Source organism: Bos mutus, chromosome 16, assembly GCF_027580195.1.
Source record: "Bos mutus isolate GX-2022 chromosome 16, NWIPB_WYAK_1.1, whole genome shotgun sequence".
Taxonomy (NCBI): domain Eukaryota; kingdom Metazoa; phylum Chordata; class Mammalia; order Artiodactyla; family Bovidae; genus Bos; species Bos mutus.
The window spans coordinates 53,229,912-53,358,133 of record NC_091632.1 but is presented as its reverse complement, the minus strand read 5'-3'; the positions used below and the strand labels follow the sequence as shown (position 1 = coordinate 53,358,133).

Below are 128,222 nucleotides of genomic sequence, written 5' to 3'. Positions count from 1 at the left end.
AAGAGCTTTAAGTCCAGGGTGCAAAGGTTAAGTTTGGAACTCTGAAAACTATTCTTTGGTCTCAACCCTTGGGTTTTATGAGGTTGCCAGCTCTAAACTGGCTCTTCTCCAATGAATGTTTGTTCAAAACAAGTCTAGCAATTTCCTTCTGCTGCTGCTGCTAAGTCGCTTCAGTCGTGTCTGACTCTGTGTGACCCCATAGACGGCAGCCCACCAGGCTCCACTGTCCCTGGGATTCTCCAGGCAAGAACACTGGAGTGGGTTGCCATTTCCTTCTCCAAAGCAGGAAAGTGAAAAGTGAAAGGGAAGTCACTCAGTCGTGTCCGACTCTTCTCGACCCCATGGACTGTAGCCTACTAGGCTCCTCCATTCATGGGATTTTCCAGGCAAGAGTGCTGGAGTGGGGTGCCATTGCCTTCTCCAAATTTCCTTCTAAAACCTAACAAAAGCAAACCCCTCTTTGTTCTCTAGAGTTACCCATGATTCACCATAATTTGCTGTGGCAGTTTCTCACTGGATGCAAGTGGGAGTTAATGCATTTTTTCTTGGTGAGGGAGGGATTTTCTTTCCTTTTTTAAGAGCAGGAGATAGGGATTAAGAACTGCCTTGCAATGCAGGGGATGTGGTTTCGATCCCTGGTAGGGGAACTAAGATCCCACATGCCTTGGAGCAACTAAGCTTGATCACCACAACTAAAGAGCACACACACCACAACAAAAAATCCACTTGACACAATGAAGATCTTGCGTGCTGCAATTAAGACCTGACACACCCCCAAAACAAACAAATCATTTTTTTTTAAAGCAGGAGATAAAATTGCTCTGTGAACAATGTCCTGCCAGTCAGAATGGCTGCGATCCAAAAGTCTACAAGCAATAAATGCTGGAGAGGGTGTGGAGAAAAGGGAACCCTCTTACACTGTTGGTGGGAATGCAAACTAGTACAGCCACTATGGAGAACAGTGTGGAGATTCCTTAAAAAACTGGAAATAGAACTGCCTTATGACGCAGCAATCCCACTGCTGGGCATACACACTGAGGAAACCAGAATTGAAAGAGACACGTGTACCCCAATGTTCATCGCAGCACTGTTTATAATAGCCAGAACATGGAAGCAACCTAGATGTCCATCAGCAGATGAATGGATAAGAAAGCTGTGGTACATACACACAATGGAGTATTACTCAGCCATTAAAAAGAATACATTTGAATCAATTCTAATGAGGTGGATGAAACTGGAGCCTATTATACAGAATGAAGTAAGCCAGAAAGAAAAACACCAATACAGTATATATACACCAATATGCATATATATGGAATTTAGAAAGATGGTAACAATAACCCTGTATACGAGACAGCAAAAGAAACACTGATGTATAGAACAGTCTTTTGGACTCTGTGGGAGAGGGAGAGGGTGGGATGATTTGGGAGAATGGCACTGAAATATGTATAATATCATATATGGAACGAGTCGCCAGTTCAGGTTCGATGCACGATACTGGATGCTTGGGGCTGGTGCACTGGGACGACCCAGAGGGATGGTATGGGGAGGGAGGAGGGAGGAGGGTTCAGGATGGGGAACACATGTATACCTGTGGCGGACTCATTTTGATGTTTGGCAAAACCAATAAAATATTGTAAAGTTTAAAAAAAAAAAAAAAAAAAACAATGTCCTCCCTTATACCAGAAAAAAATTAACATTCTTTTCTTCCTTCTTGCGGCTGGTTATGCAGATTGCAACAAGTGGCAGGTGGGTGAGCACTCCCTCTTTAGGGCTTTCTGATTCCACTGAAGATGACTGTTCCTTTCTTTTCATATTTCCCCCTTTAGTCACCATCTTCCTTTGAGAGCATGCTTGACCAAGAGTCAGGTTTTCCAGATCTAGAGGTTTTGGTCCTCGGTGCCAGGGAGGAGCTTTATTGGTGGCTGTGCCCCATGTCTAGGGAAAATGCAGATTGGAAATCATTGAGGCCACATTTGAGGAACAAAGAAAAGTAGGAGGGATAGGTATCAGGCATTTCCTATCTAAAGTCTATATCTTATCAAGGCCATAAACACTAGGGATCATCTTGAACTGGTAGGCTATTACCACCCTAGCAAACTTGGGTCTACTCACCCATGCACAGTAAAGCTAATCTACTGACACCCGATTGTGGTGGAGGAAACTGTAGTGCTTATTGCAGGGCACCAAACAAGGAGTCCAGGCAGCTGGTGCTTAAAAGACCCGAACTTCCTGATGGCTTTCAGGGAAAGGTCTTTAAAGATAAGCTGAGGGAGGGGAGCTGTGGGGTGCATGCTCAGCTCATGGAAATTCTTCTGATTGGTTGGTGGTAAGCTAATTGGGAGTCAACATCATTAATCTTTTGGTTCCCAACTGGCTTGGTTTCTATGTGCTTATGAGCAAAATATAGCTAACTTCATCCATTTGCAGGGGATTTCATTAGCTGCAGAAAAACTCAAAGGGATATAGCTCAGAATATTAGTTATAGCACTTGAGGAGGAGCTAAAGATTCTTGACTTTATGGCTAAACTGTTTATTTTGTCTTACTTGATTGTTTTTCTTTTTTTGTGCATTTTCTCACTTCTGTAATTAAATTTATTCTTTGGAACTTAGGGAAGGCAAGTGGAGGACATGCAAGGGTGAGATCTACCCCAGAAGGCCTCATAGGATCCTGCTCAGTTACACTGGGTATATGTTATTCTTACAAAGGTTTAACGAGCACAAAAATGATTATGCAAAGCAGAGTTAAGAGAAATATAAGTTCAGTTTGTATTATGCTTCTAAACCAGGAGCCCAAATTTAAAGGTAACACTACATAGGTTTAAAACAAACAAAAACAAAAAAAATCTAGGGATCATCAGGTGAAATTTATTGTAACCAATGGGCTAGTTTCCTGATCTTTATGATTGAGTTTTTAATCTCTACAGAGGCATTTAACTATGTGTAACAGGTAGTATTTGCTACCGAAAAAAAAAATGCCTTTTTCTTCAGCAAGTAGGTAATGAGGGGATATGCAATTTTCCAAAACTACTTTAGCTAATGAGTCAGGTGATCATTGCTGGGCTGCTATGCTCTGGCTGTGGAATTGACTAGCTCTCCTAGTGTTAGGGAGTTTGAATCATGCTTTCATTGGAACTTATTCTGACCTTGAGGAGAAAGTCTCTCCGTATGGAGGCAGACTCAGAGTCAAATAGGCTTCTTTTAAGAGGTGAATGAATGGGAAGCTTCAAATGTTTTACTCTGCAGCTGATGTCAAGTGATTGATGAGTGAAATTAGCAATAGTGCTTGGGACAGGTGAAAAAATGTGTTACAGGATGGACGAAAGGGTCACCACTGTTGTGAATAGATTGATGTCTCTAGGGGCAAACCCAACAATTAGGTAAGTTTCCCCCTTTTGTAGCAGATTGAAAATGTGGACAAAAGCACTGTCTTTCCAAGAAGAGGGAGAGGATAAGGCAATAATAATAGAGGAAAAAGTTACACAAGTCTGGTCCAGTCATCTTGGGAAAAAAGATGTGTCCTTCAGCTGTTATCTACTGCAGTTTCTGGTCAGTTTGATTCAGTGGTCTTCAGAGCTTGTTATAGGATGGGATGCCAGGTGGAGTCTTCTTTAGCTGTGAGATGGTTTATTGTTGTTTAGTTGCTAAGTCTTGTTGGACTCTTGCAACCCCAAGGACTGTAGGCTGCCAGGCTCCTCTGTCCATGGGATTTCCCAGGCAGAAATACTGGAGTAGGTTGCCATTTCCTTGTTAGATGTTTACACAAGGTTCAAGTTTCTGGTGTTTTGGCGCATCTGGGTAGTGAGAAGGACCTTTGTGTCCAAGGAAATTCACAAATTTTATTCTTATTGATTCCAAACCAGAAGGGTTGGGAAAAGTTGGAAATGTTAATTTGGAGATTTGTAATCAGATATTTGAGGAAAAAAGAAGACTTAGGATCTAGTCCAGCTTATAGGTATATAACAAAACTTTAAAGAAAATTAACAGGACAAGAATCTAATATCTACAAAGGTGCAAACATAACTTCTCTCGCCATAATTTTCTCCCTTTTATCAAAAAAATCATAGTAAAACTAATTTGTTTGTATTATATTTAGCCTGATTATTTATATAAATGTAGCAAGAATAGTGATTGACCATATAACTTCTTTTTTAAGATTACTGTGCTGGAACATTACAAGGAAGGTGCTAGGCTTAGTTTTTCCAAGCAATTCCTTAAAATTGGTCATATCTGAGTCTATGTATCTCTCTCTTAAATATGACATTCCAGCCAAAGCCTTGGCAATGTAGTTAATATTTCCTGTTGTATACTGTTATAAGAACAGGTCCTCAATGAATTCATGCAAATAACTAACTGTACTGTCAGGAAAAGAATATTTAAGAGTTCCCAAATTCTGAAGGGATCAGGTAGGAAATGATGAATATTTCATCTTTGTTTACAACTACTGTAAGTGACAGATGCTTAAGAGAAAATTTTCCTTAAATGTGGAAAAGTAAAAATTAGGAGACTAGCATAAGAAGTCATAAAGATTATAATCACCCTCTAAAAGACTTCATTCAGGAAAAGTAGAACATTAGGGAACTAGCATAAAAAATCATATGACTTATAGTCATTCTTATTTGTTCATTCAGTCTCCTGTAATTCTTGTTGATCTTGGGTTAGCGGCTTTATGAATCAATCAATTTTCCATTAAAGCTTTATACGTTTTTACCTAGTTCAGTGTTATGATCTTAAAGTTATCAGAAATCTGCATTCTAATTATTTGGGGAGGGGGGGTCTTTTCCATGATTCTCCTTAAAGATGAAGCATTTTTATAGGAATATTTTTGCAAAGCATCAGAGTAAAACCGTAACTCTCTACGGTGACAAAAGACTTAAATGTCTGTTATTAGAGATCCAATAAGAGCTCATTATAGTAGAATGGACAAGGGAATTTGGTAAATACATGACCTTTTAGAACTAACACCCAAAAAACATGTCCTTTTCATTATAGGGGACTGGAATGCAAAAGTAGGAAGTCAAGAAACACCTGGAGTAACAGGCAAATTTGGCCTTGGAATACGGAATGAAGCAGGGCAAAGACTGATAGAGTTTTGCCAAGAAAATGCACTGGTCATAACAAACACCTTCTTGCAACAACACAAGAGAAGACTCTACATATGGACATCACCAGATGGTCAACACCAAAATCAGATTGATTATATTCTTTGCAGCCAAAGATGGAGAAGCTCTATACAGTCAGCAAAAACAAGACCAGGAGCTGACTGTGGCTCAGACCATGAACTCCTTATTGCCAAATTCAGACTTAAATTGAAGAAAGTAGGGAAAACCACTAGACCATTCAGGTATGACCTAAATCAAATCCCTTATGATTATACAGTGGAAGTAAGAAATAGATTTAAGGGCCTAGATCTGATAGATAGAGTGCCTGATGAACTATGGAATGAGGTTCGTGACACTGTACAGGAGACAGGGATCAAGACCATTCCCGTGGAAAAGAAATGCAAAAAAGCAAAATGGCTGTCTGGGGAGGCCTTACAAATAGCTGTGAAAAGAAGAGAAGCAAAAAGCAAAGGAGAAAAGGAAAGATATAAACATCTGAATGCAGAGTTCCAAAGAATAGCAAGAAGAGATAAGAAAGCCTTCTTCAGCAATCAATGCAAAGAAATAGAGGAAAACAACAGAATGGGAAAGACTAGGGATCTTTTCAAGAAAATCAGAGATACCAAAGGAACATTTCATGCAAAGATGAGCTCAATAAAGGACAGAAATGGTATGGACCTAACAGAAGCAGAAGATATTAAGAAGAGATGGCACGAATACACAGAAGAACTGTACAAAAAAGATCTTCACGACCCAGATAATCACGATGGTGTGATCACTGACCTAGAGCCAGACATCCTGGAATGTGAAGTCAAGTGGGCCTTAGAAAGCATCACTACAAACAAAGCTAATGGAGGTGATGGAACCCAGATAATCACGATGGTGTGATCACTGACCTAGAGCCAGACATCCTGGAATGTGAAGTCAAGTGGGCCTTAGAAAGCATCACTACGAACAAAGCTAGTGGAGGTGATGGAATTCCAGTTGAGCTATTCCAAATCCTGAAAGATGATGCTGTGAAAGTGCTGCACTCAATATGCCAGCAAATTTGGAAAACTCAGCAGTGGCCACAGGACTGGAAAAGGTCAGTTTTCATTCCAATCCCAAAGAAAGGCAATGCCAAAGAATGCTCAAACTACTGCACAATTGCACTCATCTCACACGCTAGTAAAGGAATGCTCAAAATTCTCCAAGCCAGGCTTCAGCAATATGTGAACTGTGAACTTCCTGATGTTCAAGCTGGTTTTAGAAAAGACAGAGGAACCAGAGATCAAATTGCCAACATCCGCTGGATCATAGAAAAAGCAAGAGAGTTCCAGAAAAACATCTATTTCTGCTTTATTGACTATGCCAAAGCCTTTGACTGTGTGGATCACAATAAACTGTGGAAAATTCCTCAAGAGATGGGAATACCAGACCACCTGATCTGCCTCTTGAGAAATTTGTATGCAGGTCAGGAAGCAACAGTTAGAACTGGACATGGAACAACAGACTGGTTCCAAATAGGAAAAGGAGTTCGTCAAGGCTGTATTTTGTCACCCTGTTTATTTAACTTATATGCAGAGTACATCATGAGAAACGCTGGACTGGAAGAAACACAAGCTGGAATCAAGATTGCCGGGAGAAATATCAATAACCTCAGATATGCAGATGACACCACCCTTATGGCAGAAAGTGAAGAGGAACTCAAAAGCCTCTTGATGAAAGTGAAAGTGGAGAGTGAAAAAGTTGGCTTAAAGCTCAACATTCAGAAAACGAAGATCATGGCATCTGGTCCCATCACTTCATGGGAAATAGATGGGGAAACAGTGGAAACAGTGTCAGACTTTATTTTTCTGGGCTCCAAAATCACTGCAGATTGTGACTGCAGCCATGAAATTAAAAGACGCTTACTCCTTGGAAGGAAAGTTGTGAACAACCTAGATAGCATATTCAAAAGCAGAGACATTACTTTGCCAACAAACGTTGTCTAGTCAAGGCTATGGTTTTTCCTGTGGTCATGTATGGATGTGAGAGTTGGACTGTGAAGAAGGCTGAGCGCCGAAGAATTGATGCTTTTGAACTGTGGTGTTGGAGAAGCCTCTTGAGAGTCCCTTGGACTGCAAGGAGATCCAACCAGTCCATTCTGAAGGAGATCAGCCCTGGGATTTCTTTGGAAGGAATGATGCTAAGTCTGAAACTCCAGTACTTTGGCCACCTCATGCGAAGAGTTGACTCACTGGAAAAGACTCTGATGCTGGGAGGGATTGGGGGCAGGAGGAGAAGGGGATGACAGAGGATGAGATGGCTGGATGGCATCACTGACTTGATGGACGTGAGTCTGAGTGAACTCCGGGAGTTGGTGAGGGACAGGGAGGCCTGGTGTGCTGCGATTCATGGGGTCACAAAGAGTCGGACACGACTGAGTGACTGATCTGATCTGATGACACACATTATAAGATAATAACTAGAATTATGAATGGTGCATGTGTGTGTGTGCTAAGTTGTGTCTGACACTTTGCGATCCTATGGACTGTAGCCCACCAGGCTCCTCTGTACGTGTGATTCTCCAGGCAAGGATACTGAAGTGAGTTACTGTGTCTTCCTCCAGGGACTATTCCCAATCGAGGGGTAGAACATGTCTCCTGTACTGGCAGGCAAGTTCTTTACCACTAGAACCACCTGGGAAGCTCTTATGAATGGTAATAATACATCAGAAATATCAGAGTTCAAGGAATGTTATATTTATGAAGCATTTATAACACATACCTATACAGATGCAATATAAAGAAGGCTTAGTATTATTTACTTGACAATGCTTCCCATGTAATTTCCCAAATAAGTCCAATTAGTTTAATATCTCCCTTTTTATAAACAGAGAGAACAGATCCTCTGAGATGCTCCAGAGGCCCTCCAAAAAAATCCCAAAGTTAGTTTAAGGTCAAAAAGACTTCAATTATAGCTTGATTTGGAGGAAGTTTTTCAAAAATACCAAAAATTTTGGACGTGACTAAATTGGGTCACAGATCATTATAAAATAATATTTAACTATTCATTTAACTAAAGTGACAAAAAGATTTCAAAGGTTAGAACATTGTTGCTGGGACAAAGGAGGAAACTGCCTTCCATTTTTTAAAAGCAGGAGATAAAATTCCTATATGAAAAATGTCTTCCTTTATCCTGGAAGAAAAGTAATATTCTTATTTTTCTTCTTCCTTGTTAGGCAATCTGCTCGGAGTGGTACCCGCATGAGAGCTTTCCCCTTTGGGGCTTCCTGATTCCGTTTAAAATGAGCTTTATTTTTATAGTATACTTGGGAATCTAATGGCAACTGAAACATTAAACACTACAGAAAGCACCTGGGCTCTGGACTGACCACCTAGGTACCAATTCACTCCTCACTAGAGGTAGTTAACTAGCTTTTAAATCCTGTAAAATACGGATAAGATAGTATTACCTACCTCATATGGTTGTTACTGTATTCTGGCATACATTATAATGACATCGGCATTTAATTCTAATAAGGTATAGGACTCTACGTATTCTGTAGATTTTCAGGCCTAATGACCTCTACATTACTGCTTTACGTTCGAGTTTGCCCTTTTCTGATGCCCGTTCGCATCTCTGTTCTTACTTTCAGACCTTTACTTTCCAATTTTAAATCTATAGTATGTTCCAATTTCATCCCATTTGTATTTTGAAATTCCACCCTTCGTATTTTGTATACACTATCTCATTCCCTAATAAAAGCATATTAAGAAACAACTTAAAAACAAACATTTTTCACAAACTGAAACGTGCAGATGGCAGACAGCAAATCACCGGAATACACCACTTTGACCAGAGCGCTGCCGGGAGTTGTAGTCTGACGCACTGGCACGTACCTCCCCGCCTCTCCAGTTTGAAAAGCCCGAGAAAGGGCTGGTGGGCGGGGCATTGAGGTTGAAGCGCGCTCGAAGCCCCGCCCCCATCCTTTCCGTTCTGAGTTCGCACTGGAGGGGCGCGCCCGGCCGCGGAAGGGGCGTGGCTTTTCCCTGGGGCGGTGCTGCCAAGGCCGGCGTGCGCGGGGAGGTCCTGGTGTCCCTCTGAGAGGGCGGCGGGAGCGCGGGGCGGGCCTGGTGGGAGGGTGGCGACCCGGCAGGTGGGGCGGGGCCGGGCTGGCTCTGGCTCCTTCTTCCTCCGCATGTGGCTGGCGACCGCAGGGCAGCTCAGTTCGCGCACTTCAAGCTACCCGCTTCCCATTTGGGCTCTCCTCGTGTCTCCGGAGCCATGGCGTTTGCCGAGACCAACCCGGCGGCATCCTCCTTGCCCAACGGCGACTGCGGCCGCCCCAGGACGCGGCCTGGAGGGAACCGGGTAACGGTGGTGCTCGGCGCGCAGTGGGGCGACGAAGGCAAGGGGAAGGTGGTAGATCTGCTAGCGCAGGACGCCGACATCGTGTGCCGCTGCCAGGTGAGGCGGCAGGGCTCTGACGGGAAGCCGGCCCCTGAGCTCGGGCCCAGAACTCGCATCCACCGTCCGAAATAAGGTGTCACCTTGAGGTTCTTTCCTCTTACTACGAGCTGCGGCGACGTGGAGAAATGGCGGGAGGTCGGAGACCCCTGACCTGGGTCTCGGGCTGCGGGCTCGTGATGGCTCAGGAGGAAAATGCGGCTTGACTCTGGGAGCCTTTGAGATGCGCGATGCCTGGGGAGTTGCAGTGTTCGGTCCGAGGACCAGTGCTCAAACCCAGGACTGGGGCCGGGGTGGAGATGGGAGACCGTTCGAGTTTGAGGAGCTACCGCCCGAGGCCTGCTGCCGGCTCCGGGCAGAGACCCTAAAGGGCCGCAAAATCGTCCCCGTCATCACCCATCCGCCCAGGGGATACCAACCGGGCCGAAACGCCCAGAAATCCAAACTCGCCACTCCCCCACCTGCAGGCCCGAGCTTGCCGAGCTTTGCCTCTTCGGGTCCACTTTGTTGACATGAGAACACACTTCTGGGCTTTAGGGCGGTTTATAACCGTGTAATGGCCCCTTTTTTTACTCGGTACACGGTTATACTAAGGAACGTTAATTTTACTTGTTGGTCCTAAAGGTAGGCATCCCAGCTCTTTTACGAGTGAGGCAAGTAAAAGAATACAAGTGTCAGATCTAGTATTTAGAAATATTTACATTGTTAACGCTCACACCTAGAGTGAACTTTCGGGAAATGGAATGGTAATATACTTCCTCCCGGAAGACTCGTGGTTTTCATTGTAAGCGTTCTTCCTATTTGTCGTTTGCTTTGAAGCAGCCAAGAGGCTGGGCCTTTCTAAAGGCTCATAGTTAACTGTTACGAATTTCAAAATTCGAAATAGTTGAGCAATAAGCCCTTTCTGAACGAATGGTAATGTCTGAAGTTAACTGCTGTTTAGGTTGCAAGAATGTTTCTTCTTCATGAACTGTGTACATGGCATAATATAATAATGCTGTGTGCATTCTAACAAGTTCGTAGGCCTGCTTGATGAGAAGTGTTCTACCAACTCCAGTACTTTGGCCACCTCATGCGAAGAGTTGACTCATTGGAAAAGACTCTGATGCTGGGAGGGATTGGGGGCAGGAGAAGGGGACTGCAGAGGATGAGATGGCTGGATGGCATCACTGACTCGATGGACCTGAGTCTGGGTGAACTCCGGGAGTTGGTGATGGACAGGGAGGCCTGGCGTGCTGCGATTCATGGGGTCGCAAAGAGTCGGACTGAACCTAAAATTGAATACCATTTTGGCAGGCAGAAAAAAGTAATCATAAGTACATCAAAAGTTAAATGAGAAAATTTTGTTTTTTGCATGAGGAAATCCATCCTGCCCGTTTCTGGGTTAAGCTGCTGCTTCTTATTACCACCACCACCACTTCTCTTCCAGTCTTCTCTTCTCCCACCTCTCTGGCTAGACACATAGGAGGTTACTCATGACACCCCTAAAGGTGTTGCCTCATACTGCTGTAGGAGCTGCTCCAGAAAACTGACCATCACCTTCCTTTTCTCTTAAGATCCTATATTGCTGTGCTGTGGCAAAGTATGGGAATACCTAACTCTGGCGGGGAGGAGAGGTTGGAGACCCCTTTATCTACTTCACTGTCATTTCTGATATCTTCCTTATACAGAAATGGTTGTGGTTTAGCTGCTAAGTCCTGTCCAACTGTTGCAAACCCATGGACAGAGGAGCCCAGTGGGCTCCTCTGTCCATGGGATTCTCCAGGGGAGAATACTCCAGTGCGTTGCCATTTCCTTCTCCAGGGGATCTTCCCAACCCAAGAATCGAACCCGGGTCTCCTGTATTGCAGGCAAATTCGTTTATACAGAAATAGGTAACATAAATAACAATATAGGTTGTAAGAAGTTTTGGGGGATGTAACCATTTTGCCTTCATTCTAAAAGATCCTCAATTTTAATAATCACTTTGAAAAGAAGTAGAACTCACTTGATGGTTGGAGAGGGTATTACCATGTTACTGCAAAAAGTAGTTTTGAAGGAGGTCGTGGGCTGATCTGATCTGATGCCCTTGGAAAGTCTGGAGAGAAGTGAGTGATAAGGAGCCAAGTTTGGCTTTAGTGTTGGCTGAAGATAGAGGAGACATGTGTGAGCAAACTTGTTAGACAGATTTGACTCACCTGTAAAATTTTGACTTGCTACCTTTCTTATATAATTTTAAAAATTTATATTCTTCTAGTGTTTTAAGAACCCAAAGGATTCTTAGTGTCTTGTAGAGGATTCTTAATGTCTTGTTAATGCTGGTAGATAGATAATGAATAGATTTAAGAATATCTGTTGTGATTCACTTTGGTAACTATATTATTTGGTCAGTCCCAGTAAGCTGACATCTCTTAGTGAAGTTCTCCTGAGTCATAAAATTGATAGTTATGGACTGTTGAAATTCTTAAGAAGTATAGAGAGCTGGGAAAAGTCAACTTTTGGAAGGACATTTGGACTTGAATTGCTCTGTTTGATGATTTAAGTTTTGTGTATTATTGAAAATAATATGCACTTTTTAGAGTTTAATCAGTATATTTTGTCATATTCATGCCATAAGCTCAGATTTTGTAGTGTTTCTCCAGAAGTGGTATACACATAATGTATCTCTAATGGAATCATAAAATAAGGAATTTCTCCCAATAAAATACAGTTTTTTAAAAGAAAAGCTGACATTGCATGTAACTATTTATTTTAAATATAAAAGATCTTTTTGGAAAGAATAGGTGCAAAGCTTGTGGCATTTTCATCATCATTTTAGATTTGGGATTTATAGGAAGTTATAACTTGTTAGATACTTATACTTTAGATCCTTAAATAAGTGTGTAGGACTTGCATGGAAGGATGACTTAATTCAATAGGTCTTGCAGGAAAAAGAGAAGAATTAAGTATAGGACCAATTTCTGGCATAGTTCATTCATCCAACAATCGCATAATAAATATCTATAGGGGACCACTTAGCCCCAGAGTTTTAGCTGACAAAGGCAGGGCTTGTGCTCACAAGGTGTTTATAGTCTAGTGGACAACTGTTACTTAGAAAAGTATTGCCAGGATGGGGATGGAGAAGCGTGTTAGTGTGGGTTTTTCAAAAGGTTAAAATATGGGAATAGGAAGGCCCCTTCCTGGCAACACAAAAATAGTTTTATTAGAAGGTCATTACTGTCCCCCTACCCCAATTCCCTCAAAGTAAATTAGTCTCTATTTTCTTCATTTCGTCGAATAGAAACCACAGAGATTTTGACTATTGTACTTTATATCAGGCCTTAAGCATGGGCTTGTTTATTGTTCTGGTGAAAGTAAAGCTTGGCAGTCTTGGCTGTGACAGGCATGAGGTTAGTTGCCTGTGATCGGGGTAGCTAGAACAGTATTTCCTTTCTTTGTGATTTTCCCCAGGGTTTTAATGTTAATGTAAAGAGGAAATACTAAGTAAAATTAATTATAAAGGGAAAGTATGTCCTGTCACATGCTGTATGTAAAGTTGGCCATAAAACTAAGCACAATGAAAAAAATTTTTGTAGCTAGATGTGGGTATCTGCTGAAGGGTCTGAAACCAGCAATTAGCAAGTGATAAAGAAATGCAAAAGACATATCAGCAGCAACTGAGACTTTCTCCTTGAAATACTCAGAAAGGTTGAGAGATAATTTAAAAGAAAATAACTTCAGTGTTCTTTTAATGCCTTGACCTTATACAGCTAAAATTATCTTCTAAACCACCTTCCATAATTTTGAAGCTGGTGGAGAATTAGCATTTAAGGTAAGCCATTCTTCCAGTTTTATAACAATTGCTGTTTCTTCGTCTCATATCAGGATTGTTTTCTATATATAGTATTTTCCAAGATCGTACATAAGTGATTACCACTGTGTGGTGTACTTGGTTAAATTTTACTTTCTTGAATTATTGTGCTTTCCCTAATAGAATGCTTTCCAGGTGGCGCTAGTGCTAAGAACCCACCTGCCAGTGCAGAGTCGGACACAACTGAAGTGATTTAGTACTATTAGAATGTAGGTTTCTCAGAAAGAGGACTCATTCCCTTTTTGTTTTCTTCCATAGCACCCAGTACTACATGAGGCAGTGTGTGCTTAGTTGCTCAGTTGTATCGATTCTTTGCGACCCCATGGACTGTAGCCCGATAGGCTCCTCTCTCCATGGGATTCTCCAGGCAAGAATACTGGAGTGAGTTGCCATGCCCTCCTTCAGGAGATCCTTTCCAACCCAGGGATCGAACCCAGGTCTCCTGCATTGCAGGCAGATTCTTTACCATCGGAGCCACTAGGGAAGCCCTGTGAGGCAGAGAGGAAGTAAATACTTAACAAATATATATTGTGTGACCTGAATCACCCTTAGAAATTTCTTTGAATTCCGTAGTTTAGCTCTTTCCTGTATTATTTTAATACTCATGCTCAGTCACTTCAGTTGTGTCTGACTGTGACCCTATGAGCAGTAGCCCACAAGGCTCCTCTGTTCATGGGATTCTTCAGGCAAGGATACTGGAGTGGGTTGCCATGCCCTCCTCCAGAGGATCTTCCCCACTCAGGGATTGAACCCACATCTCCTGTGTCTCCTGCATTGCAGGCGAATTCTTTGCCGCTGAGCCACTGGGAAAGCCTTATTATTTTTAATATATTCCTGGGCAATTTAATTGACTATTGATGTGAGCTTAATGTGGAATCCCCAGCGTTCCTTGGATTAACAATTGTTACATAGTATTTTTAGCTAGTATTTTTTTATGTTGTACTATTATGTTCAAAGGCTTTACTCCTTTAAAGTTTTATCTCCTGTATCTATGAGAAAATAGATAACTGATAATTGTATAATTTTTGTGCATTTCCTCAACAAATTTCAGTTGACTGCCATGTGTTTCTATTAAACAGTTTTTCTTTGCTGAGGGCAGTAGATCTCAAAGTTGTTCACTATTTAAGCTTACTGTATTAGTATAGATAATATAGCATTATCTTTATTTTTGAGGCATAAATTTTTTTAATTATATGAAATTATCTTCAGTAATCTGACCAATATTATTCTGTTTCTTTAATTTTGGTGAGAAAGGGTGGATTAGTTTGGTTGTTTTAAGTATCTTTAGGAAGAATTGTTGCCTAGAACAAATCTAGAGTGAACTTGTAAATTGATAATATACTTAATAGCTTACTTAACAGTAATGGATACAAATCTATGTATGTTTTGGGGACTAAGTCAGTGTTGACACCAAAGTTTAATGTGGATTAGCTACATAGCAAACAGTAAGTGAAGATTGGTGATGTTAGAGTACTTTTTATCAGTAGAAAAAGGGATGTTGAGGTATTCAGTATTGTCTGGGGAAAGCATTTGAAAAGAACAGTAAAGTGTGTATAGCACAGGGAACACAATGTTTTGTAATAACCTATAAGGGAAAGGAATCTGAAAAAAAAAGGTATATATGTGTGTATAACGAATCACTTCACTGTCTACCTGAAACTAACACAACATTGTAAATCAACTCTGTGTTGTTGTTCAGTTGCTAAGTTGTGTCCAACTCTTTGTGATGCCATGAACAGCAGCACGCCAGGCTTCCCTGTCCTTCACTATCTACAGGAGTTTGCTCAAACTCATGTCCATTGAGTCGATGATGCCATCCAACCATCTCATCCTCTGTCACCCCCTACTCCTCGCGCCCTCAATCTTTCCCAGCATCAGGGTCTTTTCCAGGGAGTCAGCTCTTAGCCTCAGGTGGCCAAAGTATTGGAGCATTAGCTTCAGCATCAGTCCTTCCAATGAATATTCAGGGTTGAAGATTTCAGCTTGTGATTCATCCAGCCCAGCATTTCGCATGATGTACTCTTCATAGAAGTTAAATAAACAGGGTGATAGTATACAGCCTTGATGTACTCCTTTCCCAATTTTGAACCAGTCCATTGTTCCATGTCCAGTTCTAACTGTTGCTTCTTGACTTGCACACAGGATTCTCAGGTGGCAGGTAAGGTGGTCTGGTAGTCCCGTCTCCAAGAATTTTCCACAGTTTGTTGTATGCTAAGTCACTTCAGTCGTGTCCGACTCTGTGCGACCCCAGAGACGGCAGCCCACCAGGTCCCCTGTCCCTGGGGTTCTCCAGGCAAGAACACTGGAGTGGGTTGCCATTTCCTTCTCCAATGCATGAAAGTGAGGTCACTCAGTCGTGTCCGACCCTCAGTGACCCCATGGACTGCAACCTACCAGGCTTCTCCATCCATGGGATTTTCCAGGCAAGAGTACTGGAGTGGGGTGCCATTGCCTTCTCCTCAGTTTGTTGTATGCTCAATTTAAAAAAAAAAAAAATGGGACAGTTAATAGAGGACAGTTCCCATGGCTACTCTGGCTCCAAGATGGATGGTTCTTTACATTGAACCAACTTTTATTATATTTAATTCAATGTAATAAAATTCCTCTTTACAAAATAGGAAGTCCCATGACATTTTTTAAAATGGGACTTTTGTCTGTATTATGTTTTGAAAACCCTTTTAAAGGAAGGGTTTTATTCATGAGAGAAAATTTTTTTGACTTGAAATCTGCAGTTCAATGTCAGTGTGTTTTAAGAAAATATCTCCATAAATGTTTTAATGATTAGGGGAGTTTTTATCTGGAATTTATAAAGAGCTGCATAACATTGGTTTATGCATTTTTTTGGTTGCATGTCTGATCCTCCTATCTATGACTGTGGTCATCTCTGACCCTTGTTAAGTGTGTATATTAGAGCACACACATGCACCTAGAATCGGAGCTTCTTAATCAGGAACCTGAGATCCTCCAAGTCTATTCCACTTTCCATTTTCCTTGTGAGTTGTTTTATAATGTAATTTAAGGTACAAAATACGAGGTACCTGAGATTTTTGTCATCCTTGTGACACTTATCTGTGTATGAAAGTGGAAGGTAAATGTAATACTGTAAGGTAAAGCAGATGTCTTAAGCCTTTAAGAGGTAACTGAGCAGTGCACTTGGATGTCTTTGCTAAAAAGAAATTCAGATACCCTGTATATGTTTTCCTATCTAGCGTGTCTGGTTACTGTTGAATAGTTTAATTTGATCAGCTTACTGCCGGTAACTTAAACCTGCTCTACTTTGGAATCACAAGCTAATTGCAGTTATTTGAGTGTTTTTATAAAAGAACAGTCATCCTTGTTTATAATTCCTTTATTGCTGTGGATTGCTGTGTTTTAGTTTTGGCAAATAGTGAAATCAACAATGGGACACGGGCTGGAACGGTCTTTACCAAGAAAATCAGCACAGGTAATCAGCACCAACTCCAAACAAGATTGTTAGGTTTCTAAGGAACTTTAAGACTAGATATGAAGTGGGAACCCTTTTTTGGTTGCTAGAATAGTTCAAAGGCATGGATCTGAAGCATTGCTACTCTATGCTGTAATTCATAGTGTTTATTCTGACTTTTTTTGATTGACGTTCATTTTGATCTCTATGATTACAGTATAGTATTCATGTATTCAGAGGAACAAGGACAAAGAGAAGACACAGACTATTTTGGAGGCCAAACTAAGTGGCCTGAGTAATGCCTTTGGGCTATGTGCATGAAATTGTTAGCCCTTAACACTCTTGCTATTAGATGGAAAAGAGATACCATTCTTTCAGGTTTGTAACATTGACTGTTTCCATCTCCTCTCAGAAACTCACTTAGTTTGAGTGATTTTGGAAAAGAGGAAGACCTAACAGCAAACTAAGTCAAGACTCAGGAGTCACTTTTGCAGACTAGTGTCATTTCATTCCAATCTAAAAAAATTTTTTTTTCTTTTCCTTTCCTTTCTTTTTTTCTTTCCTCTCTTGGACCTTCTTAGAAACTTACATATAACAACATTTCCTGATCCAAACTTATATTATAGAGTTGGGCTTGATAGCCTCTGGTTCTGACGAACTATGGAAAGAAAATTTAAAACACTTGTCATCTGACTTTATTAAGTTTAAAATCAAATTGGGGGAAAAAGTGTACATGAAAACAGTATAAAAGAGCTAAATATTTTTATTTTGAAATATACAATTTAAAACCCCAAGAAACCAACCAGTGGAGCCCCAAAGTGGCTTCATATTGTGTGGCAAGTCTCTTTGAGGAAAATCATAAGTTTATAATGACTTTTATGATATTTAAGAGAACAGTTACAAAACAACTAAATAATATATTATCCCTGTGTCCTCCAGTACCATGTTTTAGAGGTTTATTCTTGATGGCATAGATATTAAAATTTAGAAATTAACTTTTTTAGAAATTAGTTTTTAATTGAACTGTAGTTGATTTACTGTATTAGTTTCAGGTGTACATAAGTTAATTATCTTATATTCAGTTATTACCAGTGCAGGACGTGAATTTAGAGAATGGGCTGTATACATACCGTCTTGCAGTGACTTTGTTTTGTAAATACTTTGGATTCTTTATAAACAATGGAAAAGAGACTGTCTTAAGCCAAATGGGGCTAGGCTTGAAGGAAGACCTAGATGGCTAAACCTTGGAGTGGCCTGGCCTTAGGCAGCTCCTTGGATCTCAGCAGGCAGAACTGGCCGTTTTTAGGATGCTCTCTTAGTGATAGGCATCTCTCACAATCAAATTCCCGAGAGAAGCTTGATTGGCTCAGGCCTGGATCAGGTTTCCTCCTCTGGATCAATTACTGTTGCCAGAGGGGATGATTACATGTTATGATTTAGGAAGTAAATGGTAAGGGGGAGGGGAGGCAGAGGGACTCACTGTACTGAAGGTATAACTAACCTTCAGTTCATTTCATATGGGAAGATAAGAAATGAGGAAACAATTCAGGGTTATTCTCCTTTGTAAGTTGTTTTCTACTATATTGTAGACCTTTGGTGCTTTTCTGGAGGGAAAATGTTTGGTGTTAAATAGGTTTTTATTTTAACTATAATTAAAATAATGAGACTTAGCTGTATTGGTTTTTAAACCCTAAAAGTATATACAAGAAACTTTGCTCTTCATCTTGGAGAACATAGAATTTTAGTTCTGCTCTCCCCCACCTCCATGATAATATTCTAATTTATTTCAGTGAGGTACAGTGTTTTTTTTTTTTTTTTTTTTTTATTAAGAAGCTTGTTTAATATTTACCTTGAATCTTAATGTAAGAATAATGGTCAAAGAAAATCAGTAAAATAAACACCAAATTAGAGGATGTTTTTGTGATTGTGGTGAGTGCTGATTGGATGACTGGATATTTTCCTTTTACGTATTCTTCACTTTAATATTGTTAATTTCCTTTTGTTTTGAAGAGGTGGTAGAATGGCTTTATTTTCAAAGAATTGTAGAGTTTTACTTTTCTAAAATTATCGTTGTTGTTGTTCAGTTACTAACTCTTTTCCAATTGTTTTTGACCCTAAGCACACCAGGCTTCCCTGTCCTCCACTGTCTCCCGGGGTTTGCTCAAGTTCATGTCCATTGAATCGGTGATGCTATCTAACCATCCCATTAATTAGTCCATATCAACTATATCAACCATCTCATTAATTAGTGCATATCAAATAAGTACTAACAGTGTCTAGAACTTTATTGGTCACTGTGGGGGAAGCAAAGAAGTATTGAACCCTTGTATTTAAAGAGTTTATATTCGTCATCTTTTATCCCCGCTGAATTTTACATTTGTTCTTGTTATTTAATGTAAGAAAAATATATAAGGCATTATAAACTTATGTTTTTCCTCAAAGAGACTTGCCACAGAATATGCAGCCACTTTTGAGCCCCACTCGTTTGTTTAATGGGGTTTTAGATGGTATATTTCAAAATTAAAAATGTTCAAAAGTGAAGGCATCTGAGATTCATTAAGAAACATTTTCTCGATTGATACGGTTGATCTGTAAAACAGCATTAATTACTGTTCCACAACTCCTTGTTTCTATAACAATTGAACATATTCTGTTTTTTAGTTAAGTAGTATAAAATATACAGCTGTGATATTTAGAAGTATTTGTTAAATGCTGCATAAATGAGTGGGATCATAAGTGTTATGGAAATTTAGCAAAGCAACAAGAGGTAGTTACATATAACTATTAATATAAATATGTGACTAATGTTGGATCTGGGAGGATACTTTTCAAAATTTGCTTTGAGGCATCTGTTAAAAATAGAATGAAAGATATATTTATCTTCCATCATTTATCTGGCCTTCCCAGTGCTAGTTAGGAGAAACATTAATAAATATATATGTCCTTGCTACTTATCTAGGTACATACTGCAGAGAGTTGCCCATGTGAGACGCTCTTCATCGCAAATGTGGGAGTCTGCAGTTGAGAGTACAGTTGGCCCTCCGTATCCATGGGTTCTGTATCCAAGGATTCAACCAACTGTCAGTCAAAAATAAATTGAAAAAAAAATCCAGAAAGTTCCAAAAAGCAAAACTTTATTTACATAGACTTTATGTTGTATTGGGTATTATAAGTAATCTGGAGATGATTTAAAGTATCCCTGAGGGTTTGCATAAGTTATATGCAAATGTTGCACTATTTAAACACTTGTGGATTTTGGTGTCTCTGGGGGTCCTGGCACCAATCTCCTGTGGATACAGAAGGACTATTTGCCCTGGTAATGTGGTCATGGGTGTTGGTTGGGTGAGACTGGCAATGGTAGTTCTGTTGAAACCTCTTCGTTTTTGCTGTCTGCTGCTAACATGTGACCCCTCCTTGGACCTGTGTTTCAGAACAATTTCCTCAGCTCCCAAGAAGAATTTTGTATATTCCACACAATTTATGGCCTTTCCTGGTGTCTCAGATGGTAAAGAATCTGCCTGCAATGCGGGAGACCTGGGTTTGATACCTGGATTGGGAAGATCCCCTGGAGGAGGGCATGGCAGTCCACTCCAGTATTCTTGCCTATAGAATCCACATGGACAGAGGAGCTACAGTCCATGGGGTCACAAAGAGTTGGACACAATTGAGCGACTAAGCACATTGCACACAAAATTTATACATATTTTAGGTTGGCATCCAAATAGGCAGTTGAAATTTGAAGCTTCATCTGAGGCTTTTTGTGAAATGACTATACTGAAAGCTGTATCATATATAGATTTGTCAAAAAATGCCTTATGAGTAGCTCCGTCTCAGTTCACCTCAGGACTCTTCTGCACAGCAAGTGTTTCAAGGTTAGAAGCTTTTACACCCCAACCCTTGTAGGGCACTAGTGACCAAGCATACTAGCTAATACACGCATTTTCTCCCTTAACTCCTCAACAGGATAGTTTAGGGTTATTCTTGAATATATTTAACCATATTTTCCTACTCAATTAAACAATTTAAGTGGGATTTAAACCATATAGTAATCCTTAATAAGGCATTGATTATTGAACAATCTTGGTTAACGTTTGAATGAGCAAGCTGTTCACGAAAGTGTGGTTTCAAGCCTTTTGCAGCTGAACTTTTCTAGCCTGAACCACCACCTGTGTGTAAACTTGGAAGAACTCAAAGAAGTAAACCAATGTATTGCCCTAAAGTCATTTATCACCAATCACAATGACCTGTCTCAAACAAATATATCAGCCACTATCCTTCCATCATTATGTCCTGTCTTAGTAAGATATTATCTAAGAGAGTAGTAGGCTTTGTTATACACAAGAACAACTGAGTTAAAAATTATTTATCCAAATGACTATATTAGTATATCTTTAAAAACAACTGTGTAAAAAAAATGTATAAAGAGAGTTATTTTAAAAGTCTACATCAGAATTACAAAGTGGATAGTTTGTTTTATATTAAGCAAATGATGAATTAAAAAGAAAACTGATTCTGCTTAAATAATAACACTTTATGGATTGTTTCAAAGTCACCAGTACTTGATAACAGTTTAATATGAATTCATTACATTTAGTGTTTTATAACAATGTAAATAGTTATAATAACAAATTAACATTTTCCTAAGATTTGAAGAAATTTTAATGAATTTTTATACTCTGAAAATATTTTTCCTGAAACTTGGAAGTTTCCTAAATCACAGAAAGTTGTGATAAAAAGGCTAATATTGGTATGAGGGATAGAATGAAAGAAAAGCCATAAAAACCAAGTAAGAATTGTTCAGTGGATTATTTAAGAAAGACTAAGATCAATATGTTCTTTTTTTTTTTCCAGTATATTCTTTAGTTTATGTAATATGTTTTAGGATTCTGTCAGAGTTGGTGATAAACTTGCCAAGGGTAAAATAATAATAAAGTATGACCAGGAAGTATATTGCAACATTGTTAATAAAGACAAAAGGTTGGAAACAATCCAAATGCCTTTCTGTGGGACCAGTTTAATAAATGTATGTGTCCTTATAAAAAAGAATACAGTGCAGCTGTTAAAAGGTTTGCAAGGTTATAGAGAATGAGCTTTAAGATTTGTTAAGTAGAAAAGCAATTTGCCCAGGTATATATCTTTGCTATTATTTGCATAGGTGGAATATGCAAATATGTGTTTGTATATGCAGAATTACTTAGGGAAGGACACACAAAGCAGGCAGTAACAGCAGCCTGTAGCAGGTAAGGGAGAGCAGAATACCAGAAAGACTTGACTTTTTACTGCGCATCCTACTGTGCCTTTTGTATCCATGTGCAGACGTTGCCTACAAATAAGTAAATAGTCAAAAAAAATTCACCTGTTCTTTGATGGAATCAGGTGAAGGAGGTGTTGCTTAAATCCCTGCTTCTGTCTTCCTGTGTCTTGTCACCTCCCTGTTACCTGGTAGACTACAGGCTACCACTGCCAAGTCTTTTGTTTCCTTTTAAACATACATGACATAACTCTAGTCTTTAAGCAAGGAATTCTTTGTGCAGTGCAAAACACTGTAAATAAGTATTTGCTTTGTTGAAGATTTTTTTTTGCAGGACCTATTTTTCTGGCATTTTTGTGAATTCATGATGACAGTAAAAGTACATAAATTTGGTAGCCTTGTGATCAAGTTAAACCAGTCATGTCCTGCAAAGAAGTTAAACTTTTTATTTCTTCAGATATATTCCTAGTTTGTTGTTTATTTTTAAATTAGTGTTCTGTAGACGTTTAAACATAATCAAATTGATTTGTGTCTTTTCCTCATGCTTTTAAGCTTAGAAATTAGAAAAATTGTCTGGTCACTTAATACTGTCTCATTTGTACCTGATTTTTATAATTCAGTTTTACATTTTGTTTCATAGAGTAGAAATTTCACCATGGATTTGTACTATGATGCTCAGCTTTAGAAGTTCCTTGACCCAGTGTATTACTTAAGCCAGAGACAAGCAGATTCAAGGAGTTGGTCACTAACCAAGCTCACAAGACTGATTTTAAAATTTAAAAATTAGTCTTCAGGGTAACTAATAGTTGAGGGAATTGCTTGGGAGATATCCTAGTTGATAAATCCATATAGGAATAATAATTTTAGATCAGAGTTGCTTGTCACACTTTTAAGACAATGAGAATTATATGAATATTTCTATCAAGTTAGGATAGATTACTTTTTCAATTTTAAGGATATTTTAAAGATCAGTGTCATGGATAATTAAGTAGATTGCTACATGTTCCACATAGTGCCAGAAACAGAATAACAAGCTGATTGTTCCCTGTACTTTGTTCATTTCTTTCTCTTTTTAAGACGGGATATGTCTTCCAGTCTTCCAGAAATCTGAATTCTCTAATTTCTAGATACTGTTAGGAATAATCAGTCAAGTAGGGAAAGGAAAGAGGATGGCCAAACTGTTGTAAGCCTCTAGAGAATAAGTATTCGTGGCAAATACTTGGGTTGCCTCAAGTAACGTTGTCATTGTAGTAGGAGATCATTAATTCACTTTGGAAGGAGTTATATTGCTTGTCATATTCATTGTTAGGTTTAGTTTTCCCAATCTTGTATTTCAGGGAGGAAATAATGCTGGCCATACAGTTGTTGTAGATTCTGTGGAGTATGATTTTCACCTTTTACCCAGTGGAATAATTAACCCAAATGTTACTGCATTCATTGGTAAGTATGTAAACTGAACTTAGGGATTTTCTTCCCCCAGTTGATAATAGTGTTTATTTTTCATTAAGCTTATTTAATCTCTAATCAAATGATTTATTGATTGCTTATTAATCCTGACAGTGGTACCTCCTGGAATATACCTGACTTGGACTGTTTAACACATCTTTTAGATCTTTTAGCCCTAATACTTTTTGGAATGATTACTTTGCATTTATTTCCTTTTGGCATCTTAACTGTGTAGCAAAGTGTTGGATCATCGAATCAGGTTTCCAAGCACTGTGAAGCATAGTAAGAAAAGCGAGAAGTCTATGTTTCATGGATGGATTCTGAAGGCTTGTAACATAAGATGCAATCTGACATTTTCTCTTCTAGTCTTATTTTTAAAAATGCTAATCACAACCCAGTAAATTGATTTTATGGCCACTAATTGGTTTGAGTCCCCAAGTTGAAAGACTGTGATCTGGTTCATTTTGCCTAAAACTATATAACTGGTTCCTTTCAAAATAACAGTTTCACTTCATTTCAAAGAAATTTCAAAGTTTATTGAGTATAGTTTTAAGTGTTTTATATTATGTGCATTATGTTCAATTGTATATTTACATTTTACTACTATTTAAGACTTGGAGTCATTTCTGTGGTAACTCCCTGATAAATCGGAATGTTCTACTAATTAAAGTGTATCGCTCTTCTACTATTCTAGATAAGGGTTATTGTAAATGTCTTTGTTTAAATATCATTATGTATTACAAATATAGATGTTTAAAGTTGGGAGTTGTTTATTTGTGTGTATGTGTTTTATTTTTTAAGGAAATGGTGTGGTGATTCATCTACCTGGATTGTTTGAGGAAGCAGAAAAAAATGTTCAAAAAGGAAAAGGTATGAAAGAATGAGTCTGCTTTATTTGGTAACCAGTTATTTGTTTTTTTTGGTGGGGGGCAAGGGTAAAGTTTTAAAGGGACTCTCATTCCAGAAAAAAACTTCACATTTTTATCTTCTACTTTAAAATTACAGGTTATTGGGACATAATTTTTATGTCATAATTTTTATTTATTTGAATAAATTTTTATTATATTTTATTCATTATAATCAGTGTTCTAAACAAAAAACAAGCATAGCAAGTTCATTGTGTAAGTCCTGAATTTTTACACATTGGTTGTCCGCAAACCGTATCTTTAGGTAGCTAGAATTCCTATATGTTGGTGGCACGACTCTGGGAAACAAGCTCATCTTGTCACTTGTGGTTGCTAGCATCCTCTTCTGCACAAACCAAAATTAGCTGAAGGCAGTTTCAGGAAGGCACTGTAGCCCATTTTGTACACTATTAGCCTCGTTTCCTAGAGGATCTGGAAGTCCCTTGGTTACTCAACCCAGGACAAAAGAGGGTTGTTTAGATCCCTCCCTCCAAGTGAGGAAAACGCTTCTATGCAGTGAATCCACTTCCATCTTAAAAAAAAAAAAAGACTTGATTTCCTGCCTTCTCTTATGTTTTCTGGGGTTTTGGAAGTCTGTTTACATTCAATTTGGCTGCCTTTCTAGGGTTTGAGGGGACTGTGACAATACAAATAAAACATAATTGAGAAAAATCATTAGTGTAGTTTCCCCTTAACTCATGTTTAATGTACTGTTCTATTAGATTTTTAAAGTTTATCTTTCATGCGTAAAAGTAGCAGTCCATCCATCCTTAAGTGTTCCTTACAACTAAATCTGACTTAAAAGAAGCCTGTCTTGCTTCTCTCTCTGTAGTCTTCCTGAAATTTTACCTGTTTGTTGTGTCTGCTTTCTTTAATTGGTTAGGTTGAGGTTCCCATGCTGCTCTCCGCTGTTCTTCATCCCCCTTAACAGTTTTGCCCTACTGTTTTTCCTTCTTCCCTGCCTAACCCAGCTGAATCCACCTTACTGAATTTCTTTGTAATATTTACTTTATAATATTGCCTAAGCTAACTTTAGAATACATATGTGTTTACATGTCAACAACTATGGGGGCCTTAATATCTTCTTTATAAGGAATATTTTTAAAACAAATCTTTGAATATTATCAAAAGTAATTAATATTTTTTACTATTCAAATACTAATTTTCAAAATTAGTATTTGGTGGCTTATCCTTGAATACATATAACCTGGGCTGGGTGGCTAATCCTTAGAATACATATAACCTAAGGTTCTGTCTTTAAAGAAAAATATTTAAATTCATTTATTTATTCATTTTCTTTGAACATTTAGTCATTTTCTTTGAACATTTATTGGATACCAGACCCCATGTTATGAAAACTCATGACTCCTACTCTCAGGCATTCACACTTAAATGGGAAGATACATAGATCTTCTTATAATTCAGTGTGATAAGTGCAGTAATTGATAGTACTTTGGAAGAATTAGTGAGAACATTTTATTATTTGTTTAATCACATTTTTTGTAATTGTCTTGGGAAAGGGCACCATTCCCAAAATTAACTCCCTTTCTCAAAATTCTCCCCATGCTCTGCTCCTCACTCCCCACTGCTGACAAAATGATATTTTGTACCATTTGTGTTTTTGGATGCTTAAAAGTATTTTATGTGGCTATGGCTGGCTTGAGTTTGGAATAACTTAGAGCAAAACATTTAGAAAGATAGAATTTGTGAATGAGTTTGTATAATGACAGATGAGAAAATTCTTGTTAAACATATTTCCTATGCAGAAGAAAAAATACTAAAATGATTACTTCAGTGAAAAACACTTTTAAACGTTGTATTTATAAGGAAATTAAGATTTAAACATTATTATACAAATGTTCAATTAAGCATGTCTATTCTTCCCTTCCTTCTAGGTCTGGAAGGCTGGGAGAAAAGGCTTATCATATCTGACAGAGCTCATATTGGTAAGGGGGGGTACACTGTATTTATATATAACTGTCTTTTCATCAGAAACATGAAAGCGTTTAATAGATGATTTGATCTTTAATTTTATTGAAAACTAAGTAGGATGAATTGTAACAATTGAGTTCAAGTACATGAAATATTAATAATTTTTTTCTTCTGTTTCTGATAAGGACTAGGTTAAGATTACCTACTTCTGAAGAATTAGCTAACCAAATGAATAAGCAGTATTTCAAGAGGCTTTGCTACTTCTATTTGAAAATAAGCCATATTAAAATACAAAGAGCATTTATTTGCATATATTATTAGCCTATTTATATCTTTATATTTATCGCTCATTTATTGTCAACAAGTATATTGGGACTTTGCTTTTTATTCATTGTGATAATGTTCCTTTTAATTGGAGTATTTAAACTATTTACTTTTAGTATACTTAGTGGTATGGTTGAATTTATATTTACTCTTTGTTTTCTATTTGTTCTTTGTGTTTTTTCTTCTCTCCTGATTTCTCTGGGATTTTATTTTTTTAATATTATCTCCACTATTAGCTTATGAGAAAGAGAAGAGGGAGATGATCAACATAACCCCCAGATTTCTAGAGTCCAAAACTTGCAGAGAATATCTTAGTAAATGAGCTTTATAGAATTCCAAAATTACTGTCTTAAGGACTCATTTGTAAAAATATGATAGATTGCAATAAATAGGAATGAATGAACAGGTATATTTTCATAATAATATACCAGTTAGGCTTGTATTTGTCATAAGCTAGGCTGAAGGGATTTGTAACTTAAGTAATTTAAAACAAAATACATTTTGCTTTCCTACATTACTTTTGAGTCAATAACAGCTGATTTTGTTTTTTCTCCCTCAGTATTTGATTTTCATCAAGCAGCTGATGGTATCCAGGAACAACAGAGACAAGAACAAGCAGGAAAAAAGTATGTTCTGTTTTTTGTGGGTTTTTGTGGGTGGGTGTGTATGTGCAGTTTTAAGCATATCTGGTCTTTTTTTGTTTCAATTCTGGGCCAGAAGTTTAAGAAAAATAGCTATTAGACTATCCTGTTTAGATTTCAGAGAAAATCATTAAGATCATGAAAATAAAATAGCATAAACAGAAAACACTCATAGTAACTTAATTCTTTGTGGTCAGCTGACATTAAGAACTGGATCTTTCTCTTCTAACTCAGAGCTTGTTTTGATCTATTTTTAAGTTTGGGTACCACAAAAAAGGGCATTGGCCCAGTTTATTCTTCCAAAGCTGCTCGGAGTGGACTCAGGATGTGCGATCTTGTTTCTGACTTTGGTGGCTTCTCTGAGAGGTAACTATCTTGTATTTTGAAATGGAAAGAACAAATGGATTTTTAGAATTTTTAAAACTCAATATGCAAATTGATAAAAATCTGTATTCTACTTGATTTGTGGTGGTTGGCTTTTTTGTTTCTTTTGAAATACTATTTTTTATTACATTTGAATTGATCCTTAATTTGAGATTAACTTCATGAAAATAACATGATGTTGATATCATATGAGTACCCCCAGAAAGACAAAGCCAAAATTATATTTAAGGATTGGAATTTAGAATGCTTTACTGAGAAATAGACATGTTTCCGGGAGTATGTGGCAGTGCTGTGGTGGAGTCTGCATATCCTAGGGTCTTGATCCTCAGATTTTCAAGTTCAAAGACACTGCTGTGTCCTTTCACCTAGAAATAATTAGGTTATCAAGTACTTGTGAACTAACATGTATCAAGCTCAGCTTGAAAAATAGGAATGCCCCCTTGACATTTAATCACTGTAGAAAAATCTCCGTGGGAAACCTAATAATCATCAGTAAAGTATATGGTGACTCAGTAATGAGTTAGTTGGTTGCATCTAATAACAGCATTGAAGATCACTCGCTGTATCCATTTTCAGTCAGCAGTTTGTCTGTCTGCATTGTTAGGGCACCTCCAGTGAGAATATTGGAGACAAGTTGCTAATGTCTGCCGCTGACTCTCCTAAAAGCATCATTTTAGACCATTCCCTTTTATCTTTCACAGAGTATAATATAATTAAGGTTTCCCGCGTTTTCCCAGGCTGATTGGGGCTCTTACGCTCGCAGATTTAAAAAAAAAAAAATATAATTAATTCAGTTTAAGTCTTGTGGTTACAGATTTGAGTCATTCCCTGCTCCTCCTGCCCCTCACACACATCACCTTAATTATATTGTTGATATTCCTATCAGTAAAAAATATTTTGAATGTATCATTTATTCATATGACTGACCTTAATTAGATTCTGTTTCTCAGAGTATAACTTCACTTTGGGGATTGTTATTAAGACCACTTAACTCCAGAAATCATTTGAATAGAATGAAATTATTCAGAATATTTTAAAACAGAGCTAAGGTCTTGATTTATCTGTTTTTTCTCAGATTCAAAGTTCTGGCTAACCAGTACAAATCTATATACCCTACTTTGGAAATAGACATTGAAGGTGAATTACAAAAACTCAAGGTAATGCTTTCTGACATTTATAATGTCCTTTTTAAAACTTGTTTGCCAAAATAGCATCTAGATCTTTCATTCATTCAGTCTTTGTATTAGGAACTGAAAATACGAGATTGAAGAACATGTGGTTAGTAAGTGCCGCACAGATATGTGTAAAGTATTATAGGTAAGAACTGGTAAAGTGAATTTGTATTTTTAAGTCTAAAAGCATATAGGCCTAAAAGGACGTGGCATGTTTGAGTAATTTTACATGATGTGCCTTTAACAAAACATCCACTGGGGACCAGGGAGCAAGAATAAAGTACTTGAAAAGGAGCTTGACAGGCTACAGTGAATGAGATCACAAAAAGTTAGACAAGTAGGAACCAAATCATAAGTCTTGTGTTGATGTTATATGCAGTAATAGGAAGGTTAGCTACTCAATAATTTTGAGCAGAAAAAAAGGACTAACTTTGTATTATATAAAAATCACTCATAAGCATTTGGAGGGTAGATCAACTAAGGGACAAGTGAGAGATGATAACTTTTAAAGCTAACCAGCACAGGTAGGACTGATACCCCAAAGGGTCAATTAAAGGGACAGCTCTAAAGCACTGTACTCTTTAGAGACATAGAAGGTGATTGACCAAAGATTAGGACCACAGTTGGTGCCTAAGTTAGTCAGTAATCAAGTTGCCTATCCTCTCTACCCTTCCTTTCCTCCAAAATCTTTGGAGTTTCAAGCTGCTTCCGTTGTGTCTGACCATTACTCTTTGTTTCCTGTGAATAAGTATGACATCAGTTCCAGAACTGAGTAGGAATTTACATACCTTATATATCATTTTAGAGTTGTAGCAGACCTTAGGTCACCTACTCACTGAATTTCTTTTGAAAAAGTGACCTTCAAGGGACATTGTGAATGTTAGGTATTTGGATTTCAGTATATTGATTGTTGCTCAGAGTAGACTGCCACTTTGTTTTCGTTCTGTCATGCAACAAATATTTTAAATTTATTAGTAGCAACTTGAAAATATTTACATGCTAATATACGGGTGTATCTTTTCAATTCTATTTTATATTCCATATGAATGTAAAGTATATGAATAATAATGACCAGAATTAAGTAAGAAGATTCTTAATAGGTGTTGAACAGTATTCCCCCCTTATCCTTGATTTTGCTTTTTGTGGTTTCAGTTTCCTGTGGTCAAGTGCGAAACAACTCTTAAGTTTTAAATTTGAGACCTTCTGAGTAGTGTGATGAAACCTCTTGCTGTCCTGCTCCATCCTGCCCAAGACATCAATCATCCCTTTGTCCAGTGCATCCTGTCCGTTAGTCGCTGACTAGCCATTTCACTTGCCAGATTGACTGTCCTGGTATCACAGTGCTTATATTCAAGTGACCCTTTTAACTTACTAATGGCCCCAAGGTACAAGAGCAGTAATGCTGGCAATTTGGATATACCAAAGAGAAACCATACAGTGAAAATTCTTGACTTAATAAGGAAAGAAAAAAATATGCTGTGGTTGCTAAGGTCTACAGTAAGAATAAGTCTTCTATCCAAGGAAAAAGAAATTTATGCTAGTTCTGCTGTTGGAAAAGTATAACTGTGTTACATAATTTTTACTATAGTATATTGTCATAAGTGTTCTATTTAATTATCGGTTATTGTTGATCTCTTGCTGTGCCTCATTTATAACAAATATTATCAAAGGTGTCTATGGATAGTAGAAAACACAGTGTATGTAGAGTTTGGTATTGTCTGTGGTTTCAGGCATCCCCTGGGGGTCTTGGAACATATTCCCCTAGGATATGTGGGGGGACTGCTGTATGTTGAACCAGGACTTTAAGGAACATGATGAATGGTACAGTCACTTCAGACATTAAAAATAAAGGACTAAAACAGAAAGAAGCATGAGACTGGCGACTAGAGCCAGAGGGGGATTATATGTCCATCAATAGGTATAACATACTTAGTGAGTTCATGAGTGGATCTTGGAATTTCCTTACTGGTCTGGCTAAACACTTAAACATGGTTGAAACTAAATTTTATTGCAGTTATACTATAGGCCTTGGGAGAACTCTTGTTTATATTTTTAATTGAATCTCTAGAATTAAGCAGTATTATTAATACTTTAAACATGTTTTGAGAAAGTTTTATCATGTTTATGTGAGTTAGTATTTGATATTACTAGTAATACTGCTAAGGTATTTTACTGTAATGGAATACAGTGGGAAAAGAATATTAGTAATCAATTATTGATGCTTGCTTGGCAGTGACACTGGTGGTCCTCACAACATTTTGAGAAAGACTTTGATGCACTTATGGTTATATGGACTCTTAAGTGCTGCTTTTTTAATACCTACAAAATATAAAAGCACAATATTCAGTTCTTTTTGTTTTCCTAAAAGCTGTTATATGAAGTATGAGTACTGGGCTGTTCAGAAGATTGTTATCATTATTTGCAGTGAGGTTGAAGTAGAACCTTTGAATTTCATTGTATCTCTACTTTTCTTAAAATAGTGTCTCTTTTCTGGTTCTGGGGAATCAGCATGAGAGACCAAAGCCAATCCAAATGTTGCAATAGGGTGAGCATTGTCACCAATCCCCTTCTCCTTTACAGTTGTCAGTTTTCATTGTCAAAAGTTGGGTGATTTTTACTCAGATAGTTTACATTGTAAATTTATTAGTATACATCGAGCTTGGTTTTTATCTTTGTATATAGGGTTATATGGAAAGGATTAAGCCAATGGTGAGAGATGGAGTTTATTTCCTGTATGAAGCTCTCCATGGACCACCAAAGAAAATCTTGGTAGAAGGTGCAAATGCAGCACTACTAGATATTGATTTTGGTAAGTGAAATACAATTTACGGGGAGCATATCTGAGTCCTAAATTGCTTAAGATATGCATAATTAATGTTAGCATTAAAGTATTTTAGAATAAGGCTTTTTGCTTGTATATTCAGGAATGATGAAAGTTTGTCATCTTATCCTAACCCTTTTTTTAAAAAGGGAATATTTTGTGTTTTGCAGTTATTAGAAAAATGAAATCACTCTTTGGGTCAATGGGATTTTTGTTGTTGTTTGGTTTATAGCAATTCCAGACTATTTCCTTGGAACTGAAAGATGATTAGGTGAATTCTGTGAAAGAACCTATAATTCAACCTTTTAAAAACTGTCAAGAGCTAATAATATACATTGTTACTAAGCATGCACATCCTAAGATCTATGGAAGTCTGTTTAATTAACTCCCTGGATGTGAGATTCTGAATTTAAAAATTTGATACTTATCATCTTCAAACTACTGCCTTTGTTGACCTTCAAGCTAAACATGATCTCTCAGTATAAGACTGTTCTCAGCTGTTACTAACATTTCATTGACTTTTGATTCCAAGTAAGCCAATTAAAGTGTACTTGTGTACAGTAGATACATATTCTTGATACCATAATATGCCTATCCAATCTGGAAGAAAGCAGTGTCTAATTAGCGTAGGAGAGAGTTCAAGTATGAATAGGATCTTGGGGTCAGGGTTGGGGGGGATAGGAAGTACACCTTTGTTTACTCTTGTCATTTCTGGGGTTTATTCCCTGAAGAGAGATCAAAAGGCCATAAACTGTGGAATACCACAGAATTCTTGGTGTACTCTTGTCACTCCAGGCTGCTGGGGTATCCGTATCAAGGGAGTAAAATAAAATTTACTCCTGTTTTAAATTAACAGGAAAGTATAAAATATAAATCTACATAGTAGGATAACAGCAGAGTTTTGGCATTAAATTAGGTGAGTACCTACTGGACAGAACCGAGTAATTGCATGTACTCAAGGGGCGTCTGTAGTACAGCACTGCAGCTATAGCTTAACCACCTATGTTTTTATCTCTGCAGACAGAAAGAATCAGGAATAAAACATCGAGGCTTTGAAAGGGTGGTTCCATAAGTCTGTCAGATACCTAGAATATACTCAAATGCAGAATTTGAAAAAATAATGTCTATCATTTGTGTATATTTTACTGTTTGTTTCTGTTTTTAGGAACTTATCCTTTTGTGACCTCTTCGAACTGTACAGTTGGAGGTGTGTGTACTGGCTTGGGTATGCCCCCTCAAAACGTTGGAGAAGTGTATGGAGTTGTGAAAGCTTATACAACTAGAGTTGGTATTGGTGCCTTTCCTACAGAACAAGACAATGTAAGCCTGTTTCTCAGTAAATCTGATTCAAAAGTTTGAAAATGAAAAATCATGCTTTTTTCTTAAAGAATTATTGTCTTTTATGCATTTCACTTAATTTGCAAGATTAATCAGCACAACTCTAAAAGAAAATTACATATACCTTTATTGTTAGTGGCAACAGATTGGCAACAAAAGGGGGAAATTAGTGGGCACTTAAAGGTAACTGTAATTGCAGGCAAGTGAAGGTGGGTTATGAAGGGGATTAAGATAGTAGAGGAGGGAGAATTTAAAAATAACAGGTATCTTTCACCAAGAGCTTATTAGGAGTCAAGGTTGAGGAAAGTGATCTCCAGACGTTGTCTAATCATAGCCCACTGTTTACTTGGTGGTGACCTCAGGCCAGCCCCTGTGTAATGGCTGTAAACTTAAAAGCTCTTTGTATCCTCACAGCAACTCTGGGAGCTGGGTGCTGTTACCATCCCCATTCTACATATGGGGAAACTGAGGCCTGGAGAACTGAAGTAACTACCCCAGGCCACACAGATAAACAAGGCTGAAATTCAAACCTGACAAAGCAGTATTTAAGTTGTAATTCCGTCAGAATATGTGTGATAATGAAATGATGGCTTTAATCAGAAAGGTGTAAATTAAGGAATAGATAGATGATAGATGGAAAAATTAGGTTGTAGGGAGTGGCTGTAGCTTAGAACTTTGAGCATTGTTTTCAGCCTTAATTTTCTTCGAAGGACATTGTGGTAGCAACTACTAGATGGGAATTTGCCTTATGGTTTTCAGGAAAACCATCAAACTATAGTTCTTAGAACAAATTGGCCAAACTTACCTATTTTAGTAAATATTTATTAGCAGCTTAGTTTTTAATATGCAATATTTATATATGTTAATCTAAATTTTTAGAAGTTATCTGTATAATGTAAAAAAATGTTGGTCTTAAAATAGTGTTTAAAAAATAAAGTCAAAAGTGGATGTATTTCAAATAATGCCTCCTTCACATAAAATCTATCTCTGTGAAATTATACCTTCCAACTTATTTTTTCTGAAAGATGTTTATCTCTAAGAAACTTTATGCCTTGTTATATCATCTGTAACATGTTATATCATCTACTAGATTTAGACTATTGGTATTCTAATCCTAAAGTTTTATTTTCTGTTCTTTAGGAAATTGGAGAATTATTACAAACAAGGGGTAGAGAGTTCGGTGTAACGACAGGAAGGAAAAGAAGATGTGGCTGGTTGGACCTTGTTTTGCTCAAATATGCTCATATGATTAATGGATTTACTGCGTGAGTATTCTTAGAAACCCTTACTTCATAAATGACAGTTCTTGACTACAGGTTAAATTTTGTGGAGTGCGAACTTGAGGTAGTGCACTAATACAAAAATTTCACTCTTTAGACTCCAAATGAAATTGCAGTTCAGAAGTGGACCAGAATACAGGGGAGGGGTGCGTAAGGAGAGAGACCCTAGTTTTTCTCCCTAGATATCCAAGGTTGGGAGAGAAAATCTTGATACTCTTACATGCATATAAGTTTAGAGGGAGGTAAGCCAGGCAGGTAGAAAGGTGAGTAGGTAGATAGATGGAGCAACATGGAGCATGCATATCAGAAGGGAGGCAATGGAACTGATTGAGTGGGTAGGCTTGATTGACATCTGACTTCTGGATTCAAATACCAGATCCATACATTATGCTATGTGACTTTGGGTAAGTCAATCTTTCTGTGCCTTTTTCATCATCTTTAAAATCTAAATAATAGTACTACCTACATCCAAGGGGTATTTTGAAATCTAGATGAGAGTATATAGCATGCTCCCTGGCACACTAAAAATGCTCAGCAAAAGTTGCTATTAATATTGCATACACATAATAAATGTAAAAATGTATTCATGTTTATATTATTTAGGCTTAACTTTTAGCAAATATTAGAATAAAGGATAAAAAAATAATCTGTGGACAAGAATCTCAGACCTAGTGTTTCATCTAATTTCTATAGATTTTCCTAGAAAACTGTTTTCCAGTCAGTTTATTGGGAGGTTTTGATGTGTTATGAAGAGATCCTCACTCTCCTTTGACAGTTTCTGACCAGAGGGTAGTGTTAAAGGAGAGTGAAGAAATGAGGATTGATTGCATCCGTGTATGTATCGTGCATGTACCTTGTCATTCACGTGGAATAGTCAGTCTTGGCTGTGTCAGCCACAGAATGCGTCCTTTACTCCAGGCAGCCCTCTCTGGATATGTATTAGCTGATCCTGAGAAACTAAGCCAGAGGATGTGGACTATCAATCAGTGAAAATCTGTTACAGTTATTAGAAAAGTGACTCACTAGTAGATCAGTTAAGTCATTGTTTTTAATAGAGGAAAATATATCCATAAATTGCCCTGTAGTGTTTTATGTGGTATGCTTTAAAATATAATTCTAACCAGTTTTCAGAATTGCTTTGGAACTTTTAGCTTTGTATGAATTTGCTTTACTCCTTCATCAAGTTGTTGACATCTCCCTTTCTTCCAAAATTAGGTTGGCACTTACCAAATTGGATATTTTGGACATGTTTACGGAAATCAAAGTTGGAGTTGCATACAAATTAGATGGTGAAATTATACCTCATTTTCCAGGTACTCTTTTATTAGGTGTATGTATCAGAGCAATTCATAAAACTCTTTTGTATAATTTATGACGTACAGCCACAGACTTGAAATGCGCTCTGTGAACAGTGCAAGTATACGCACTAACGTTTGTTTCATAGTTGCTGTGGATTTGGGTGCTATGTCGTGACAAGCTTGTGTTCACACTTGAATAGAAAAGAAGAGACATGGTAGCACTGGGCCCAGTTATGCTGCTCCTGAATCTTATCTTCCCTATTTTGAAAGTAACCTTTCTGTAGGCATTCCTTGAGAAAATGTGAGATAGGAGAAAAGAGCCCTGCTTGTCAGGGTAAGCAGGCTTTTAATGCATTAACCCACTGTGTCCTTCAAGCTACAGGAATGATTTTTTCTGACTTATGTGTCTAAAGTAGATGGATGTAAGGAGATTTCCTACTAGAGCCAGTGGGTTTCTTCAGGCATATCTTTAGTTATATGAGTTCTTCAGTTACTCAGCAAGTTCCAAAAATGTTTCCATTTTCCAGAAATAGAAACTGTTAAATTGTTTAGTCGTCCTGGAAGACTAAGAATATGTCAAATGAAGGAATAGAGTAGCTTAATGGAACTTGGTAGGCTGGTAGGTTGGAATTGAGAACTGTGAGTTCTTAGAAGCATGTTTAAAGTCATTATTTGTTAGCTGACATCTGGCCATCTCCTGTTTGGCTTCTTCTGACTATTCTTTTCCTTGATTGTGGATCACTGTGTCTGTGTCTCATGACTTTTGGTTGAATATTGGACATTGTGCATAATATGTTGTAGAGACTTGGATTCCGTTATCTTACTCTGAAGAGTATTGGTTCTTGTTTTAGGGGACAGTTGAATTACTGGCTTGTCATCCTGAACCTTGTATAGCTTGGTTTTTTATACTTTGTTCATATAGTATATGGAGATTGTAAGGTGTTTCCCAAGTCTTTCTAACCTAGTGTGAGACAGTCTCCAAATTATCTCTGTGGGTCTTGGCAGAACTTAGTTTTAGGCTTTATTGAGGGGTGGATGTGGGAGGGGGTGGGGCGCTGGCAGGGTGAGGGAGAGTCTATAGGAGATTTCAAGTTAAAGTTTGGTTTTTACTTTCAGTGAACAACCTTTCTGTTGTCTCAGCTGGATGCCAGGAGAGTTAAGGTATAAAGAGATCTTTCCAATCTGGCAGTGCTGGAGCTCCAGTGTACCCTGTCCCTTCCCTTTCACCAGCACTGCTTGGCCTCTAGAATCTTTGTCTCACTCAGCTGTGTGACAGCTGCTATCCGGTGAGCCACCTCTGGGACCATGAATGTATGGTTGAGCTTTAGCCATGGTACCTTCACACCCATTTCTGGGGGAGGAATACCCTCTCTGTATAGCTCTCTCCTCTCTGATGCTTGCCCTTGATGGTTCTAGCTGCTTCAGCTTTCCTGAAGTCTGGTATCTGTGTTCTCAGGTCAGTAGGACCACCATTCCCTACTGACTCCAGTGTCCTGACTTTCCTTGATCAAGAAATTGTCCCTGGCAGAGAGTTAAGTAGTTTCAGGAATTGCTTGAGTTTTCTTCCTCTCAGAGACCACAGTTTGTGCTACCTGTTGACCACTGCCTGGAAAGAGTTGTCATGTATTTGGTTCAGTTTTACAGTTATTTATGCTAGAAAAGTTCATTTAGAACCATGTACTCCATCATGGCTAAAAGGAGAAGCCCCACTGAGTCTCTTGATTTCTTCTTCTATGGTCTGTCACAAGCAGTGCGACATAGTGTGGTTCATCACTTTCTCTAGATGTCCATGAACATTCCTAACATGATACTTTCTCATTGTATCATGGATCATAGGAGAGAACTCTCGTATCCATATATTCTCTTACTAAACTTTTTATTCCACCACTTGTAGAATCCTTTCATCCTGTACCTTTAGGATCCAGTTTTGTACATACTCCTTTCGCTCCTACTAGTAAATATTGGCTCAGTTACATAGATCCTTCAGAATATATTTCCCCTCCTCCTTTAGCAGGCCCTGTGACTCCTTGGCCAACTTATGTTTGCATGTCAGGAGAGGAGGCCCTGAGAGGCTTCTACATCATCCTCAAGCCAGGGGAAGCCTCAGCCATTCTGCAGGCCATCAGTGAATCTATAGAAGGATTCAGCCAGATGTCTCAAAAGTCTCAGGGTCCCACTTTTTTCTCAAACAGGATCTGGCCTTGTCGTAGCAGATTCGCTGGATTTGAGAGTTCAGCTTTCTCTGGAGCTCTGCCATCTGTATGATTGAGTCCTAAGCCTGATCCTCAGCTCTTCCTGCTGTCCGCTGTAGGAGATGAGGTTCTCTCTAGGTGTTTCCATTAACCTTTGTCTTTGTCCAGTCCATGAATGGCATCCATCCAGAGCTGTTCAATTCCACGTTTCCCTTGTGCTCATTTCTCACAATGAAATGAGAACGTCAGCTATTGCCAGTGCTTTACTTCCCACCACGGCATCCCAGTTCACCTTCTGTGGATAGTTGCACGACTAGAACATGCCCAAGGCTGCACTCTCTCTACCACTCGCAGTCGTCCTTGTTGCCAGCCCGCTGGCCAGTGACCAGGCTTCCAGACCCCATTCTAGAGCCACTCCTGGCGCCAATTGTCTTACTCTTGGTTCCCTGGGAAACAGTCTACGTTACAGAGATGTATGTGTAGGTAGTTTGTTGGCAAGCGCTCTGAGCAACAATGTCTGTAAGGGAGGGGGAGAGAAGTAGCAGGATTAAGCAGAAGTTGAACTGCTAAGAAGTTCCATGAAAAACCCTCAGTTGGTCACATGGGGAACTCTGGGACTAGAATAGTCCTCCAGAGTAGTCCCAAGTTAAGGTAAGTAGGCAGGTCCTTCATATCCCCGTTTTGATTAGTCGTTGGTATGGGCTGCTCCAGGGGATTCTGAAGAGAATTCTTAACTGTGCATTCTCAGCAGGCAGTACTCCCATAGCTGGGGAATTAGCGTGTGAATCCTGAAGAGGGAAGTCTGGACAGTGTACCATAGCATCCACCATACAACCTCCAGTCAAAGACACTGTTCTTGTTTTAGTTTTCGGCTTCTATTAGGGAATACGGAGAAACTGGTTAGGTGAGATAATGAAGAAATTTTCCGGCTAAGTCTTTGTATACAGTCACAAAAACAATAGAGGATTTCCCAGGTGAGAGCACGTATGCAAACCTTCTTTCTGTGACACTGCTGCCGTTATACGGATCCATAGCCCCCAGTCCGTAGTATGGAAATCTAAAAAGCTCTGAAGACGCAAAGTTGTAAGTTTGGCACCAAAACTGATTTGACAGCAAAACCTGACTTAAAGTACCCACTTAAAGTAAATAATCCTATTACTGCAAAAATATGTTTGATTATGAAATACTAGATAGTGTACTTTTCTACCTCCCTAAATTCTGAAAAATTATAAATTTCAAAACATTATTTGGCTCCAGTGTAAGAGATTGTGAACCTGTGATGTATTAAAAACTCATTTGACAATAGGCAGTGTACACCATGGGCAAATATATTTATTCTTTAACTTTCAGCAAACCAAGAAGTCTTAAATAAAGTTGAAGTTCAGTATAAGACTCTCCCAGGATGGAACACAGACATATCAAATGCAAGGACTTTTAAGGAACTACCTATTAATGCACAAAACTATGTTCGATTTATTGAAGATGAACTTCAAATTCCAGGTAAATATACTTTATGAACAACTATTTTTTCTATTTTGATTTCAACTACCTTTGAAATAGGATAAAAAACAGATTATTTCTCAGTAGAGTGCTTATGATTTGCACAGATGCCCAGGAAAAGATAAAATATCTTTCTGTAATCTTTCACATGCCTCAAGATAATATATTACCTCTCACCCTTTTTGACCCTGTTTTTAATTCTCTGTTAGTCTTTTTTTTTTCTTTTTGCCCTATGACATTCATTCTTATTTCTTTCTCCCTCTTAATAATAAATCATTATGTCTTTACCACCATCAAAACTGGTTTGTGATTTCTTTTCCACTTGAGGTTGTTACCCTTGAGAGTTGGTAAAGTTTCTTGACTAGAGTTTAGGAAATAGTAGATGCAGAAGATAGGAAATCCAACTTGAAAAAAATGAAAGAATAAAGAATAAAAGTTCTTTATTTAAAAAAATAAGTAAGCTGGCCAAGGAGTTAGACATAACCAAATTATGGCTATGAACTAGTTATGTGAAATCTGTCTTTTAAAACATTGCTTTTTTCCCCTTTGGTACTGGTTCAGAGACAAAAGGTAGAGTGGAAAATAGCCTCTGTATAAAATCTGTTATGCACTTAACCTGATTTTATATTGTTGATTATATTTGTGGTTCATTTCCAAACATGAATCTTGTTTTCCATATTGTTTTGTTTTGTTTTGTTTTGTTTTCCATATTGCTAGCTGTGTCTCCCAGCTTGATATTAAATCTTGTAAGCATGTTTGCTCACTGTACTTTGTCAGTGTCTTCTGAAATAAAAAGCAGTGAGTTTAACAATGACATCTGTAAAATGCCATAAAGGTTTGCCCATGTAGTGCCGATGAGGAGAGATTCCCCTAGACTGGTATAATAGCCAGATTCTCAGGCTGTGCAAATAAACAGTATTCTCTTCCAGATACTTCTACTTTTTGTGGGATATGGACATTGCAGTGTCACTTCAGTGTCCTCTTACTGTCATCCATTTATTAAAGATGCTTATTTTTTCTAGTTAATTAGGAATTTGATTAAAGGTTCTTTAGGTCTCTGCTGGTTTGGGCCAGTATTTTACTAATCACTAGGAACTGAACAGTTGTAAATATTGTACAATTAAAACAGGAGAATTTTAAGGCATACTACCCTGTCCTGGATGTTGACCGCACATTCTGTTTAGAAATTGGCATAATCTGCTAATAGAGGAAAAAGATAGCAAAAGACATGGGGGGAAAGTTAAATGAGAAACACTGAGAAAAGCGGGGGATCTGTTAATCCCAAAGATTGAACATTATACGTGGATTAATACTATTCTTATACTCTTTTTCTCCCTCCCAGTTAAATGGATTGGTGTAGGTAAATCCAGAGAATCTATGATTCAGCTCTTTTAAGGATTACCAGTGATGCAGGAAACACTCCTGGAGAGGCGGGGAAAGGACTTTCTTAAATATTTCGTTTATGATCTGCAAATTCCAAGAATAAAGACATTGAAGTGAGTTTGAAGCCCTACAGTTGTTTCCAGTCTTTGAGATGGATGACTGGTGTGGAGATACACTTTGGCGTTTTCCAGTGTCAGCTTCCTTAGCTGGCATAATTGCCGAATCATTTGTTGCTCCTGCTGCTCATGGTGCCACGTTTTCTTTGAATATTTAGTAATAATAAAATCAATGTTGTTTGAAATCGAAAATAGAATTACTTTCAGTGTAGTTTTTCTTCATTATTGTTATTGTGTTCATAGGTTTTACCTCTGTTGAATGGTCAGAACAATTAATGCAGTTTTGCACAAATATTTTCACATTCTGATCATTCATTTCTGTCGCTGGAACCTTTGTTGTTCTAAAGAAAATGAGAAGAGAGGAGTCCTGTAAATTTTTGTAATGCTTTAAATTGTTTAAATTGTGAACTGTTTATTTTCTGCTGAGACCATTGCAAATTTGAGCTTTGGTGGTGGGAGGGGATTATATTCATGAGTCCTCTAATTTGTACAGAACACGAAACTTATTTCTCTTGTGTAAATTATTTAACATTGAACATTTAGCTAACTGTTCAAAGAAAAGAAAAAAGTGTTCCCTAAAATAACAATTGTAATGTTAAAAAACTTAGTCATTAAAAGATCTGTTGTGATATTTGGTGGATATTTTTCTTTTATTTCAGACATTAATTCTGAAATGTATAGCTTTCTTACCATTATTTCTAAAGTCAAATGGGTTGATATTTGAACATCGTGCCTGCCAATATGCCTACAGAGTCATCTATAAGTGTCCAAACGAAACCAACTTGTTGGTCATAATTTTGATCATGCCTTTATTTCTTCTTTCTTGAAAAAAAAAAAGGTGTTATTTTGACTATTTGGCTTAACGTACTGCGTTGTAGATTATCCTTCAATGAACTATTTTAAATGTTTAAATTAGGTGCCACTTAAATTTATTTTATTATGCCATCAATAGCTGATTAAAAAGAACCAACTATTTCTAGTATGTTTTGTGTATTGTGTTTTTGTTCTAATAAGAGAATTAATAGTAATACTACTAGTGCATATAAGACAGAGTTCTACCTTTACAGTCTGGGGGGTAAAGTGAGGAAAACTCAACAACAGAATCTTTGAAAGGATCTAAGTGTCTTTTATCTTTACTAAGTGTATTTAGATAGTTTTTAGAGTCCATTATCTTGGCTATAAGCTTCGCATTATTAAAACGTGTCTTTAGTAATGGTCCAGAAGCAAATAAAGTGAGCTGTTTGCGGACTTCCCTGGGGGTCCAGCGATTCTGCGTTTCTGCGGCAGTGGGTGCGGGTTCAGTCCCTGGGCAGGGAACTAAGATGCCACAGGCTGTGCAGTGCAGCCAAAAAGTTTAAAAAAAAAATGAGCTGTTACTAATTAAGTTGGTTGAGAGAATATGTTCTTCAGATACAGTTAAGTCTTAAAAATCATAGGCAACTGTATTAAAATAGTCTTTGTTGATCAAGTAAATATGCTAGGTATTAGGTATGTGATAAGTAAGTACACAGTCTTCCTAAAGTTTATTGTAGTGGGGAGAGCATGCTAAACAGACATATGCTAGGATGGAAAAGTCCCGGAGTGCTATGCAGGAGAACCTAATCTAAATTTGGAAAAGGTCAGAGAAGGCCTTTAGTGGAAATAGCATTTAAACGGACCAAAGAGTTAAGTGGCTGGAGTACAAAGTAGTCAATATGCAAAGACCCAGAGGCTCGAAATAATTTGGAAAGTTTGAGCAACTGAACAAAATAGCAAGGGACTGGTGAGGCTGCTGAGGCTGGCAAGAAAAACCAGAGGAAGGTAAAGCCAAACAACCAAACCATGTTTTACATGAGGACTGTAGGCTAATATGTATATACTTCAGGAGGCATAATGACTGCATGGAACAACCGCTGAAACAAAACTCTGAATTGTAAAACTTAGTAGAAGGGAAATAAATGACAGAACAAGATATTTTAGTGTGGAGAGGACCTGCCTAGTATATATGTTTATGTATATTAATACAGTTAAATGGGGATGCCTTCCCTTCACAAATGAGTATATGAATGTAATGCCATTCCAGCCAGAATCACCATGGTGTTCCTTGTAACTGGACAAAAATTATTGAAGCTTAGGTGAAAAAAATGAATATGTAAGAGTGTAAGATATTTTTGAAAAAGGAATGTGTTGAGAGAGGAGGTTTTTACTTACCAGATATTAAAGCAGTATAAAGCTACTAAAATCAAAGTATGTGGTACTGTCATGGGAAAGAACAGATATGTAAGGGAAGTGGACTAGACATTCCAGAAATAGATGCACATGTGTGGGAACGTAATGTAAGCACTCCATTTCACTGGGAAAAGAATACGTTAAAAATAATGATAGCAAAACAACCTCAACATAGAATAGAAATTTATAATAGAATAAAAGTTAAGTTATAAAGTTTTAAGTAATAAAAGTAATATCAGAAAATATATACTCTTTAGAGCCTTCTAAAGAAAAACAGGAAACTTGGAAACCCTAAAGAAAAAAATTTGACCAAATTAAAATTTTAAAAACACTATAAACAAAATTTTTAAAAAACAACTGAGAAAAGTAAAAGTTTAGAAAAAGTCAACATATATCCCTAAAACAAAAAACTGCAACAAATAGACCACTGACAACCAGTAGAATGATAAGCAAAGCTTTCATTTGGGAGGCTTCTTGTCTAAGTTCTGTGAAATATTTCTTTGAAAAATACCTCTAATGTTTATCGCTTTGTGTCTTATTAGTTAGATGATGGACCTGATTTATTACTTCACAACTTAAGACTAAGGCAATGGAAATGTATGTATATTAATACATGTGTGTGTATATATACATATATATGTGTGTATATATAACTGTTCTTGGGGGTAGTTTATTAACTTGGGGGTAGTGATAGACTTCACTTTGGGGTGATGAGTAGGGGACCAACTACTATGCTTGGGGAGTCTCTAGGGAACAGAATGTTTAAGATTCTTTTCTTTGGGAGCATTTCTTTAGAGAACCTCTATCATTTTGCCTAGGGAGCTGATCCCTAGTTGTCAGGCTTCTTGTCAGTATAGGGATATTAATGCTTCTTTGTGGAGACTTTCAGTTAATCCTCTCACTGTAGCTCTCTGCCATACCGGGTTCTGCATCCAGAGCACCTTCAGGGTCTGTGATGCCAGGAATCTTCCTTCTTGGCTACATCTTTAGGTTCTTCTCTCTTTTTTTCCTAACAGTGATACAGTTATTGAACAGATGCAGTTATCTCTTTAGCTGGTCCCACATGTAACCACTGGACTAAATGTGAGATGGTTTGGCGACATTAGCAACAAGACTGGTAGTGGGGCCTTAAGAACAGGTGACAAACTCTTTTAAGGCTGATCTTGATTCCCTGCCCTAGGCTGGCCAACTGATTGGAAGAGAATTTGCAACATGTAAATATTTTTAGGATTGTGGCCATCAGGATACACACTGAAAAGTAATTCTGTTAACCATTATTTTAGCCTAAAGGAGCCACTTAAGAATGCCAAATGTTTTGTTCAAAATGCCATGGTTACTTTAGTTTAAAAGGCTTTCTTTCAAAGCCACCTCCCTTCACAACAGTAGTGCTCTGGCAGTGAATTGAGTGGTCTAGGATTCGATGAAACTGTGGCTAATTTCCGGTCCCAATCTGGAAAATAAAACAAATTAATGATTTATTTTAAGACTACTTAGTTTTAACACACTGTCTTTTCAGCAACAATTGTGTGCAATAACAGTGATTTATAAGATTTAAAACAAAGGAATATATTTAAAAGATGTGGGGGCAAAAGGGTTTAATCAAAAGGTTGTTTTTGTGGTTCAATCTCTGATTGAGGCATGTTATTAGATTATTCCTAAATGTAAATAAAACGAAATAAATTGCTTAAATTTGTATTCTTACATTCTAATTCTAGATACCCGCTTTGCCCTTTAAGCCCTAATAGGTCTCTTTGTGTCATGTTTGTATCAAAATGTAGTTGTTACCATCCCTAAATTCAGACCCATTGGAGTGCCCTCATGTTTTAATATTCCTTGTCTACAATCACCAGCAGTTCTGCTTATCTAAAGGTATGGGTTCAAGGAGTTGGGTTGGACACTGCAATCGTTGCATCTACACCCAATGGACCCAAGACTAGAACGTTTCAGTGATAGTGTAACAAAACTTTATCAGGCACCATGCTGTTCCCTGTGTTAGGTGTTGTACTTAGGGTTAACCCTAAAATTCACAGATCCTCAGAGGCCCACTGATAGTTTCACCGCCTCAAAGAGATCAATGAATTTTCCTGAGTTTACAGAGCTTGTGAGAGAGGAGGAGCCCACATTTGACCCAAGATTGTCAGGCCCCAAAGTCCCTAATCTTTTCATTGTTCTCTCCACCTTCCATAGCACTTCAACAGCATTTAAAGAAATAAACATTTCTTAATATTAAGAATGAATAACATTTCATTTACTCAGGAAATATAGCTGGAAATGCCATCTCTGGAAGATTTTAAAAATCAGATTTAACTAAATGTGATGCTGTCCATAGTTGGTAACCATATGACTTCTCAAAGCTTACTATTGTATTAAATATTAACTCTGACCTTCTTAAGGATTACATTGTATTCCAGGGAAATATATTAATGATGTTTAGAAGTGTTAGGAATCCTACTTGATAGCCTTAGTGATCTTTGTTATGAGAATTATAATGGAGCTGAATTAGGTACTTTTAACCAGGTAAATTTGACAGTAAATGTTTTAAGAACAGAGCAACATTTTGGGGGGGTTTCTCCTGCTATTCCACTTAGTGCGTATATATGCCTTCTGACAGTGGGTGCTACCAAGTCTGAAATATACTGTACAAATTTGGGGGTGGGGAATATTATGGAAAGAACTGAAATGATTTTTTAGATTTCTATATCATTTGACAAAGTCAAATTATTGTTCATGTGGATTTGTGTGTGATGACTGCTTTGAAATGCATTGCTGAAAAATGAAGTGAAAAATTAGTTGAGAACCACAGAGAAAATTTAATGAACTTGCTGAAGAATCCCATGTATTCCAAATGATTTAATGACTTAGTATTATTTAATATTATCACTTTGGGCAATTAAGAAATTTTAAAGGATAACCTTGATTATATATGATTATTACTTTATGCTCTAGTTTTAGAAATTAATCCCAGTGAGATAGGTTTTTTTTAAAAAACAAACATTTATTGTGGCACATGTTTGACTTTGATCATTAGTAATAGCTAACAGTTTTGGAGGTTTCTTAATGTTATGTACAAGCACGATGCTAAATTACTTACATGGGTATCTCAATTCTATTAGGTAGATATTATTTTTATCCTTTTTGCATGCGAGAAAACTGAAGGTCAGAATCTTAAGTGTCACACTGCTACTAAAAGAATATATTGTATTTCGGAAGAATGAGGTTTTTTAATTATTTGGCACCAAGGTGCATAAAACAAGGGCAACTTTCATCTGAGGGGCCATCTCACCCTCCCAGGCTATAAATTCCCTGAGAACAGAATCTTCTCTTCTACTGTGTCTTGCACATAGTCAGTACTTAATAAATATTTCCCAAATAAATGGACCCTTATGTCCTAAGAAAGAACTTTTACTGAGGAAGAATTTCTTAATCAATAACCATAATCTGTCATGGTCTGTATGTAATCTGTTCTTCAATTGTTCCCAAATAAGAGGTAAGAACCAAACATGAAATGCAAATTGCTAATCTAGACATGAACTTGGCCCTTAAAGTCTGATGACAAAGACTAGCCAAATGGATAAGATTTAAAAACAGTCTTACACCTTGATAAACACTGTAATAGTACTTTCTCTTATTCTGTGAAAGGCCTTCCCCCAAATACTCCTTCAAGGAGTCAGTTTCTTGAATTAAACAAAAGCTCGATTCAGTCAGTGCTCAGCTTCATAATAATTATCTGTTAGGTCTCTTGCAAACCAGCTCTTTGCCTGCCTGATAGTTGTTTATAAAATAATTGCCACCTAAGTATCTCTAAAATCCAAGTAAGGTGGTTCAGTTCAGTTCAGTCGCTCAATCGTGTTCCAACTCCTTGCTACTCCATGGACTACAGCACACCAGGCCTCCCTGTCCATCACCAACTCCCAGAGTTTACCCAAACTCATGTTCGTTGAGTCGGTGATGCCATCAAACCATCTCATCCTCTGTCATCCCCTTTTCTTCCTGCCTTCAATCTTTCCCAACATCAGGGTCTTTTCAGATGAGTCAGCTCTTCGCATCAGGTGGCCAAAATATTGGAGTTTCAGCTTCAACATCAGTCCTTCCAATGAACACCAGGACTGATCTCCTTTAGGTTGGATCTCCTTGCAGTCCAAGGGACTCTCAAGAGTCTTCTCCAACACCACAGTTCAAAAGCATCAATTCTTTGGCACTCACCTTTCTTTGTAGCCCAACTCTCACATCCCTAGATGACCACTGGAAAAACCATAGCCTTGGCTAGATGGACCTTTGTTGGCAAAGTAATGTCTCTGCTTTTTAATATGCTCTCTAGGCTGGTCATAACTTTCCTTCCAAGGAGTAAGTCTTTTAATTTCATGGCTGCAGTCACCATCTGCAGTGATTTTAGAGCCCCCAAAAATAAAGTCTGACTGTTTCCACTGTTTCCCCATCTATTTGCCATGAAGTGATGGGACCAGATGCCATGATCTTCGTTTTCTGAATGTTGAGCTTTAAGCCAACTTTTTCACTCTCCTCTTTCACTTTCATCAAGAGGCTCTTTAGTTCTTCTTTGCTTTCTGCCATTAAGGGTGGTGTCATCTGCGTATCTGAGGTTATTGATATTTCTCCCAGCAATCTTGATTCCAGCTTGTGCTTCATCTACCCCAACATTTCTCATGATGTACTCTGCATATAAGTTAAATAAGCACAGTGCAAATATATAGCCTTGACGTACTCCTTTCCCTATTTGGAACCAGTCTGTTGTTTTATGTCCAGTTCTAACTGTTGCTTTCCTGACCTGCATACAGATTTCTCAAGGAGCAGGTCAGGTGGTCTGGTATTCCCATCTCTTTCAGAATTTTCCTCAGTTTATTGTGATCCACACAGTCAAAGGCTTTGGCATAGTCAATAAAGCAGAAGTAGATGTTTTTCTGGAACTTGCTTGCTTTTTTGATGATCCAGTGGATGCTGGCAATTTGATCTCTGGTTCCTCTGCCTTTAAGGTAGTGCTAGTGATAAAGAACCCACCTGCCAATGCAGGTGACATGGGTTCAATCCTTGGGTTGGGAAGATTCTCTGAAGGAGGGCATGGCAACCTACTCCAGTATTCTTGCTGAAGAATCCTGTGGACAGAAAAGCCTGGCAGGCTACGGTCCACGGCGTCACATAGAGTTGGATACGACTGAAGCGACTTAGCATACAGGGACGCATGCATTCTGTGCTGCTAGTAGACAGACTGGGCACCTGGTACCCTTTACTTCAGTGCTATAATGCTTACACCTGGAGAAACTTCTCCAGTAACAAAATATTAGTACAAAGAAATGAAAAGGGACTAAAAATAACTGCATGCAGGCAGTTGGGGGAAACAAAAAGAGCAAAAACCCCAACTGCCCCTTTTGAGGAGCTGGAAGCAAAAAGAGCGTCTCAGGAGCTTTGGCTCTGCACATGCCCCCTGCACACACCACCACCAAAGAGGTGGGCAAAACACCTAAGCCTGATCCCTGAGCACACCTCTACTCACATCCCATATAAGGAACCAGCTCTACCATCTACCAAACAAGGGAACCTGTTACTTGTTCTTGCTCCCTCCTGCAGCTAGCACAGGAGCCCCAATACAAACCTTGCCTGAATTTCTTGTCTGGCCTCTAGTCAATTTCTATTGCTTGGGGAAGGCCTAGCACCCTGGTCGGTTTCACTGCCTCCCATCATCAGCTGCCTGAAGCACTGGTTCCCGACTCGGCTGTACAAAGGAATTATCTGGGGAGTTTCACAAATTACTGCTGCCTGGGACCTTCTTCCTCCCACCAGGAGATTCTGACTTAATTGGTATTGGGTATATCCTCGGCATCTGGATTTTTAAAAGTGATGTAGCTGAAGTTGGAAACCTTCAGCCTAACCCCTGCAATCATCTCCTGACCCTTCTTACTCCAACTTGGCTCCAGTCTACTCCCCATCCTGTCCCTTTTTCTTCTCCATAGTTGGAGTAATCTTTTCAAACTGCGATTGTAACTGTGTCACCTCCACCTCCTTAAAACCTGGGGGCTTCCCAGGTGGCCCTAGTGGTAAGAATCTGCCTGCCACTGCAGGAGACATAAGAGACGCAGGTTTGATTCCTGGGTCAGGAAAATCCCCTGGAGAAGGAAATGGCAACCCATTCCAGTATTCTTTCTAAAGAATCCCATGGACAGGGGAGCCTGGTGGGCTACAGTCCACAGGTTGCAAAGAGTTTGACACAACTGAAGTGACTGCATGAACCCCTTAAAACTTTTCAAAACTTTCCCAGTAATGTCAAGCTAGAGGCCCCAAACCTGAAAATGGCTCATAAAGCCCTCCTTGTTCTTTTTTTAAGTATTTATTTATTTGGCTTCGTTGGGTCTTAGTTGCAGCAAGTGAGATACTCAATCTTCCTAGTGTCATGTGGGATTTTCAGTGGAGGCGTGCAAACTCTTACTGGCATCGTGTGGGATTTAGTTCCTTGACCAGGGACTGAACCCAGGCCCCCTGCATGGGAGTGCAGTTACAGTCACTGAACCACCAAAGAGGTCCCCAAGCCCTCCCTGACCTTGTCATCTCTTTGGCCACACCATTCTTGACCTCTGGGCTCCAACACATTTATTTTTTAGTTCTTCAACCATGCCATGCTCTTACCACAGTGCCTTTGCACACACTGTGCCTAGTGAAGCTCTTCTCCCATTCCTTGCCTAGTTAACTTTTAGCTCATCTTTCAGCTGTCAGCTCATCATTTTTCTGACCTGTTATATGCTCTTATAACACCACATAAACTCTGCTTCATAAGACTTATGGCCAGTGAGATTTTATGCTTATTTCTATGCTGGTTCCCCCATTGAAGCTCCTTGAATGAAGAAACTTTGGGTCTATTTCTGCTTCACATGGTGTTGCTAAAACCTTCCACACTGGCCTATAATTATACCCTCAAATTAGTTACTGAAGGAATATGTATGAACGAATGAAAATATGCTTGACATCAGATCTATCACAAGTTCAACTGATGTCAGCTCCAAAATATCTCCAGGACCCATTTATTCCTTTTTGTCTGCCCTGCTGGTCCAAGCCACCATCATCTCTGGTCTAAACTACTAAACAGTTTCCTCACTGGTCTGCAGACCCTCCCTCTTTTTCCTCTCCAGTGTTCTAACAGCAGGCAGACTGATCTTTTTAAATCCCAAATAATATGCTACCCCTCTGTTCAAAATTATTCCAAGTCTTTCCATTGTTCTCAGAATAGAATCCAAGCATCTTACCACTCTCACCCTCACTGACTATCCACTGAACTACACTGGCCTCGTTTCTGTTCCTCAAACATGCAAGCCCTTTCCAACTTTCAGGCTTTAGCACTTACTGCTGTTTATATGATTCATTGTTATTTTCCAGGGCTCAGCTAAAATTATATACAGATATTCCCTGACTGCAGTATTAAAAGTAATCTCCCTTGGTTACATTCATCACTGTTTACTTCCCTAACAGCACTGCTGCTGCTGCTAAGTCACTTCAGTCGTGTCCGACTCTGTGTGACCCCATAGATGGCAGCCCACCAGGCTCCCCTGTCCCTGGGATTCTTCAGGCAAGAACACTGGAGTGGGTTGCCATTTCCTTCTCCAATGCATAAAAGTGAAAAGTGAAAGTGAAGTCGCTCAGTCGTGTCTGACCCTCAGCGACCCCATGGACTGCAGCCTGCCAGGCTCCTCCGTCCATGGGATTTTCCAGGCAGGAGTACTGGAGTGGGGAGCCATTGCCTTCTCCGCCTAACAGCACTACTACAGTCTAAAGTTCTTTTTAAAAGCTACTTGGTTATGCTCCGTATGGGCTTTCCAGGTGGTGCCAGTGGTAAAACAAACAAAAATGCCGCCTGCCGATGCAGGAGACTTAAGAGACAATGGGTTCAATCCCTAGGTGGGAAAGATCCCCTGGAGGAGGGCACGGCAACCCACTCCAGTATTCTTGCCTGGAGAATCCCATGAACAGAGGAGCCTGGCCAGCTATGGTCCATTGGGTAGCAAAGAGTCAGACATGACTGAAGTGACTTAGCTCATGCTCCATATCCCCCATTAGAATATCAGCTCCATGAAAGCAGATGTCTTGTTTATCCTGATCACTGTATTCCCAGTAGACAGATAGTTTGTACTGGGTGTTCAACCAGTAACTGAATCATCTTACGGCTGCCAGCTTCCAAGATGGATCCCAGTGATTCTTGCCCTCTGGTGGTATCCATGCCCTTGGGTCTGACTCCCCTCCCACACTGCTTCAGGGCTGACTGTAATATGACCTTCAAGTTTAAGTCATAAAAGACATTGCAGTTCCCACCTTCATCTCAGATTACTCATTCCAGGGGAAGATAACTGTCACACCATCAGGATGCTCAGCATGGAAAGACATCAAGACACCAATCCCCAACCAGCCTGTGACAACCATGTGAACCGTCATACTTGACAACTGTATGAGTGAACATACAGTTCACTGTATGCTGGAGGGTGGATCCTCCAGCCCCCGTTGAGCCTTCACACCATGAAGCTTTCACTGTCATAGACTGCTACCTTGAGAGAGACTCTGAGTAAGAACTGCCCACCTGAGTTCTCAAACCCTAACCCACTGAAATGATGAGAGGTAGTTATAAAAATCATCATTATTGATGTTTTAGGTCACTGGGTTTTGGAATGATTTGTTATTCCACAATAGAAAACTAACATACACACCCCATGAGTGATAAACGGAGCCCTGAATATTTCAACGTAAATTATCTCTTGAATCGGTCAGGCTTCAAACCTCATTAAGCAGGGAATGATCCTAGGCCACACTTTCAAGTACCATATTTTCCATATTTCTATCAGAGGCTTTAACAATCTTGCAGTACAAGTGGGACACTGTGCAATTAGCTTTAATTGCTCTCCTGTGAATTCTTCATTTGGTACTGTCTTTTCTCTCTCCTGAGGCTCTGCCATATGAGTCTTCTTCCCATTTCTCATGAAACTTGCTCAGTTCAATTTAAGAGCCAGTTTTGGGAGTGTGACACCTCTGCATATGACCCAGACTGATGACTTAGCAGTTGCTTGCTTGAACAGGTTTTTAAGTCTCTGAGCCTCTGTTTCCTCTTCTGCTAAACGGAGTTGGTAAAAATACCTACTTTGTGGGGACAATACGACTCATTGCAACGGTAAGCGTGACACGCATATGAGTAAGTCACTTAGCGCTTTGGGCACGTGACAAATATTTTAAATTTTAGCAATTATCCTAAAATGCGGACTCTGATCTCTATTTTATAGACAGAAAGTTTCAGAAAAGTCGAGTGTCCTGCCCGACACCACACAGCTAGAATGTGCCAGGCCTGTAGCACTCTAAGGCCTGAATTCTGCTCACTGCCTCACACTGCTCCATCCATGGTTCTGCCACCGCCTCCCAGCTGCTCTTCTCACCTGCTGGCTGTGTCTTCTCCTGCCTGAGTTAAGCAGTCCGACAGACTGATGCTAAGCTAATCATCAGACAGAGGATGCTAAGCTAACGTCCTCTGAAGCTGACTGGGTTGCCCTCTTGACTCTGATCCTATAACGGCTCTGATTATGCAGATTCAACTTTGCAGGCTCCTGTAGCTCCTCTTCAGTTCCAGGCACTCTTGCCCACTCTGCCAATCTGCATTTGGCTTCCCACTTCTGTTCTACCTTGCTCAATCAGGCCTGGTCCTCTTGGGCTTCCTCCCTGCTCCCCTACCCCACCCCCCACCACAAACCTCCCCCTTCTTCTCATCCACTGCCTCTGGTATGTCCCCCTGTTTCTTTTGCTACCTGCAAGTCTTATCCATTGAGATCAAGCTTAGGTCCCCACGGGCGCATTCTGCTCCAGGCCCCAGTGTTCTCATCTTTCAGCTGCTGGTCCTCTACTTGGCACTTTTTCCTAGGGAGCTCAGCAGTAAAGAATCTGCCTGCCAACGCAGGAGACTCAGGTTTGATCCCTGGGTCAGGAAGATCCCCTGGAGAAGGAAATTGCAACCCACACCAGTCTTTTTGCTGGGAAAATCCCATGGACAGAGAGGCGGTGGGCTACAGTCCATGGGGTTGCAAAGAGTCAGATATGACTTAGCGACTCAACAGTAGCAGCAGCAACCTCTGATAGGTTCATCATTGCCTCATCTTCCCAGTTAGACTGTGAGCTTCCTGAGGCTGAGATCATAGTATGGACTTCCTTTTACCTCCTCCCGTGGCACTTAGCCTGGGTGTTTTCTTTGCTAAGCATTCACCTGATTCGATAGGTTTGGAAAGAATTAGGAATTGTCTTTTAAAAGTGTTTACCATCCCTTTGGAAACTAGAGGTCACCTAGATTCCCTCATACAAAGGAAAGAGATTTCACACTCAGTCAGCCTCCAAAAAGTGCTTCTACAGGGATGGGAGCCCCACCGATGCTTCCCAACCACCCCTTCTCTTTTCCAACCCCACAGCCCCAGGTAGTGTCCTCCACCCGAAGCTGACTTTCTTTAATATAACCCCTCCAAGGTCCCCTGATTCCTTCCACTCCATACCTCCTTCTCCAATGACCTATCTCAGCCCTCACCCTCCTCCCTATCCCCTCAGCTTCCTCTCTTCTCAGGCTCCAAACTTCTCTCACCTCCCGGAACCCAGATTAGCCAGCTTGCAGCTTCTTATCCCAACTCGCCCTGTTACTCTTTGGCCCCAATCCCAGCTTCATCCATCACCACCCCTATGCCTGGCTCCACTCCCCAAGATCTGCCTGGTTCTGCTGGGTTCCCGCTCTTCCCAATTGCTATTTTTTCCTGTCCCCTTGGGACTGAGTCTCAGCCCTGCTCTGTCATTCCCTCCAGGCTGCAGCTCTTTGTTCAGGGGAGAAAAAAAGAGGGGTAGATTCTTCCCATTCCACATCCCATTCCTCTCACCATACTTTTACTAGTTTTGTTATTTTTAATTTTAAGATTAAAAAAAAAGTGGCTCTTTTTAAAGAAAACTGTTGAATAGATAGTAGTACAAGTGATGCTCAGCTGTGACAGAGGTAAAATAGCTTAAAGGTCCAGTACAGACCTTGGGCCAGGGCTGAATTCTGTGTCTGAAATTGCCTGGGTCTGGGTTTTGCTTCTCCTGTTTCCTGTGACTTGGGGCTGTCTCTGCAACTTGGTCACTGTAAAGTGGGGGAAATAATAGCATTTACTGCAGAGAGCTGTTGCTGCTGCTGCTGCTAAGTCGCTTCAGTCGTGTCTGACTCTGTGTGACCCCATAGACGGCAGTCCACCAGGTTCCCCCATCCCTGGGATTCTCCAGGCAAGAACACTGGAGTGGGGTGCCATTTCCTTCTCCAATGAATGAAAGTGAAGTCACTCAGTCGTGTCCGACCCTTAGCGACCCCATGGGCTGCAGCCCACCAGGCTCTTCCATCCACGGGATTTTCCAGGCAAGAGTACTGGAGTGGGGTGCCATTGCCTTCTGACCAAATATATGCTTGCCACCATGTAAGAGACCCAGAAGTGTTGGGGTTTACTCATTCAGAAAGTCTGTCAATAGAGCAATGGATACTGTGACTAAAATCCAAAGTGTCAGTGATTACAGGAATGCAGTCAAGTTTAAGGTCATAACCACATGTACTCCCAAGGGTCATATCTGTGGGGGGCCTTGGCCCCTCAGCACTCACACACGGGCTGCAGCATGGAGAAATACTACAGAGGGAACTTAGAATTTTTGAAACATACCTGCAAATATTAAATAATTGTCGTAAATCCATTTAAAATAGAGTGAGGGGAGGAAGATCCTCTCAACAGTATGGCACAATAACAAATTTGTCAAGTGACAAGGGGCTCCAAGGAGTGGTCAGACTCGAGCTTGCTATCTACCAAGGACATTTATGAATTTTCAGCCTGAAAGTCTCCTGTATGAGGAGCTAGGAAAGAAGGATGTAGCCCAGGGGCAGCTCTCTAAACTCTTCTTCCTGCACCAAACACAAGTGAATACCCCTCCCTGCCAATGTGACAGGTCCCAGACGTGCTCCCTGAGACAGCAAGCCCACAGAAGATGCTCAAATTTGGCCCAGGCAGAGTTGCTCTCAGACAGTAAGAACCCTTGATCTAACTTACCCGTCTTGTAAAATGGCAAAGAATAGTCTCTTTGGTAAGAGGTTTCTTTATACCATGGTTCGGCAGGCTTTGAACATCTTCGAAAACAGATGTACTGAATGAGAGTTTGTTGGTCTAATTGAGGCTGATACTGACTTTTCTTCTTAAACGGAATGTCCAAGTCTATGAGAGGTCTAAATGAAAATAGAAACAGCTTGCTAAATGCCCACCTGGTAGAAGAAAAGCATTTCATTTTCTCATCAGCTGAAATCCATTCCCTAAAAGTAGCCCGGAGGCTACCAAGATAGTATTGACAAGACTCTGTAACTCCAAGGTTAGCCCTAGCAAACTTGTCAGTAGACGGTTCAAGGATTCCAGACTCTTGTTCTTCCCTTTAGCATCCCTCCTTCTTTCTAATCACAGGTCACAGAAGGTGACCGGCATCAAAACTTCCTCTGGATCTGTTCTGGCATGGTTATTTCCCAGTACCCTTTTGAAGTGTAATTTTTGTTTGCATATTTAGTTCCCTCAAGGTGCTACTGCTTTATTTTGACCAGACTAACCACTATGGTGCATATTGGTGTTTGATTAGCCTGAAACTGGTTATAACCTTCCTGTACCTCCAGATGAGTATAATGTGAGCTGTGGGCTTGTCATATGTGGAATTTATTATGTTGAAGTATGTTCCCTTTATGCCCAGTTTGTTGAAGGCTTTAATCATAGCGCTCAACATCACTAATCATTCAGTTCAATTCAATGCATTCGCTCAGTCATGTCCGACTCTTTGCGACCCCATGTATCACAGCATGCCAGGCCTCCCTGTCCATCACCAACTCCCAGAGTTCACTCAAACTCATGTGCATCCAGTCGGTGACGCCATCCAGCCATCTCATCCTCTGTCGTCCCCTTCTCCTCCTGCCCCCAATCCTTCCCAGCATCAGGGTCTTTTCCAATGAGTCAACTCTTCGCATGAGGTGGCCAAAGTATTGGAGTTTCAGCTTCAGCATCAGTTCTTCCAATGAACACCCAGGACTGATCTCCTTTAGGTTGGACTGGTTGGATCTCCTTGTAGTCCAAGGGACTCTCAAGAGTCTTCTCCAACACCACAGTTCAAAAACATCAATTCTTCGGTGCTCAGCCTTCTTCACAGTCCAACTCTCACATCCATACATGACTGCTGGAAAAACCGTAGCCTTGACTAGATGGACCTTTGTTGGCAAAGTAATGTCTCTAATCATTCAGTTCAGTTCAATTCAGTCCCTCAGTCGTGCCTGACTCTTTGTGACCCCATGAATCGCAGCACACCAGGCCTCCCTGTCCATCACCAACTCCCGGAGTTCACTCAGACTCACATCCATCAAGTCAGTGATGCCATCCAGCCATCTTATCCTCTGTCGTCCCCTTCTCCTCCTGCCCCCAATCCCTCCCAGCATCAGAGTCTTTTCCAATGAGTCAACTCTTTTCATGAGGTGGCCAAAGTACTGGAGTTTCAGCTTCAACATCATTCCTTCCAAAGAAATCCCAGGGTTGATCTCCTTCAGAATGGACTGGTTGGATCTCCTTGCAGTCCAAGGGACTCTCAAGAGTCTTCTCCAGCACCACAGTTCAAAAGCATCAATTCTTTGGCGCTCAGCTTTCTTCACAGTCCAACTCTCACATCCATACATGACCACTGGAAAAACCATAGCCTTGACTAGATGGACATTTGTTGGCAAAGTAATGTCTCTGCTTTTGAAATGCTATCTAGGTTGGTCATAACTTTTCTTTCAAGGAGTAAGTGTCTTTTAATTTCATGGCTGCAGTCACCATCTGCAGTGATTTTGGAGCCCAAAAAAATAAAGTCTGACACTGTTTCCATTGTTTTCCCATCTATTTTCCATTAAGTGATGGGACCAGATGCCATGATCTTCATTTTCTGAATGTTGAGTTTTAAGCCAACTTTTTCACTCTCCACTTTTACTTCCATCAAGAGGCTTTTTAGTTTCTCTTCACTTTCTGCCAGAAGGGTGGTGTCATCTGCATATCTGAGGTTATTGATATTTCTCCCGACAATCTTGATTCCAGCTTGTGCTTCTTCTGGCCCAGCATTTCTCATGATGTACTCTGCATATAAGTTAAATAATCAGGGTGACAATATACAGCCTTGATGTACTCCTTTTCCTATTTGGAACCAGTCTGTTGTTCCATGTCCAGTTCTAACTGTTGCTTCCTGACCTGCATACAAATTTCTCAAGAGGCAGATCAGGTGGTCTGGTATTCCCATCTCTTTCAGAATTTTCCACAGTTTATTATGATCCACACAGTCAAATGCAAGTCAAAACCACAATAAGATATCACCTCATACCTGTCATAAAGGCTATCATCAAAAAAACTAAAAATGACAGGTAGTAGCAAGGATGTGGAGAAAAAAAAGTCATCATGCACTGTTGATGGGAATGTAAATTGGTTACATCAACTATGGAAAGCTGTATGGAGATTCCTCAAAAAAAAAAAAAAAAACTAAAAATAGAACTACCATATGATCCAGCAATTCCACTTCTGTGTGTTTATCCAAAGGAAACAAAATCACCATCTCAAAAAAGATAACTGCTCTCCCATCTTCACTACAGCATTATTTACAATGGCCAAGACATTGAAATAATCTAAATGTCCATTGATGAATAAATGGAAAAAAATGTGTGAAATGTATATACTATGAAATACTATTCAGCCTAAAAAAGATGAATAGCCTGCCATTTGTGACAATACAGACGAGCCTTGAGGACATTATGCTAAGAGGCAAAGAAAGACAAATACCGTATGATCTCACTATTATGTGGAATCTAAAAAAACTGAACTCATAAAAACAGAAAATAGCATAGTGATTGCCAGAGGTGAGGTTTGGGGCCTGGAGGAAATGGATGAAAATGGTCAAAAGATACAAACTTACAGATATAAAATAAATAAGTTCTGGGAACGTAATGTACTGCATGGTGACTATAGTCAACAATGCTATATTGTATATTTGAAAGTTGCTAAGAGAGATAGACCTCAAAAGTTCTTACCACAAGAAAAAAATTGTAACTATATGAGATGATGGATATTTATAAACATAGTAATCATTTTGCAATATGTACAGGCTTCCCTGGTGGCTCAGCTGTAAAGAATCAGCCTGCGAATGCAGGAGATGAGGGTTCAATTCTTGGGTTGGAAAGTGAAGAAGCAAGTGGCCACCCACTCCAGTATTCTGGCCTGGAGAATCCCATGGACAGAGGAACCTGGCGGGCTGCAGTCCATGGGGTCCCAAAAGTTTGGACACAACTTAACAACTGAACAGCAACAACAACATATACAAAATCACTATGCTGCATACCTTAAACTAATAAAATGTTATATATAAACTATATCTCAATAAAACTGGGCAAAAAAGGGTTTCAAAATACCATCTCATTCTATTTTGTGTAAATCTGGAGGATTTTACATGTTATCTATCTCTGGGTAATGGCATTATGGATAATTAAAAAAAATTTTGATTATCAGTGTTTTCAAATGTTCTAATGAACACGTGTATTTTTGTACTGTAAAGTAGAGAAGGTGAGCTACTAGAGATGTGAAAAAGATTAAATCTTGGGTGAGATTTAAGAACATCCTAATCCAATCATTTTGAGTAGGATGTCATCTTACTTGATTGTATAACCGTGATTAATCACACTGAAACGGGTGACTGACACTATTTAATCATAATGGATTATGTTTATATACTTGGGTAAAACTTGATTGTGATGTGCCTTCTTTAAAGAGGAGAGTCTGTTAGCAGAAATGGGATGCCTCTGCCTGAAGTTCAGGAAAAGAAAGAGCAAGACTCTGACTCTGTGTGTGGTACTGGACAGCGGAGCAATGCTGGATGGGCCGGAGATGTTCTGTTGAAGACAGGTGTGGAGAAGCACCAAGAATTCCTTCCCACCTCTACTTGCTTTTGTTTTGTGCTTAAAAGGTTCTTGGTCCTAGAAAATGGGTCCCTTACATGGTGGGTGGGAGCACTTCTTTTCCTATGAAAGCTTGTCTCCTGCTGTGAAGCAAAACATTTGCCTTCTGATGAATGGATCAGTCTCTTGTGAGTTTGTGTTCTGCCTGTTACTGTCATCTGGTCACTTCTATGCCATTGACAGCCATGGATGGCTCCCGAACCGGATCCTGGTGAGTGCTCCTACACCCACCCCTCCTAGACTGGCAGCCTATTCTGACTTTGTCCTGGATGTTTCTATGGAACCAGAATCATCTCCATTTTCAAGAATACTGATGGTGTTCTGGAGACAAGACTTTTACTCAAAAGGGGGACTCTAATTCTGAAAATATCACATTGGTGGGAGAATATATCTGGGGAAGGTAAGCCATAGGCATCTGTCTGTTTAAATTATGAGTATAAAGAAGTTAGGCCTGGTCCTAATAATTGCATGATTTCCTGTCTTGTTTGTCTGTTTTGGTTTCGCTTGTCTTTTCCTTATTCTTAACCAGAAGTTTAATAAAGTCATTGGTTGACAAAACATTGACTAAGTTTTTCCCTAAGACTAATCTTAGGCAGGCTCAAGTCTTGTCAGAGTCAAGGTTCCCTTTGCCTGAGCGTTCTGTGGTAGCAGGAGGGGCAGATAATGCAGCTGAGGGAACGGTCAGAGTCCACAGAACATGTGTGGAGAGTGCCCTGTGGAGCTGGCTTCTGGAAGAGGGTTTCAGTTGTTTCCTTCCTTGTTTATGCTCTGGCAGAGATCATGCTCCTACCAAGATTTTGATATAAGAATGTATTTGAATTAGAACAAAGAACCTTGAACTGGGAATCAGAAAGTGTGGATCAATTCACAATTCAGCTTTTACACCAACCAGCTACATGTCAGGCAAGTCATGTCATTTCTCTGGCTACATCTTATTTATCAGATAGAATCAGAATTTAAAAAGCTAAAGCTACTTCCAGTTTGGTCATCTATTAAGTTTAGTCTGTGTGCTATTCTGTCGTTGCTATGGCTCCCTTTTCTTTACTTGAAGAATAATCAGGAGTTGACTATGTCAAAGGTAATTAAGAGAAGAAAAGTAGTTCCTAAAATACACTATGATGATGAACTCAAAATAATAGCAATCACATTTTGAGTGCTTACTATGTTCTGGAATTTTACATCAATTATTTTATTTAACAGGTAAGCCTACTGATATTCAGAATGGATGAAAACTGCCTAAAATCAAATATTTCATAAGTTATTCAAATTGATGTTTCTAACTGGATCATTGAAAAAGCAAGAGAGCTCCAGAAAAACATCTATTTCTGCTTTACTGACTATGCCAAAGCCTTTGACTGTGTGGATCACAATAAATTGTGGAAAATTCTGAAAGAGGTGGGAATACCAGACCACCTGACCTGCCTCCTGAGAAATCTGTATGCAGGTCAGGAAGCAACAGTTAGAATTGGACATGGAACAATAGACTGGTTCCAAATAGGAAAAGGAGTACATCGGGGCTGTATATTTTCACTGTGCTTATTTAACTTATATGCAGAGTACATCATGAGAAACGCTGGGCTGGAAGAAGCAAAAGCTGGAATCAAGATTGCCAGGAGAAATATCAATAACCTCAGATACGCAGATGACACCACCCTTCTGGCAGAAAGTGAAGAGGAACTAAAAAGCCTCTTGATGAAAGTGAAAGAGGAGAGTGAAAAAGTTGGCTTAAAGCTCAACATTCAGAAAACGAAGGTCATGGCATCTGGTCCCATCACTTCATGGGAAATAGATGGGGAAACAGTGGAAACAGTGGCTGACTTTAGTTGTGGGGGGGGGGGCTCCAAAATCATTGTAGATGGTGACTGCAGCCATGAAATTAAAAGACACTTACTCCTTGCAAGGAAAGTTATGACCAACCTAGACAGCATATTAAAAAACAGAGACATTACTTTGTCAACAAAGGTCTGTCTAGTCAAGGCTATGGTTTTTCCAGTAGTCATGTATGGATGTGAGAGTTGGACTGTGAAGAAAGCTGAGCACCGAAGAATTGATGCTTTGGAACTGTGGTATTGGAGAAGACTCTTGAGAGTCCCTTGGACTGCAAGGAGATCCAACCAGTCCATTCTGAAGGAGATCAGTCCTGGGTGTTCATTGGAAGGACTGATGCTGAAGCTGAAACTCCAATACTTTGGCCACCTGATGTGAAGAGCTGAATCATTTGAAAAGACCCTGATGCTGGGAAAGATTGAGGGCAGGAAGAGAAGGGGATGACAGAGGATGAGATGGTTAGATGGATCACCGACTCGATGGACACGAGTTTGGGTAAACTCTGGGAGTTGGTGATGGACAGGAAAGCCTTGTGTGCTGTGGTTCATGGGGTCGCAAAGAGTCAGACACAAATGAGCGACTGAATGAAACTGAACTGAACAGCCTCCCCAAACTAGAAAATAGCATTGAAGTGCCTGCTTTTTTCCCCTTTCTGTTAAAATCACTGCAGAAAGGCAGAAACTGGTTAGGCCAAATTTGTGACTTTATTGAGAAGGAAAATGAATGTCAGGAAGATTAAGTTATTTGATTGAGTTAAAATGTTAAACTAATGGTATTTCTTACATTCCTTTGATGATTTAAATAATTTTATATTTATTGCTAATTATAAAAGTAATATATGTTCATCATAGAAAAATCTGGAAAATAAAGAAAAAGATAAAAAATGAAATACAAATATCAATAATCTCACTATTCATGAAAAACCAGTGTTAACAGTTTGGTGTATTTCCTTCCAAATTTTTCCATGCATTAAATAATAATTATTATTGTTATTATCATTGCAAATTGTGATTCCCAGTTTTTCATTTATTAGCCTAACTTTAGTACATTAAGATTTAGGAAAGTGTCTTACCTGGGAGATCTCTTCACACTATAATCATAATGGACTCTTGCCAGCTGCCCAGTGTAATAACCACGGAGATCCTTTCCTTGGTGAACAATGAATATACTAGTGGGGACAGGAAGGAGAGTGAGACAAAAGGAATTAATATTATTAGCTCTTTACAGAGGAAAACCAGTTGTGGTATGGTAAAAAAATATATTCAGTCTCTATCCTCAGTTCCTGGCACAAAGGTCCTAAAATCCTTGGAATCTTTTGATAGGAGTATCTTTTGTTATCCAATTTTCAGGATTCATAAAGAAATATTTGACTTGTCAGGTATTAGTTTCAAAATATCAAGAAAAAAATAAGAGAATATATAAGGCCAGTGGGGCAAATGTTGATAATTATTGAAAGATGGAAATGGATAAATGGAGATTCTCTATACTATTTTTTTCTACTTTTGATATTTTTATGAACTTTCACAGTGTTTAAAGAGAAACTCTTATAATTAAATATATAGGGGCTAAAAATGAAGCAGCACTGTGAAGGTCAAAGCACAAGTTACTTGTAAGCCTGGAGGAGGGGTTCCAGCCTTGCCTGGGAGGCTTGGGCTGTGAGGATGTTCGGAAGCACAAGCATAAGTGAGTAAGGTGGAGAGTGGGGGGAAAGCTTCTGGGGCGTGAGATGAGCTGGGTGTACGCAGCTGAAACACAGCAGTGTCAGGAGAAGTCGAGGGCTCATGGTGCCCAGATCTCACATTTTGAAATACATCTTCTTTATAATTAATTACTTTTCTTTCAGATGATAGTTCTAGCATTATGTTGCTGTTGTTTAGTTGCTAAGTTGTATCCAACTCTTTTTTGACCCCATGCACTGTAGCTCACCAGGCTCCTCTGTCCATGGGATTTCCCAGGCAAGAGTACTGGAGTGGGTTCCCATTTTCTCCTCCAGAGGATCTTCCCAACCCAGGGATCAAATCTGTGTCTCCTGCATTGGCAAGTGGATTCTTCACCACTGAGCCACCAGAGAAGCCCTACAGCATTATACTGACATCTTAAAACTATATGTAGTTGTATTATGTTATTTACAGATTTTATTTCAGGAGAGTATCAGAGTCATTACGAAATATTTATTATAAACCAAGGGAGTGTGTCATCTGAAAAACTGAGAACCATTGATATAGGTAATAGGGAATCTTTGTAGGATTTTAAAGAAAATCCATGATGAATGCAATTTTTGTTGAAGAGAGATTCTGCTGGTGGCAATGTGGAAAACAAATCTGAAGACGATCTGACTAGAGGTACAAAGATTGGTCAGGAGGTAATCATAGTAATGTATGTGGGACGTAGGGAAGCTTTGAACTCTGTGGTGGAAAGTTCACTTGGGGAGGAGAGGCCTGACTAAGATGACTGCTAGGAGAGAGGGTTGAGGATGAAAAAGAAGGAGGACATCAAGACAAGGCTTCAGATGCTGGGAAACAGGCTGCCACTCACCAGGAGACAGAAGGCAGGAAAGGGAGCCTTCTTGAGATGACGACCGTAGAGTTTGTGGTATTTGGGGTCTTTGGGGACCTTCCATAGGTTCTTACTCAGTAGGTGCCGTAAGAATTCAAGAAGAGTCAGTAGAAGGTAGTACATAGTTTTGCATGGAGTAGCTCATCAAGTACGTGTTGAATGATGAATGGAAACTTAAGCTATGCCTCCAGTTTGACCAGAATTTATTAACTATGCATAATGTATACTACAGCAAAAAAAACCATCCCAAAGGAAAAGAAAACCAAGAAGGCAAAGTGGTTATCTGAGGAGGCTTTACAAATAGCCAAAGAAATAAGAGAAGCAAAAAGCAAGGGAGAAAGGAAAAGGTATATCCAACTAAACGCAGAGTTCCAAAGAATAGCACAGAGATAAGAAGGCCTTCTTCAACAAACAGTGCATAAAACTAGAAGAAAACAGCAAAAGGGGAAAGACTAGAGATTTCTTCAGGAAAATTGGATATCAAGGGAACACTTCGCCCAGAAATGGTAGAGACCTAGTAGATGCTGAAGAGATCAAGAAGAGATGGAAAGAACACATGGAAGAACTGTACAAAAAAGATCTTAATGAACCAGATTACTACAATGGTGTGGTCAGTCACCCATAGCCAGACTTTCTGGAGAGCAAAATCAAGTGGGCCTTAGGAAGTACTGCTGCTGCTGCTGCTGCTAAGTCGCTTCAGTCGTGTCTGACTCTGTGCGACCCCATAGATGGCAGCCCACCAGGCTCTGCCGTCCCTGGGATTCTCCAGGCAAGAACACTGGAGTGGGTTGCCATTTCCTCCTCCAATGCATGAAAGTGAAAAGTGAAAGTGAAGTCACTCAGTCGTGTCCGACTCTAGCGACCTCATGGACTGCAGCCTACCAGGCTCCTCCGTCCATGGGATTTTCCAGGCAAGAGTACTGGAGTGGGATGCCATTGCCTTCTCCATTAGGAAGTACTAGTGTTAATAAATCTAGTGGATACAATGGAATTCTAATAGAACTATTCAAAACCCTAAAGGACGATGCCATCAAGGTGTTGCATTCAATATGTCAGCAAATCTGGAAGACCCAGCAGTGGCCACAGGACTGGACAAGGTCAATCCTCAACCCAATTCCCAAGAAGGGTGGTAGCACAGAATGTGCTAACCATCACACAATTGCACTCATCTCCCATGCTAGTAAGGTCATGCTTAAAAATCTTGTATTCTAGGCTTTAGCATTATGTGAACCCAGAACTTCCTGATGTCCAAGCTGGGCTTAGAAAAGAAAGAGAAACCAGAGATCAACATTTGCTGAATCATAGAGAAAGCTAGGGAAATCCAGAAAAACATCTACCTCTGTTTCATCAACTATGCCAAAACCTTTGATGGAAGTGATGGAAATACCAGACCATCTTCCCTGTCTCCTGAGAAACCTGTACACAGGTCAAGAAGTAACAGTTAGAACCCTGTATGGAACAAATGATTAGTTCAATAGTTCAATATTGAGAAAGGAGTATGACAGGGCTGTCTGCTGTCACCCTGCTTGTTTAACCTATATGCTGAGCACATCGTGGAAAATGCTGCTCTGGATGAGTTACAAGCAGGAATCAAGACAGGCGGGAGAAACATCAACAACCTCAGATATGTGGATGATACCACTCCAATGCAGAAAGCAAAGAGAAACTAAAGAGCCTCTTAATGACGGTGAGGGAGGGGAGTGAAAGAGCTGGCTTAAAACTAAATATTAAAAAACTAAGATCTTCATTTTGATATTTGGCAAAACTAATACAATTATGTAAAGTTTAAAAATAAAATAAAATTTTAAAAAATTAAAAAAATAAATAAAAAATTAAGATCATGGCATCTGGCCCCGTTACTTCATGGTGAATACAAGTGGAAGTACTGACAGATACCTTATTCTAGGGCTCTAAAATCACTGCAGACGGTGACCGCAGCCATGAAATCAGAAGACGATTGCTTCTTGGCAGGAAAGCTATGACAAACCTACACAGTGTGTTGAAAAGCAGAGACATAACTCTGCCGACAAAGGTCCATATAGTCAAGGTATGGTCTTCCCAGTGGTCACAGATGTTTGTAAGAGCAGGACGGTAAAGAAGGCAGAGCAACAAAGAATTGATGCCTTCAAACTGTGGTGCTGGAGAAGGCTCTTGAGAGTCCCTTGGAGAGCAAGGAGATCGAACCAGTCAGTCTTAAGGGAAATCAACCCTGAATGTTCGTTGGAAGGACTGATGCTGAAGCTGAAGTTCCAGTATTTTGGTCATCTGATGCAAACAACTGACACATTGGAAAAGTCCCTGATGCTGGGAAAGACTGAGGGCAGAAGGAAAAGTGGGCGGAAGAGGATGAGATGGCTGGATGGCATCACCGTGCAGTGGACATGAACTTGGACAAACTTCGGGAAATGGTGAGGGACTGGGAGGCCTGGCATACTGCAGTCCATGGGGTTGCAAAGAGTCAGACATGACTAGGCGACTGAATAACGACAACAGTGTGCCCTGCACATTACTAGGTTCTACAGATACAGAGCTGAATCAAAAGCAGTCCTTGTCCTCATCACGCTCTTTATGTGCTGAAATCATGACCTGAATAAAGGGTCATTGGGGCACCAAAGAGGGAGGGCTGTCTAGGGTTTGAGCAAGTCAGTAGGAGAGGGAAGAGATTCCAGGTGAGGGAATGATAGAACCCAACTCTCGGACAGAGTTGTGATCAGAGTGGAGTGTGTGAAGGCCAGTGGGGACTTTGCTGTCTGGCTGGTGCAAAAGGCCAAGTGCTGTCAGCAGGGCGGGTCTGCCTGTCTATGCAAACAGGACCTCAGGGAGCTCTGATTTGCAGAAAAACCACAGTCTGTCTGGGCCTGCCCAGTGGCTGGGATAATATGACTGAGCCCTGAACAGTAAATAACAGCAGGGGATTAAGTCACAAGAAGAAAGAGGAACTGGCACAATAATAGGGAACAAATGACATTCCTGAGGGCATGGGAGTGGGAGACACAGATTTCTTAGGTGCCTGTCCAGTTTTCAAGCCCCACCTTGGGAAGATTATCTCATTGGATGCTCTGTGAAGCATCCACCTGGAGTTCCAGAACAACACTGATTTCTCACGGTTGCTATACCATTTGCACTAGGCTGTGTTTTGACTCTGGGTTCTTCCCTGGCATGAGTCCGGGTGAGCAGCCTAAGCCCTGCTCCTAGAAACGGTCTGTACAAGCCGTCTAAGACTGGAGAAGCCCCTCACCAGCACCAGGTAACGTGCCCACCCCAAGTCCCTTGGGAGTCTCCCTGGGTAGCTTTTTTATTTTTTTAATTTGTTTTATTTTGGCTGCAACACGTGGCATGTGGGATCTTAATACCCTGACCAAGGATCCCACCTGCAGCTCCTGCAGTGGAAGCGGAGAGTCTTAATCACCAGACCCCCAGGGAAGTCCCTGTCTGGGTAGCTTTTGAAGTGGAGAGAGTAGGAAAATGTGTAAGCAGGTGGGTGTTGGAGGCAGGGCTGGGTGAGGTCGTGGAGAGGTTTGAGGAATGAAGGTGTGGTATGCTTTTCTTCCAACTCTTTGGGTACTTTCCAAGTTCCCCCACGTGGCCTTCACCTCAGAGAGGAGAAAGCTCTAGATGAATGTGGTAACATGTCAGTGGTTTGGAAGAGAATTTTTATGTCCTAAAAGATAATGCCTGGTCTGGCCTGGCAGTCAGTCCTCCCAGAGGCTGCACAGTACCTGGCCTCTTCTGAGGAGGGGCTGGGGGTGAGGAAAAAATCGATTAATGAGTAGGAATGGTCTGGGAGCCCTGCCCTGGACTCTGCTCAGACCCACTTTATTGACTTGGCTTGTAAGATTGTTGAGTCAGCTGTAGAAAGGCCTTTTCTCCTCCCTGGGTGGGAGTAGGAGTCCGGGCACAGTATTTACCAGTCCCTGACAGCTTGGCTCTTTGAGGTTACACATTCAGTCTAGACAAGAGCAAACCTGTTCCCTGGGAGGGTGAATGTAACCAGAGCAGGATCTGGGCTTCCCCGCAGGCAGAACTCAACACCCAAAGGGGAGGATCCCTCTGGGACCTGAGGCAGCCCGGGCCACTGAGATGGTGCAGCCCTGTGTCTGTGCTGGGCCTCATCGTTACAAAGCTTCGCAGAGATGATCTCATCTAACTCTCGCAGTCCTGTTGCTAGGTAAACATTGTTAACACCCTGTTATAGAAAAGGAGACCAAGGCTCACAGAGGTTAAGTGGGCTTTCTAAATAACACCCAGCTGATAAATGCCAGAGGCATGAGTCAAACCCAGTTCTCTGAACTCCAGATCACATCCAGAGTCATCTCTGTGTTTGTGCGATGACTTCTTTTTCAGAAGAGTTCAGCGTACTTTTGTGTGAACTCTGTGATTCACTGTGGGCAGACAGGAAGTGGATGTCCTGTACCAAAGCAATAGGAAGAGAAGTAGATCCAGCAGTGTAACTGGAGGCTGCTTTCGGTTGAATAAAAACAGTGCTTACTGCAGGCTCTGAAGTGTGCTAGATGCCAGGGCTGCAGTGATGAGAAACACTGTCTTTCCACCTGAGAGTTCATGATCAGGCAAGGAAAACCCTCCTCAGGCCTAATCATATAGAGTGAGGGTAAGTGCTGCACCAGTCAGGGAACAAAGGCTCAGGGGGAATGAGTCTCTTACTAAGGACAGGAGCCGATAAGTACAGAGATGGGAGGCCACCATTCCCGCATCCTCATGCTTTCATTCCCCAGACTCTACTAGCTTCACAAATCTCCTCAAGGAAGAGGGAGCCTCAGTTTCCTCATCAATAAAATGGGGTGGGGAGGGCTTCCCTGGTGGCTCAGTCGTAAAGAATCCACTTGCCAATGCAGGAAGCACAGGTGTGGTCCCTGATCTGGAGAGATCGCACATGCTGCAGAGCAGCTAAGCGTGCTACAACTAGTGAGCCTGTGGAACCACAGGCTCTAGAGCCCGGGAACCACAACTACTGAGCCCCCGCGCCCTAGAGCCCACGCTCTGCAACATAACAAGCCATGGTAATGAGAAGTCTGGGCACCACAACGAGCAAGTAGCCCCCGCTTGCCACAGCTAGAGAAAAGCCTGCATAGCAACAAACCCCCAGCACAGCCAATAATAAATAGATAAATGAAATTTTAAAAAATTATAAAAATAAATAAAGTGGGGATGATGCTATCTCTGTTAATGACTACATGAAAGTCAACAAGACGTGTGAACGTCCTCGGTGACTGAAGTATCCCATTGCTGTTGCCATCTATCATTCAAGGCAGGATGATCTGATCTTCACAGCTGCCCCTTGATGTCTCAGAGATCATTTCAGTTGATGTTTTTAATATTCATTTAAGCCCAAAACAAATTCTTTGTCTTTTGCACACCACAGTGAGTTTAATCCAACCTAAGTGATCTTTCCAGGAGCATCCTAGGCCCCGCAAGTCAACACAATGCTCAGCCCTGCCCCTGCGTGACAAGGCTAAGATAATTTGTATCTAATGTGTGGTTACTACTCCTTGTGAATCACTTAATATTTAACTTTATGAGGTGCCCCTACTGGTTTGTAATTCAGTTTTCCCTACTATAGCCCAAGGGTTAGGCATTTAAGGATGAATTAATTGGGTAAATGCTTACAGAGAGGAGCAGCAGAGGGCAGACCTTCTGTGGATACTGTCAATCACCAGGAGGCCAAACCTCAAACACATGCCAGAATGAGTTTTTCTCACTGATTCATTCATTTTCAGTTTTCCGACAAAGGTACACAGAGCTCCTACCAAGTGTGGCAGTCTGCTAGGCAGAGTGGCCAGTGAAACAAGCCCCGCCCTGGGGGCTGACCTGGGGATGTCAAGGGCAGTGACCAAGAGCGCAGATGTTGGCTCCAGACTAGCGGGTTCAAATCCTCCTTCTGCTAGTTCACTATGGTGGAATCTCAGGACAGTCACTTAACCACTCCTTGCCTCAATTTCCTCCCAGTCACTGTGAAGATTAAATGAGTTGATATATACTTGGAACAGTGCCTGCCACATATTAAGGGCTGTAAAAGTGTTAACTATTAATCCAGTGGGTGATCTAGACAGGAAATAAAGAAACAGAAAATACCTGAAAGTTATGATGGGAGTCATACAGGAAACCAAAAACGGTGTGAGAAGGAGAACTAACAGAGGTGATGAGGTCGGTGAAAGGAAGAGACCTCCCCCAGCCTGGATGGTACCACCTTCTGCTCACTGAGCAGCTGATAACAGTGGAGACATGCTGAGTGAAATCGGGCTGGTTGAACCGAGTAAGAAGAGTAGCAGAGAGTCCAGAAGGCAGTGATGCAGGGGAAAGGAACATGTCCCAAAACCCTGAGACATCAAAGAGTGTGGGCCTCCTGAAGCAACAAGAAAGATCATGGGGCTGAGGTTAAGAGGAGGTTGGAGAGATCAGCAGGGTCTGTTTATGTAGGGCTCTGCAGGCCCTGGCAAGTGTTGAGGCTTCATGCAAAATGCAATAATTGCAGGGTTTGGTTTTGTTTTGTTTTTTGACTGTGCTAGGTCTCTGTTGCGGCACTTAGGATCCCTAGTTGTGGAGTTCAAACTTAGTTGCCCCCAGCACGTGGGATCCTAGTTCTCTGACCAGGGATAAAATCTGTGTCTGCTGCGTTGGAAGGTGGGTTCTCAACCACTGGACCACAAGAGAGGTCCCAGATTGCACGGTTTTATGCAATGGAAGGCTCTGATCCCATTTATATTTTATGGGGTTCTCTCTGGAGAATGGATTGGAGGAGGACCAGAGTGGCCATCGTTGTAGGGGAACAGGAGAGAGGCAGTGGTGGTCTGGACCAAGTGGTGGCTGTGGAGATGAAGAAAAACAGTCAGATGGAGATACACCCTAGAGGCAGAATTGAGGACCCTGCTGATGGACTGGTCCACTCTGTTGCAAGGCAGGAGAGACACAAAATAGACAGAGACCTGCCCCACAGGGAGCACTCAAGTGGCGAGTGGGGGCCCCAGTCTAGTGCAGGCACACTGTGCCTCTCTGATGGATGAGCCCAAGAGAGCTGAATGCAGCCCAGCCTGAGGATATCAGCGGCCCGGTGCCTTCTGCACTGTGTTCCACCCCAACCCTCCAGCTCCCCAAGGGCTGCCCTAAGTCAGGTCCAGTGATTCTGACTTGGTTCCATTTAGCTCCAGGCGGCAGCAGCCAATGGAGGATTGTCTCCATTTTCCCCGGGAGATGAGACCACAATTAAACAGGCCCGACAGTGGTGGGCAAAAATCTCAAACACACCCACGGAAAGCCAAGGGCATGTGAGGAGGCAGAAATCAAGTAATTCTGGAACCCACCCCTTTCTCTCCACCCTGCTTTCCTCTGCATGTGCATTTCAGGGAAGGAAGGATAGGGACGATACTTTCTCTAAAATAGGACTCTTTTTAGAGAAAGAACATCTTTTTAAGAACAAAGCATCCTTCCCTTCCTCCTTCAGTGATTTCTGGAAGCAAAAGGACATATCTTTGATGACTAAACATTGTGGAAAATAACTAAATACTAAAATTTGGAGTTGCCAGTTTGCTTAGATGCTGCCATAAATGTTGGATTTTTTTTTCTTAAACAGCTTTTTCTAAACCCAAAGAAACTTCAGTAGAACCTCTGGCAGCAGTTATCTCTAAATCAGGGAGCAAGCAGCAGGACGAATAATTCTAGCCTCCCAGGAGTCTGTCTTCCGTGCTGCAGCTCTGGAGGTGTCTGCATTTGGAAGACCATTACCTGGGTGGGATTGCTGGGCGGCGGTCAATAAATTCTCGTAGCCGGATGGCAGTCATGATGGATAAGATTCTGAAAAAAAAATTTAAGTGAAGTTTCTTATTGCAAGTTTATACACATTTCCCAGGCATGCCTACCTAGTACTACAAAGTCTGTCTTGAAAGTAGAAGGGCCATTCATAGCTTCTGCTAGACTATTTAGGGAAGGAAATAGACTCTTTAAAAAAATTATTTATTTATCTATTTATTTGTGGCCTTCTTCAGTTGTGGTGAGCAGGGGCTACTCGTCATCGTGCTGCGCGGGCTTCTCATTGTGGTGGCTCCTCTTGTTGCTGAGCATGGGCTCTCGGATGCTCGAGCTTCATTTGTTGTGGCATGTGGGCTCAATAGTTGTGACTTAGACTCTAGAGCACAGGCTCAGTAGTTGGGGCACTTGGGCTGAGTTGCCCTGAAGCACGTGGGATCTTCTGGGATCAGGGACCAAACCTGTGTCTTCCGCATCGGCAGGCAGATTCTTTACCACTGAGCTGCCTGGGAAGCCCCAGGAAATAAACTCTAAAAGAAGCAAAAAGAAATGGAAAGCATAAGCCAATACACAGACGCATGCTTTTCTTTAACAGTAAAAAGTACTGTGTGAGTTGGGGACACAGCCTCCTTTGTCATTCTTCTTGAGGTATCTTCCTACTGCACCCGCTTTTGGGCTAAGCTCTGCATCTTCCACATGCCCTCATAACTAGAGTTCTGGAAATGAGTTAGATGTACTCAAATCAGATGTAATTGAGATTTGGAAGATGAAAACGAGACAGGGGCTGATTTCTGCTTCTTTGCCTTTTTCTATTGGCGAAACTGGTTAAGACAATGTGATATTTCTTTATGCAGCAGAATGCCAGTGTCCAATCTCCAGCTTTGACGGTGGAAGAGGCAATCGTGTTGAAGCAACGCTGAACGCTGTGTTTAGAGTTCAAATACCAGCTTCTTGAGGGCAGAGAGGGAGCTGGAGTGGCAGTGTTGTTAGCTTTGGGACCAGGTTCTTGAACTCAGTTGTCTGGAAGCAACTTCCTGATCAGGGCACAGGTAGCTGCTTTTATGATGGGTCAGTTTTGTGAAGATGTTCTAGAAGCTTCCTGGAGGCCTTCCTCAGGGCCTACTCTTTCCAACACTTCAAATGATTTTGTAACCATCTCTATCTACACTGAACTCTTTTCTGTTCATATGCTGGCTCCAGTTTAAACATATAATACATAATGTTTCTAGTCTAAATTTTCATTTTGCATCTGCTTATGTACTGGAGAACTTGCCATAGAAAACCACTGCATCTAAGTATTCACTTGAGAAAGGGTCTACAATGGGGCGGACACTAAGTACCTGGGGGACAGAGGTGGGAGAAAGCCTTATTTTTTACAGTTTACCTTTGGTGCACCTTGGGAGTTTTGTACAAGGTGTATATATTATGCATATACAAAGACAGCTGGGCTCCAATTTGCATCAACATGGGGTAGCAGAAGAACATTGTCCTGAGACCCATGTGACTTGTGGTCAGTCTTTGCCTCGCTAGAGTGGAAATGTGTGTGAATGGTTGTGTCCTCCCTGAAAGTCATATATTGAAACCCTAATCCTACTGTGATGGTATTTGGAGGGGGAGCCTTTGGGAGGTAATTATCTCATGGGCATGGAGCCCTCATGAATGGAACTAGTGCTCTTATGAAGAAGACCTCAGAGTGTTCCCTGGCTTTCTTTCTGCCATATGAGAATACAAGAAGTCTGCAGCCTACAACTTGGAAGAGGGTCTTATCTGAACCCTACCATGCTGGAACCCCAATCTTTGACTTTGGCCTCCAGAAACCTGAGAAAGAAACTTCTATTGTTTACAAGCCACTCAGCCTCTGAAGCTTGTTACAGCAGTTGAACAGACTCAGGCACCAGCTCAGTACGTTGATGGTTATGATATCTTTCTGGAGAGTTATGTGAGACAATGATGCATGTGTGTTTTCTAACCTAAAAATCACGTTGGAGAAAGGAGACTATATGAGTTTCTATTTATGAGCATGTATTATGTGTACAGTAACACGTATTAAGGAGCTTTCCTGGTGGCTCAGTGGTAAAGAATCTGCCTGCCAATGCAGAAGATATGGGTTCGATCCCTGGGTTGGGAAGACCCCCCTGGAGAAGGAAATGGCAGCCCACTCCAATATTCTTGCTGGGAAATTGCATGGACAGAGGGGCTTGGCAGGCTACAGCCCATGGGGTCACGAAAGAGTCAGACATGACTCAGCAACTAACTACCACCAACACCAACATGTATGAACTCCTATCAGCCTCCCAGTAATCCTATTAAGTGTTTATCACTACACTTTACTGACAAGAAAACTGAAATTCTGAGAAGTAAAGTAACTTCTGAGGATCCATGGTTAGACTCCTCTAGCTCCACAAACAGTTGTCTATCAGAACAACCACGGGCACCCTGACCATCAGCCAAAACAAAACTGGGATAATACACAAGAAGCAATAACCAGGAGGGAGAAAGAACTGGGAAAAAAGAGTGTGATACCTCCCTCTTTTCCTTGTATAACTCGACTTCTGTCCACAGGCCACCTGGTTGCTTTACTTCACCTCTATGTTTTTCAAGCAACTTGAAAAGTTTCAAACAAGATCATAATAGGACAGTTCGGCTATCCAACAGAATCTGTTCATTACAAAGTGTGTTTTTACTTTCAGCACTGGTGTGTTTATTTAAAAAAAGAAAGCAGAAAGAATGAAAGAGAGAATCTGAGCAAACACAATTGAGCTCTCTTTTAAACTCAGAAAACATCACTGCTGGGATTTCAGTTCACTAGAAGTGACATGCCGGAGAAGAATGCAAGATATTTAGGACATTTGTGCTCCTAACCAAGACAACAGCAAGTGTGCCTTCGATGATGGAGTGACTGCTCAGTGCCTAGAAATTCTGAATCAGCATCACAGGGAACATCAGTCCTGGGTGGCTGTGACTTGGCTATGTGGTAGAAACCCTTTCAGAGGAACACATTAATAACTCACTTTGAGTCTAAGTCTAAGCTTACAGAATAATCAGAAGACCTTGTCTGGGAGGGTGACCTTGCCATTCTACATCTTTAGAGAATGCCTCTACCATGCGTATAGGGTACCAAATCACATTTTGTGTGATTAGCTATCATCTCTTGAACACATAAGAAAATGTAGCTTGCAATAGATATGTCAGTGCATTTTATTTTAGTTAATCTTAAAAAATAGAGTCACCCACCAAATCAGAATGTGACTTAGGTATGAACATATGTTAAACTTGCCATCATTTCCAAACTCACAGCCAATACTGCACAGCTGTTGTCAGAGGCACCACGAACAACATATCTTTTATCACCTTTAAAATGTATAATTTCTTAGTTACCTTAATAGAAGATTCTCCTTCTGATGTGCCCTTAGTAAAATTCTTCCAGAACAAATATGAGTTCTGTCTATACTGTCATCTACCTTTCATTCAAACTCACATTAATTCTACAAAATCTTCAGCTTTTTTCTTTTTAAAAAAAACTGAAATACAATATGCTCAGACTGAATAATGCTATAAAATAATATTAAAACCACCCATAAACAACTATTTTAAATTTTTAAATTTCATGTATGCACATACATCTACATTTATATGTGTATATGTGGGGCTTCCCAGGTGGCTCAGTGGTAAAGAGTGTCCCTGCAAGCAGGAGACGCAGGCTGTATCCTTGCATTGGGAAGATCGCCTGGAGGAGGAAATGGCAACCCATTCCAGGATTTTTGCCTGGAAAACTCTATGGACAGAGGAGCCTGGTGGGCTACAATCCATGGGATCACAAAAGAGTCAGATACGACTTAGTGACTGACCAACAACAAATGTGAATATTGTTTTCTTGGGCTCCAAAATCACTGTGGATGCTGACTGCAGCCACAAAATTTTAAAATGTTTGCTCCTTGGAAGGAAAGCCATGACAAACCTAGACAGTGTATTAAAAAGCAGAGACATCACTTCGCCAACAAAGGTTAAGCTAAAACCATAGTTAGAGCTATGGTTTTTCCAGTAGTCATCTATGAATGTGAGAGTTGGATCATAAAGAAGGCTGAGTGCCAAAGAATTGATGCTTTTGAACTGTGGTGCTGGAAAAGACTCTTGAGAGTCCCTTGGACAGCAAGGAGATCCAACCAGTCAATCCTAAAGGAACTCAACCCTGAATATTCTTTGAAGAGACTGATGCTGAAGCTGAAGCTCCAGTACTTTGGCCACCTGATTCGAAGAGATGACTCACTGGAAAGATTGAAGGCAGGAGGAGAAAGGGGTGACAGAGGATGAGATGATTAGATGGCATCATTGACTGAATGGACATGAATTTGAGCAAACTCCGGGAGATAGTGAAGGACAGGGAAGCCTGGCATGCTGCAGTCCATGGGGCTGCAAAAAAGTTGGGCGTGACTTAGCGACTGAACAACAACATAAACAGCATATATACTTAAAAACTTGAAAACACAGCAGGCATTCTGTTTCATATTTTTTTGGTTTTCATTTAACAACATATTATGCTAAAATTAATACAATATATTAAAATTTTCTACACTGCTACAGAATATTCTTAATTCTAATATTTAATGTTCTTTTGTGTTGTTTAGCTCACCTATTACTCTATTTAAAACAGTATCCTCTTCACTCCCTGGACTCCTCATCCATGTTCTATGCTTGATTTTTCTCCAAAATACTCATCACCATCTGCCATACTGTATGTTTACTTAGGTATCCTGTTTATGTCTGTCTTCCCCATTGGAAAGAGAGCTTTGAATGTTGTGTTCACAGCTGTATCTCTAGGACCAAAGATGATAACTGACACTTGGTAGACATTTAACAAATATTCTTTGAACAACTGAATGTGCTATAATTTATGAAACCCAGCTCCCTAATGTTGGACATTTTGGTCATGCTGAGCTTTTATATGTTTGATGCAGTTGAATTAATTTCTTAGGATACATTCCTAGAAGTGAGTCAAGGTTTGGGCATCTTCATGGCTCTTTCTTAGGAGGATTGGAGTCACTTTCAATAATTAATTTTGGCACCTAAATCACTATGGATAGACCCCTAGGGCCTAAGAATTAAAATTTAATAATAGAATTTTTTATCATGCTGATGTTCAGGAGGTGAACGAAGGTAAATGTATATGAGATGCACATTCCAACAAGCTTCCTCAAAGTTAATATTCAACATATTCAAAATGCTGACTTCAGGATTTATTCTGGCAACTTTCTGGTATTGTATATTATGGATCAAACCAGAATTTTATAAAATATAATAGCAGTCAAACATCTGATAAATTCTGCCCACTTATGGTAATATTTCTTAGCAAGTAATGAAGGAACTTTCTCAGCCTGATAAGAAACATCCATAAAAACCTACAGCTAACATCATACTTAATGGTGAAAGGTTGATTTCTTCTTAAAATCAAGAACAAAACAGGATGTTACTCTTACCTCTCTACTCAACATGCTGCTGGAAGTCTTAGGGCAAGGGGCAAGATGCAAGAAAATGAAATAAAAGGCATGCAGATTGGAAGGAAAGAAAACTGTCCTTATTTGCAAGTGACATAATTGTCTCTGTAGAAAATCTCAAGGAATCTACAAATAAAGTCTTAAACTAATAGCTGTTTTTAATAAGATCTTAAGATACAAAGTCAACACATAAAAAATAAATATACTTTAAGTAAAAAAACAAACAGAATTTATAACACAACTATTTACAATAGCACACAAAAAAAGAAAGAAACAAAGAAAAAAATACTATGTATAAATCTAACAAGACATGCTAACTGCTACTGCTAAGTCACTTCAGTCGTGTCCAACTCTGTGCGACCCCATAGACGGCAGCCCACCAGGCTCCCCCGTCCCTGGGATTCTCCAGGCAAGAACACTGGAATGGGTTGCCATTTCCTTCTCCAATGCATGAAAGTGAAAAGTGAAAGTGAAGTCGCTCAGTCGTGTCTGACTCCTAGCAACCCCATGGACTGCAGCCTACCAGGCTCCTCCGTCCATGGGATTTTCCAGGCAAGAGTACTGGAGTGGGGTGCCATTGCCTTCTCCCAACAAGACATGTTCAGGTTCTATATGCTGAAAAGTACAAAGTACTAATGAAAGAAATCAAAGACCTAAGAGGCACTGTGTTCCTGGATTGGAAGACTCAACGTTGTAAAGATGACAATTCTCTCCAAATTGATTTGATTTCTTTGGTTGGACTTCCCAGCAATATTTTTGGTAATAGATATAGACAAAAGTTTTTTCTAAAGTTTATTTGGAAATGCAAGGGAAATGTTAATAAAATAGCTGAAGTAATTTTGAAAAAGAGCAATCACGCTTTGGTAGAAAGGGGATGGAAAAACACTAGTCCTCAGCTCACATCTATTATCAACTAGACATTTCACATGTGTTATTTCACTCAATCTTCATAGGAGTAGTGAGAGCTGTTTATCGGTATCCTGAGTTTGTAGAAGATGTTAAATTACATGTGTAAGGTCATGTAGTCCCCAGTAGCTCAGTGGGTAAAAATCCACTTGTAATGCAGGAGATGCAGGTTTGATCCCTGGGTCAGAAAGATCCCCTAGAGAAGGAAATGACAACCCACTTCAATATTCTTGCCAGGGAAAACCTATGGACAAAGGCTACAGTTCCTGGGGTCTCAAAGAGCCAGACGTGACTGAGTGACTAAACACACACACACATACTAAGCACAGCCAGTAAACAACAAAAATCCAGATCTGCCTGATTCCAAAGCCTGTCTGCCTTCTCCTCTAGGGCTACTGATTCATTGATTTACTCAGCAAACATTTAATGATCAACTACCTTCCCATGGCATTGTACCAGGTACTGGCAAAAAGCATTTAGCCAAAAGTATGTGGTCTTGTTCTCCTGTTATGTGTTAGAGGAGATGAAGTCAGATATGAATCAGAGTCACACAAGGCAATGTAAAATTGAAGCTCAGTAACTGCTGAAATAGAATCCTCTGACGTTAGCTTTCAGGTAGTTGAGGGGCTGCATCCCTCCTCCCCTCTTTCAGAATTCTAAAGACTCTAAGAATGGATAAGTCACATTTCCTTCAGGACATTTTCCCTGATAGGAAACATTCGAGAAGCTCTCCTCTTGGAGATGCGCTTTCTGAGACTGAGAAAAAGTTTGTAAAAACTGACACCAACTTTTATGGTAGGAAAGAGTTAAAAATAAGATTTGTTAAATCAAAGGTTTACAATGTTAAACGGATCCAGCAGCAATTACCTAGTAAGTTAATCAGCTTGTGGACCTTAAGCATTAATACATGATAACTAGCAAGTTATCAGGCTTCCCTGGTAGGACAGCTGGTAAAGAACCATCTGCAATGCAGGAGACCCTGGTTTGATTCCTGGGTCAGGAAGATCCTCTGGAGAAGGGATAGGCTACCCACTCTAGTATTCTTGGGCTTCCCTGTGCGTAAGAATCCGCCTGCAATGTGGAAGACCTGGGTTCGATCCCTGAGGTTGGGAAGATCCCCTGAAAGAGGCATGGCAACCCACTCCAGTATTCTTGTCTGGGGAATTCTATGGACAGAGGAGCCTAGTGGGCTGCAGTCCATGGGGGTTGCAAAAAGTCAGATGTGATTAAGCACAGCAGAGCACAGCAAATTATCATTTAATTCATCTGTCCAAAGAAGGGCAGAGGCAGAATATTAGTGGGGTCCCCAGACTCTGATGTTGTTTATCTGGTAATTTCTGGAAATAGAAGGGAGTGGCATATAATCTGGCACACACATGGCAACAATTTACTTTCAAAATGCAGTGCGTAACACCAGAGTCCTGGGTGTCCCCTTTCCTTGAAGGTGTGGCGTCTGTACTCTATACCAGGGGAAGTTGGGCCCCTGGAGCAAGCCAGGTCCTCGTAATCTGCCAGCGCACAGAAGGCATGTGGGGCGGCCGGCTTTCTCAGAATTCCTATGCCTCGCCCTTGCTAGGAGCACGACAGTAGCCTCGCTGACTGCAGAGTTACTCTGTGGCCAAGGCAATTGCTCTCTGCTGCTTTTCAGCATGTATGTCATAAGAGGTCATTTAGAAAATGGTTTTGAGTAACTGAGTTACTTGCTTCTGTTTCCTCAGGAAGCCAGGGTTCCCAGTTCAAGAAGGTTGTTTACCCACTTGCTCTCTTGCCCTTCCACATTCCTGCATCCAACCCCCAAAACCCTACCATGAATTTTGCTGCCTGAATGTTGCTTCCTTCCTCCTTTTCTAATCTAAATTCCACCCACCCTTCAGGGCCTTCTTCAGGTCCTTTACAATCTCTTACTAGGACTCTGAGTTCCCAGGGGTCTCTTGTCTGCCCCTGAATTCCCAGAGCCCCTGATTAATTCTATGATGCACTTTGGTTCTTATTGGTTCATTGATTTCTGAACTCATTTATTCATCATTTAAGAAAATGTTTAACGAGTGGCAGTTTTGTGCCTGGTCTTGAATAAGGCTCTAGAGATTCTTCAACGAGTAAGATACTAGTTTCATACAATGTCTTGCCTCTCAGCTAAAGTTATGTAAGCTCCTGGATGTTGAACCATGTTTATTTTTTCAATTAATAAATTTGATTGTGCTGGGTCTTAGTTGCGGCATGCAGGATCTAGTTCCCTGACCAGGGATCGAACCTGGGCCCCCTGTGTTGGGACTGTGGAGTCTTAGACACTGAACCACCAGGGAAATCCCAGAACCATGTTGTTTTGATGGTCTTTATCTTCCCTCTCCTTGTCCTCCTACCTCACTGTCTTGCAAAGTGTTCCCCATCCAAGGAAATGCTCACTGCATACAGAATCAGTCAGTCAGTCAGCCCACTCCATAATCTGGCAATCTAGTTAATACGTTTTAAACTTTATTCTTCTTGTATCATAAACAGCCAGTTGCCTTAACATAGGTATATCCCATTTCTAAGGAAAAAATGTTGATCTAGAAAAAGCTCTTCAAATAATTCAAAATTGAGATATGAATATTCAGTTTCCAAAAGAATTCTTCACTCTACAAAATGGTTTGCCACAAAGTTTCTTTATATTGTGAGCTCTTGTCCCTAGAGCATTCAAAATGCAATCAGCAATTCAGTAATGCAACCACTAAGTGAGAAGAGAGAGGTTTGGGCAGTAACTGGTGTTACCTGCTTAGACTGAAGTGGGTAGAGACCTCCTTGTTCTTAAAAGCAGTCCTCTAAGGACAGCAGTTATTTTAGCTGTCTCCAAGTACTGCCAAGGCTCACTGCAGAGTTATAGGACTTGATCTTTTTTACATCATTGAAAGGGTATTGTGATGCACTGTGACTTAGAAACTTTTGGTAGGTAATGCCTTTCAAGTCTTGGACTTATTAAAAATAGAGATCCTTTGGTCTCCCTGTACACGAAAGAAAGGATAAAAATTGGTGTGGAAAGGAAAACCATGTGGCAAGTAACCTGGACTATTTAATCACTAGAATTTTCTGTAAAGGTTATTCCAGAGACAGCATAAGGTCAAAGATCTGAGAGGTGCTGTACTGCAAGCACTACCCTTTGCAAGCTAAAATTGAGGAAGTAGGGGTTGGCCCCTGGAACAAATGAGTCTAGCTCTGCTTGGTCCAAGGCTAGATTAGGCTCCATCCTGCTACTACTGAAGGTATCAAAGCAGACATTTAATTGGCCCTCTGTATGTCTTCTTTGGGAAAATATTTCTTCAAGTTCTCTGTCCATTTTCTAATCAGTTTGTTAGTTTTTCAGCTAATGTGTTATACAAATTTTTTATGTATATTTGGCTATTAACCTCTTACCTAACATACTATTTGCAAGTAACTTCTCCCATTCAGTAGGCTGCCTTTACATTTTGTTGACAGTTTCTTTCATTGTGCAAAAACTTTTTGGTTTAACTTACTCTCATTTGTGTATTTTTGCTTTTGTTGCCCTTGCCTGAGGATCCAGAAAAATATTGCTAAGACGGATATCAAAGAGCATGCTACTATGTTTTCTTCTAGGAGTTCTATGGTTTCAGACCTTACATTTAAGTATATAATCCATTTCAATCTTTGAATATGGTATAAGAACATGGCCTAGGTTTATTTTATCGTATGTAGCTGTCCACTTTTCCTGGCACCATTTTTTTTGAAGATACTATCTCTTCCCCATGTGTATTCTTGCCTTCTTTGCTGTAGATTAAGACTAAACCTACAATATCTCTGAGGTATGCCTGTAGTCATTTTGCGAGCTATAAATTGGTATCTGATTATGGCTTTGATCTGCGTTTTCCTGATGATTAGTGATGTTGATGAGTTTATTTTTAAGCTATTTTGTTCCATTGATCTCTGTGTCTGTAATTTTATCCAGTACCATATGGTTTTGATTACCATAGCTTTCCATAGTTTGAAATCATGGAGTGTAATACCTCCAGGTTTTTTTCTTCTTTTTCAAAATTATTTTGACTATTCATGGTCTTTTGTGATCCCACCCAAATTTTAGGATTGTTTGCTTTAGGTCTGTGAAAAATACCATTGGTATTTTGATAGGAACTGGGTTAAATCTATAGATTGTTTTGTGTGGTATGGACATTTTAACAATATTCATTCTTCCAATCCAAGAACATGAGATATCTTTCTATTTCTTTATATCATTCTCAAATTCTTTCATGAATATTTTATAGTTTTTCAGAGTATAGGTCTTTTACCTCCTTGGTTGTTTATTCCTAGGTATTTTATTCTTTTTGATGCAATTTAAAATGTTTGTCTTCTTGCTTTCTCTTTCTGACAGTTCATTATTGGTGTACGGAAAAGCAACAAATTTTTTTGTATTGTATCCTGCAGCTTTACTGAATGCATTGATTAGTTCTAATAGTTTTGTATATTATATATATATAATCATTATTTCTATATATATTATTATGCCATCTGCAAATAATGACAGTTTTACTTCTTTTCCCCAATGTGGATACATTTCATTCTTTGTGTTGTCTAACTGTTATAGCCAGGACAACTAATGCTATGAATAAAATACTAATACTTTGAATAAAAGTGGCAGGAGTGGGCATTCTTATCTTATTCTTGATCTTAGAGGAAAAGCTTTCAGCTTTTCACAATTGAGTATATGTTAGCTGTGGGTTTACCATATATGGCAGTTTATCATATATGTCATATATGTGCCAATATTGTAGCTGCCTGGGAATTTCCTGAAATGCTTTGAGAAATTATTGATAAAGGCATGTACTTATCTAGCAGGTTTTCTTTTCCTGGGGATATGGAGTTTATGATCATCACAGGAGTCTAGTGAGATGGAAGGCGCTTTCCTCTCAATAATTCATTCATAACCTTAATGCTTGTTTAGCAGATTTATAAATTCATGTCTGTTACATTTGACAACAAGGCTTCACAAAATATTTAAGTAGATGAGAGCACAGCTGAGTTTCCAAAGCGTGTAGTGTGGAGCAGAAAGAGAACTTGTTTGGACAGAATTCATTGTATCTCGTCAGTATCTGGTCATCCTTAAAGAAATGCCTGGCCTTCCAAAAGGAATTTTTTAAAAATTCCTAAACCTTATTGGATTCTTCCAAGGTAGTAAAGTATCTGTCCTTCCTTTTCAAGCAGTGGTTCACGGCATCTCAAAGCATGCTGATGCCTGAGGTTCTAACTTAATGGGCCCGCGGTGGGGGAGGAGGAAGGTGTGGACACCAACGTTGTTTAAAAATGTCCCAACTGACTCCAGCAAATTGTTGGCATTGAGAAATTTGGTCCTCAGGGTTCTCCAGCCTTCCTAATCTCACGTGCCCTCACTAATGCCCTTGAGGTAGTCCCTGGGTCAGGCAACAAGCTCTTCAATGAGATAAGAAACTAAGGCACAGAGAGGTTCATGGGCTTCTCTGATGCTGTGCAGCCAACGAGTCAAGATTGGAATCAGTGACTCCAAAACAATAACATCACCTTTTTCCCCAGCAACTGGTGACATGAACACAGACTACACGTATGAAGAACAACTAGGGGTGAGGTATGACCACCTGTGTCAAAGATATCACAAAAGGGTATGAAACAGTTCTGAGCCAACTGTTCTCCTGATCAGACACAGATGCACAAAATGGGGATACTTATTTGAAACCATGCAAGGAATGAAGCATTAATTTCCTCTTTAAAGCCTTCCTTCCCTCACATTTATTGCTATTGATTCCATTTTCTTAGAAAATCCATCAAGATCCACAGACTTCCTACCACCTGGGTTCTTAGCTCTGTCACTGAAAGACACTGGAAAATTCTCAAATGTCCCTGTAATTTAGGTCCAAAAGTCACTACAAATCTGCATTTGCATGTGACAGGACTACAAAAACTTCCGTGCTTGCTTTTTTTCTTTTTTCTCTCTATTTTTTGGCTGCACTGTGCAACATGCACAGTCTTAGTTCCCTAACCAGGGATCGAACCCGTGCTCCGTCTAGTGGAAGCCTAGTATCTTCACCACTGAACGGCCTGTGAGTGTGTGTGTGCTCAGTTGCTCAGTCCTGAATGACTCTTCGCAACACCCTGGACTGCTGCCTCCCAGACTCCTCTGTCTATTGGATTTTCCAGACAAGAAAACTGGAGTGGAAAGCCATTTCTTACCCCAGACAAACAGGTTTTTTATGTGGATAAGACATGACTGTAATGGAAGAGGATGCCAGACCAAAGTTACATCAGTAAGGAGGAAAAGTTGATGCCAGCCTATAAAGTGGCAAAGGACGAGCTACTTCTGTTGTTTGGCGGCAATGCTTCCGGTGATGTGAAGGTGAAGCCTCTCTTTGTTACCATTCAGAGAACCCGAGAGCCCTTAAACAGAAGAGTCCCCCAAAGACTGGGTTCAGTTCAGTTCAGTTCAGTCGCTCAGTCGTGTCCGACTCTTTGCGACCCCATGAATCGCAGCACGCCAGGCCTCCCTGTCCATCACCAACTCCCAGAGTTCACCCAGACTCACGTCCATCAAGTCAGTGATGCCATCCAGCCAACTCATCCTCTGTCATCCCCTTCTCCTCCTGCCCCCAATCCCTCCCAGCGTCAGAGTCTTTTCCAATGAGTCAACTCTTCTCATGAGGTGGCCAAAGTACTGGAGTTTCAGCTTTAGCATCAGTCCTTCCAAAGAAATCCCAGGGCTGATCTCCTTCAGAATGGACTGGTTGGATCTCCTTGCAGTCCAAGGGACTCTCAAGAGTCTTCTCCAACACCACAGTTCAAAAGCATCAATTCTTCGGCGCTCAGCCTTCTTCACAGTCCAACTCTCACATCCATACATGACCACAGGAAAAGCCACAGCCTTGACTAGACGAACCTTTGTTGGCAAAGTAATGTCTCTGCTTTTGAATATGCTATCTAGGTTGGTCATAACTTTCCTTCCAAGGAGTAAGTATCTTTTAATTTCATGGCTGCACACAAGCCATTTTCCAGGTCTGGTTTTGCCACCACTTTATCCCTGAGGTAGGGAAATATTGCCTAGAGAAGGACATCCCATTCAACAGTCTTTTGCCAAAAATATTAATGCCAGATCCACAGATTACAAGTAGCCCAGCTCCATGGACTCTCTGGAACCAACTGGCTGAGACTGAATTGTTGTGTTTGAGCTCAAGTTCTCCCTCTATCCAACCCAGCTCACTTTGTTCTATTACAGAATTAGTTCCTGAGACTGTTTCCCAATAAACCACCTTCATACAATTCTGTCTTAGAGTTGTCTGTTTCTCAGTGAATCTTAAAAGAGTTGGTTCTGTGAGTTGTCTGAGGAATAGACTCTGAATTGAATTTTGGAATTGCGTCACCCAAGACTATTGGTGAGGACATCACCACTGGTGGCAGGTGGAGCAGGGAGAGCCGCTGGCATTCTATAGCAGAGCAACTGTTGAGACTTTCACTTAGAGGACATGAAAGGAAGGAATCCGTGGGCATGTGCAGTTTCTCAGGCATTGGAAAAGCTGGAGAAAGAAGTAATTATTAGAGCAATGGAATTAGATGGTTTTGATGAGTTCCACTGTGTTTTGCAATAAGATAGAGAAGTATGAGGATGACTAAGCATTAACTTAGGCAAAATGTGAAATTGAGGACCTCCCCTTGTAGCGCATAGAAAGACTCTCATTTGTTGTGGCAGGAAGGTGGGAACCGATGAGAATCAGTCTCAGGACGTAGGCATAAGTGTAGTGAAGTTCCAGAGAATAGTGAACAAATTTGCCATGCAAATGTCAAGGCCATGATTGGAAAGGAGTGGCAACCAAAGATTTGGGATGAGAAAGAATAGGTACTTGGGAACCTTGAAAACAGACTTATCTGAATTTCTGGACCTGCAGAAGTGAACTACTCATCTCTTTAAAGGGTTATTGTTCCTCTCTTGCTTGAAGATCATGCAGAGTCCATCTTCCCTCTTTAGAATCTACCCACTTTTCCTCTTCTGACCATCAGACAAAACTTAGACCAAGTAACAGTGTAATCTGCAGGGAGTGTTGGACCTGCTTAGAGAGGAAAGAAATTATGAGTCAAAAAAATATAACCTGAATTCTAATCATAAGGAAAGTTTGGACAAGCTGAAATATTTCTACAAAATAACTCACTTGAACTCTTTAAAAATGACAAAGGAAGATAAAAAAAAAAAAAAGCTAAGACGCTCTTCCAGATTGAAAGCCTATAAGAGATAAGACAAATAAAAGCACTCTGTAATCTTGGACTGGATCCTGGCCCAGGTTGTAAAAGGGCTCTTCAGCCCACCCAGACTCCACCTACTGGAGTCCCAACTGAAAGTATTCAGTCCTTCCCTGAGAATTTCCCATGACTGAAAAGAGTGTTTCCTGAGGCAGACCACCTCCAGCGGCTGGTTAACATGGGTATACAGAAGCCCAGTCTCCTGGCTCCAATTTGGGACGTCTCTGAAATTCCATTCTAGCTTTGGAGCTCTCCATGGCATTGGCTGAGGCCTCTGATGCAAGTGCAGTTCAGCTGATCCTTTTGCCAGATCCTGTTGCTACAAGTGTATGTGTCCTCAACTGGGTCCAACTGTTTGTGACTGCATGGACCATAGCCCACCGGCTCCTTTTGTCCATGGGATTTCCCAGGCAAGAATACTGGAGTGAGTTGCCATTTCCTCCTCCAGGGGATCATCCCCACCCAAGGATTGAACCTGTATCTCCTGCATCTCCTACCTTGGCAGGTGGATTCTTTACCACTGAGCCACATGGGAAGCCATTTCTACAGGAACATATCCCCAAATCTCCGCTAGGCAAATTTCTATCACAGAGTGTTTTCCAGGAAACTTTATGTGGGAGACCCACTCAGAGCTAAAAGACCTCTCTCTTTTAAAGAGCCACAATTCCTGCTTTCTCCATCTGTTTCCAGTCCAATGCTGGGGAGAGGACGAGGAAGTAGTGACTAAAGTGTATTCCATTTAAAGAAAGCTTAAAAGAAGAAAAGAAAGAAAAAAGTTTCTTCCCTGATTAAAAAAGTTATTCTCAAGTTTCTGGTGTCATGAAATCTACTAAAAAATCTAAAAACTTGAGAACTATTTAACACAATACTTGTAATTTTAAATTAACAATTAAAAATTTTCTCTTTCTCTAGTAAATCCTACATGAATGTTCAAGAAGAACCTGCCAGGTGCTTATTACTGCACTGGCCGCAGGGAGTGAGGAAAGCCCAGGAGGATCAGAATCAAACACAGACCAGAACTGCAGCTCTGCTGGTCAGTTCTGCACCTTTGCTGCAAAGTTGGATTAAAAAAACAAACCTACCACATAAGGGTCATTCCCATTAGGCTTATAGGAGATGATGCCTGCGGCAGCAGCTTGTTAGTTTGTAAAGGTTCGTTATAATTATGTAGGGCAGTATAGACCTGTTTCAAGCTGACTCATGAATCTGTCCTTAGGACAATTGCATATAGTACACTTTTTCAGAGATTTTATTTAGAAAACTGCAAACTCATAAAGTTGAAAGAACAGTACAATTAGCATCTATATACCTTTTACCTAATTGGGGAAGTTTTTAAATAATTTATGAAGTCATATAAATTTTTTTGTGAGTCATTTGAAAGTAGATGACATGACACAACTAAGCATTTCAGCATGTGTTTCCTAAAAATAAAATTATTTTCTACTGTAAAAAATGAATGAATAAAAAATCTCAATTAGAGTCAAAGCACTAGAAGGGGAAGCTCTCACTCCCTTCTAGGGTAGCAGAGCCTAGCAGAGGAAAAAGAAAAATTCCTCTTCTTTCCTGGCAAGGACTCAGCCAATGAAAGCCATGGACAATTTGTAGCCCTCCCAACTTCTTTTCCCCACTATAAAAGCATTCTCCTTCCCTTGTCATGGGGTGACTTATGCAGCTTCCCATGGCTGCAGACCCAGAAATGTAACTCTCATTGATCTTGAATAAATCATCTTTTCTGGAGAAATAACTGCGTCTGTTTCAGGTTAATGCTATTAACTTCAGTACATTGTCTCACATAAGTGACACTAAAAATTCTATAGTATTTACTCATGTACAGTCTAAATTGACTCAGAATTGTTTTTGAAAGCTGATTTTTTTGTAAATAATTTAAAACCTGAAGTTAGTGCTGGCTTTAGCAGCACATATACTAAAATTGGAACAAAACAGAGAAGATTAGCCTGGTCCCTGTGCAAGGATGACATGCAAATTCATGAAGTGTTCCATATTTTGCACCTTTCCCCACATCAAGACTTGAATCACAAGCTGGATCAAGAAGATTTCTGGGAGAAATATCAACAACCTTAGACATACAGATAATATCACTCTAATGGTAGAAAGTGAAGAGGAACTAAAGAGCCTCTTGATGAGGGTGAAAGAGGAGAGTAAAAAGCTGGCTTAAACTTAATGTCAAAACAAACAAACAAAACCCAAACCCAAAGTTAACACACCATAGTTGGCTGTTATGTCTCTGGTTTCTGCTAATCTACAACAGAAGCCCTCAGAATTTTGTTGACTTTTTATGATAATGATTTGCTCTAAGAGGCCACACTAATTGTCTCATAATATGTCTCACAGTCTATTATTTTTTCATTTCCTCATAATTAAATTTTATATAAACATTTTTGGCAAGACTATCACAAATGGGATATTGTGGCATATTATATACTTTTAAAGATTGATCAAGATATATGTCAATCACACCTCAATAAAGTGATTTAAAAAAAGACCCTACCAAAAAGTTGGATAGTTCTTTTGCTTGTAGGTTACAAAAACGATTACTATTAACCTAATGGAAAGTATTAATTTCTTGGAAGGCTATTAGTGTAGGATTTCATATAAAATGAAAGGGAGGGGGACTTCCCTGGTGGTCCAGAGGCTAAGAATCTGCCTTCCAATACAGGGGACGTGGGTTCAATCCCTGGTCAGGGAAATAAGAGCCCACATGCTGCAGGGCAACCAAACCCTTGTGCCACAACCACTGAGCCCGTGAGCCGCATCTACTGATGCCCTCACATCTAGAGCCTGTGTTCCACAACAAGAGAAGCCCCCACAATGAGAAGCCACTGCAGCAAAGAGTAGCCCCTGCTTGCCACAGCTAGAGAAAGTCTATGGGCAGCAGCAAAGACCCAGAGCAGTCAAAAATAAAATAATAAATAGTAATTGTTTAGACATTGAAGGAAGGATGAGAATCACTAAGCCTCAGGAAGGCAAGCATTAGGACAGGTCTTGGGATCCCAGAAGCAGGGGTTCCTGGTCCACTGGGTACTGAAATTGATATGACAGTGACACAGCCCATCAGTCAGAGGATAGGATCACAGCCTGTTCAGAGCCACTAGGGAAATAGGATCAGGCAGCCACTCCAACTGCTTTCTATTTACATGATGCTGACAATTTACTGTTATACAAAGCTTATGTAAAAGATACTTTTACTTGCTTTAATTGTTTGATTGTCCCATCAGACCAAGAGATAGGAAAAGTCTGTGAAGAATCCCAAAGCAATAAAATGTATCCTGAGTCATAAAATCATTTTATGCATGGTACAGACTGAATGAATGTGCCACCTGAAAAATGTATATGTAGAAACCATATTCCCCAGTGTGATGGTATTTGGGGTTGGGGCCTTGAGAGGTTATTAGAGTTCAATTGAGAGTGGGGCCCCTTTGATGAATATTTTGTTGTTAAGTCTCTCAGTTGTATCCAACTCTTCACAACTCTATGGACTGCAGCACACCAGGCTTCCCTGTCCATCACCAACTCCCTGAGCTTGCTCAAACTCACGTCCATTCAGTCGTGATGCCATCCAACCATCTTGTCCTCTGTCATCCCTTTCTCCTCCTGCCTTCAATCTTTCCCAGCATCAGGGGCTTTTCTAATGAGTTGACTTTTCGCATCAGGTGGCCAAAGTATTGGAGTTTCAGCTTTAGCATCAGTCCTTCCAATGAATATTTAGAGTTGATTTCCTTTAGGATTGACTGGTTTAATCTCCTTGCAGTCCAAGAGACTCTCAAGAGTCTTCTCCAACACCCCAGTTCAAAAGCATCAATTCTTCAGTGCTCAGCTTTCTTTATAGTCCAACTCTCACATCCATACATGACTACTGGAAAAACCATAGCTTGGACTATATGGATCTTTGTTGGCAAAGTAATGTCTTTGCTTTTTAATATGCTGTCTAGGTTTGTTTCTTCCAAGGAGCAAGCATCATTTAATTTCATGGCTGCAGTCACCTCTGCAGTGATTTTGGAGCCCAAGAAAATAAAATCTCTCACTGTTTCCATTTGATGAATATAATGTCCTCTTAAGAAGATGAAGACAGAGAGAGAAACTCTGCATGTGAATGAAGGAAAAGCCATGTAAAGACGCAGTGAGAAGGCAAATCAAGAAGAGAGCTTTCCTCAAGGAACAAATCAGCCAGCACCTTGATCTTGGATTTTTTAGCTTCCAGAGCTGTGAGAAATAACTTTCTATTGTTTTAGCTGCCCTGTCACATAGAGAGACTTGTGGACACAGCGAGGGAACAAGAGGGTGAGACAAACTGAGAGCGTAGCATTGAACATGTACATTCAGATCAGATCAGATCAGATCAGTCACTCAGACGTGTTGCTCAGCCTTCTTCACAGTCCAACTCTCACATCCATACATGACCACAGGAAAAACCATAGCCTTGACTAGACGGACCTTTGTTGGCAAAGTAATGTCTCTGCTTTTTAATATGCTACCTAGGTTGGTCATAACTTTCCTTCCAAGGAGCAAACATCTTTTAATTTCATGGCTGCAATCACCATCTGCAGTGATTTTGGAGCCCAGAAAAATAAAGTCTGACACTGTTTCCACTGTTTCCCCATCTATTTCCCTTGAAGTGATGGGACCAGATGCCATGATCTTCGTTTTCTGAATGTTGAGCTTTAAGCCAACTTTTTCACTCTCCACTTTCACTTTCATCAAGAGGCTTTTGAGTTCCTCTTCACTTTCTGCCATAAGGGTGGTGTCATCTGCATATCTGAGGTTATTGATATTTCTCCCGGCAATCTTGATTCCAGCTTGTGTTTCTTCCAGTCCAGCATTTCTCATGATGTACTCTGCATATAAGTTAAATAAACAGGGTGACAATATACAGCCTTGACGAACTCCTTTTCCTATTTGGAACCAGTCTGTTGTTCCATGTCCAGTTCTAACTGTTGCTTCCTGACCTGCATACAAATTTCTCAAGAGGCAGATCAGGTGGTCTGGTATTCCCATCTCTTGAAGAATTTTCCACAGTTTATTGGGATCCACACAGTCAAAGGCTTTGGCATAGTCAATAAAGCAGAAAGAGATGTTTTTCTGGAACTCTCTTGCTTTTTGTATGATCCAGCGGATGTTGGCAATTTGATCTCTGGTTCCTCTGCCTTTTCTAAAACCAGCTTGAACATACCATGTATCAAATACACAGCCAGTGAGAATTTGCTCTATGGTGCAGGGAGCTCCATTCAGAGATCTATGATAAACTAGAGGGGTAGGATGGGGTGGGAGGGAGGCTCAAGAGGGAGGGGACATATGTATACCTATGGCTGATTCATGTTGATGTATGGCAGAAACCAACACAAAACTGAAAGGCAGTTATCCTCCAATTAAAAATAAATAAATTGTTAAAAAAGACCAAAAAAAAAAAAAAGCTGCCATGTCTGTGGTGCTTTATTGTGGCAGTCCGGGCTGACTAAAACAAGACATCTTATTAGTTTGCCTTCCAGCTATAGCCCTCTGCTCCCTGATTAATTTAGTCACTGACATCCCAGTCACCCAAGCCATAAATCTAAACACCTAACAATCCTGGCCTCTCAGCTCTCACCTCTAGTATCTCACTAAATGATTTCAGTTCTTCCTCTCACTCATCTTACTGCGCTGTTCTCAGCTCCCCCTGGACTTCTGTGTGAAGAATGGTGACCCGAGTCTATGGGCTGCCTGCCTCCCCGCCTCCCATCCCCGCTTCCTTCTTGGCCAACACAACCTCAGTTCTGTTAGTGCTGCAGTGGGCCCAGCCCCAGCGGATGATTCATGACTAACCACAGGAAATGTGACTTTTCTGTCCTTTCTCATGGCTTGCAGTAGTCTTGTGACATTATCTGGCCAGTGGGACATAACAAAGTCTGTCGGGGAGTTGCTGAGCAGTATTTTCCTCACTAATCAATGAGACATCTTTTCCCACCCACACCTTCCTGAGGGAGAGCCCATTTCTGGAGCCCAGCAGCCACTTTGTGGTCAGTGAAGGCTGTGCCATAACATCTGTTGGCTCCTGGATCCAGAACACTTGTGCCTCTTTGTCTGCCTGGCCGATTATTCATTCTTCCTCTAGGGAGCCCCCGCCACGCACCTGACCTCGTAGGCACCTGGTCACTATGTACTGTCTCCTTGCCTCTCAGCCTCTATATGCCTGATGTTGGCGTATATCTTCTCTCTGTGAGAAGAAAGACAGAGTGAGAAATCTGACCTTTCAAAGCCATGGGTTCAAATTCTCACTGTGCTACTTTACTAGTTCCATTGGTCATCTCTTAATCTCTTTCTTTAGTTTGAAAAGTGGCAATAATCATATTATGTATATCACGGGATTTTTGTGGAGGATAAAGAAATGTATATAAAGTGTGTAGCATGTGCCTAGTGCATGGTAACATCTCATCAGGCATTAATTACCACTGATATTTCTGTTCTGGTACCTATACAAAATCACTCACAGGATGGCTGAACTCCGATTCTTAATTCTGAACTCCCGACTCCAAGTCCAGCGCTCTTTTTATGGACTGCAGGGAGTTAAAGACGCAGATGCTTTGCTAATGTCTTGGGTTCAAGTGTGCTGCTGTCGCCGGCTGTGTAGTGACAAGTACATACTCATCACTCAGTTACATCCAGATGTCACCGGTGGTCTGGCCGCTTAGAATCTAGATAAGATTGCCTCAAACCCACAATATTGTTCCATGCGGAAGTGCAAAGCCCTCTCAAGATTGAGCAGCCCTGGGACCACATGATGGAAGCCATGCGTCTAGGATGATAGTAAGTCTGAAGCAGCTCACTCCCTCATGATTTTGGAGCCGGCAAACAAGCCTTGACTTTGGACTTTGTTTAGATGAAAGCACACTGGGCTTCTGTCTTTTTTTTTTTTTTAATTTTGTTTATTCATTTATTTATTTTTGGCTGTGCTGGATCTTTGCTGCTGCATGAGAACTTTCTCTGGTTGCAGAGAAGGGTGGGGGGGTACTCTCTAGCTGCAGTGCCCAGGCTTATCATTGCAGTGGCTTCTCCTGTGGCAGAGCATGGGCTCTGGGCACATGGGCTCAGTAGTTCTGGTGCATGAGCTTAGCTGCCCCACAACATGTGGAAACGTCCCGGACCGGGGATTGAACCTACGTCCCCTGGATTGGCAGGTGGAGTCTTAACCTTTGGACCACCAGGGAAGTTCATGTTTCTGTCTTTTTAAAGCTCATCTCATCACAGCTAAAGCCACATATGTGCTGAGCAGGACAAGAAACATCTTCCTCAAAGGTAATCTTGTTTTTAGATAGGATTTTCTCACCCACTCACTCCTCTTCATTCATTCATTCTTTGAAATGTGTTAATTATTATATACTAATACTTTCTTCACTTCATACTTAGAAAAGGACAGGAATTTGAGTACAAACACAAGGGCACTGGGAAAAAGCTAAATGGTTATTATGACTAACATCCTTTTTTAGTTCCCAAGTCTAGTGTGGCCTGTAGGAAGCAACGATTAACCAATAACATGGTTGTCACAACACAATCAAAGTTTACAGTCATGTTTTTACAGCTAACAATACCCATGGTAGGATATGAGTATCTATACTGTTTTCTTGTGGAAACTTGTTTTGTTTCTCTTCCTTTCTTTGCAGCTCCACAGAGTATGGCAGACGAGTGTAAATATTTCTCCTTGTCTCCTATGAGGCTTTGAACACTGTGCCTGATGTTATTGATGTTAATCACTTGGACTTTGGCTCCTTGCTATAGTGTCATTGGAAAGTGGCAAGATCTTAGAGAGAAATGCCTCAGATGGGAACCTAGAACATAGCCACAGTCAAAATTAAGTTTATGGAAAAGAAAGAAATGCAAAAAAAAGTTTTTGTTTATGTAGATTTTGGAAAAAGAGTCATATTTGCTCTGTAACTTCCGTTTGTCGAGAACTTACCACAAACCTGACAGGTTGTAAAGGACTTTGTAAGATTATTTTTCTTAATTCTCACAATGATACAAGGTGAGGAATGCAAAGTTCATTTTACAGTGGAAGCCAATGAGGCCTGGAAACCGTCAGTAACTCGCCAATAGTTACACAAGCAGTAAACGTAGTCTTTGAACCCAGGTCCACGTGACCCCAATGGTCTGGCTTTGAACCATTGTTTTTCTCTGTTTCCACTGAGCATCCTGTGAGCACAGTGGGTCAGAAGACCTGGCTTGGCACTCAGTAGCACCCTGATTTTGGGTGTTTAAACACTCTGGACTTCCGATTTCTCATCTAACAGCATGGTTTCCTCTTGTGCCCATCAGCAGCAGCAAATCATTGTCCCACAACCCCATCCTTCTGTTTCTGTGATTTCCCATTTGCTCTCATGTGATGACTGATTAACGCGGAGAAAACTTCTGGGAGGATTTTATCGGGCAATGGATTGGGTGGTTCCATTGGGAGGTTCCTGCAGCAAGAAAAGGAACTGCAGATAAATTACGATTCCTCTCCCACTCCGGCTCCCTTGGACCACAGCTCTTGTCCTGGAAGTGAGTGACTCAGCACTTGTGATGGGAAACAAGGCTGAAGTTGCCAGAGGAAACCAAACAATTCTTATTTACCGAACTGTCAAAATCCTATCATTGCAATTAAGGAGATAGGCAATTAACTGTGTCTTAATTACAGCAGCTGCCACTTCATCTGAATGCTGTAATTTGCACAGAGAATGGGAGGAGACTTTAAATTAATGTGTGTCTTTAAACAACGAAAAACATTGATGGAGCCTAAAGAAAATTGTCAGCAGTGGTCATGGAGGCCCCTCCTAAAAAGAGGCATTGTTACGAGATATGCTTACAGAACGCTGCAATTTTCTTCTGCCTTTGTTGCCTAATGGCTGTATTCTTAATAAATGCCAGAAAGACAGTATTATATCCTATTTTGTCTACAATGCAATTTAGTGATTTCAATAGCAAAATCATCTGTGAAGTCCTCTGCAAGTGTCTTTTTTTTTTTCTTAACTCAGCTTTAAAACAAAGATTTTAAAATAATGAGTCCAGACTCATGGCCAGCGAAACAAGCTTTTAAATTTAGGATTTTAAAGGGTAGTCAGATTCGTGTATGTACAACTGTTCTCTGAGGTGAGTTTTAACATCACACCTTACATATGAGGAAACTGAGGCTCAGAGTAGTTTAGAAACTTGCTCAGGGTCACAGAGAAAGCTATGAAGTGGCCAACCCCAGATGTGACTCCAGAGTTTGGTTTTCCCCCAAAGGCTGGTTAACAGCATGAAGTCAAGTTACCACAGACGGGAACCCCAAGCCAGGAAGTGGACAGAGTTGTGGTAAATCTAAGGTGAATAGCACTTAGATGTTGCTGGGTGTCAGAGACGGGGCTGGCAGGTTGGGCCAGACAGCTGCATTTAGAGCTGGGCTTCAGTCACTGGGAGCCTCCAGGGTGGAGGGGTAAGAACATAAAGCTTTCAAGCCAAACTGACTGTGATTCAACCTCTGTTCCTCCATTTAGAAGCCAGGCGACCTTGGGAAATGTCCTTATTGTGTCTAAGTTTCGGTGACTTCAATGCTTTTCATCTATATTTGGGGACTAGTTTTGCACAAGTGCTGTGAGGACAGAAAGGGATAATGCAGGCACAGGGAAGCCATCAGCAAATGTTAGCTCATCCCTCCTCTTTCCAGAAGGGATCCCAGCTCAGATCTGGGAGGCATGGGTGGTGGTGGTGATAGGGAGGATGTTCTGGGCAGTTGCCAGATTAATTAAAAATATCCAGGAGCCTATGGTAAGAACTAGATCATGTGTTGGGGAGGAAGAGAGTCTAGGAAAAAAACCATGATGCCTGGTCTCCAGGACCAGACCAATGTGGACAGCAAGTACATCAGACTTCATGTTGAGTCTGGCAGTTGAGTTCGAAGCCCTCCTGCTTCAGGTCAGAGTGAATCCTAGGACCTGTGTGTGACACTAAATGACTTAGCTTTGGGGGAGGGGGAGACGCTGAGCTGTGGGGCTGGGCAGGCTCGCACATCAGAAAACCAGCTGCGTGGCCCTGGGTCCTGTTTCCCTCTAGCCTCAGTTCTTGAAGCAGAGAAATGACAACTGTGGTAGAGGAGAGTACTGAGTGAGGGGCAGAGCTCCGTGGTTGCAAGCTACCACGTTTTCTCTTGTCTGATTGAACTTTGACCTCTCTTCCAGAAAGCCAGCATTTTCAATACAATATAGTAATATAGAGATAAAACTACATAACAGTACAGCTGATGCCATAAGTACCTTCACAAGAGGAGTTGAGAGTTATAGACAGGAGCCGCCCTGACCTTGCCGACAGTGACCTAACTCTCCACTGCTTTCCCTTGCTTTCTTCCTCACTCCTCTGACCAAGGTCAGCACCCAGGAAAGGAGCTGATGTTTATCATCTGGACCCTAATGTAATCTGAGGTTTGGCTTGCCTCTCTCGGAAGAAGGAGCATTTTAGCTTCTCCATTTGTAACCCACATAATTGCAGAGGCATCACTCATCTAACCACCAGCAGACGTGGTTAGGCCAGGAAACTGATGCTCTGTCTTAGAGAGCTGCTAGTAGCTTCCCAGAGAGGAGGGCAGAAGATGAAGGAGCACAGGTGGTGGTGGCCCAGGGGGCTGCAAGACAGAAGAAGTGTTGGGGGGATCATCCCAGTGAGCCTTACTGTCTCAATAACTGATATCTTTATTCTCTAGTGGCAGGAGGTTGCCATCATAAGGAAGGCAGACTCTGCGTCTTATAAATCTTGTATATCTAGATTTAGCACAGAAGCAACAAATGTTTACAGGCTCCAGTCAACTGGAATTAATATTTGGCAGACTTTAGGGTCTGTGCCCATCACCCTGTCATTCAGCCATATGAAGCCACCTGAAACTCTCTTTTGCCCTCACAGAATCACAGAAAGTAGAGCTCAATGAACCTTGGAGACCATCTGGTTAAGTGAGGAAACTGATTAAGACCATAGTAAGGTTTGTTCATTCATTTGAAACTTCTTACCAGAGCACCTAGCGTGTGCTGGGCATGGTGCTAGTTACCAAGTGTAAAGTGAGAGTGTTAGTTGCTCAGTCATGTCTGACTGCGACCGCAGGGACTGTAGCCCACTAGGCTCCTCTGTCCATGGGATTCTCTAGGCAAGAACACTGGAGTCAGTTGCCATTCCTTTCTCCAGGGGATCTTCCTGACCCAGGGATCAAACCGAGGTCTCCGGCATTATGGGCAGATTCTTTACCATCTGAGCCACCAGGGAAGCCCAGTTACCAAGTGTACTATGGTTACAAAATAGGCTGCAGGCAGATCTCGAGAAAATCCTCATTTCTCTTAACCTTGTCTTTACTTTTTCGTAACCCACGGGAAGGCCAGCAAGCCCCCTGAGAGTTCTATTTCTAAGGTGTTTTGTAGAAATAATTTAATGAGGTTCTCAGGACTAGAGGACAAGAGGCAAAGAGTCAGACATGACTGCTTAACTAACACTCACTTTTGTCTGCTGTGAGTGAAGAGCTTGGAAAGAGACCAAGAGAAACCTTCTTCTTGGAAATAGAAGAAGGTTTGAGAAGAGTTAAAGAATCTGTGAAACAGGGGTCAGAAGACTCAGAACCCTAGGAACGAGGAGCCGGCAGATGGACAGAAGTGGGTGGAAGCCCTCAGGAGCCTAAGGATGGAGGGGCTGTTGGTACGGGGGGCTCCCCGCCCTGCAGGGGGGCGACTGCTGCTCGGCTCCCCACTACAGCTGCTGCTGTGGGAGGGTGGACCCAGGGAACGCAGGTCTTCCAGAGTTTTCAGAGAAAACACATTCCTAATGGAATGTTTCCGACTTCCAGTACCTTGAGCAAGCTGAACAAAACGTGTGGTTGAATTTATCGTATTAGCCTTTCATTCTTGTTCTCGCCCCTGTGAATCTCCAAATTAAAGAAACTACTTACATGCGTCAAAGTAAAACAGAATACCTCAAAAAAAAAAACCCAAAAAACAAAAAAAAACAGAATACCTCTCCTCTTTTTTAATCTCCTTCTTCATATTCTTTGCTTTAACAAAGGTCCCCAAATTAATTATTCACAGTGCTGGAAATGAAAAATTTAATTCAGTAGTAGAACTCCATTAGCTGAATCCATTCAGGGGGTACACTGGGGGTGCCTTCAGCAGCTGAAGATGCGGGGCCTCACATCCCAAGGAGAGCTGGCCCGCCTGGGACTCATGTTCCTGTGAACAGTGCTGTCCTTTCCTGCTCTGTTCTCCTCAGGCTCCCACATTGCCTCTTTGGCAATGAGAGAGTATCCCAGGAAGCTCTCTTTTCATAGACAAGGAAACTTCAGCTTCTTCAGAGCGTTCTCTCTGCCTCTGGAGACTGGCACTCCCACATGAACCCCCAGGGCTCTCAGGGTTAGGGTGCGGTGGGTTTTCTGCTGCCCAGGAGAGGTGATCCTGGGAAATAGGTGTAGCCTCATCAGTCAAGCCAAAGAATGGGTCTTGTCCAGGGCATCAAGGCTTTCAAACATTCTCCAGATGGCAATAGTGGTAAAGAACCCACCTGCCAATTCAGGAAAAGTAAGAGATGCAGGTTCAATCCCTGGGTCAGGAAGATGCTCTGGAGAAGAGCATGCAACCCACTTCAGTATTCTTGCCTGGAGAATCCCATGGACAGAGGAGCCTGGCGGACTATGGTCCATAGGGTCACAAAGAGTCCTACATGACTGAAGTGACTTAGCAGCACTCATTCTTTATTTGTGAAGCTAAGAGTATAATTTTTAAAATAACTTTTAACTGCAGATGTGGAATTTAGGAACACTACTAATTTGGGAATTACTCGCTTATAGTCACTCCTTACAAGAAGCAGTGGGTGCTTAGAGAGAACTGCTTCTGTTAACTGACCTGCTTTCTATCATTTCAACATCTTTTTTGAGCCCTTCACTGTCTGCTGAATAAGGACCAAACTCCTTCATCTGACATTCCTGGTCCTCCATCAACCAGCCGCCATCTCATTTAGGTCAGCTCTCCACACAGACATCACGCTCTAATCTCCCTAGACTATTTGTAGTTCCCTGAACACTTAATAAGGTTTACTTCAGTGCTTTAATTGTTCCAACCTGATATGCCCTTTGCTTCATTGTCCAGTTATTAAATTTCAATTATTTGCTTCTTTAAACGATTATTGTGCATTGGAACTACAAATGTAATATGAAAAAGAACTAGACCTTGTCTTGCAAAAGTTTAGAATCAAAAAAGGGAAACAGAGGTAGAAACAGATGACCTCTATGCTCTCTCCACCTGGCTAACTCGTCATTTCCCTCAGGACTCCTATATTCCTGTCCACTGGAAAGCTTTTGATGACCAGTAATGGTTGGGTCATGCACCATAGTTATGGTAATTGCTTAATTTCCCCCACCTAGGCTCTAGGCTTCTCAAGAGAGGAGACTTTTAAAATTCATAGTGGCTTTTTCAGTGCTTGGGAGTTTGGTTATTCAGTAGACATTTATTGGACAGAGGAGTGAATGAATTGTTAGGCAAGAGGAAGCACACAGTTCCGGGAAAGCACGTAGAGGGTGCACTCACCCCAGTCATTAAAGCCAGAGACCGTTGTCCAGAGACTGCCTAAATTGAGCTCAGGGGATTAACGAAAGTAAGAACAATCAGTTAAGGACTTTGAGTTTCTGATTCCATATATAAGGTGCTTGGAAATTGCCACTCACTCCACTGTGACATCAAGTGAAAAGCTGAACAAATTGAAAATGTGACTTCTTAGATATGCAAGAGACATGAAGTCACAGGACTGCTGCCTCCAAAATGGGAAAAACAGAAAGATGAATACAGAGAATCACAACTTACTGGAGCAGAAACTCAGGAGCAGAAACTGTGTGAGAACCAGTGTTAGGGTAGGAAAAACTAAAATGTTATTGACAAATCACTGAAGGCTCAGTGTGGACAAGTAGCAGAGACAGAACTCCAGGGGGACCCAATCATAAAGGGGTCCCACACTTTTGTGAAAGATCCCCTCATGCTTTCGGCAGGGGGATGGGAAAAGGAAACATTTGAAATGCACCAGAGCATTTTGTTCTTCTTAGCAAGGCTGGAGAAACTATTTTACCAGAGTCCAACCTGCTGGGATATTACTGGAGCCTATGTGACCTAGAGGAAGGGAAGTACCTAACTCCAGCCCACCCTAGCCATCCTGTCCCACCTGAGAAGGAGGAGCTGAGAAGCACTGGTGAAGTTCATGATCCAGCAACACAGGCTCACTGAAACTCCTGAGACCAATCATAGGGCTTTAGACTGCCTTCCCTTGCCCCACACTTCACCACCACACGACTGAAGTCTACTTACAGCGGTTTCTTTTAACTGGTATATCATATCAGATGTCAAGGGGGAAAATGACAAAACATATTAAAAGGCAAAAAACACAGTCTGAGGAAACTGAACTAGTATCAGAAACAGACTCAGACACAGCAAAGCTATTAGAATGATCAGACTAGGAATTCAAAACAACTATAGTTACAGTGTTAAGGGCTCCTAATGGATAAAGTTGAGAGCATTAAACAACAGATGGGCGATGTAAGCAGAGAGGTAGAAATTTTGAAAAAGAACCAAAAAGAAATGCTGGAAATCAAAAGCCCTATAACTGAAATGAAGAATGCTTTTGATGGACTCATTAGTAGACTAGATATGTCTAAAAGAACCTCTGAGCTTGAGGATATAGCAGTAGAAACCTTCAAGACTAAAAAGCAAAGAGGAAGAAGACTGAAAAAAGCAGAACAGAATATTCAAGAATGGTTGGACAATTGTAAAAGGTAATATATATGCAATTAGAACATCAGAAGGAGAAGAAAGAAAGAAAAGGACAGAAGAAATATTTGCAAGCTGATTGAGAAACTTCCCAAATTTATGTCAGATACCAAACCACAGATCCAGAAAGTTCAGAGAACACCATGCAAGACAACTGCCAAAAGACTACACATAGACATATATTCAAATTACAGAAAATCAAAGATAAAGGGGAAAAAATTACAAGATAAAGAAAAAGCCAGTGGGGGGTCAGGGGTGGGAAATACTTTACCTATAGAGGAACAAAGATAAGAATCACACGCAACTTCTCAAAAATTATGTAAGCAAGAAAAAAATGGAGTGATGTATTTAAAGTATTGAGAGAAAAATTCCAACCTAAAAATATGTACCCTCTAAAATTTTCCTTTAAAAGTGAAGGAGAAGTAAATAATTTTTTTTTCTAACAAACAAAACTGAGGAATTTTTGCCAGTAGGTCTGCCTTGCAAGAAATGTTAAAAGAAGTTCTTTAGAGAGAAGGAAAATTATATAGGTCATAAACTTAGACCTACATAAAGAAAGAGCACTAAAGAAGGAATAAGTGAAGATAAAATACAAATATTTACTTTTCTTATTTTTTATTGATGTAACAATATTTTGAACAGTTTGTTCAAAATAATAATAGCAAAAATGTACTCAATTATATATGCCTACATATGCATATGTTTATGTACATATGCTTGTATGTGCTTATATATAAGTGAAATAAATGGCAGCAATGACACAAGGAATGGAGGGAGGAATTAGGATTATGCTGTTCTCACCAGGTACTTGGTCTCACCCTGAAGTTATATGGTGTTATTTGAAAGTAGAGTTGGGATATTTGAAAATGTATATTCAAACTATACAACAACCACTAAAAAATTTTTATAAAGAAGTATAACTGAGATGCCAAGAAAGAGAGACAATGGAATCTTATAAAATGCCCAGTTAAAACCGCAAAAGTAGAAAAAAGAGTGAAGGACAATAACAGGAGCAAAGAACAAGGGCAACCAATAGAAAAGAGTAAAAATCATGTTAGATAATGATCCAACTATATCCATGGTGGTCTGGTCGCTAAGTTGTGTTCAACTCTTGCAACCCCATGGGCTGTAGCCCACCAGGCTCCTCTGTCTGTTGGATTTCCCAGGCAAGAATACTGGAATGGGTTGCCATTTCCTTCTCCAGGGGACCTTCCTTACCCAGGGGCTGAACCCATGTCTGCTCTATTGCAGGTGGGTTCTTTACCAACTGAGCCACAAGAGAAGGCTATATCCAAAATCACTTTTAATGTCTTTAGTCTAAATACCCCAAAGGAAAGACAGATTTTGTCAGAGTAGGGCAAAAACAAGACTCAGCTATATGTTGTCTATAAGAAACCCACTTTAAAGTCACATGTAAATTACAAGCAAATGAATGGAGAAAGATATACCATGTTAAGACTAATAAAAATAAAGTGAGACTACCTGTATTTCAATCAAAGTAGGATTCAAAGCAAGGAGGATTATTAGGGCTAAATAGGGGCATTACATAATGATAAAGGGGTCAATTTTCAAAGAAGACATAACAGTTCTCAATGTGTATGTGCCTAATAGCAGAGTGTCAAACTACACGAGTCAAAAAAAACTAATAGAACTGCAATGAAAAATAGATGTCTCCATTATTGTAATTGGAGTACTCAACACCCCTCTATCAGAAATGTACAGATACAGCCGGCAGAAAATCAATAAGTACATAGTTGAACTCAACAATACCATCAATCAACTGGATGTAATGGACATCTGTAGGTTGCTTTATCCAACAACAGCAGAATATATATTCTTCTGAAGCTCACATGAAACACTCACCAAAATAGGTCACATTCTGGGCCGTAAAATACACCTTAACAAATTTAAAAGAATGGAAGTCATACAATATCTCCTGTCAGACCACAATGGAATTAAGCTAGAAACCAATAACAGAATGATAGCTGGAAAATCTCCCCAGTACACGGAGATTGAACAGTACATTTCTAAATGGCACATTCATCAAAGAAGGAACCTCAAGAGAAATTAAAACATGTTTTGAACTGAATGAAAATGAAAATAGAACTTAAAATCTGTGAGATGCAATGAGAGCAGAGCTTAAAGGAAAATTTTTATTCACAGCTGTGAATGCATGTATGAGAAATAAGAAATATTTAAAATCAAGAATCTAAGTTTTCTCCTCAGGAACATAGAAAGAGGGCAAATTAAATCCAAAGTAAGCAGAAGAAAAGAAATAGTAAAATTTAGAGCAGAAATAAATAAAATTGAAAAAACAGAAAATCAACAAGAAAATCAATAAATTCAAAAGCTAGTTCTCAGAAAAGATTAATAAAATTGATAAACCTTTAGGCAAGCTAAAAAGAAATCAAAGAGAGAGAACACAGGTTGCTAATATCAGATATTAATAATAATAATACTATGAACAACTCTATACCCACACATTTGAAAACCTAGATAAAATGGACCAATTCCTTGAAAGGCACAACCTGCCAAATTTACACAAAAAAATAACAGACAATTTGAATAGGTTTATGTCTATTAGCTGGAGAAGGCAATGGCACCCCACTCCAGTACTCTTGCCTGGAAAATCCCATGGATGGAGGAGCCTGGTAGGCGGCAGTCCATGGGGTTGCACAGAGTCGGACACGACTGAGTGACTTCACTTTCACTTTTTACTCTCATGCATTGGAGAAGGAAATGGCAACCCACTCCAGTGTTCTTGCCTGGAGAATCCCAGAGACGGGAAGCCTGGTGGGCTGCTGTCTATGGGGTCGCACAGAGTCAGACACGACTGAAGTGACTTAGCAGCAGCAGCATGTCTATTAGCTCAGCTGGTGAAGAATCCGCCTGCAATGCAGGAGACAAGGGTTTGATTCCTGGGTCAGGAAGTTCCCCTGGAGAAGGGATAGGCTACCTATTCCAGTATTCTCAGGTTTCCCTGGTGATTCAGACGGTAAAGAATCTGCATCTGCACACTTCTTGGGCTTTCCTGGTGGCTCAGATGGTAAAGAATCTGCCTGAGATGCCACAGACCTGGGCTTGATCCCTGGGCTCGATCCCTGGGTTGGGAAGATCCCTTGAAGGAGGGCATGGCAACCCACTGCAGTATTCTTGCCTGGAGAATCCCATGGACAGAGGAGCCTGGTGAGCTACAGTCCATGGGGTCACTAAGAGTCAGACACAACCAAGCGACTTTCATTTCACTTCTTCATGTCTATTAAAGAAATTGAATCAATTTTGGTGCCTTCCAAAACAGAAAGCATCAGACCCAGATAAGTTCACTGCTGAATTCCACCAAACACTGAATGAACAAGTTAGACTAACTCTCTATAATATCTTCCATAACCTATTAAAAGGAATTCTTCCTAATCCATCTTATGAGATCAGCATTGCCCTTATATCAAAACCAAAGACATTACAAGAAAGAAAACTACCGACCAATTATCTATCATGAACGTAGGTGCAAAACCCCTCAACAAAATACAAATAAATTGAATCCAACAATGTATAAAAAGAATTATATACCATGATCAAGTGAGATTTATCCCAGATATGTTAGTCTGATTCAACATTTGAGAGTCAAGTAATGTAATTATCACTTCAGTTCAGTTCAGTCACTCAGTTGTGTCTGACTCTTTGCAACCCTATGGACTGCAACATGCCAGGCCTCCCTGACCATCATCAACTCCCAGAGCTTGCTAAAACTCATGTCTATCGAGTCAGTAATGCCATCCAACCATCTCATCCCCTGTTGTCCCCTTCTCCTGCCTTCCATCTTTCCCAGCATCAGGGTCTTTTCCAATTAATCAGTTCTTCGAATCAGGTGGCCAAAGTATTGGAGTTTCAGTCCTTTCAATGAATATTCAGGACTGATTTACTTTAGGATGGACTGGTTGGGTCTCCTTGCCATCCAAGGGACTCTCAAGAGTTTTCTCCAACACCACAGTTCAAAAGCATCAATTCTTTGGCACTCAGCTTTATTTATGGTCCAACTCTCACATCCATACATGACTACTGGAAAAACCATAGCTTTAACTAGATGGAACTTTGTTGGCAAAGTAATGTCTCTGCTTTTTTTTATGCTGTCTAGGTTGGTCATAGCTTTTCTTCCAAGGAGCAAATGTCCTTGAATTTCACAGCTGCAGTCACCATCTGCAGTGATTTTGGAGCTCAAAAAAAATAAAATAAAATAAAAAATAAATAAAGTCTCTCACTGTTTCCATTGTTTTCCCATCTATTTGCCATGAAGTGATGGGACCAGATGCCATGATCTTTGTTTTTTAAACATTGAGTTTTAAGCCAACTTTTTCACTCTCCTCTTTCACTTTCTTCAAGAGGTTCTTCTTCACTTTCTGCCATAGGGTGATGTCATATGTGTATCTGAGGTTATTGATATTTCTCCCAGCAATCTTGATTCCAGCAATCTTCTTTGTTTCATTACTTCATTGATTCCAGCAATCTTCATCCAGCCTGGCATTTCACATGATTTACTCTGCATAGAAGTTAAATAAGGGTATATAAGACAATATACCCTGCATACAATATAACCCTATTGTATATAAGACAGTACACAACCTTAACATACTCCTTTCCCAATTTGGAACTAGTCTATTGTCCCATGTCCAGTTCTAACTGTTGCTTCTTGACCTACACACAGATTTCTCAAGAGGCAGGTAAGGTGTATGTCTGGTATTCCCATCTCTTTAAGAATTTTCCACAGTTTGTTGTGATCCACACAGTCAAAGGCTTCAGCATAGTCAATAAAGCAGAAGTAGATGTTTTTCTGCAATTCCCTTGCTTTTTTGATGAGCCAAAGGATGTTGGCAATTTGATCTCTGGTTCCTCTGCCTTTTCTAAATCCAGCTTGAACATCTGGAAGTCCATGGTTCACATACTGTGAACCCTGATTTGGAGAATTCTGAGCATTTTTTTGCTAGCATGTGCTGCTGCTGCTGCTAAGTCGCTTCAGTTGTGTCCAACTCTGTGTGACCCCATAGATGGCAGCCCACCAGGCTCCCCCATCCCTGGGATTCTCCAGCAAGAACACTGGAGTGGGTTGCCATTTCCTTCTCCAATGCATGAAAGTGAAAGTGAAGTCACTCAGTCGTGTCCGACTCTTAGCGACCCCATGGACTGCAGCCTACCAGGCTTCTCTGTCCATGGAATTTTCCAAGCAAGAGTCCTGAAGTGGGGTGCCATTGCCTTCTCCTTGCTAGCATGTGAGATGAATGCAATTGTGCAGTAGTTTGAATATTCTTTGGCATTGCCTCTTTGGGATTGGAATGAAAACTGACCTTTTCCACACAGATTTAAAGAAGAAAGTCTGATTATGAAATCAATAGATGCAGAAAAACCATTTGACAAATCCAATACCCATTCATGATAAAACTCTTAGTTAACTAGGAATAGAGGCATACTTTCTCAATTTGACCAGGACTATCTACAAAAAACCTACAGCTAATGTCATACTTAATGGAGAAACTAGAAGTCTTCTTATTAAGATCATGCACAGGGCAAAGATGGCCTCTGTCATGAAGTGAAGTGAAAGTCGCTCAGTTGTGTCCGACTCTTTGCGACCCTGTGGACTTTACAGTCCATGGAATTCTCCAGGCCAGAATACCCTGGAGAGGGTAGCCTTTCCCTTCTCCAGGGGATCTTCCCAACCCAGGGATCAAACCCAGGTCTTCCGCATTACAGGCAGATTCTTTACCAGCTGAGCCACAAGGGAAGCCCACTAACCTTTTTCAATACGGTATTGGAAGTCCTAGGGAAGGCAGTAAGGTGAGAAAAGGAAATAAAAGGTATTTTATTGCCTTTTTTAAATAAAAGGTATTTATTTCCTCTATTTACAGTGAGAGAAAGTGATCAGTGACTGAGGGTAAGGAGAGAGGATCAGCTGTAAAGATGATACAAGGAAGTTTGTAAAGAGAGAGAACTACTATATACCTAGACAATGGTGGTGGTTACCAGCTTTCATATCAATATTAAAGCTTATCAAATTTCTCACTTAAGATAGATAAATATTTTTGTATATAATACCTCGATTAAAGGAAAACAGACATTTTAAAAGTGCTTGTACAAGAGTTTGCCCACAAAAATTCTGGTTTGACTCATTAGGTGTGGGCCCTGGGAAAGCTGTTGACAGCTCATTCTCCAATTCTAAAAGATGGCGAAAAAAGTATCTTAGAATTACTGTGATGAATACATGGGGTAAGTAATGTGCCTGTCACCAAGCTAATGCTCAGTCCACATCAGTCCTGATGATAAAGGTAGGCCAGCAGGAGAGGTAGAAAGCACATCTTAGGCTAAGCAGGCACAGAAATGGAGGCACAGAGAGCATTCTTTGCTCAACTGTGAGACTTGCCCCCAGTTCCTCCAAACTGGAGGACAGGTGACATTTTGAAGAAAAGAGACATTTTCTGTGGGGCAGGGAAGCTGCTTTATCACGTTTCTGGAAGCTGGCTCAAGGTGACTCCTCATTAACCAGACTGAATTGTTTTTTCTTTCCTGAGAACTGAATTGTTTTTCTCTTCTTCAACTGGTCAGGGAACTTCGAGTCAAGACTGAGTCAGAGCTGTGCTATGCTCTCCAAGAAAACAAACCTTGTTTTTTAAGCCACCAAGAAAATGTTTGAGTAAACTAAATGTTCTTCTGTAGTTATAGGTCATCTCCAATTCACGATCTTTGAATGGTTCACTTGAAAATGGTTATTCTGTTTATAGCAGAGTTGGTACACTGGATGTTCTTTACACTTAAGTTAGTCTTGTACTGTCTTCCCCAATCTGTCTTGGAACCACTCTTTTAGTGTCTTCATAAGAAATATACAAAATTTACTAATTACTCCAAAGCTGGGCAAACCAGTTCAATGGCCTCAGTGCAAGAGGGAAAAGGAAGAGAATCAAGTGAATGATTGGTTTCTTTTTTTCCTGAGTATTTGTTTTTGTTTTTTTCCCCCTCTGATTACTGATGTAAGAGCTGTGGTTCTACTTTTGGTCTTTTTGAATTGCTTCCAAAACCCAAAAAGTCCAACCAGAGACAGAAAATCCAGTGAAAAAGGATCAAAACTATTCCTATTAAGACTTTTGTTTTTTGTTCTGTGTTCCCAGACTCAGCAACATTACCCAAGTATGTTAATGATAATGACAAAGTTTTAAACAAAAAGATTGAGCAGCCCTGTCTAAATGTCAACTAGACCATCAAACAATGCACTTTTAGTGATTAGAGAATCACAGAGTCACATGTTAGAAGCAACCTCAGAGAGCCCCTGGTGCATCCCTTGCGTCTTAGAAGAGACAGAATTCAAGGAAACAGCAGTAACCTGTCAGGGTCACAGAGCTTAATCTGCTGAAACAAACTCCATACTCTCTTATGTATTGAATGTCTGTGATTACATGTGATAGTGGGGTACAGATTTACAAACAACAAAAGCTGGGGTGTAAGGTATTGTTTTTTAAAAATAACATGTTTATATATCATTTTCTTACTAGAAATTTGTCAGAGCTGGGGACACTCTTGAGCCTTTGAGGGATTTAGAAATCAGGGAAACCCTTGATGTATTTAAATATGCAATGGCTATATACTGGCTTAGGAAGGCAAGTTTAAGTCTCTAAGGGTTTGTAGGTTGAATTTTGTGATTGCTTTCTTCAGGGCTGTCAATTCTATACACGTCTTTAATATTCTCCCCGCCATCTGCCCACTTCATGGAGTCACCGCCCCCTGATCTTGAAGCATCAAATCTAAAGGTGGCCCTGAATCTAGTTAGGAGAAATGCTGGGTAAAGTGGACTCTCTGGAAGTCACTTCCAGGACCCAATCAATGCCCATTGGGAGAGTTTTTTGTTTTGAGGAAGAAAACTGCTCTGGTTTCAGATGACCAAGTAAAAGACAGTTATGTTAATCCTCACCAAGGGAATCAATTTTAATTATTTTCGTTCAAACGGTGAGCCAATTGTTCCACGGTCATTGAGTGAACACTTTACGCTTTACTTTTATCATATGCTCACATCACAGAAAGTGAGAAAGACTTTTAATACGATTTCTTTCATCTCTCAATTCTGCAACTGTTGCACACAGCTTTCATTATTGTAGCTTTGCTGCTGCTAAGTCGCTCCAGTCGTGTTCGACTCTGTGCGACCCCATAGACGGCAGCCCACCAGGCTCCGCTGTCCCTGGGATTCTCCAGGCAAGAACACTGGAGTGGGTTGCCATTTCCTTCTCCAATGCATGAAAGTGAAAAGTGAAAGTGAAGTCGCCCAGTCGTGTCCGACTCTTATCGACCCCATGGACTGTAGCCTACGAGGCTCCTCCGTCCATGGGATTTTCCAGGCAAGAGTACTGGAGTGGGGTGCCATTGCCTTCTCCAATTGTAGCTTTAGGGACCCCTTAATTACCTGAATGGGCAAGTAGAGACAGAATTTGTTTCCCTGAGAGACCTGTGGGCACCTGACCTTTGGCCCTGATCTTCAGTGCAAAGGACTCCCAAAGAATCCCTGGATGCTTTGTTGTTCTGGTTTGACAATGGCCAAAGGATTTTCCTGCCAGATCCCTCCATGGAGAGTGAGTTAATTACAGTGGAGGCTTGCCCTACCTCTTAAAATTCTAAAACCACAGGTCAACATTAGCATTCATTTCTCACTGGAAATAAGCACGGCAGCTGCCATCGTGCCACACGCCTACTCCTCTTGGACTGCAAACCAGTGCACGCTCATTGCAGCGGTTATTTGCTCTTTGTCTCACTTGTTTGCCAAGCCAAGTCTGCTGATCTGTTTTGTCATGTAATATCCATTAAAAATTTATTTTTATTTAATTGGACAGTCCAATTTTGTTTGACTCTCTAACTCAGTTTTATTTTTCTCTGTCACTTCTTTCATGGTTCAGCTCATTTCCTTTCTTTTGTCATGGGCAGTCACACTGTTGGTCCTATTCACCTTGCAAATCCCCAAGCAGAGCCTAACAGTTTTCACTTGAAAATACAGTATGGTTGCCAGGTAAAACACAGGATGTGTGCATGTGTGCTAAGTTGCTTCAGTCATGTCCGACTCTTTGCAGTCCTATGGGCCTACCAGGCTCCTGTGTCCATGGCATTCTTTAGGCAAGAAATAATGGAATGGGTTGCCATGCTCTTCTCCAGGGTATCTTCCTGACCTAGGGTTTGAACCTGCATCTCTTTTGTCTCTTACATTGGCAGGCAGGTTCTTTATCACTAGCGCCAACTGGGAAGCCCAAAATACAGGATAAAATGGGATATGATTTATAGGGTGCTGTGCAACATTTGGGATATACTTGTACGAAAAAATTATTTATTATTTATCTGAAATTCAAATTTAACTGGCTTTGACTTCCCTGGTCATCCAGTTGTTAAGAATCCGCCTGCCAGTTCAGGGGACACAGGTTCAGTTCCTGGTTTGGGAAGATTCCATATGCCTCGGAGCAATTAAGCCTGTGTGCCACAACTACTGAGTCCACGCCCTAGAACCCGTGATCCTCAAGAGAAGCCACCACAATGAGAAGCCCACACACAGTGACTAGAGAAAGCAATGAAGACCCAGTGCCGCCAAAAACAAGAGAAAATTTAACGGGCCATCTGCATTTTTATTTGCTAAATCTTAAACCCTAAAAACAACTACCTCTGTGCATTTGAGACATAATAATGTACAAGTGGGGCCCAGATCCAACTCATGAACTGGCCTCCCTTCACTTCTCTATCTCCAAAAACCAGTATCCTTTCACTATTAAGAATTCTGGTGTCTGTGTTGTCAGCAGAGGAGGGGGTACAACAAGATAAACCCAAATATAGTTTTTGTTACAGTTGATATGAATAATAAAATTTAATTGAAAATTGATTTATTTTTCTTTTAACTTAAAAGCAAAATGATAAAGCAAAAAAGAACCCCATAAACTTAAGTCTTCTCTCTGGGCTTCCCTACCCACTGTCTCTGAGCCCCTCTGAACCATCACCAGTTCCTGTGGACCATGAACATACCACGGCTACCATACACATATCATTTCAGTCTTGGGAGTCATAGGGAACTCCTGCTGGCTTCTCAGTCCTTGTGTTTGGTCTGAACTTGAAACAATTCCTTTTTATTCCCACCTGAGGTGGCCTAGCTCTAGAGAAACCAAACAACCTCGACACTGATCACTGGCTATGCAAACATAGGTCAAATTCCTTTGTGGCAAGAATTCCTGTGAAAAATACCTTCAGGACGTAGCCAGTGATCTTACATAGAGAAAAGTTTTGTAACAAATGACCTCTGTGTCAAGAGGGAATACTTCTCCTCACAAAACTCTTTAAAGAAAACAACCAGAATGGTCAAAGGGTGGTTTCATTCACATTTTGCCTACTTTCAAAACCTCAAATGGCAATTAACTTAGCAAATGATTCTTGTATCTACGCAGGCGAGCTGCTAATGTAACGTCACACTGTTCTCACACCGGAAAGCAGGATCTTGGGGGATAGCGTTTCCAACAGTCTCTTTCAAGTACTTCAAAGCAAAATTATCAGTCTTCTGTATTCTGAGTTTCCAGATCCTGCTCTTTAAATAAATGTGAGAAATATTTGATTTAGGTTAACACATCTGTCTCCAGAGAAGTTACCCATAGGAAATCGATGCTCCCATTCCTATTCCTTGCCTTTTAGACGTATTACAAATCCAGGTATTTAAGGTCCTAAAGTTAACTAATTCTGTCATGCAGAAGGAAATGTAAATACGAGTTATATAATCATGAAAGAGAGACCATCTGTGTAAGCAGATAGCATGCACCTTGAGGGGGAATAGGATGTTGAAATAAATTATGTCCAGGGACTTCCCCGGTGGTTCAGTGGTTAAGACTTCAACTTCCAATGCAGGAAGTGTAGGTTCCATCCCAGGGAACTAAGATCCCATATGCCTCAGGGCCAAAAAACCAAAACATAAAACAGAAGCAATATTGTAATAAATTCAATAAGACTTTAAAAACTGTCCACATAAAATTAAAAGATGCTTGCTCCTTGGAAGAAAAACTACAACAAACTTAGACAGCATATTACAAAGCTTGAGACTTGGACTGTAAAGAAGGGTGGGTACTGAAGAATTGATGTTTTCGAACTGAGGTGGTGAAGAAGACTCTTGAGAGTCCATTGGACAGCAAGGAGATCAAATCAGTCAATCCTGAAGGAAATCAACTCTGAATACTCATTGTAAAGGCTGATGCTGAAGCTTAAGTTCCAATACTTTGGCCATCTGATGAGAAGAGCTGACTCACTGGAAAAGACCCTGATGATGGGAAAGATTGAAGGCAGGAGGGGAAGGGGGTGACAGGAGGAGATGGTTGAATGGCATCATCAACTCAATGGACATGAGTTTGAGTATATACCCTGGGAGATATACTCTTTTCCCTAGAAAGAGTAGGGAAAGACAGGGAAGCCTGGTGTGTTGCAATAAATGGGGTCTCAGAGAGTCAGACACGACTGATAGACTGAACAACAATAACAACATTAAAAATTAAAAAAAAACTAAAAAAAATGATAGCTCATGTCCAGACTGCAAGATGCAGGATGGTCCAGCCCCGTACCTGGTCCCCTGTAGATCTGAAGGACTCCGGCAGTGCTGCTGCCTGAGAGCCCTGAGCTGTTTGCCTTCTCCAGAAATTACCCTTGGCTACAGAGGTCCATCCTGCTCAAGGTCACATCCTCTTCTTGGGGAAGCCTGTATCCAATGACTGCTATTTGTGAGGGTATAATGCCTCAAATGCCTTACCCCAAATCATCACAACTCTGAAGGGGCATCCCAGTATTAAAGTTCCCCATGGAGTCAGCTGAGGCTTTTGTTGAGACCACAGCACAGTCCAACTTCTCCTTGCAGTCATTTCCCTCTCTTTCTCCAGGGAGGTTAATCCCAAGAACACACTCTCTAATAAGCCTCCTGAACAACAATAACAACATTAAAAATAAAAAATAAAAAATAATAAGATCAATAAGCATGTTGATCTCCATCTCACAGTCTGTTTCCTAGGGACTCAACCTGTATTTGTTGCTACCAGCAATAGTCCAAGAAGAGGACGTTAATATGGGATTGTGCAGCTGAAGCATCTGTTGTCCAGTTGGCAAAGTTAACTTCATAATTGGTAGTTATGAAGGTAGTTATGATGGTAGTTGTGGCCCATCTTAGCCCTGGTAGAAGGTAGCAGTGCAAATGATAAAGCTTTGACCAGTAGTGAACTGGGATGATATGCCAGTGAAATGAAACGCACTCATAGGTGAAATGTATTACACATTTAAGAAATGAGGGGGAAAAGGAATTATAAGGACAATGGATTTAGATGGCTATTTCTGGGAGGCAATTGATGCTTTGGAAAATGAAAGGCTGACAGTGATTGCACGGATTACGAGGTAGTTACAAAAGTCAGAGGCTTTCTTGGCAGCATATAAAGGAATCTGTAGCCCCTGTAGCCAAAGGGCAGAAAAGCTGAAGTCCAGCCCAGGATTTATAATTGAAAGAGTAGCTGAGCTCTAGAGAGTGTAGAACACTCAGCCTAGATAGGTTTGCTCTGTCCAAGTCAGGACTCTCATGAGTAAAGAATGGGATCTGGAAATACAAAGTGCAGATGTCTGGGTTGATGCTCTTGAATATCCTGATTCTTCTGTCCACAGAATCAGCTCCCTTCTCCATACTAAGGTCTAACATCTATCCCGACAAGCCTTGAGACACTTTAGAGGCCATTCCCTTGTATGACAGCAGGCACCTTCATCGGGGTCTGCCCTCATCTGACCTCTTGGTTGTTAAGCCAATAACTAGCATGAAGAGAGGCCATTCTCCAGCTGGGAAAGAGCTATATTTGCTAAGGGAGGAAAGGAATTATCCACTGAAGGGGCTGCAGGGCCTGGCCAACATCTCCTGGAGGGAGCCAGCAGTGTATAGAGAGGCCAGGTTCTCAGAGTGCTGAGTCTGAGAATGGGGGATGTGGGGGAGTGGGGGATGTAGTGACTATATTTTCTTATTCTCTGTATTCTTAGTGCTCTGGCATCTGGGTCTTTGATTCTGAAGAGACTGCTACTCCCAGGGCTACTCATTCCTAGAGAGAGCAAATGACTCCCATGCGAGTGCACTTCTCATATGCACACCAACCCATCCTAACCCCATATTCCCCAACTGTGTCCTTTGAGAGACTCCCACACACCAAGCCAATATCACCCCAGGGCTGGGTATGGGACAACTGTGGACCACTCTTATAGTCCAGAACCTGGGGAAATTATTCAAACTACGCAGTCTTAAATCTACTCAGAGTACTGTTGCAGGAAGTGGGGGGGCCCTTCCAAGGCCTGAGAGTGGGCTCTTGTCTAATAGGACAATTAGAAGTGACATTTAGAAGTGACAATTAGAAGTGAATTGTCTGAAGAGAAACACGTGATGACAAAGCAAGAGACTTTACTGGGCGGGGCGCCCAGGTGGAGAGCAGCAGGGTAAGGGCACCCAGGAAAAGTGCTCTGCCACGTGGCTCACAGTCTTGGGTTTTATGATGATGGGATTAGTTTCTAGGTTGTCTCTGACCAATCATTCTGATTCAGGGTCTTTCCTGGTGGTACACACATTGCTCAGTCAAGATAGATTCCAAAAAGGAGGATTCTGAGAGGTTGGTAGGACGTGTGGCATCTCCTTTGGAACTTTCCTGAATTTTGTGGTTGGTGGTGGCTTGTTAGTTCTGTGTTCCTTACCAGGATCTCCCACTGTAAAATACTCAAATGGTTACTCAAATGTAAAATCCCAAATGGTTACTATGGTACGTGGCCAGGGTGGACAGTTTCAGTGTGTGTTTCCCTTAATAGTACCTGCCTCACTTATTCCTTTCCAAGAAAACCCTCCAAAGGCTCTGGGTCACACTCTCCTCTTCCTTCTTCTGACTCCAAGCCATCCCTTCTCTTTCCCCATGTGGTTCTGCATGGGTGTCGTGCCTCCTGTGTCTGGGTATCTGTGAGTATAAATGTCTTCCTTCATAACAACCATTTCCATGTCTGCTATCTTACCAAACCCATTTAGACAAATTCTGGGTATATATTTATATTACGAGGTAGAAAATACAGTTGGATAAGGGAAATTTTATAGATACTGGAGCATTCTCCTGGGATATAAGATTTAACTCTCTGGCAAAGATCCCAGGAGACAGAGCAAAGATAGCTCCCAGAAGATTGGAGGAAGCAATGGCCCATGTTAAATCAAGTAGATGTGCCAAAATGCTGTGGCAGGAAGTGGAGGGAAAGGTCAGAGAAGTGGGCCATAATTATCTGTACAGTATAAGGCTGGAAAACCCACCCCAATGACCACATGCTGCAGGAGGTAGGAGGTGACTGGCAGGTCAGTTGGTCAGCCAAGGGACCAAATCTACAGTTATGGAGATGGTTAATAGAACACGTGTTGCTAAGACACTATAGATGGGCACCAAACACGGGCAATATTAACAACCAGAAAAGTAAAGGACAGACAGGGGCAGCTGCCACAATTAAAAGTCACAATCCTTTTCCCATTTTCTGGTCCTGAGATAGTTTTCAGACCCATTGATTGAAGAAGAAACTGGGTTATTTCAAGGAAAAACTCCACAACATCACAATTGTATGTAGTAATGTTTGTCCTAGTCTTTCTATAGTGATTGTTGTGGTCATTTTCCTGCATAATGACATTGATCACCCTCAGAGTTAGATGATCATGGCACCCCTGTTTGAATGGAGACATATGAGGACCAGGTAATAAATGGTATTCTGGCCTAAGTCTGGCTTATAGGGAGTCCACTGGGCTCACTGACCCATCTGGTGGTCCTTTCCCCAGAACCTGAATGCACAATCATGATGAAAGTACTTGGTGCTGGTTTTACCCCTACATTGGTTCCTTGGTATAGCTACTATAGTTAAGCAGGAAGAGAAGGAGTCTTTGAAACTCTCCTCTTCTTCCCTGGATTAGCGAAGACAGTAAAACAAAACTAATACTCCATCCTGAAGTGCACACTCAGTCTCTTTAATCAGGTCTGACTCTGTGTGAACCTATGGACTGTAGCCCATCAGGCTCCTCTGTCCATGGAACTCTCCAGGCAAGAATACTGGAGTGGTTGTCATGCCCTCCTCCAGGGCATCTTCCTTCCCTAGGGATCTAACCTGAGTCTTCTGCATCTTCTGCATTGCAGGCAGATTCTTTACCACTGAGCCACCAGGAAAGGCCATTCCATCCTGGAGGAAATGGCAAAAGTCAGATACAGAGATGTAGGGGTAGGGAAGGAGAGATGTTTTCTGATATGGAGAGAAAATGAGACTCCCATTCATCTCTTGTTAAGATTTTCCAAGTGCATCTGGGAGGTACAGAATGGATCCTGATAATAGAGGTTCACCTTGGAGAGAACTGCGTGGTTATTTTAAAAACTCATTGAGAATAATCTCCACATTGGCCAGTTTTTCCAGTACTGTCTTTGGAGGGAAGCCTGGAGGACCACACACCCAGCAAGCTTTCCTGGCCAGCCTGGAAGGAAGGTGACACACCTTGGAAATAAGCATATTGGAAACAGACAGAAAAACAAGTCTTGTATGGGCCTGAGGACTGCACCTCTGCAGAATTCCTACCCAGGGCTCAGGGCCGAATGGGTCAACCACATCCAGCCAGGCTGCTGTGACCTCCTTGACCCCGTCCTTTCGCCTTGTGAAATGTCATAGGTCACCAGCACGTTTCATTCAAAGTTTGGTTGGATATTAAAGACCACTGACTTTAAAACACAGATGATTGGATTATGTGAGACGTAAACAATATTTTTAAGAGAATCATAGCCCTGGAGTGGATGAATTTTCTGAAGACGGGGCAAGGATTCCGTGAGGACTATGGTGGAAACTAGACTAGAGGCTTGAGAGATAGATGGGGAAGACAGCCTGCAGGGTCACTGCTCTAAATGCCTCATACCCTAGGGATCATCCTCTTAACAGTCACTGTCAAAGCCAGTCATTGCAAGGAAGAGGAAGAAAAGGAAAAGAAGGAAAATCAGGGCAGGATGATAAAGGGCCAATGGAAGTTTGAAAGATTAAAGGTAAAAAGTAAAGGTGAAAAGTAGGAAAAGTAAAACACATAGCAGTCAACAACCCGCTAAACCTGAAAGGTAACGAGAAACAATAAAGAGTAAAGTGAGATTTCAAGCAGAAAAATAAAAGGCAAAGCCCTTTTACGGGCTGGATTAAAAGGTTAAAAACACGCAGAGATAGATTTTAGATTGAGAGTAGAAACATGTGTGATGGGCAAAAAGGAATTGTGTTTCTCTTTCTTTGATAGGAGCTTCCCTGGTAGCTCAGCTGGTAAATACTCTGCCTGCAATCCAGGAGACGCCTGTTTGATTCCTGGGTCAGGAAGACCCACTGGAGAAGGGGATGGCTACCCACTCCAGTATTCTGGCCTGGAGAATTCAAAGAGTTCTGGGTCGCAAAGAGTTGGACACGACTGAGTGACTTTCACTTTTCTTTGATAGGAATAAAAAGAAAAGAAAATCAGGAAAGACAAAGTAAGAGTGAAAAGGCTAAACATGAGTCTGAAGTCAAATTAAAAATAAAAACTGAAGGCATGCAGCACACGTGGCACTGGGTGATCCTTAGGCCAATGCGTGGCTGCCCAGCCCTGGAGGCAAGGGCACAGCACCCAGCCTTGTGAACCAGATAAGCCACTACCCTCACTCTTAGGCTTTGCTTGAACAAACCCTCTCATGTGTGTTAGTCGCTCAGTAGTGTCTGACTCTTCATGACCCCATGGACGGTAGCCCTCCAGGCCCCTCAGTCCATGGAATTCTTGAGACAAGAATATGGAGTGGGTAGCCATTCCCTAGTCTAGGGGAGTCTTCCGGGCCCAGGGATCAAACCCCAGTATCCTGAATTGCAAGCAGATTCTTTACCATCTGAGTCACCAGGGAAGCCCCAGACTTCTCATGGTTGTGACCAAATTGTAAATCAGTTCCCTCTGAAATTTGATCTCCTTGACCCCAAAACAATATTTCAAACCCCGGAAAATGCTGAAAATGTGAAAGGGCAAGACATTGAGAGGAATGGGGGTTCTCATGCTCTTTCCTACCCAGTCAAGGAGGGTTGTCCCCAAACTTTGAGACCCTCAAACAAGATGACAAATGGTGGCCGAACCCATGGAAGCTTGAACATCTTGCTTATTGTTTCTTGAATATTGCCCCATGAAAACCTTCAATAAAGGTCAAAAGCATGTTTTTAAAAATTTAAATGATTCACTTGGAAATAATTTCAAGTGTATAGAAAGTTGTGAGAATGTTCCACAAAGAATTCTTGAGTCTCTTGTTATCACTATCTGAGCTTTTTGAGAGCAAGCTGCATTCACAATGCCCTGTCATCCCTAAACACTCCAGTGTGTGTTTCTGGATACAACCCTATTGTGGGTTGAATAGCGTTCCCTCAAAATTTTTTTCCCACCTGGAACCTCAGAATGTGGTCTTATTTTGAAATAGACTGATGGAATTAAAGGTCTCGACATGAGATCACTTGGGATTAGTGTGTGGTCCTTAAATCCAGTAGACTGATGCTCTTATAGTAAGAGGAAAGGACAAAGAGGGACCCAGAGACATACAGAGGAGAAGGCCATGTGAAGATGGAAGCAGAGACTGAAGTGATGCTGCCACAGGCCTGGGAATGGCAGGGATTGCCGGCACACTTCAGAAGCTAGGAGAAAGGAATGGGGCAGTTTTGCCCCCAGTCTTCGGAAGTGATTTAGCCTCCAGGTGGTGCTAGTGGTAAAGGATCGGCCTGCAACATAGAAGACACAGGAGATGCAGGAGACGCAGGTTTGAGCCCTGGGTCAGGAAGAGGCCCTGGAGTAGGAAATGGCAACCCGCTATGTATTCTTGCCTGGGAAATCCCACGGACAGAGAAGCCTGGCGGGCTACCATCCCCGGGGTCGCAAAGAGTTGGACATGACTGAGCGACTGAACACACACACTCCAGTGAAGAGATTTCTCTCATTTTAAGCTCCACTTGTGGTAATTTATGATGGTAGTCCTAGGAAGCTAATGCAAACCCTTCAAATGAGGAACTAACAAGGGCCCAACATTAACATCCAGTCCACAGACCTTCTTCAAAGTTTGCCAGCTCAGCCAACTCTCTTTCCCTTTTGGTTCAGGATCCAGTCAATCCTGGAACACACACATTGCATTCAATGGCCACATCATTTCAATCTCCTTCAACTTGGAGTAATTTCTCAGAGTTTTTCGGTCATTAATGTCCTTTAGATTTTTTTAAAAAATTATTTTGCATTGGGGTATAGCTGATTAACAAACAATGTTGGATAGTTTCAGGTGAAGAGTGAAGAGACTGAACCATATATATGTATATATGTATCCATTCTCCCCCAAACTCCCCTCCCATCCAGGCTGCCACATAACAATGAGCAGAGTTCCCTGTGCTATACAGTAGATCCTTGTTGGTTATTCCTTTTAAATATAGCAGTGTGTTCATATCCATCCCAAACTCCCTACATATCCCTTCCCCCTATCCTTCCCTCCAGCAACCGTAAGTTCTTTCTCTAGGTCTGTGAGTCTCTTTCTGTTTCTCTTATAATACAAATAAGCTCATTTGTCTTGTATCTTTTTAGATTCCCATGTAAGGATGTCATACAGTATTTCTCCCTCTCTGTCTGACTAACTTCACTCACTATGACAATCTCTAGGTCCATTCATGTTGCTGCAAATGGCGTTATTTCATTCTTTTTAATGGCTGAGTGATATTTCATTGTATATATGTACCACATCTTCTTTATCCATTCCTCTGTTGACAATGTCCTTTGGTTTTAAAGAGTACAGGCCTTTTATTCTGTAAGATGACCACAGATATGGTTCTATTTGATATTTCCTTTTGGTTAGACCTCGCTATTCATTCTTGGCAGCAACACCATGGAAAAGAAGCTGGACTTTACATATTATGGCATAAGATGTCATCCTGTCTAGCCATGGGACGTTGATCTTCATAGCTTGGTTGTGCAGGCATCTTCCAGATTTCTCATCAAATCACTACTTTCTCTTTAGTAATGGTAAGCATTTTGTGGGAAGATTTTCTGAGATACCAAGATCCTAGTCCTTATCAACCTCCAGTAGTCAGTTTTGCATTCATTGTGGACCCTTACCTGAATAAATCACCGCAGTGGTGTCGTATGATGGTTTTCTATCTTCATCATTTTGTTTCCATTTACAGCTTAGCAGTCTACTAGAAGAAAGAGCTTTCACACACACGTCCCATGAACTTATTTATTCATTTATCAATACAGATTCTTATTTCATGTAATAAATGAAAGTAAGATACTAGCATATCATTTTGATGTTTAGATTGTCCCAGATTTAGCCAATGGGATCTCCTTCAGCTTGTTCCTGTGTCCTTTTGACACGTCCTAGTCATTGGTGGCTCAGATGGTAAAGCATCTGCCTGCAACGCGGGAGACCCGGGTTCGATTCCTGGGTTGGGAAGATCCCCTGGAGAAGGAAATGGCAATCCACTCCAGCACTCTTGCCTGGAAAATCCCATGGACGGAGGAGCCTGATAGGCCACAGTCCATGGGGGTCGCAAAGAGTCAGACACGACTGAGCGACTTCTTTCACCTTCAGTTTTAGTCATTCTTTAAGCATCTCATTACTTTCTGGCATAAGAAGTTCCAGGCTTATTTTATTCCTGGTTCCTTTTAATGAAGAATGGTAGGGAGAAACCAATGTTAGATGGTCCATATGCTCACGGCTACTGGGATGTTATAATTTCTGGGCCCTCTCAGCTGATAGGGCTAAAATTTGTTTATATGCCTTTGTGTATCTCTCTATATATATCTGTATATATCATCTGTATCTATGTATGCAGGTTTATATTTTTATGTTTATATATTTAAAAACTATGAACTTGTACTATACTTCCAATTATAATCTAATACCTCAACAATACGAGTTCCTTTTCAGTCTTTCCTTTCGCCTCCTGTCATCTCTCCAGCCTGGCTCTCACTGCCCTCCCTACATTTACTCACTTGCTCAAGTTAGTTATTTGCTCAGTGTAACCCACTCCAAGCTCATCACGGCCTCCACGGGGGACAGCTCCCTTCCCCTCACCTCCATGCAGCTCAGTCCCTCAACACTAAGGCCTCTGAGAGAGGACAGGAGGGAAGAGAAAGCTTGAAAGCAGTTTAAAAGAAAAACACAGAAAAGATAACTCTCCTGGAAGCCAGTTGCAGAAGGTGAACTTTGATTTTATAGCACACGTTTTGCCCTTAACGAAAAGAGGAAGTGAAAGGCATTATGTTATGCTGAGTCAGAAGAAGAGGCCTGAACTTCCCCTGACTCCACCATGATATTCACAATTAAGTAAAACTGATAGAGGAAGAAAGTGGGCTGGTGTGAGACCAGAGAGAAGAAAAAAGAAGAAAGGGGTGGAGAGAGCCTCAGTGGCAGACTTAAGGCACTGACACTGGAGGCAAAATTCCTTCCCAGGGCTTCTTCCTCATCATTTGCCATTGGGGCCACCCCAAATCTGACTGTTACCCTTCCTGGGCCCAGCCTTTCTTTGTCCCCAGTACCTCTTCACTTGGACCACCAGCACTGGGGTTCCCTCAACATAGCCCCTCCCCGTGGGCCCTGAGGCCCAACACATTTTCCTTTCGTCCTTAGGATTCACACTGCCGTCTTTAGCACTTTGGGATTTCCTCTGCCTAAACTCCTATGCTGTAGATAACAAGTTGGCTCTGAAGTCAGGCAGCCCTAGAATTAAAAATTCTACTTTTTCAACTGTCTAGCTTTGTGTCTTTGGGCTAAGATACTTTGAGTATCTCTGAGTATCTATTTCATCACCTTTAGAATGCACATGACAATATATACCCTACAGGGCTGCTTGAGTATTATGTGAGTAATTTAGCTTTCCTTTTCTCCTTGCACAAATCAGGATGACTGATGTTAGGCTGCTTGTAAGTTCCTATTCATTCAGAAGCCAAAGTCCAGTGCAGTCTTGGCAAAGACTCAGAGAAATGACCTTGTTTGTCTACAATGAAACACTGTCTTAAGAAAACATTGCTATGAAAAAGGAGATAAAGCTAATAGCAAAAGAAATTTTAGCCATGAAAAACTTCCATGACTCAGTAACCTGGAGAAAATTGATAAGGAATAAGAAATTGTTTTGAAAGAGAGGAGAAACAAATTACATAATATTATAAGAATTATATACTGAAGTATGTAATTCAGTGGGTTCTGGCAGAAAGAATCCAGGATTCAAAGATTTAGGTCTAGTCTCCCTTCTCAAAACTGCTTCATTACAATCATAGTATTCCCTCTTTGTTACTTACTTCCTGGGTTGTGCTGTAAATCAATCACAGGGCCATTAGGGGAAAAAAAACAGTTACTGGAAAAACCTGCGCAGGCTCACAGGGCGGGCTCTTGACTAACACCCTCCCCATAACAGCCTCTCTACTGTCTTTGTCAAGGACACACTTTCTCTTTCCAGTGTGGGTGAGGACTTCTAAAGGAAGAGAGCCCAGCCACCTGGGATGAATGTGTCACTTGAAACAGGAGTGAGTCCTCTTCCTTCCTCTGAGCAAGGACCACCCTTTATTTTGGCAAAGATGCTGATTTGCAAATCTGTTGTAAGGGGCTGGGAGTGCGTGTCTACAGCCCATCCTGGGAGGCTTCAGCACTGAGTTAACTCAAGACTCTCCTTATAAACCAGCCTCCTTGGAGGAAGGCACGGAGGTCTAGGTGGCTCCTAGAGCCTCCAGCATAGCCTCCCCCTCGATGCTTTGTTCCTTTTAGCCTGGTCCGTACCAACGGGCCTATTTCCGGGCAGCACTGAAAAGTTGCTTTGTGACTTTCTGATGCGCAAATCTGGCTTCAGAACTCAGCTCTCAGCAAACTGCTTCTGTAATTGAGGCTGGCTGCCTCCAGGTGGCACCAGAGTGCCGTCATCCTGAAGCGGATCCGCCCTGGGATAGAAGCAAGAATAGTTTCTCTCCCCCACCAGTTCATTTCCGCAACTACTGCCAAGATGAATCTTCTTAATGATGAGGTTTCTTCTCTGCTCAAAGCCCATCAGAGGCTTCCTGTTGTCTGCTGAATCAAGCCAGACTGTCAGTGGTCTGGGCTTGAGATCAAGCTGAGATTCAGTCTTGTCTGAGCAAGCAGGATGATGGAAGAGGCTGGAGTAGACGGAGGAGGTTGTCTAAGTCTGGGGAAAAGAGTTGAAGCAACAAAAACAACGAGCCTGAGGAGGAAGCCCTGATGACCATGTCTTTGTGTCTTGGCAGAAGGGCACTGCAGGCAGAAAGTGCAGGCTCTACTTTCACACAAGACTCAGGACTCACTGAGTAGGTAATGAAATGTGACACAGGCTTGGGGATGGTGGTGGTGTATACCTCCAGGCACGCACGACACCTGTGACAGCGTCTGGTGGCAGCCCTCACCGACCTTCATGGGCAGCAAACGATACAGGTCCAGGGCCAAAGGACGTGAGGGGACCCTGTGAACACATAAAACACACTCCAAGGACCCCACAAACGTTGAGAGGCTTTTGCAAAGTCAGATAGCCTCTAATTAAGGGTGTCAGGGCAAGAGCCAGTGAAACAGGCTTAGGACCGTTGCTGAGGTCTCATTCCCACCTCCATGCTGAGAGACAGAGTGGTTATCTTAGCGACAGCAAAATACCACAGACTGGGAGGCTTATACACAGCAGAAACTTATTTCCCACAATTCTGGAGCTGGAAGTCCAAGGTTAAGGCACCAGCATGGTTGAGTGGGGTTGAGACCCCACTTTCTGGTTCATAGCTGATGCCTTCTCATTGTGTTATCATATGGTAGAAGGAAGAGTGGGATCTCTTCTGTAAGGGCACTAATCCCACCCTTGAAGTCTCCACCCTCATGACCTAAAACCCCATCTCCTAATGCCATCACTTTAGGGATTAGGATTTCAACATGTGCATTTTGGGGGGACACAGACATTTTGGACCATAGCAGTGGCCATACACTTTATCATCCTGGGTGTTTTTTTTGTTGTTGTTATTTTTTACTAAAGTAATTCAAGAACATCCTTTTCCCCTTTTCTAGACACTTGCTGTTTTATGACCAGAAGAAAAACTATTATTATTTTTTTCCTATCACTGCACTCAAATACATTTGGTCAGATATTCTTTTTCTACTCCTGGACAGTCTCTTGGGCAAAGCCTATAACTTCTTCAGTCTCGAAAAGTCCCAAGCTTTCAGGAATTGGGATAGTTTCAGTTTTGAACGTAAAGTCAGAGCTTCGTCTTCCAGCCAATGCAAAGCTGAGGACTGACCAGCAGCCTTAGGGGAAGCTCCTGTTTTTCCTGTTGCTCAGCTCACTCTACTACCTCTGGGTTCTCCAGAGTTGGGGGCAGGGGGAGAAATGAGAGTAACTTTATTTTTGGCTGTGCTGGGTTTTCACTACTGTTTGTGGGCTTTCTCTAGCTGCAGCAAGTGGGAACTACTCCTCCTTGCAGTGCACAGGCTCCTCATTCTAGTGGCTTCTCTTGTGGAGCACAGGCTCCAGGGCGCAGGCTTGGTAGTTGGTGCACAGGCTTACTTGCCCTTGGCATGTAGAATCTTTCCAGAGCAGGGACTGAACCTGTGTCCCCTGCATTGGCAGGTGGACTCCCAACCACTGGACCACCAGGGAAGTCCCTGACACTTCTGATAGTGAAAGGGGTGCTCCTAATATTTATGCTGGGGCAACTGATCTAAGTGCACACTCTTCTCGAGATGAGTGCAAAGCCATCCTCAAGGCCTGGGTGGCCAGGCCCCAGCCTACTTTTGCAGTCATACTTACTCTCACTCCCACTTCTGAGAGCAATACTTCAGTGTTCGGGCCAAGATACATTACCCTCTCCCACACCTCCACCTCCCCCAGGCTTCTGTGCTTCCTTGGGAACCTGGGTGATAAAGTGTGAAGACACAAGACCAGGATGCTGGTGACCTGGGGAATTGAGTCCAGCTCTGCATGTCATCTGTTGTGTGACTGTGGGCACGTCACATGTCCTCCCTGAGTCTTGCCTTCTTTACCTATGAAGGGGAGTAATGCATCTATTCCTTGGGGTTTCGAGATTGAATGATGTAAATTATGTGAAAGTGAGATGGGAACTTCACACGGCCATTCAGATTCTAGAATTTTTTTCCTCGATCTTTTTTCTGGTCTCAATTTCCCAAGAAAAAGGAAACCATGAATTTAGTGTGGAGGGAGTGACGGAAATGGTGCAAGTATCTTTATTTTTATTTCTCTGATTTCCCCCAGCATTCATTCCTCACGTCCCCACCAGCTCACATGGGGTGGTTTGCTTTCGATAGAGTGAAAGTGTCTCCAGAGGTTTGTCAGTTTTCTCCAGCTTTATCCTACAACCGTGCTTGATACGGAGTAAGAACTCAGTAGATATTTGTTGAGTAGATATAGTTTGTAATATAACAATGAGAAATAGGTTGATGGTGCTGTTTCTAAGCCCATCACCGACGTCCCTGTTTCCATTTGAGGGTCACTGGTCTGAGCTTGTTTGAAACACGTTGAGCCCAATTCCGTGCCAGATTCCAGTGGGGGTGTGGGGGGGTGGTGTCAGATGAACAGATGGATGAGAAGACCCTTGACCTTTAAAAATCTAAAATCTAAAAGGGGAGAAAGGATACAAATATAAATGAAAACAACCCCCTTACTTTCTTCAACTAAGAAGTATTACAAGTATCTTAGTGCTCAGAAAACACAAAAGTTCACACACTTCATCGATCAAATTGTATATGAAATTGTACATTTAAAAAACTTAAAAACCCTCTTTTTGAAAATGATTGACTTTGCCTTTTTTATTTTTCTCTTAAGCTATCTGATAAAACCTTGCTTGCAACACATTCCTAATTTCCTAACAGTAGTGATTCCTAAAAATGACATGCTACAAGCTTTTTATATTCTCACCCTGGATGTTAACTTGTAGTGAAGATCCCTTAAAGTTTAAACAGTCATCTAGCTCAAAATGGAAATTATGAATAGCCGATTACACTTGGTTGCCAAATGGGACCCCTGTGATGAATAGCTTCTCCTCTCTGACTGTAAAGTAGAATGGATAGAACCTCACAGCTGAAGACAGAAATTATTCTCTGTGTTAAATGTACATGCAAATTCATAATAGGTAGGAAATTAACTGGAAGGCAATGGGACAACTAGGGCTTCAGAATAGGGAGCTGTGAAGTCTACAGGGCAGCTAGAGAAATGACCCAGAAATCAGAGCAAAGGAGGCAGCAGTGGATTGGAAGAGAAATACTGACAAATGAGGTGGTTTCGGTACTTTGGAAAGAGACCGATTTAAGAGCCACTGTGGGCGTTGGGAAGGCCAGGGAGCATCGAGGCTGGAGTGTCAGGCAGACGCTGGCTCGTCTGTTCTGCATTTAACCTGGAGACTGAGCACAAAAGAGGGTGGGTTGTGTCGCCTAGGTCCTACTGCTGACCCAGCAAAGTGAGAGTATGAGTCACTACAACTTTCGACTCCAGTGTCCTCGGCTGCTTCCTAGAGGGTTAGGCTAGACCAGTGGTTCTCAGCTTTTACTAGAAATTAGAATCATCTAGGGAGTTTTAAAAATCCACTGCTGCCTGGGCTTCATCTCCAGACAGTCTGAAGTAATGGGATAGGACAGGGCACAGTTGTGGATGTATTTTAACAACTTTATGGAGATATCATACATATGCCAAAAAAACCCCACAAAACTACCCTTTGAAAGTGTCCGATTTGGTGGGTTTTAGGATGTGCACAGCATTGTATAACCAGCTCTAATTTTATAACATTTTTAACCCCCAAGAGAAACCCATGTATCCATTAGCAGTCACTCTTATTTCCCTCTCCACTAAGCCCTCAGCAACTACTAATCTACTTTCTGCCTCTATAGATTTGCTTTTCCTGGACATTTCATAAATGAAATCATATGTGGCCCTTTGCGATTGGCTTCTTTCTCCTAGCATAACGGTTTCAAGTATGTTCCATGTTGTAGCATGTGTCAGTAAAGAATCCACATGCAATGCAGGAAGTGTGAGTTCCATCCCTGGGTTGAGACAATCCTCTGGAGAAGGGCATGGCAATCCACTCCAGTATTATTGCTTGGAGAATTCCATGGACAGAGGAACCTGGAGGGCTACAGTCCATGGGATCACAAACAGTCAGACATGGCTGAGTGACTCACACACACACACACACACACACACACACAATATTCCATTGTCTGGATATACCATATAATAAGCCTGAATAGTTTTTAAAGTACTTTTTAAAAAATAGAACTTATTTCTAGGAATAGTTTTAGGTCCACAGCAAAATTGAGAGGAAGATACAGAGTTATCCTGTATCCCCCTGCCCCCACACATGCATAGCCTCCCCTACCATTAACACCCCCACCACATGGTACATTTATTACAACTGATGGACCTACAGAGGCACAACATAGTCACTGAGTCCATGGCTTCCATCAGGGTTCACTCTTGCTGTTGTATGTTCTGTGCATTTGGACAAATGTGTAATGACATGTGTCCATCATCATAGTATCATACAAAGTAGTCTCACCCCCAAAGTCTTCTGTGCTCCACTATTCATCCTTACCTCCCCTTGAACTCCAGGCAACCAATGATCTTTTTACTGTGTCCATAGTTATGCCTTTTCCAGCTATGATGAATAACCAGTAGATGATCATTAAGACTGTGCTGGGCTCCATGGTGCTCATGGGTGGGACAGGAGAGCCAACCAGAGCCTCTGTCTGGCAAAGCCAGTCTCCAAAAGAACCACATCTATATCCTGACTTACAGGCCAGAAGAGAGCTTGTGCCTCCAGTTTGGACCCCATTTTTCAGTGAGGTTGACTGTTGTGCTCTGGGAGCTGGACATGTGTGAGTCTGTAGGTGAGGAACAGCACACCAGGGCCCCGGCTCAGTGTCTTTGTGACCAGAAAGGTCACAGATAAGTCCTAGAAAAAGGTGCTTCTAAAACCCAAAAAGGATTTCATGGAGTTTAAGAGGCTCCCCTGTTGTGGAGAAACAGATTTAGTTGTGAAGTCATCCTAATAAATTCACTGGTTGAGCAAACTCGTAGCTGTGCCAAGTTCCTCTTCTGCAGCCTTTGTTCGGCCCTTTGACCCTCCCACTACTAGACTCTTGCTCCTTAAATGGGTTGATGCCAACCTACTGAAAATACCATTCACTGGGTCAGAAAAGATGGTCTCACCTGTTCACAACTTGGTTGGAATCTTTACTGTAGCCGGAGGTGTTTCAGCAGCTGTTCAGACCATTAATGGGAAGTGGGTTCATACTTCTGTCCCTGCCTTTTTTTAACCTGAGAAGAAACTTAGTGCTTTTCAACACTATCACAAAGCAGAACGAAGATGGATGAAGGCATAAAACTCGTAAAAGCGGCATGAAGTCACCCCCCATTATCCTGGGGTCACAGAAGGGACCCCTGGTTCCACTGCCACCCGCACCAGCCAGTCAGCTCTAGCGATCTTTGTAAAATATGAATGAGATAATGTTCTTCCTCTTCTTGGCTTAATAACCCCACAATGATGTTCCTATACTTAGGATGAAATCCAAGACGCTTAACCTGGTTGAGAAAGACTGAGGGATCTGGCCTTTGCACTTGCTTTTCTCTCTCTTTT

At 41.1% G+C, this 128,222-nt stretch overlaps 2 protein-coding genes and 1 non-coding gene across 4 annotated transcripts; 2 read left to right on the top strand and 1 right to left on the bottom strand.

Moving 5' to 3' along the window:
* Nucleotides 1-9,219: 9,219 nt before the first annotated feature.
* On the top strand, nt 9,220-41,751 carry ADSS2 (adenylosuccinate synthase 2). Its single transcript, XM_005910639.2, has 13 exons — nt 9,220-9,533; nt 23,375-23,477; nt 24,285-24,353; nt 26,284-26,334; nt 27,204-27,270; nt 27,544-27,651; nt 28,745-28,826; nt 31,524-31,650; nt 32,828-32,982; nt 34,141-34,265; nt 35,496-35,593; nt 39,121-39,270; nt 40,613-41,751. The coding sequence occupies exons 1-13, from the start codon at nt 9,351-9,353 to the stop codon at nt 40,663-40,665; spliced, it is 1,371 nt and encodes a 456-aa protein (XP_005910701.1). The 5' UTR covers nt 9,220-9,350; the 3' UTR covers nt 40,666-41,751.
* Nucleotides 41,597-71,165, bottom strand: SPMIP3 (sperm microtubule inner protein 3). 2 transcript variants are annotated; one of them, XM_005910640.2, is made up of 4 exons: nt 71,110-71,165; nt 61,889-61,984; nt 55,046-55,218; nt 41,597-44,427 (listed from the first exon to the last, which is right to left on the bottom strand). In XM_005910640.2, the coding sequence occupies exons 1-4, from the start codon at nt 71,163-71,165 to the stop codon at nt 44,336-44,338; spliced, it is 417 nt and encodes a 138-aa protein (XP_005910702.1). In that variant the 3' UTR covers nt 41,597-44,335. The 2 variants fall into 2 exon arrangements, with proteins under 2 accessions (XP_005910702.1, XP_014338751.1); XM_014483265.2 differs by having other exon boundaries at nt 55,046-55,122.
* A 16,501-nt stretch (nt 71,166-87,666) lies between these two features.
* Nucleotides 87,667-87,773, top strand: LOC138991325 (U6 spliceosomal RNA). Its single transcript, XR_011467347.1, has one exon. It is a non-coding gene; the product is annotated as a U6 spliceosomal RNA (small nuclear RNA).
* The last annotated feature ends 40,449 nt before the right edge of the window (nt 87,774-128,222 follow it).

Bases quoted from the DNA above. Each gene is read 5' to 3' on its own strand.
- ADSS2 (XM_005910639.2), top strand. From the start codon at position 9,351: ATGGCGTTTGCCGAGACCAACCCGGCGGCATCCTCCTTGCCCAACGGC. The intron at 23,478-24,284 runs GTAAGTATGTAA...TTATTTTTTAAG, and splicing joins AAATGTTACTGCATTCATTG to GAAATGGTGTGGTGATTCAT. The intron at 35,594-39,120 runs GTACTCTTTTAT...TTTAACTTTCAG, and splicing joins AATTATACCTCATTTTCCAG to CAAACCAAGAAGTCTTAAAT.
- SPMIP3 (XM_005910640.2), bottom strand. From the start codon at position 71,165: ATGACTGCCATCCGGCTACGAGAATTTATTGACCGCCGCCCAGCAATC. The intron at 61,985-71,109 runs GTAATGGTCTTC...TGTCCCCACTAG, and splicing joins CGCCCAGCAATCCCACCCAG to TATATTCATTGTTCACCAAG. The intron at 44,428-55,045 runs GTAAGTTAGATC...TTTATTTTCCAG, and splicing joins TTTGCCATTTTACAAGACGG to ATTGGGACCGGAAATTAGCC.